The sequence below is a fragment of the Mytilus californianus genome, unplaced genomic scaffold (assembly GCF_021869535.1).
Source record: "Mytilus californianus isolate M0D057914Y unplaced genomic scaffold, xbMytCali1.0.p SCAF_6, whole genome shotgun sequence".
In the NCBI taxonomy this organism is placed as follows: domain Eukaryota; kingdom Metazoa; phylum Mollusca; class Bivalvia; order Mytilida; family Mytilidae; genus Mytilus; species Mytilus californianus.
Window position 1 is genome coordinate 64,010,300 of NW_026262712.1, and position 144,179 is coordinate 64,154,478.

At 32.4% G+C, this 144,179-nt stretch overlaps 3 protein-coding genes and 3 long non-coding RNA genes across 10 annotated transcripts; 3 read left to right on the top strand and 3 right to left on the bottom strand.

Moving 5' to 3' along the window:
- Nucleotides 1-1,326: 1,326 nt before the first annotated feature.
- Nucleotides 1,327-60,499, bottom strand: LOC127704720 (N-acetylglucosamine-6-sulfatase-like). Its single transcript, XM_052208919.1, has 12 exons — nt 60,346-60,499; nt 57,862-57,921; nt 56,926-57,129; nt 56,009-56,074; nt 54,099-54,197; nt 31,748-31,918; nt 30,598-30,680; nt 30,350-30,468; nt 28,861-28,964; nt 16,970-17,173; nt 15,448-15,567; nt 1,327-2,678 (listed from the first exon to the last, which is right to left on the bottom strand). The coding sequence occupies exons 1-12, from the start codon at nt 60,460-60,462 to the stop codon at nt 2,478-2,480; spliced, it is 1,548 nt and encodes a 515-aa protein (XP_052064879.1). The 5' UTR covers nt 60,463-60,499; the 3' UTR covers nt 1,327-2,477.
- Nucleotides 19,801-26,564, bottom strand: LOC127704746 (uncharacterized). 3 transcript variants are annotated; one of them, XR_007983475.1, is made up of 4 exons: nt 24,959-26,564; nt 21,761-21,895; nt 20,701-20,964; nt 19,801-20,302 (listed from the first exon to the last, which is right to left on the bottom strand). It is a non-coding gene; the product is annotated as an uncharacterized LOC127704746 (long non-coding RNA). The 3 variants fall into 3 exon arrangements; XR_007983474.1 differs by lacking the exon at nt 20,701-20,964 and having other exon boundaries at nt 19,801-20,565; XR_007983476.1 differs by lacking the exon at nt 19,801-20,302 and having other exon boundaries at nt 20,576-20,964.
- Nucleotides 33,673-37,673, top strand: LOC127704725 (transcription intermediary factor 1-beta-like). Its single transcript, XM_052208926.1, has one exon. The coding sequence runs from the start codon at nt 33,760-33,762 to the stop codon at nt 34,903-34,905; it is 1,146 nt and encodes a 381-aa protein (XP_052064886.1). The 5' UTR covers nt 33,673-33,759; the 3' UTR covers nt 34,906-37,673.
- A 41-nt stretch (nt 60,500-60,540) lies between the features above and the next one.
- LOC127704710 (BLOC-2 complex member HPS5-like) lies at nt 60,541-107,855 on the top strand. 3 transcript variants are annotated; one of them, XM_052208848.1, is made up of 27 exons: nt 60,541-60,630; nt 65,239-65,554; nt 67,476-67,540; nt 68,195-68,384; nt 70,070-70,200; nt 72,509-72,541; nt 73,011-73,101; nt 78,788-78,870; nt 79,393-79,470; nt 80,773-80,864; nt 82,131-83,183; nt 83,809-83,955; nt 84,827-84,874; nt 86,065-86,254; nt 86,504-86,612; nt 87,117-88,590; nt 89,726-89,840; nt 90,310-90,465; nt 91,181-91,285; nt 92,857-92,967; nt 93,602-93,714; nt 94,579-94,894; nt 96,584-96,659; nt 96,924-96,995; nt 99,431-99,519; nt 100,599-100,675; nt 102,848-107,855. In XM_052208848.1, exons 2-27 carry the CDS (start codon nt 65,336-65,338, stop codon nt 102,910-102,912), a joined length of 5,298 nt encoding a protein of 1,765 aa, XP_052064808.1. In that variant the 5' UTR covers nt 60,541-60,630; nt 65,239-65,335; the 3' UTR covers nt 102,913-107,855. The 3 variants fall into 3 exon arrangements, with proteins under 3 accessions (XP_052064808.1, XP_052064809.1, XP_052064810.1); XM_052208849.1 differs by having other exon boundaries at nt 60,541-60,616; XM_052208850.1 differs by lacking the exon at nt 84,827-84,874.
- Nucleotides 107,856-122,524: 14,669 nt separating this feature from the next.
- LOC127704750 (uncharacterized) lies at nt 122,525-125,520 on the bottom strand. Its single transcript, XR_007983480.1, has 2 exons — nt 124,300-125,520; nt 122,525-123,268 (listed from the first exon to the last, which is right to left on the bottom strand). It is a non-coding gene; the product is annotated as an uncharacterized LOC127704750 (long non-coding RNA).
- A 7,048-nt stretch (nt 125,521-132,568) lies between these two features.
- Nucleotides 132,569-140,128, top strand: LOC127705111 (uncharacterized). Its single transcript, XR_007983672.1, has 4 exons — nt 132,569-132,665; nt 136,555-136,664; nt 138,762-139,033; nt 139,391-140,128. It is a non-coding gene; the product is annotated as an uncharacterized LOC127705111 (long non-coding RNA).
- The last annotated feature ends 4,051 nt before the right edge of the window (nt 140,129-144,179 follow it).

The window sequence follows — 144,179 nt, forward strand, 5'->3', positions numbered from 1 at the left end:
AATATAGTAGACCTATGGCATACAGTATAAGAAAAACAGACTAAAACACAAAAACTTAACTATAACCACTGAACCATGAAAATGAGGTCAAGGTCAGATGACACCTGCCAGTTTGACATGTACACCTTACAGTCCTTCCATACACCGAATATACTAGACCTATTGCTTATAGTATCTGAGATATGACCTTGACCACCAAAATTTAACCGTGTTCACTGATCCATGAAATGAGGTCGAGGTCAAGTGAAAACTGTCTGACGGGCATGAGAACCTTGCAAGGTACGCACATACCAAATACAGTTATCCTATTACTTATAATAAGAGAGAATCTAACATTACAAAAAATCTTAACTTTTTTTTCAAGTAGTCACTGAACCATGAAAATGAGGTCAAGGACATTGGACATGTGACTGACGGAAACTTCGTAACATGAGGCATCCATATACAAAGTATGAAGCATCTCTAGAATGGTAAAAGTGACACCACCAAAATTCAAACTTGATCTGTGTTTTGTGTTAATAAGCATTGTGTATAAGGTTCATAACAATTGGTTGAGGCAAACTAAAGTAAGGGAATGGAAACGAAAAATTCAGCAATTTTTCCATTTGTAAAGGGGCATAACTCTAAAACGGTAAAAGTGACGCCACCAAAATTCAAACTTGATCTGTGTTTTGTGGTAACAAGCATTGCTTATAAGTTTCATAACATTTGGTTGAGGCAAACTAAAGTTAGAGAACGGAAACAAAAAATTCAGCAATTTGTCCGTTTATAAAGGGGCATAACTCTAAAATGGTAAAAGTGATGCCACCAAAATTCAAACTTGATCTGTGTTTTGTGGTAATAAGCATTGTGTATAAGTTTCATAAAATTTGGTTGAGCCAAACTAAAGTTAGAGAACGGAAACCAATTTGGGACGTACATACGGACAAGGGTTAAACTTAATGCCCCCTCCGCTACCGCGGGGGCATAAAAAAAACAAATACACAAATTTCTAATTCTTGTAGTTTATTTACAAAATTCCTAATACATAAAATATAAAGTTTGTTATTCTATCAACTATAAAGTATAAAAAGAACAGGATCCATATGAAAGAATACATAAAATATAAAGTTTGTCATCTTATCAAAAATAAAGTATGAAAATAAAACAAGATCCATATGATAAAATGTAGAAGATAATGATGTAAATACAACATTTGTATTCATGCAACATCTGAAGCAGTAAGGTCTCCCAGCTCTGTATTCTAAATAATCAGTCATCTTGTCATACTAGATCGAAAACAATCACAACAAAAAATCATCTTTTTTGATCAAATATAAAAAAATTACTTTGAAATTCATTATGCAAACTAACCCAACTAAATAGGGTTGGCCATGCACACTTGGCTGAGGTTCATTTTACTTTCACTAATACTTCAGTATGAACTAACTAATCTCTCTTAGCCAAGCATGCATGGCTAACCCTCCTTAATTAGGTTAGTTTTCATCAAGCATTTCTTATATATTTTCTAGAATTCAAAATTATTCCAGTTTCAAATAATTCCTTGTTATTAAATATGATGTGTAATTATTTTTGATTCTCTTAGATTTTTATCATTATAAAAGCAGACATCAATATCTGGTAAAACATGTCGATATGATGTATTTTTTCCGAAAACTTTATTTGGACTCAAAATGGTGTTTGAGGACGAATTTACTGGCCTAACAAAAACCCTGATGACAAAATAAACACAGAGAAAATTATTTTTGTTAGTGTGAATGAAATGACAAATCACTATAAACTTTGATATAAAAATAAGTAGATGTGGTATGATTGCCGATGAGAGAACTCCATCAGAGACCAACAATGAGCAAAACCCATACCATATAGTAAGCTACAATGACATGACAAAATGTAGAACAATTCAAACAAGAAAACCTATGGCCTGTATAAAACAATAAACAACAAGTGAAACTGCGGGCTACTGCTCACTGATGATTCCCCCGCCCAAATATTTCGGTAAACAGGAAGTCGTTGAGTAATGAATCTGAAAACGCATCACACGGTATAGCTAACTTATATAAACCCTGAAACCAATTTTCAGAAATCCTTATGATGTAGTTCCTGAGAAAGCTGCGACGAAAAATATTCATGGGACGGATGGACGGACAGAGGGATGGATGGACGGACGGATGGATGGACGGACAGACAGAGGTAAAACAGTATACCCCCACTTTTTTAAAGCAGGGGTATAAAAACAAGTATGATAAACGGCTACCAATGACAACCACTGAAATACAGGCTACTTCCTGACTTTAGACAGGCACAAACAAAATGTGGTGGGTTTAAACATGTCAGATTTTTTTTAAATTTGTCACTTGTAGACTGTATATTCATTAACAGAATTAAAATAGAAGAAAACAATCTCCATAGTTAAACTTCTTAAGAATTTCAAATTACAGTAATTGCAATTTTGTCCCATACAGTGTTCTCTATAGTCAGTGAAGTAGGTTGATAATCTTCTCACAGTTATGTCCCCTGCAGTCTTCCATAAATTCAAGAAAATGCTGACATTTTTTACAATTCTTCATATCTTTTATCATATCCCTATTTTTTTCAAAGCCTGGTTTGTCAATATAATCTATGATATTGTTTAGTTCATTTTCATCCTTTACCAAATCATACAATTCCATAAAAGTCTGAAAAAAAATTAAATAAAATAAAGTATGCATGACAAATTAACTTATACGCATATATAAAAGTAATATAATTCAATTTCTAATATTTTATAAGCCTTATCAATCTGATTGAAATACAGATTGTGTGTCCACACTTCGCTCACAAGGATCTGACAACACTCAGTTTTACTTTCTGATCTAGTAATTATTACAACCAATGAAATTTCTGCCTTCAAATTTTTGAAGTGTATATCATGAGGACAAAACCTGAGGATCCCAAGAGCAGAACAGAATGCTATCATGCAGATCGTTGTTATCAAAGTGTTGACACAGGATCTGTATATATATAAGATTGTAAGTCTTTACTATACATATTTTAAAAAGATCAGAAGATCTTGGATAAACATCAATGACAAAACTTCAAAAGCTACCAAAGAGTTCAAGTTAATCAAGTAGATATCTTTTAAAATGTAACTCTACTGTCTTCAACAATTAACAATAACTTATGCAATATGTGCAGTTTTAACAAAATTGTTAGATCTTATTTGTTTAATTACTTAATACATCTGCCCTCAATATTTTTCCAATCGAAATAATTTTAAAAATTCATATTTTATCCTTAACCTGCATGACAATCAATTTTTGTTTTGTGCTGGTTGGTACAAATATACTTAAGTCTCATTTTGCCAAACATTTTAAATATTAAGATTTTTATTGCAACTGAAATTGATTGATAAATGACTTTCAACCTGTCATCTGCTTTCATTGACAAATTACGTAAATAAACTATCAGGAACCAAATCTGTTGATCAACGTAAGTTAATTCTACCATATTTTTCTCAACTACAAACACATATTCAACTTTATAAAAAATATGTATAAAATTACTTGATGAGAAGGCTATGCCAAACTTTTTTACCAGAAAAATTAAATTGCTTTGTAATTCTAAGGAAAAATGTGCCCCATGACCTCTTGAAAGGTGTTTTTTATGAAAAATAACTAAGATTTAGTACAAACAACAAACTATACTATTATACTTTGAATATTTGTCAAGTCACGAATTACCATCCACTTTGAAGGTACAAAACTTTTTGCCAAAGTGTAATGATTTAAAAAACAAAATCAGTTTTGAACATGTATTTTGTTGGTCTGTGGAAACAATATACATCCTCAGTGAAGTGTAACTGTGCACGATTACAAGCCTCACTTTCAATTTTGCTACAGGAGAGGACACATCGCCTACCTCCAAGGTTAATATAATTTTATTTCTTTTGATCGGAACATGATGTGTTCCCCTTATTTAGGACTTGATTTAAGTCCTCGTTTATGATGTGATTTTTCTTAAGGCTTTGATGAAGTCTTGGTTATATTTAGCCTGATTGGCACTTGAGATTGGCATTTCTTTGTTTGGCTGTCACTTGAGGTCATTTTTATTTAAAATGTTGGCTTTTATTTTTGAATACTGTTATATTCTTTACTAGTTACTATATTATCTCTATAATATAGTTGGGATTAATATGTTCCTTAGAGGACACTTTTTTAATTTTCTTGTGACTATATTGCTATCCCTTTTGTTTCAGATGCCACCTGCCACGGTCCTAAAAAGGAGGCATGATTTGAAGTCGGTTAATAATATGGGTCTGAAGCTCCTTAAGAAGTTTAAGGATATTAGAATTCCCCCCAGGACAGAGCTAGGGAGAGTAAAGTCTAGTTGGTACAGGGGACTTATCAGACGATGAATGCAAACATCATTTCACGAGTATTACTGGGGAGGATGCAGCGCAGATACTAGAGCTTGCGGCTGCACCTGTTAACGGGATAACTTGAAGAAACTCCTACATGTAACGGTCATCCTAGCTAATGAGATAGGGCAACCGGTGGTGGAGGACCTGCGTCATGTAGAAAACGAGGTAAATATATATATTTTATCTAGAGTTTAGTAGAAACCTTCTTCGATAGTACGACCTTGTAGAGCGTCTCCGGTTAGTGACCTCCTTTATCAGCTAAAAATTTGCTTACACGTGAAGCCGCCCCCCCCCCCCCCCCCCCGCGCCCCCCCCCCCCCCCCTTTAGATTTATCTGTTGTTTTCGTTCTACAGTTATGTACGTGTGCATAAAATAAAACAGATGTAATTTCGATGTTTTTTCAAGGTTACATTCCCGGTTTTGTTTTTCATGTTATAACATTTATGACTTTTCCCCCTAAGGTTTATTATGATTAAGCACGCTTAATATATTTTTTAAATGAAAATGATAGTAATTAATGTTTTAATGGGACATTAAATACAGATTATAATTGATTGTAGGATTCGGGAGATGGAGACCTTCCTCCTAAATAGAAAAAGAAGAATCATGATCTTCTGCAAAGAGTAGCAGATCTAGAAAAGTCAAAAGAAGATAACGTTAAAGAGTTGAAAGATAAGGTGAGGAGTTTAGCTTTACAGGCAAACCCCAGCGAGCCTCTAATTCTCCTTAGTCTTGATAAATTGGCAAAAAAGGCCAGAAGGCAAAACGATGATGATGCAGAAACATTCGATGAATTAGCGCGACAAGCGCAGAGACATCAGGGGTCGATAAATGTTGCCACTCTAATGTTGAATGTTCTAGGGGGGAAAGCTTCTGATTTAGTGGGAAAAGCAATGGCAAAATGTCTCAAGGAGAAGGAAGAGGAACAAAAGATCACAGGGAATGGAAAATTTTACTACAATGAAAACCACTTCTCCGTTGGCTAATGCTTACCCCCTTGCTACCTGTATGCCCAACTATTTCATACCTCATATGCCCACTGGATGGCAGCAGGGAATGTTTCCCTTTAGTACTAGTATGTACCAAGGCCCTAGAAGATTTAGCCCAAGAAATGGCCAGTGGAGGCCAAGAGGAAATTGTTTCTTCTGCAATTTGAATGATCACGTTGTGAAGGATTGTGAGAAGATGAAAAACGCTAAGGGAAAATAATTGTATCGAGTTTTGTATCTAGTTTGTAACATTTTTAGCTCACCTGGACCAAAGGGCCAAGTGAGCTTTTCTCATCACTTGGCGTCCGTCGTCGTTAACTTTTACAAAAATCTTCTCCTCTTAAACTACTTGGCCAAATTTAACCAAACTTGGCCACAATCATCATTGGGGTATCTAGTTTAAAAAATGTGTCTGGTGACCCGGCCAACCAACCAGGATGGCCGCCATAGCTAAAAATAGATCATAGGGGTAAAATGTAGATTTTGGCTTATATCTCTGAAACCAAAGCATTTAGAGCAAATCTGACATGATGTAAAATTGTTTATCAGGTCAAGATCTATCTGCCTAGAAATTTTCAGATGAATCTGACAACCCGTTGTTGGGTTGCTGCCCCTGAGTTGGTAATTTTAAGGAATTTTTTTGCCATTTTTGGTTATTATCTTGAATATTATTATAGATAGAGATAAACTGTAAACAGCAATAATGTTCGGCAAAGTAAGATCTACAAATAAGTCAACTTGACCAAAATGGTCAGTTGACCTCTTAAGGAGTTATTGCCCTTTATAGTCAATTTTTAACCATTTTTCGTAAATTTTTGTAATCTTTTACAAAAATCTTCTCCTCTGAAACTACTAAGACAAATTTAACCAAACTTGTCCACAATCATCATAAGAATATCTAGTTTAAAAAATGTGTCTGATGACCCTGAACATTCTTGCTGCTTACAATTATCTCTATCTATAATGAACTTGGCCCAGTAGTTACAGTGGAAAATATTTTGTAAAAATTTACAAAAATTTACAAAATTTATGAAAATTGTAAAAAATTGACTATAAAGGGAAATAACTCCTTAAGGGGTCAATTGACAATTTTGGTCTCGTTTGACTTATTTGTAGATCTTACGTTGCTGTACATTATTGCTGTTTACTGTTTATCTCTATCTATAATAATATTCAAGATAATAACCAAAAGCTGCAAAATTTTCTTAAATTTAACAATTCAGGGGCAGCAACCCAACAACTTGTTGCCTGATTGGTCTGAAAATTTCAGGGCAGATACATCTTGACAAAATGAACAATTTTATCCTGTCAGATTTGCTCTAAATGCTTTGGTTTCAGAGATATGAGCCAAAAACTGCATTTTACCCTATGTACTATTTTTTTAACCATGTTGGCCATCTTTGTTCGCGGACGGGGTCATCGGACACATTTTTTAAACTATATACCCTAATGATGATTGTGAACAAGTTTGGTTAAATTTGTCTTAGTAGTTTCAGAGGAGAAGATTTTTGTAAAAGATTACAAAAATTTACGAAAAATGGTTAAAAATTGACTATAAAGGGCAATAGCTCCTTAAGGGGTCAACTGACCATTTTGGTCAAGTTGACTTATTTGTAGATCTTACTTTGCTGAACATTATTGCTGGTTACAGTTTATCTCTATCTATTATCATATTCAAGATAATAACCAAAAACAGCAAAATTTCCTTAAAATTACCAATTCTGGGACAGCAACCCAACAACGGGTTGTCCGATTCATCTGAAAATTTCAGGGCAGATAGATCTTGACCTGATAAACAATTTTACCCCTGTCAGATTTGCTCTAAATGCTTTGGTTTCAGAGATATAAGCCAAAATCTACATTTTTACCCCTATGTTCTATTTTTAGCCATGGCAGCCATCTTGGTTGGTTGGCCGGGTCACCAGACACATTTTTTAAACTAGATACCCCAATGATGATTGTGGCCAAGTTTGGTTTAATTTGACCAAGTAGTTTAAGAGGAGAAGATTTTTGTAAAAGTTAACGACAACGGACGACGACGACAACAACGACGGACGACGGACGCCAAGTGATGAGAAAAGCTCAATTGGCCCTTTGGGCCAGGTGAGCTAAAAATAGTACATGGGGTAAAATGCAGTTTTTGGCTCATATCTCTGAAACCAAAGCATTTAGAGCAAATCTGATGATGATAAAATTGTTCATTAGGTCAAGATCTATCTGCCCTGAAATTTTCAGACCAATCAGGCAACACGTTGTTGGGTTGCTGCCCCTGAATGGGTAATTGTAAGAAAATTTTGCAGCTTTTGGTTATTATCTTGAATATTATTATAGATAGAGATAAACTGTAAACAGCAATAATGTACAGCTAAGTAAGATCTACAAATAAGTCAACATGACCAAAATTGTCAATTGACCCCTTTAAGGAGTTATTGCCCTTTATAGTCAATTTTTTACACTTTTCATAAATTTGTAAATTTTTGTAAATTTTTACAACATATTTTCCACTGTAACTACTGGGCCAAGTTCATTATAGATAGAGATAATTGTAAGCAGCAAGAATGTTCAGTGAAGTAAGATCTACAAACACATCACCATCACCAAAACACAATTTTGTCATGAATCCATCTGTGTCCTTTGTTTAATATACACATAGACCAAGGTGAGCGACACATGCTCTTTAGAGCCTCTAGTTTATATCTAGTTTTCATTATTTAGTGCTTTAAATCATAATTTGTAGTTTTTTAAGATTAGTATATTTTTGCATAAATTTTGCCTATGCATTTTTTATAATTTTATTTTCAAGCCAGCAACTCTGTCTGGGGACACTGATTCCCTAGTGATCTTTAGACTACGTGGACTGCAGGTGCTAAGCTTGTCCCTTTTCTTTTTACCTAAGTTGGTTGCTTCCATTATATTTGTATACCTTGCATTTTGGTATAGAAATTTATTCTGTATTCCAGGATGTGAATACACAGAATTCTGGTTTTCCGCACCTTTCTACTCCGGAATGGGAGAAAAAGGTTCAGTTTGATCCTCGTAGTGCCTTGCAACATATAAGGAAGCACCCAACATGGGTAACGTTGGATGGGGACAAGCCAGCAAATGCAGTTCACCATATTACGTTTGATTTCATATATTGTTCACGATATAAAAAAAATTCCTATTCGAGATCCTGACAGTTTTGTATCAGGTGGAATTAATCAAAATAGCGATGAATGGTTGAAACATTTCGGTGACGATCTTCCGATACAAATAAAAGGTTGGGTAACCAATTGAGTAGACGTAAACGATTTCTTTAAACCTTTTAAAGGCAATTTTAAAGGAAAATCTTATGAAGGAAAGATACCACCAAAAGCTTATTTTCATAACTCTTCTTCATGCCGATTATTTATACCTTTTATTGAGAAAGAGATTACGGAAAGGTTAAAATCAGGTTCGATATGACTTTGGGGAAAGCTGGGAGAATGTGTGTTGCCTCGTATAATCATGCCTTTGACAATAGAGCCAAGTAAACCTCGACTCTGTCACGATGAACACTTTCTTAACCTATGGATCAAAGATAATCCGTTTCAATTAGAAAATCTAAAACATGTACCCTGAATGGTTTCGAAAAGAGTTGAGATGATAGCGTTGGAATGACAAATCAGGCTACGATCATGTAAAGATTACTAGGGAATCCGAAACTTTTGCGGTTTTCAGTTTGGTGGCTGGGTTTTTTCGTATACAGTACTCCCTTTCAGCTGGAAAGCTTCCGCTTTTATTTATCAATCAATTGGTATGCAAGTTACGTCATTCCTAAGGAAGCTTGATATCTTGACTTTACAATACATTGATGATCGGCTATTAATTGCATCTGATAAGCCTCACCTTCCCCATGGAAATATAAACACAATCAGTTATGCTTTAGTGGAATTACTTACTAGACTAGGTTACACACTATCCATTAAAAAAAGTAGATTTAACCCTTCCCAGACTATAAAATTTTTAGGTTTCTTTATTGACTCAGAACATAAATGTTTTCATTTGCCGTCAGATAAGACACTATCGTTTATTGCATTGAGAGAGCTTATCTTGAAATCTGAGAAGGTCAGCGTGACGACTTTGCAACGGTTTGCAGGTAAATGTGTGTCAATGAACTTAGCTATACCGGCAGCAAAATTATTTTGCAGAGAGGTCAACGCCGCTATTTCAAGCGGCATTAAAAATTCATGTGATGTAAACATTAGAGTTGACCTGAAAAGAGAGATCGAACACTGGAATTTTTAGATAATTGGAAGGGCGTTACGCCTTGGAGACTCGAATTACACAAGCAGCTGACTATTGCAACAGATGCTTCATTATACAAATATGGGGTTTCAGTTATTACGGGGAAAAAACAGGGTTTGCAGTTCCTATTCACCTGAAAGAGGCAGATGTCATTATCAAAGCAATTAAATCTTTAGGTTCCATCGTGTGCAATCATAGTTTAAATATCTTAATGGATAATAAATCAGTTATTGCCATATGGGAAAATCAGGGAGGTAGAGACAAATTATTTAATGACATCATGAAGGATTTATTTATGCTGGTGTGGGAAAATAATATCGATCTTCATTTACAGTACATTCCATCCTCTCTCAATGAGGCAGATGCCCCCTCTCGATCAGTCTCTTTAGTTGATTCGAAACTTAGCTTAGAAAGCTGGTCCATACTAGAAAGTACTTACGGACCACATACTGTTGATCTGATGTCACTTGATTCAAATGCTATGACGACGACGTCAGGTGAAAAACTCAAACATTTTACTCTAGCACCTTCTCTGTTGTCAGCAGGTGTAAATTTATTTGCACAAGATGTTTCATTAGAAACGAATCCTTACGTTTACCCGCCTATAAACATTATTTTCCAGGTTTTAGCCTTTTTGAAAGAACAGCATGTAAGACAGTGCACTTTTATTGCACCTTTGTGGGATCAAGCACCGATATGGTTACCTACTATAAAACACCATGTAATATCTTCTTTTGTTCTCGGATTTAAAGGTCAGAAGGGAATCATTGAAGTGCCCTCAAAAAAAGGTTACATCTTAGATAATAGAGGTTTGATGTGGACTTTAGTTGCGTATAGGTTATCATTTTCATAATGAAATATTTCAGGTTGTGGTTGTTGATCTGAAAAGAATTGATGACAGAATTATGCATCTCCATAACCAGTAAATAAATTCATCCCATCGTAGAAGAAAAGAATCTCTTCAAGAAAGTTTTTTAGATTTTTTAGATATATATATTAACTCATAAGCCATGTCTTGATACAGTTTCTCCTCACGATGTTAAGAGGTTTCTAGTTTGGAAAGATAGTAATGGTAAAACAAAAGTTCACGTTAAATCGTGCATCAATTTGGGTAAAAAGGGTGTTACAAGATGTCTTTGTCCTATTCGATTGGCTTCAGGAACTGTTGAGAACCTAATTTCATATCTTACTTACATATTCGAATCCGTCGGCAGAGGCAGAACTTGGAATGCAGCTTTAAATGTGGGCAACCCAGCTGCTTCGGAACCAGTAAAAGCATATTTAAAAGCAGTTCAGGAAGAACAAGCTAGAGCCCACATTGTACTAAAACAAGCAAAACCTATATTTATAAACAAAGTCCGTTCCATAGCCGTCTATATTGGTAGGGAATTAAATAGATCTGACCTTACTTTGCGGGAAAAATGTTTTGCAAAGAGATCAAGCTCTTTTGAAATTACAGTTTTTTGCAGGTGATAGAGCGAGTGATGTAGCTATTGTCTTATCACAAGAATTTAAGAAATTGGATGATGATAGTGGTTTTGTTTTTAATCACACATTTGGGAAAGCATTGCGTGGCGGATCAAATATATGTAACACATTTGTTCTGAAAAGATGTGACAATAAAATTGTGTGTCCTGTTTCTGGGCTTGAATCTTATTATACGTTCATGAAAAATCACAGAATTTCCCTGAAAACTGGCTATTTATTTAGAATAATTACAGAATCGGGTAGAGTGCTCGAAAATCAGGTGTCGTATTCTTCTATCTGATGACAATGCTAATTCACAGGGTGTAATGAACCATGTAGGCTGGAAATCTGAAAGAATGGCTCATTATTATACTAGGGCGAGCACTGTAAAAGATGCAAGTCATTTTGCATGTAATTTAGCAAAGTCCATAAACTATCAGAATAATAATGCTACTCAGTTATTTTTTGAATCCCATTCTCAATATGACGATTTGAGTCCCGCGTTTAATTAATTGCATGGTCTATCTCATTGTGACATAAGGGAGTTAATCGCCTATTATTGAAAAATTTTGTTTGTTTATGATATACATATATTTTTATAGTTTACATGTGTATGATTTTAGTTTCATTTACTTCACAGATATAGAATTTTGTAATAAAGATGTATTATTTTCTAGTGATAAGTTTTATCTCTATAATTATGAATAATGGATAACTCTTTGACGTAACACACCTTGTACCGTACTAATTTTATTCTTATTTTTTAGCTAGTAAGTTTTGGGAATACTTTATTCAGTATAAGGCCACTAATGTTCATTTAAGTTCCTTTAATTGTTTTATTGAATAGCACTTGTTATCCATTTATGCTTATTTCATCCCAATACTTGATCAGGATTGTTGAGTGCATTTCATTACCTTCACTTGGGGTATGTTGACATCCTCAGTGAAGTGTAACTGTGCACGATTACAAGCCTCACTTTCAATTTTGCTACAGGATATAGACCATTGGACCTTATCTAAGGAAGTTATTTGGATATTAGTGTAGCCTAGTACCTTTATATCTAAGACATTTTTCCCGCCCCACCCACCCGAAGTTCTCTTTTAGAGTAATGGAATGCTCTTTACAATCCATTTATGCTTATTTCATCCCAATACTTGATCAGGATTGTTGAGTGCATTTCATTACCTTCACTTGGGGTATGTTGACATCAAGACAAATTTATATGAGGTCAGTACTCAAGTGCAAGTTGTTTCAAAACATTGAAGATCTCTTAGAAAAAGTGAATTCCCTTCTGTGAACACAGTATTTTCATGCACAAAAATCCTATTAGATTTCAATGATAAACACTGCAAGGTATACTCCAAAATTATTTCGAATTTTACATTTACATCATCATGTGAAAGCCACACGAAACATTTTGAATGAATTATTTCCTCCTTTATACATTCATGACAATCCATTCTTGAAAAAAATAAGTCACATTTAAGAAGCAAAACTAAATGGCATCTAAGAAATGAATTCAAATGAAGTAAATCCCATTTTGTATGCACATTGATTCCATTAGATTTCAAACACTGAATAATACTCAAAAATGAAAAATTTGAAGGGATATATGAAGAAATGCATAACATATCCATCTGAATTATATCAAAGATAAACTTAAACTGAAAACACCTGTAGTGAATAGCTATTTCTTGTTTCATTGACAACTGGACGATACTATATACATTGTGTATAAGGGTTAAATATTTAAAGATTCATTTTTTATGTAAAAACAGTTTTAATTTCCATACATGTTAACATGTAGTAAGAAAATATTTTTGACATTTTTACCTATTGTGTCTGTTTGTTTTGTTCACGCATCGTTGTCAATGTAATGGAATTTGATGCGACTGTCATACAAGTGAGAGGTTTAGCTAGCTATAAAACCAGGTTCAATCCACCATTTTCTACATAAGAAAATGCCTGTACCAAGTCAGGAATATGACAGTTGTTATCCATTCGTTTGATGTAAAATTGAGAATGGAAATGGGGAATGTGTCAAAGAGACAACAACCCGACCATAGAACAGACAACAGCAGAAGGTCACCAACAGGTCTTCAATGCAGCGAGAAATTCCCGCACCCAGAGGCGTCCTTCAGCTGGCCCCTAAACAAATATATATACTAGTTCAGTGATAATGAACGCCATACTAAACTCCAAATTGTACACAAGAAACTAAAATTAAAAATAATACAAGACTGACAAAGGCTAGAGGCTCCTGACTTGGGACAGGCGCAAAAATGCAGCGGGGTTAAACATGTTTATGAGATCTCAACCCTCCCCCTATACCTCTAGCCAATGTAGAAAAGTAAATGCATAACAATACGCACATTAAAATTCAGTTCAAGAGAAGTCCGAGTCTGATGTCAGAAGATGTATCCAAAGAAAATAAACAAAATGACAATAATACATAAATAACAACAGACTACTAGCAGTTAACTGACATGCCAGCTCCAGACTTCAATTAAACTGATTGAAAGATTATGTCTTCATCATATGAATATCAGGCACAATCCTTCCCGTTAGGGGTTTAGTATCATACCATCATAACATATATGAGAAGAACATAACCCGTATCATGCCAACAACTGGTTTTTAAATAAATGTGTTTAGTGCCGATGCAAAGACCCAAAAAGTGAATCAATATTAACGCCAAAATATGCAATCTTTAATGACCTGACAACAGTATCGTAACTATATCCCTTCTTAATAAGTCTATTTAAAGGTTTTGTTAGCTTCAGAGGTGAATACTGACATTTTTGTGCTTTATAAAGAATATTTCCATAAAAAATTGGATGTGAAATACCTGAACGTATAAGAAGTCTGCATGTTGAGCTATATTTACGAATGATGTCCTTATACCGATGATAAAATTTAGTAAATGTTTTGACTAGTTTGTGATATCGAAAACCCTGGTGTAATAATTTTTCAGTAATACATAAATTTCTCTCGTTAAAATCTAAAACATTGTTACATACACGAGCGAATCGTACAAGTTGAGATATATAAACACCGTAAGATGGTGACAAGGGAACGTCACCATCTAAAAATGGATAATTAACGATAGGAAATGAAAAATCATCTCTTTTATCATATATTTTAGTATTAAGCTTTCCGTTAATGATATAGATATCAAGATCGAGGAAAGGGCAGTGGTCATTGTTAGTATTAGCTTTATTTAAAGTAAGTTCAACAGGATAAATTTCTTTAGTATACATACTGAAGTCGTCATTATTGAGAGCCAAAATATCATCCAAATATCTAAAAGTATTATTAAATTTGTGTATCAGATGTTGTTTCGATGGGTCTTTGCTGATTTTTGTCATAAATTGTAACTCATAGCAATACAAAAAAAGGTCCGCAATAAGTGGTGCACAGTTAGTCCCCATTGGAATTCCGATAACCTGATGATATACGGAATCTCCAAAGCGAACAAAAATGTTATCTAGTAAAAATTCAAGGGCATATATAGTATCAAAGCATGTCCAATTGACATAGTTTTTTTGTTTATTGCTACTAAAAAATGACCTAAAAGAGTTTGAACATATATATTCACATTCTGACTTTTTAAATGCCCATTTAATTAGGTGTGTGAATTTTTTCTTAATGAGAATGTGAGGCAATGTGGTATATAGGGTAGAAAAATCAAAATTTTGAACAGATTCAAAATGTGTTTGTTTTTTTTTTTATTTTGCCATTTGATTGGGGACTTTTCTTTTTGAATTTTCCTCGGAGTTCAGTATTTTTGTGATTTTACTTTTCACTGATTTAGATTTTGGGGTCAAAATGAGATGAATCATCTATATTGGGGATTTAATACAATGAAAACCAACAACATTTTCTTCCCTATCAATTATATAATAGAATAACCCTAAGATGAAGAAAAACTTCAGGAAAAAAGCATGCTATAAGGCTGGGTTAGGTGAATAAAAAACAGTACAGGTATCATCAAGGTAGACTCAAACTCTAACAATACCAACTGGTCAATTTGAATGTCCCAACTGTATTGTCAATTTTACAATCTGGTTGAACAATAGGTAAAGGTAAACAGCAACACCTATCACCAAGTCACAGTAATGAGAAATTGGTTCTTATTTTTCTGGAATCAGAAAGATTTTTTTTCAACAACAGGTACTTATTGACATACTTTAATATGCCACCCTATTGCATTTAATCATGACCCTTGCAGCAATGTGATAAAAAATAATATCAAATCAATTAGCATTTATCAGTTCCATCGATCACTTTTCAAATATGTAAAAATTGTAATCTAACTTACTGAATTATCCTCCTTCACATAACATAATTTTTGTCTATCCATATTTGGTTCACCCCATGTCACAAAGCATCTAAATGTGTTGTTATGGCTATCTTCACACACACAATGGTTGTCACAGTTCTGGAAAAAAAATATCCACTAGTAAATTAAATTAAAATAAAACAAGATTGTGTCCATAGGACACAACATAGGAAACAGATGCACCCGGTAGTAAATATACAGCAAATTCAGCAATTTTTCCATTTATAAAGGGACATAACTCAAGAACACTAAAAGTGACGCCGCCCAAATTCAAACTTGGTCTGAGTATGTGTATGTTTCATAACATTTGATTAAGGCAAATTAAAATTAGATTGCAGAAATGGCAAATTTTTTTCCAATTGTAATGGACATAACTCAGGAACGGTCATAGTGACGCCACCCAAAATCGAACTGGATCTATGTTTTGTGGAAACAAGCAATGTGTTTAAATTTCATAACATTTGGTTGAGACAAAGTAAAGTAGAGTGCAGAAAAAGCAAATTCAGTGAAAGTAATGCCACCCAAATTCAAACTTGGTTCGTGTTTTGTGGTAATACGCATTGTGTATAAGTTTCATAACATTTGGTTGAGGCAAAGTAAAGTTAGAGTTTGAAAATGGCAAATTCAACAATTTTTCCAGTTATAATGGACATATCTAAGGAACAGTGACGTGACGCCACCAAAATTCAAACTTGATCTATGTTTTGTGGAAACAAGCAATGTGTTTAAATTTCATAACATTTGGTTGAGACAAAGTAAAGTAGAGTGCAGAAATAGCAAATTCAGCAAATTTTCCATGTTTCGTGTCTAATGCCGCTTTAAGCACTATTGGCAATGGCTATAGCATGATGGCCAGTTTTTATTGGTGGAGGAAACTTGAGTGCCCTGAGGGAACCACAACATTCAACAGGAAAACTGACAGTCCTAGTCATAAAAGAGTGGAGTCTAGCCCACCTGCCACCTGTTCACAGGCTAGTGATACAGAAAATGAACTACTTAGACCACTCAGCCACCAAGAACCCTCAATAAATGCTGGAATTCATTTCTTACACTCCCTGTTAAACAGACAGCAAATGGTTTAAACTCCTCTAAAATTTATGAATAGACAAATAAATTAGTTTGAAAAATTCAGTCCTTTACACAGATAGTAATAGGTACAAATAGGTACAACAAGATTTACAAATTCTTTAGATTCTTACCTGAATGATAAGGCATTAATGATGGACATAGTATACAGGGATCTAGCTTGACAAACTAACATCATTAAGGAGAGATTTAAAAAAGTATCAATCAACTTTTCTGGTGAAGGACACAACATAAATGATACATATTTTAAAAATATTTTTTTCAAACAAAAAATAAATTAATCTCATCATTACATTTTACATACATGTACAATTAAATTCTTTTAGTACTCATTACTGGATCTCAAAATACAACAATCTGAAAGGAAAGTATAAGATCTTTTTAAACAAAAATTTACAATATTCCACCAACTTACTGCCATGCCTTGATTTTTATACTGAGGACAACCTTGAATTTCATCTTGATGTTCTCCATAATGTTCTAATAAAATTGGTGATGATCTGTTGTAGTTTTGTGTCGTCAATATCTTTAGCAATGATTCTCCCTGCATTGTTATAGGTATAGGTGATTCTGCTATCTCTAGAAATGTTGGAGCCAAGTCAATAGCTGATACTGGAGACTGAATAAATGAGTTAATGTATTACAAACATGTCTATCCACAGTATCAAGTTGTTCATATTTTTTCTAATTCTATTAGAATTGAGAATGTAAAAGGGGAATGTGTCAAAGAGACAACAACCCGACCAAAGAGCAGAAAACAGCCCAAGGCCATCAATGGGTCTTCAATGCAGCGAGAAAATCCTGCACCTAGAGGCTGGCTTCAGCTGCCCCTCTAAACAATAATTTATATATAAGTTCAGTCTATTGATACTTTCCTGAACAATTGATTTAAATTTTGTAATCAACTTGTGGTTCGCTTGATCTCAATTATTCATGGTCAAAATATTAATTATAACTTAAAATTTCTCCAATTCCTATCATTTGGCTATTACTAAAATCACATAGAAAGAACAAGATCTTTTTACAGAGCTGGAAGGATCAAATTGCCTACACAATTTTAATAAAATGCTCTGCTGTGCGCAGCTTGATACGACCGCAGAGGTCGAACCCTGAACAGTTGGGGCAAGTATGGACACAACATTCAAGTTTGATACAGCTCTGAATTTGGATTATGATTAAATATTTGACACAGCATAGGTTTCTGACACAGAATGAATGTGGTCTAAGAACTCAAAATTTTTTAATTTACCTATTATGGTCCAATATCCAAAATCTAAATACATGGTTAGATTCAGCATATCAAAGAATCCAAAGAGTTCAATTTTTGATGAAATCAAACAAAGATTAATTTTGGACCCTTTTGACCTCAATGTGGACCAATTTGATAACGGGGCCCAAAAATCAAAATACATGGTTAGATTCAGCATATCAAAGAACCCCATATATTCAATTTTTGTTGAAATCAAACAAAGTTTAATTTTGGACCCCAACTTGGACCAACTTGAAAACTGGGCATATAATAAAAAAATCTAAACACATGTTTAGATTCAGCATATCAAAGAACCCCAAGAATTTAATTTTTGTTAAAATCAAACTAAGTTTAATTTTGGACCCTTTGGACCTTAATGTAGACCAATTTAAAAAACGGGACCCAAAATTAAAAATCTAAATACACAGTTAGATTTGGCATATCAAAGAACCCCAATAATTCAATTTTTGATGAAATAAAACAAAGTTTAATTTTGGACCCTTTTGACCTCAATATGAACCAATTTGATAGCGGGGCCCACAAATAAAAAATCTAAATACATGGTTAGATTCAGCATATCAAAGAACCCCATATATTCAATTTTTGTTGAAATCAAACAAAGTTTAATTTTGGACCCCAATTTGGATCAACTTGAAAACTGGGCCCAAAATCAAAAATCTAAATACATGTTTAGATTCAGCATATCAAAGAACCCCATATATTCAATTTGTTGAAATCAAACTAAGTTTAATTTTGGACCCTTTGGACCTTAATGTAGACCAATTTGAAAACTGGACCCAAAATTAAAAATCTAAATACACGGTTAGATTTGGCATATCAAAAAACCCCAATAATTCAATTTTTGATTAAATAAAACAAAGTTTAATTTTGGACACTTTTGACCTCAATAAGAACCAATTTGATAGCGGGGCCCACAAATAAAAAATCTAAATACATGGTTAGATTCAGCATATCAAAGAACCCCATATATTCAATTTTTGTTGAAATCAAACAAAAAGTTTAATTTTGGACCCCAACTTGGACCAACTTGAAAACTGGGCCCATAAACAAAAATCTAAACACATGTTTAGATTCAGCATATCAAAGAACCCCCAGAATTCAATTTTTGTTAAAATCAAACTAAGTTTAATTTTGGACCCTTTGGACCTTAATGTAGACCAATTTAAAGAAATGGGACCCAAAATTAAAAATCTAAATACACAGTTAGATTTGGCATATCAAAGAACCCCAATAATTCAATTTTTGATGAAATAAAACAAAGTTTAATTTTGGACCCTTTTGACCTCAATATGAACCAATTTGATAGCGGGGCCCACAAATAAAAAATCTAAATACATGGTTAGATTCAGCATATCAAAGAACCCCATATATTCAATTTTTGATGAAATCAAACAAAGTTTAATTTTGGACCCCAATTTGGACCAACTTGAAAACTGGGCCCAAAATCAAAAATCTAAATACATGTTAAGATTCAGCATATCAAAGAACCCCCAGAATTCAATTTTTGTTAAAATCAAACTAAGTTTAATTTTGGACCCTTTGGACCTTAATGTAGACTCATTTGAAAACTGGACCCAAAATTAAAAATCTAAATACACGGTTAGATTTGGCATATAAAAGAACCCCAATAATCCAATTTTTGATGAAATAAAACAAAGTTTAATTTTGGACCCTTTTGACCTCAATATGAACCAATTTGATAGCGGGGCCCACAAATAAAAAATCTAAATACATGGTTAGATTCAGCATATCAAAGAACCCCATATATTAAAATTTTTGTTAAAAATCAAACAAAGTTTAATTTTGGACCCCAACTTGGACCAACTTGAAAACTGGGCCGATAATCAAAAATCTAAACACATGTTTAGATTCAGCATATCAAAGAACCCCATGAATTCAATTTTTGTTAAAATCAAACTAAGTTTAATTTTGGACCCTTTGGACCTTAATGTAGACCAATTTAAAGAAATGGGACCCAAAATTAAAAATCTAAATACACAGTTAGATTTGGCATATCAAAGAACCCCAATAATTCAATTTTTGATGAAATAAAACAAAGTTTAATTTTGGACCCTTTTGACCTCAATATGAACCAATTTGATAGCGGGGCCCACAAATAAAAAATCTAAATACATGGTTAGATTCAGCATATCAAAGAACCCCATATATTCAATTTTTGATGAAATCAAACAAAGTTTAATTTTGGACCCCAATTTGGACCAACTTGAAAACTGGGCCCAAAATCAAAAATCTAAATACATGTGAAGATTCAGCATATCAAAGAACCCCCAGAATTCAATTTTTGTTAAAATCAAACTAAGTTTAATTTTGGACCCTTTGGACCTTAATGTAGACTCATTTGAAAACTGGACCCAAAATTAAAAATCTAAATACACGGTTAGATTTGGCATATAAAAGAACCCCAATAATTCAATTTTTGATGAAATAAAACAAAGTTTAATTTTGGACCCTTTTGACCTCAATATGAACCAATTTGATAGTGGGGCCCACAAATAAAAAATCTAAATACATGGTTAGATTCAGCATATCAAAGAACCCCATATATTCAATTTTTGTTAAAAATCAAACAAAGTTTAATTTTGGACCCCAACTTGGACCAACTTGAAAACTGGGCCGATAATCAAAAATCTAAACACATGTTTAGATTCAGCATATCAAAGAACCCCAAGAATTCAATTTTTGTTAAAATCAAACTAAGTTTAATTTTGGACCCTTTGGACCTTAATGTAGACTCATTTGAAAACTGGACCCAAAATTAAAAATCTAAATACACGGTTAGATTTGGCATAACAAAGAACCCCAATAATTCAATTTTTGATGAAATAAAACAAAGTTTAATTTTGGACCCTTTTAACCTCAATATGAACCAATTTGATAGCGGGGCCCACAAATAAAAAATCTAAATACATGGTTAGATTCAGCATATCAAAGAACCCCATATATTCAATTTTTGTTGAAATCAAACAAAAAGTTTAATTTTGGACCCCAACTTGGACCAACTTGAAAACTGGGCCCATAAACAAAAATCTAAACACATGTTTAGATTCAGCATATCAAAGAACCCCAAGAATTCAATTTTTGTTAAAATCAAACTAAGTTTAATTTTGGACCCTTTGGACCTTAATGTAGACCAATTTAAAGAAATGGGACCCAAAATTAAAAATCTAAATACACAGTTAGATTTGGCATATCAAAGAACCCCAATAATTCAATTTTTGATGAAATAAAACAAAGTTTAATTTTGGACCCTTTTGACCTCAATATGAACCAATTGATAGCGGGGCCCACAAATAAAAAATCTAAATACATGGTTAGATTCAGCATATCAAAGAACCCCATATATTCAATTTTTGATGAAATCAAACAAAGTTTAATTTTGGACCCCAATTTGGACCAACTTGAAAACTGGGCCCAAAATCAAAAATCTAAATACATGTTAAGATTCAGCATATCAAAGAACCCCCAGAATTCAATTTTTGTTAAAATCAAACTAAGTTTAATTTTGGACCCTTTGGACCTTAATGTAGACTCATTTGAAAACTGGACCCAAAATTAAAAATCTAAATACACGGTTAGATTTGGCATATAAAAGAACCCCAATAATTCAATTTTTGATGAAATAAAACAAAGTTTAATTTTGGACCCTTTTGACCTCAATATGAACCAATTTGATAGCGGGGCCCACAAATAAAAAATCTAAATACATGGTTAGATTCAGCATATCAAAGAACCCCATATATTCAATTTTTGTTAAAAATCAAACAAAGTTTAATTTTGGACCCCAACTTGGACCAACTTGAAAACTGGGCCGATAATCAAAAATCTAAACACATGTTTAGATTCAGCATATCAAAGAACCCCAATAATTCAATTTTTGTTAAAATCAAACTAAGTTTAATCTTGGACCCTTTGGACCTTAATGTAGACCAATTTGAAAACTGGACCCAAAATTAAAAATCTAAATACACGGTTAGATTTGGCATATCAAATAACCCCAATAATTCAATTTTTGATTAAATAAAACAAAGTTTAATTTTGGACACTTTTGACCTCAATAAGAACCAATTTGATAGCGAGGCCCACAAATAAAAAATCTAAATACATGGTTAGATTCAGCATATCAAAGAACCCCATATATTCAATTTTTGTTGAAATCAAACAAAAAGTTTAATTTTGGACCCCAACTTGGACCAACTTGAAAACTGGGCCCATAAACAAAAATCTAAACACATGTTTAGATTCAGCATATCAAAGAACCCCAAGAATTCAATTTTTGTTAAAATCAAACTAAGTTTAATTTTGGACCCTTTGGACCTTAATGTAGACCAATTTAAAGAAATGGGACCCAAAATTAAAAATCTAAATACACAGTTAGATTTGGCATATCAAAGAACCCCAATAATTCAATTTTTGATGAAATAAAACAAAGTTTAATTTTGGACCCTTTTGACCTCAATATGAACCAATTTGATAGCGGGGCCCACAAATAAAAAATCTAAATACATGGTTAGATTCAGCATATCAAAGAACCCCATATATTCAATTTTTGATGAAATCAAACAAAGTTTAATTTTGGACCCCAATTTGGACCAACTTGAAAACTGGGCCCAAAATCAAAAATCTAAATACATGTTAAGATTCAGCATATCAAAGAACCCCCAGAATTCAATTTTTGTTAAAATCAAACTAAGTTTAATTTTGGACCCTTTGGACCTTAATGTAGACTCATTTGAAAACTGGACCCAAAATTAAAAATCTAAATACACGGTTAGATTTGGCATATCAAAGAACCCCAATAATTCAATTTTTGATGAAATAAAACAAAGTTTAATTTTGGACCCTTTTGACCTCAATATGAACCAATTTGATAGCGGGGCCCACAAATAAAAAATCTAAATACATGGTTAGATTCAGCATATCAAAGAACCCCATATATTCAATTTTTGTTAAAAATCAAACAAAGTTTAATTTTGGACCCCAACTTGGACCAACTTGAAAACTGGGCCGATAATCAAAAATCTAAACACATGTTTAGATTCAGCATATCAAAGAACCCCAAGAATTCAATTTTTGTTAAAATCAAACTAAGTTTAATTTTGGACCCTTTGGACCTAAATGTAGACCAATTTAAAGAAATGGGACCCAAAATTAAAAATCTAAATACACAGTTAGATTTGGCATATCAAAGAACCCCAATAATTCAATTTTTGATGAAATAAAACAAAGTTTAATTTTGGACCCTTTTGACCTCAATATGAACCAATTTGATAGCGGGGCCCACAAATAAAAAATCTAAATACATGGTTAGATTCAGCATATCAAAGAACCCCATATATTCAATTTTTGATGAAATCAAACAAAGTTTAATTTTGGACCCCAATTTGGACCAACTTGAAAACTGGGCCCAAAATCAAAAATCTAAATACATGTGAAGATTCAGCATATCAAAGAACCCCAAGAATTCAATTTTTGTTAAAATCAAACTAAGTTTAATTTTGGACCCTTTGGACCTTAATGTAGACTCATTTGAAAACTGGACCCAAAATTAAAAATCTAAATACACGGTTAGATTTGGCATATAAAAGAACCCCAATAATTCAATTTTTGATGAAATAAAACAAAGTTTAATTTTGGACCCTTTTGACCTCAATATGAACCAATTTGATAGCGGGGCCCACAAATAAAAAATCTAAATACATGGTTAGATTCAGCATATCAAAGAACCCCATATATTCAATTTTTGTTAAAAATCAAACAAAGTTTAATTTTGGACCCTTTGGACCTTAATGTAGACTCATTTGAAAACTGGACCCAAAATTAAAAATATAAATACACGGTTAGATTTGGCATATCAAAGAACCCCAATAATTCAATTTTTGATGAAATAAAACAAAGTTTAATTTTGGACCCTTTTGACCTCAATATGAACCAATTTGATAGCGGGGCCCACAAATAAAAAATCTAAATACATGGTTAGATTCAGCATATCAAAGAACCACATATATTTAATTTTTGTTGAAATCAAACAAAGTTTAATTTTGGACCCCAACTTGGACCAACTTGAAAACTGGGCCCATAATCAAAAATCTAAACACATGTTTAGATTCAGCATATCAAAGAACCCCAAGAATTCAATTTTTGTTAAAATCAAACTAAGTTTAATTTTGGACCCTTTGGACCTTAATGTAGACCAATTTGAAAACTGGACCCAAAATTAAAAATCTAAATACACGGTTAGATTTGGCATATAAAAGAACCCCAATAATTCAATTTTTGATGAAATAAAACAAAGTTTAATTTTGGACCCTTTTGACCTCAATATGAACCAATTTGATAGCGGGGCCCACAAATAAAAAATCTAAATACATGGTTAGATTCAGCATATCAAAGAACCCCATATATTCAATTTTTGTTAAAAATCAAACAAAGTTTAATTTTGGACCCCAACTTGGACCAACTTGAAAACTGGGCCCATAATCAAAAATCTAAACACATGTTTAGATTCAGCATATCAAAGAACCCCAAGAATTCAATTTTTGTTAAAATCAAACTAAGTTTAATTTTGGACCCTTTGGACCTTAATGTAGACTCATTTGAAAACTGGACCCAAAATTAAAAATCTAAATACACGGTTAGATTTGGCATAACAAAGAACCCCAATAATTCAATTTTTGATGAAATAAAACAAAGTTTAATTTTGGACCCTTTTGACCTCAATATGAACCAATTTGATAGCGGGGCCCACAAATAAAAAATCTAAATACATGGTTAGATTCAGCATATCAAAGAACCCCATATATTCAATTTTTGTTGAAATCAAACAAAAAGTTTAATTTTGGACCCCAACTTGGACCAACTTGAAAACTGGGCCCATAAACAAAAATCTAAACACATGTTTAGATTCAGCATATCAAAGAACCCCAAGAATTCAATTTTTGTTAAAATCAAACTAAGTTTAATTTTGGACCCTTTGGACCTTAATGTAGACCAATTTAAAGAAATGGGACCCAAAATTAAAAATCTAAATACACAGTTAGATTTGGCATATCAAAGAACCCCAATAATTCAATTTTTGATGAAATAAAACAAAGTTTAATTTTGGACCCTTTTGACCTCAATATGAACCAATTTGATAGCGGGGCCCACACATAAAAAATCTAAATACATGGTTAGATTCAGCATATCAAAGAACCCCAAATATTCAATTGTTGATGAAATCAAACAAAGTTTAATTTTGGACCCCTATTTGGACCAACTTGAAAACTGGGCCCAAAATCAAAAATCTAAATACATGTTAAGATTCAGCATATCAAAGAACCCCCAGAATTCAATTTTTGTTAAAATCAAACTAAGTTTAATTTTGGACCCTTTGGACCTTAATGTAGACTCATTTGAAAACTGGACCCAAAATTAAAAATCTAAATACACGGTTAGATTTGGCATATAAAAGAACCCCAATAATTCAATTTTTGATGAAATAAAACAAAGTTTAATTTTGGACCCTTTTGACCTCAATATGAACCAATTTGATAGCGGGGCCCACAAATAAAAAATCTAAATACATGGTTAGATTCAGCATATCAAAGAACCCCATATATTCAATTTTTGTTAAAAATCAAACAAAGTTTAATTTTGGACCCCAACTTGGACCAACTTGAAAACTGGGCCGATAATCAAAAATCTAAACAAATGTTTAGATTCAGCATATCAAAGAACCCCAATAATTCAATTTTTGTTAAAATCAAACTAAGTTTAATTTTGGACCCTTTGGACCTTAATGTAGACTCATTTGAAAACTGGACCCAAAATTAAAAATATAAATACACGGTTAGATTTGGCATATCAAAGAACCCCAATAATTCAATTTTTGATGAAATAAAACAAAGTTTAATTTTGGACCCTTTTGACCTCAATATGAACCAATTTGATAGCGGGGCCCACAAATAAAAAATCTAAATACATGGTTAGATTCAGCATATCAAAGAACCACATATATTTAATTTTTGTTGAAATCAAACAAAGTTTAATTTTGGATCCCAACTTGGACCAACTTGAAAACTGGGCCCATAATCAAAAATCTAAACACATGTTTAGATTCAGCATATCAAAGAACCCCAAGAATTCAATTTTTGTTAAAATCAAACTAAGTTTAATTTTGGACCCTTTGGACCTTAATGTAGACCAATTTGAAAACTGGACCCAAAATTAAAAATCTAAATACACGGTTAGATTTGGCATATAAAAGAACCCCAATAATTCAATTTTTGATGAAATAAAACAAAGTTTAATTTTGGACCCTTTTGACCTCAATATGAACCAATTTGATAGCGGGGCCCACAAATAAAAAATCTAAATACATGGTTAGATTCAGCATATCAAAGAACCCCATATATTCAATTTTTGTTAAAAATCAAACAAAGTTTAATTTTGGACCCCAACTTGGACCAACTTGAAAACTGGGCCCATAATCAAAAATCTAAACACATGTTTAGATTCAGCATATCAAAGAACCCCAAGAATTCAATTTTTGTTAAAATCAAACTAAGTTTAATTTTGGACCCTTTGGACCTTAATGTAGACCAATTTAAAAAACAGGACCCAAAAATTAAAAATCTAAATACACGGTTAGATTTGGCATATCAAAGAACCCCAATAATTCAATTTTTGATGAAATAAAACAAAGTTTAATTTTGGACCCTTTTGACCTCAATATGAACCAATTTTACAAATCTAATGCGCCATACTGTGCAATTAAAGATTACTTCTTGAAATTTTTCAATATTTGAAATTTGAAAAAAAAAAAATATTTGAAGAATAATTCTTTTTAATTTCTGAAATCTGAAATGAGAAAAAAATGACCCCCCACAATTTCTTCCCCCAAAAAATTCTTTCCCTGAAGATATGGTCATAATCTCAATTCAAATTTCCAATGGAATTTGCAACCATAATTACCCATTTAAATTTACCATATTGCTAACTTAATCTATTTTATAATAGAATTTAAAATATGGTGTCAAATCTTTGATATGGATTTTTTTGTAAAAAAAAAAGATGCAACATTTGCAGATATTTTTACTGGTCTTCCTTTATAAATATGCATTTCTTTAAACATAATTTAAAAGCAGTGTAAGGGAAGTAATCAAAATGTTGTATGCGGATTACCTCCCTTACACTGTTTTAAATTGTCTTAATTGTTCATTAACCATTACTTTATACATAATTTAAAAGCAGTGTAAGGGAGATAATTCAAATGATGTATTTGATTTATCTCCCTTACACTGCTTTAAATTATGTTTTGTACTAAAGTATTTGTCCATTTAAAAATGCTTGTATTTTGCCCCTTTTTTGCCCTAATTCCTAAAATTTTGAGGCAATTACCCCCAAAATCAATCCCAGCATTCCCTGTGTGATATGGAACCTTGTGGTACAATGTCAGAGAGATCCATACACTAACACACAAGTTATGTCTGGAAGTTACAAAAATGCTTATTTTTGGCCCCTTTTTGGCCCCTAATTCCATAACTGTTGGTACCATAACCCCCAAAATCAATCCCAACCTTCCTTTTGTAGTATTGAACCTTATGGTAAAATTTCATAGAGATCCATTCACTTAAACTAAAGTTAGAGTGCAAAAACCAATGTGTCTTCGGACGACGACGACGACGACGACAACGACGATGCCAACGTCATACCAATATACGATCGCAAAATTTTTTTGCAGTCGTATAAAAATTACTAGAGATGAAGATTCCATCAAAGCAGCATTGATTGTGATATTATATTTCTTCTCTGAGACAGTTTTAAATACCGTATATCAGGTTTTTTTTGCGTCAGCTTTTATTCGCAATTTGATGAAAAAATGGGCAGGTTAAATTTTCACTGTGTATAATTTTCACTGAATGGGAAAATACACGCAAAACAAATGTTTGTGTAAATGTGATTTATTTTGATTTGAATTTTTAAATCAGATGCAAAATGTTCGTGTTATGACACCAATCAATAAATCGCCGGCAATTAACATCTTTTAACCTGTCACTGATTGCTATGTTGTCAAAAGGTGTGCCATTTATGATTAGTAATTTTAATTATTATATAAACTGAGATCTTAATTAAGTATAAACTTTCTTGTGATCTACTGAACAATACAGAAGACTTGACAATCAACAGAATACGTTTATAATGTATGAAACTTTTAAACAATGATAAATCTGGGAATACGCAGTGAAATTTATGCGGGGTCAAATTTTCGCGTTTCTTTAGCTGCCGCAAACAAAGCGAAAATTAGACACATGCCAAAAATACCCGATATACGGTACTCAAATTTAAAATGTGTGGCATTCAGTGGTTGTTGCTGTCTGTTAATTTATCTGAAACTATATATTCATTATAAAAGAGAGGCAAAAGATACTAAAGGGATATTCAAACTCATAAGTCGAAAATAAACTGACAATGCCATGGGTAAAAAAAAAAGACCAACAGAGAAACAAAAGTACACAAAACACAACATAGAAAACTTAAGACTGAGCAACACGAACCCCACCAAAACTGGGGGTGATCTCATTTGCTCCGGAAGGGTAAGCAGATCCTGCTCCACATGTGGCACCCGTCGTGTTGCTCATGTTAGTACAAACCCAGTAATAAGTCTAATTTGGTAGGTCACATTTGGAGAAAAGGGGACAGGATTGTAGTGATGATATTTGGAACGTATCTGCTATCATCTGTGAAACGTATATTCCATAACGGTCAACCAACTCGTAATGGTGTCCGTAAAATTTACGAAGGAATGATTTCAACTTCACCACTTGGAACTCTTGGTTTAATAGCTTCCTTGTGAGCATCAACCCTCTATCAAGGAAATCATGATAGGAAACACAAGCCCTGGAATATTGTATCAACTGGGAGATATATACGCCATATGCAGGAGCTGCTTGAATGTTGCTACATAGAAATGGAAAGTTCACAATTGGGAAGCTGAAATCATCTCTTTTGTCGTAAAGTTTTGTTATAATACTTACATTATAAGTAGAACCAGGTTTTATACCAGGTCCTCGAACCATAAATGGAACTCTGTTATCAAATTCATACAACTGTCGTTTATCATTAGGCAATGAAAACTGACCTACAATAGTTAAAATTGTTATACCTTAGTATTTCAGTTACACTAAGATTTTTTCTACAACAATATTGTACCATAATATTGTTGTATGAATTTTCTTTATCTTTGTTAGATTTGGACATGTCAATAGTTTCATAGCTACCTGGGCTTGTTTATAACTAACCACTGCTGAGGTTTTGACAGGATACATCATAAAGTTTTACAGAATTTAATGCCACACCTGGTTTTGATAATTCTATCATGTTTACATTGTCAAAACAAAAAACACTCAGATTTTATCAATGCTTTTTATAAACTTCAAATTCAGAATTATTTTTATTTTACTGATAATAGTAAACAAATTGAGCAAAACAAAAGATCAAGACTAGCTGCGCCATGGGTGCATGATACGCTTGTTGCTTTTTTAAAGAATAAAGTTCAATAACATCTCAATGTCATTTCAGAAATTTATGTAAAACTAAAGGGAGGTTATCTTAATAGATATAAACCAGTCACCAAAGTTTCATGAAAACTGCTCAAAGCACTTTAAAGATATTGTCTGAAAACTGGAAAATCACCCCCTTTTTATGAATAAAATCTCATAACTCCGAAACGTAAAATCTAAAATTTATAAAAATAGAAAGGGAGCTTATGTCAATAGATATAAACAATTCACCAAACTTTCATGAAAACTGCTGAAAGCATTTTTGAGTTATTGTCTGAAAACTGAAAAATCCCCTTTTTTTAATGAATAAAACCCCATAACTCCGAAACGTAAAATCTAAAATTTATAAAATTCGAAAGGGAGCTCATGTCAATAGATATAAACACTTCATCAAAGTTTCTTGCAAATTGGTGAAAGTATTTTTGAGTTATTGTCCGAAAACTGGAAAATCCCCCTTTTTTAATGAATAAAACCCCATAACTCGGAAACTTAAATTCTAAAATTTATAAAAAACGAAAAGGGAGCTCACATCAATAAATATAAACAATTCACCAAAGTTTCATGCAGATTGGTTAAAGCATTTTTGAGTTATTGTCCGACATGTTGACGACGGACAGACAGACAGATGGATAACGGTATACCATAATACGTCCCGTAAACGGACATATAAAAACTGAGATCTTCCCTTATAAAAATACATCAAGAAAGATACAAAATACCATAAAAATATAAACAGCTGCAAATCTGCTAAATGCAAAATAAAGTATCCCTGAAAATAAGTTGGATTACAATATAAGCAATAGAACAGATCTCCATGTAGCTGTCTCTACATACTACTTTTCATTAAATTTGTGTTGAAGTGTTGTTGTCTACCTAATGTTGATACCAGTTTTATAAATAGTGTAACAAAGGAACTAAATCCTATAAACAACTATAAAACAGTATGTTTTAGTTTAAATATTACCTAAATGATATCCATTATCAGATGTAAAGAATATAAATGTGTTGTTGATCATATCTTTCTCTGTCAGAATGTTGACTACATTTTCTACCATATCATCTACAGACAATAATGTTCTCCATCTGAAACAAAAATGAAAAATTTACCATCTGAAAATATTAGTCTTCATATTTTATAAATAGAAAAGAAGATTACTAATGCATTACAATACCAGCATAAAAAAGAAAACACCTCAACGTGCATATATTTACCTGCTTCTGAAAATGTCATCAATAGTTGTTACTGTATCATTGGGCATAGGGTTAAGTGCTTGTTCAATTAACCAGTGTTTGTCCTGAAATACAGATTTTAGTGAAAATAAAATCATCATTTAAGGGCAATAACTCCAGTCAGGAGTCACCTCACAATTTCAGCAATATTGACTTATTGGTAGAAATTCTCTTGCTGATAATTTGTTTTTTTAAAGTTGTTATCTATCTTCTTTAGTTTTCAACATTATATGCAAAAATGAAAAAAAAATGGTAATAACTGTCATTAAAGGGCAATAACTCCAATAAGGCGACGACTGAAGTTTTCGACCTTGTTGACTTGCTGATCATTTTTGCTTATAAATATCAATTACAGTTTGCAAGACAAATATAGACAAAAAGCAAAAAAATTGTAATTTGTCATTTAAGGGCAATAAATCCTTTATGAAGTTGTGTAACAGTTTTGAATTAAAAAGAAATTAGAATTAGAAATTAGGTAGATCTTATCATGCTGAAAATTTCTGCCCTTAGTGATTTTTTCTATCTGCAGCAATTTTCATGAAAACAGACAAAACTTGGTTGGAAAAGTGGGCGGGGGGGGGTCATCTGACACACTTTTAAAACTAGATAAACAAGATGATGATTATGGCCATGTTTTGTTAAATTTGGCTCAGTGGTTTCAGAGGCGACAGATGCCAAGTGGTGGAAAAAGCTCACACTGGCCCTTTGGGCCCAGGAAGCTAATAAAAGGTTATGTCGATATCCATAAATGAGACAGCAACCCAGTTACCAATATAAAAAAAACTTCTAGAGATCACATTTAATTGATGGTTTTGGTTTCCTTCAGGTTCTTTTGGTCATATAGCTTTTAAAATATTTAAACATCCTTGAATATCGAATTTTTGGTTTTTGAGGATTTCAAATGAAAGTAAAGTGAAGATGTAACCATTAAGAATTTAACAGGAGAGAAGTAATAAAATTATTTGCCCTGTAGCTCATCTGTATTTTATTTGAACTTTTTTTTTAATTATTGTCAATGGAAAAAACATGGAACTACTACATGTACTATAAAGATCAATATCGAAGTGAAACACAGCTGCTGTTTCTCCCCAACAGTCATTTGGTTTCTGGTTGTCTAGAAACAATAATTAACCTTTCCATGAATATTGTAACTAGGAGTTCTTGGAGCTTGTTTGTCAGCAAAATTATCTTTATACTTTGGTGCTGGTGTAAAGGGTGCATGTGATGCAGGTGTAGATAACATCATAAAAAATGGTCCAGATTCTGTTGATTGCTGCTCCAAAAATTCTGTAGCTCTTCTGTTCTGAAAAAAAGAGTTTTATTCAATTAAACAATATGAATATTTACCTTTTCCCGTTGATTGCTGGTTAAAAATGCTGTAGATCTTCTGTTCTGAGAACATTTATGTTTTTGTCAAAAGAAAATCATCCCCTCCCTTAGTGACAGTAAGTTACAACAGAGCAGTATTTCATCTAAATCCCAAATATTCCCAATTATGTATACTTTGCCTACCTGTTTCAAATTACGAAAAAACTAAGAAATGATTTGAAAATTCTTTTGTTATTTAGGCTCTTTAGTTCTAAACATACAGAAAATTAACATTTTCCCTACCAAATCCATCTTATATTATCATCTAAGTATCATAACAGATGAAAAAAATTCCTATTATTTAACACTTTAATTTCTAACAGTTGTTAGAGAGGTCAAACTTTTTGTGTGTGCATATTTATAATAACTTGAAGACAAGAGGCTAGCTGTCAGATTGACAGCAAACTGGATTTTCCTGCACGAAAATGATATTTACAATCTGGACCCCCAAACAGGATCAAGTAAAAAAAATAAATGAATCTTTGAAGGGTTCAGAAATGGAAAAGCCAAAATCAATCTAAGTATCACTTTTCGCTACTTAAAGGTCTATAACTCAACAAAGATAAAAGCTAAAATCGTGAAAAACAACTTGACCATTATTTAGTCATAGGAAATAATATATCTAAATTTGAAAAGATTTTGTCAAAACATTTTCAAGTTATTGCGTGAACAATGTTGTAAGTATCACTTTTCACTACTTAAATGTCTACAACTCAACACTGATAAAAGCTAAAATCGTGAAAATTAAACCTGACCTTCATTTAGTCACAGGAAACAACATACCGGGTATCTAAATTTAAAAAGATTTCACCAATGCATTTTTCAAGTTATTACACGGATAACACTATAAGTATCACTTCTAGCTAATTAAAGGTCTACAACTCAACAACGAAATACGCTAAAATTGTGAAAATCGAACTTGACCTTCACAGTCACAGGAAACATCATATATAAATTTAAAGTTTTCAAGTTATTGCCCTGACACTGTTTGGCAGCCGCCCACCCGCTGTACATCACCACATTAATAACCAATATTTTCATTTGAAAATCCATTTAAAAATCTTAATATATCAGATGCATCTGATAAGATTCAAAATTCATTTATAAAAACATGTATCTTTTGCAGATTTCCGGATATAGGGACATTATTTTGCAGGGAATGCATTGAATTTTTGCCAATATTAAACAGTAATATTACACACAATTTCAATTTGTTAAATATCTTGTAAAGTTAAGAAGATAAATATGAATTGTTTGCTGTCATATTAGTCAATCACACTATATAGTACATGCATTGTAATAGATAATGGTTTGAATTTTTATATTTATCAATATATACATGATATACATTATATCATGTTAAATCATGGCAGATTTTCCAAAGTAATTTAAAAGTGTATTTGTATTGGCTATTGCGCACGAAGATTGTATAACCAAGTGTACTGTACAAATATTGCAACAACAATAAATTAAATTTTATTTTGATAAAGTATACTTTAAAAGTCTTTAAATAGTCCATTGTATTACATACTAAGGTTTTTCTTAAGAATTCCCATATGTAATTGATACATTCATCCTTGATAACTTAAAATTATGTTTTTTTAAATAAAATTTCCTTGTATTCACATCTATTTTTTCTAAACAGACTCAGATTGCATATTTTGTATGCAACATAGTGTTCAAGTTGAATAATTTCATTATATATGTCAACTATCATAAAACTGTATTGAAGGGATAATGTGGAAAATCATATAGTAGTTTTGTTTTTCATTTAAAATGGCTGCCTCAAATTCAGTAAGACGTTCCCAGAGTATAAAACAATGTGAAGTGTGTGAATCAAATTCAAAAATAAAAGTGAAATGTATTGATTGTGACAGATTAATGTGTGAAACATGTAAAAGGAATCATTCAAAATATAAAGATGCAGAAATTCATAAGCTTGTAGATATAAAAGATATCAATGCAGATGATGAAGACAAAAATGAGCGAGGCAAATTCAAGGCAGTCAGATGTAGCAACCACATAGACCAAATATGTTGTATGTACTGCAGCTCATGTAATAAACTCGTGTGTCCAACATGCATTGAGGATAATCACCAGAATCACGATTTAAAAACCATAGATAGTGGCTGCAAGGACCGGTTGAATAAAATATTGAAAGTTCACGATGAAGTTTCTACTGAAACCATTTTATATCTTCAGAAACTTGACATACTGGAAAAAGTTGACCATTTCCAGTATGAGGAGATACTACGTCAAATTGAACTGGATAAAAAAGAAGCAATGGAAAAAGTTGAACAAAAATACAATGATGAAAAAAAAAAGTTGGGGGGACAGAGGAATTTAATTTCTAGTCTTCTTACATCTAGGAAAGACAAAATTTACAAGCTGCAAGGAAAAATTGACCAAGAAAAGAAGCATCTTAACAATATTGCTGTAAGTAAGGACACAACAAAGTTTGTTGAAAAAGCAGAAGAATTTGAAAATAAACATTTGAAAGAGGTAACAGATACCATTCATTCAAATCGCTATAATTTAAAAACACTGCGGTATACACCAGGAATAGTGTTTGGAATGGAACCAAATACAACTACAAATGAAATTGATGTTACATTTCAACAAGCATTTAAGACAGATTTTAGCATAAAGGACTTGAAGATTGACAAAAGTAAGACAATATGGACATCAAGCATTGATAGTATCAACCAAGTTGAAGCTAAAAAGGGTGTTGAAAATTTAAACATCACTAAAAGAACACCAATTTTGGCAGACAAAGGAGAAATAAGGCAAATTGAAGTAATGGACATAGATGATCTAGTGTTCATAACTTCCACAGGTATTTACAGGTGCAATAAAAGAGATGAAACAATCAAGAAAATAGTTGGTTTAACTGAAAATAAGCCAAGGTCAATACACATTTAAAAAAATCTATTATTTATTGGAATGAGCTTCGATGATGTTAAAAACAGCACTGACAAAGCAATCATAGAAGTCTTCACCTTGGAAGGGAAGAAGTTACCAGCAAAAAACATTTTCAATACAGGAAATCAATTTCTAATCAACGGCTCTGTTACTGGTTGTGCCACCTTCAACAATGAAAGTGAAACCTTTACAGGGAAAGAAAACTCAAACAAAGGAACAATATGTTACATTGATTACAACTGTAAAGATGATTCTCACTGCGGAAGACTTATTAAACTTAACTTGAATCGTGACATTCAATGGGATTACAGAGGAAACGGAATTATGAATCATGAAAAGAATTCATTTAATCCCTGTTCAATAGTGGTAACAGAGCAAGACAACATTGTTGTTGCAGACTTCAATCAAAGTTCCCTACACATTATTCAGCCAAATGGACTTTTACTGACCATAGTGGATTTGACCTTGGTAGGATTACAAGGACCAGAGCTGCTAACCCTAGATGATGATGGACAACTGTGGATTAAAACTCTTACAGACACAAAGAACGGAAAATTATCTGAACTGACATTTTCTGGTTTTTGATTTTTACTGATTAGATATTGGACCTTAAAATAAGCAAATGAAACTTCATGGTATGTTAAAGTAAATTTAGACCTTTTCAAAAGAACAACATGTATGCTTTATCTGACAAATAAAAATTTGGAATTAACAAAAAACATAACATGTGTACTCATAAATATTTTTCTGCATTATCAGCAATATGTTCCTTAAAGTGATACTATACACTGTTCTTACTTCATTATAAATTAAGTTTTCATGATTAACCACAAGCCCTACGTCCATGGCCTGTAAATTTTCCTGAAAAGAGGCCTCACAAGCCAATATGAATTTAAAGAAATTTTTATGCAGACTGATTTTCGACCCTCAAATTGTGAATGACTTTGTTTTCATGACTAGTCAAACTGTTTTAACGGTTTTAACCATGTCTTTCACTATGTTCAGAAACATTCTGATGTACATGATCATTACAAAGGTTCCACATATAAATATTAACCTTTCATGCATAGTTACTGAGAAACAGACTTCATCTTGAAAAATAACATAATATGGAGCATAAATGTCAGGTCAACACTCTCATTAACTACTGTGTCCTAAAAAGAATTGCGAAGTATTTGAAAAATATAGACTATTTTACCAATTACAGTTCAACATAACTGAACTAATGCAATGACTGAACATATCTAAATACCTGACTGATTTATTTTGATCAGAGTTGTATATTGATTATTTTTCTAAAATAAAACTCAAATCAGTCTGAAATAACAAAGGCGAAAAGTATCAAACAATAAGAAGACCTCATATATCGCCTTTCTTATATTGGGTTAAGTTTGAGAAAATAATCTCATGGACATACTTGATTTCTTGTGTCACACATGAAAAATTGATTAAGTGTTTTAAATATTAAAATGTACAAAACTTTTGAATAACAAAAGTGACAAGTATACAGTGCCTCAGACCATTTCAGACCATTCTTAATAATTTGGTAAAAGAGAGGCGAAAGATACCAAAGGGACATTCAAACTCATAAGTCAAAAATAAACTGACAACACCATGGCTATAAAAAAGAAAAAGACCAACATCAGTACACAAAACATACATAGAAAACTAAAGACTGAGCAACACAAACCCCATCAAAAACTGGGGGTGACTCAGGTGCTCTGGAAGGGTAAGCATCCTGCTCCACATGTGGCACCCGTCGTGTTGCAAAAGTTTGAGGTAAATCACTCAAGGCATACTTAGTACCAAAAAAGGAAGAAGATACCAAAATAAAATATCATAAGTACAATAAAAAAGGTCAACAGTTCCTTTATCCCCATCAGCCACCCTTTTTACTCAACTTAGGTGAATGACGGTTGAAAATAAAATTAAATACCACAATTATTTACTTCTATTCAAATAGGTGCAGATAATTTACAGTAGGTGCTTAATCCATACAAAATATGATCTTTTATTAGCTGAAAGATGAATCAATCATTCAATTTTTTCATATAAATGAAAGCAACTGAACCCAAGAATCTCAAATCATTAGCTCTACCTACTTCATCAATCAACACTTTTTTTTGCAGTGCATGTGTACTTTGTGCAAACTATTATGTTTTTAAAAATAACAAATTTTATCCATTTGAAAAAATGAGTTGACAATATATCTTGAAATATGGATAATTGATATATACAATCTATTAACTTTGAAATCGTCATCTTCATAAGCTAATTTCAGCTATATGATGTATTATATTTGATTTCATGTGGAATGATACTGCTTTCATTTCACTTGACAATTTCTGTCCAAGTTTTGTGTTTAAAGTTTTACTTTCTGATTCAAAATGTGAATGACATATATTTTTTTATTTTTAAAATTGTTTTCATTAGAATCAAAATCTGTGTTTTTTAATTTGACACCAAACAATGCTTCATGCAATGTGTTGGTCAGTTGCTTTCATTTCTTATATATATATAAAAAAACAGCACTCAATTCTATAATGAAGCACCACACTACCTAGATCAAAAGTTTAAACAAATATCAGATAATGATCCCTATTCTTTGAGAGGTGTTACTTAACGTAGTTTGATATGAAAATTCCTAAGTAAAAAAAACAGTGCTGTTGAAAAAGTTTTTTGTTTATTCAGGATCAGTTTTATGGAATGGAACACCATACAAAATGTGTAAAGTGCAAAAGACTTTTACTTTTGAACAAAGTCTTTTTCAGAATGTATTATTTTGATATTTATATAATATATTTTATAACATATGTTACTAGTGTTATTAGTTTAAAGATTTTTTTCTATTGAATTGTTTTTCATTTTGTTATCCCAGAGCCTTTTATAGCTTACTATACTGTATGGATTTTGCTCATTGTTGAAGGCTTTACAGTGACCTATAGTTGTTTACATCCGTTGTTTTTTAGTGAATATTTCCTTATTGACAATCACACCATATCTTATATTATATCTACATATGCTTTAACCAGTTTTCTTGCATGTCATAAATTTTATAAAATTTTTATCATGGGGTATAATATCAGGAGTGCTCAGGTGAAATTTAGTTAGATTTATGATTAAGTCACCTGAATCAAGCTCAGATCAATTCTATTTTAAGGGCATACATACAATACAGTTACAGGGGAGAAAATAAAGTTGCTTATGTAAAAATGTCATTTTTCATGAATGTGTTAGATATCTGGAAAGATTTTTTTCCATTGATCATTGGCTTGAAAACTAGTACATGGACCCCCTTTTTTTTTAAATAGCATTAGGTTTAATTATGTAGGAAGATAATTTGAACCATTTTTTATGAAAACATCACTGATGAATGTTTTTCTATAAAACAAATTTAGATCACAAGATATTTCAAAAGTTTTGAGAAAAAAATGCTTGTGTTTAACTTTTGAAACAAAAAAGTTAGACATTTCTGCCAAACGGATAGAAATGTAAAAAAAAACCACGGTATTTTGAGTAAATATCTGAAATTGCTACCCCATTTTATCTCTAAATGTATAACATGAAGGTATACTTTTGATTACATATTTAAGTTGATCAGTGAGGCCTCAATGGCCGAGAGGTATAAGTAGTCAAACTACTGTATCACTAGCCTTTCGACAACGAGGTTGTGAGTTTCAATCCTTCACCCAGCAGGTAAGCTCGACTCCAATCTCGATTGACTAGGATTGTTAGTTGTTCTATTGAAGGTCGTGGTTCTCTCTGAGGCATTCCAGTTTCCTCCAATAAAATCTGATCGCCACAAAATAGCACAATATAGCTGAAAGTGGCAAAAGCCACCAATCAATCAATCAATTAAATTGATCAGGGACATTTAAGGAAAAAAGCCGCATACACATAGTTTTAATAACTTAAAATGTTAGTTTCTATTTTTGCAAAACTATCACTATCAATATTTTGCATTTTTTTATTTCAGAATGCCATATTTACACAATTTTGAATAAATTTGTATGCCTTTACAAATATTATATAACCTATCTGCCTATATATTACATGTTTATCTCTATATATATGTCTGTCATATCTGTTTTTCATAAATTGGATTGTTATAAATTAGACTGTTAGTTTTCTTATTTGCATTGTTTCACATTTTATCATGTCAGGCCTATTATAGCTGACTATATGGTATGCCTTTTTCTCATTGTTGAAGACTGTATGGTGACCTTTAATTGCTTAAATCAATGTCATTTGAACAATGGTGGATAGTTGTCTCATTCGCAATCATACCACATTTCCTTATCTTTATATTACAAGGAACTATTATGCAGATTTAAAAATAAACTGAAATAAATATGGATATGTTTTTGACTTTTAATTATTATGAACTTTGGTATTATGAATGGCACAAAATGACAACTTTTTTTCTAATTTTGTATCATTGATGCTCAAAAACTGTCACACCAAAAAGTCTCAACTGTTCAAACGCAAAAACTGAGGTCCATTCACTGATCAAGTAAAATCTGTCTGGTGCACAGTTCATTTATATGTAATGAATTCAGTTTAAGTCCGATTAACCTTGATTAATGATGTCTTATGGACGGATATATCTTTTCTCACACACAATCTACACACCAAATATTGTTGATCTATCATATAAAGGTACTCAACAAACTTCACCAAGAAAACTTCTTTTGACCACCAGAGCTTGACATTTTGGACAATATGAATAGGATGTGGGGTTTTATCAAAGTGACATCATTTAACTACACAAAAAAAAGTTATAACAAAAATATCCAAGGATTAATAAACAGTCTTCAACAATAGACAAGTGTCTATACAAAACATCAAATTCTAAACTGCCCTAGAAAAGAAGTGAATAAATAAAACGGAGACATTCATATCAAATTTCCTAAAGGAAAAAAAAAATATTTGGTTAAAGAGAACCAGTGACATGGTTCATGACATGGACTGGGCACATAAACATGAATGATATATACCAAATTTTGTCAACCTATCATACAATGTTTGTAAGGAACAGCCTTTATCCTGAAAATAAACCTGACCACTGGATGGAAAATAAGGTTGTGACCATATGACATGTCCGACAGACATTTACTCCCACAACCAATCCCAATACCAAATATTGTTGACCCAACATGCATAGTCACTGAGGTAAAATTAGGGCTTGCTGTCATAAAAATCATCGTATTCAGCCTCAGAATTAAACCAATCAAAATGCTGATTCTGATGTTTCGAGCACAAATTTTGTACTGTGAGTACTGAGTAAAGTTTTATGAATGCACGCTCTAATCTGAAAAGTTGACTTGAACAGACTGTAGCATAAAATTGAGATAAAGAACAGTTTTTAAAGACCAAATTTGATGACCTATTACTTATAGTTGCTAAGGAACAGACCACATTCTGAAAATTTATAAATTGCTTCGCCGAGTGCAGCTGGATATGACCGCAGAGGTCCAACCCTGAACAGTTGGGGCAAAAATGGACACAATATTCGCGCTTGATACAGGTCTGAATTTGGATTGTATTAAATATTTGACACATAATAGGTTTATGACACAGATTAACTGTAGTCAAAGAACTTAGATTTGATAATATGATTTGAATTTATATTCATATTTTTGCTTTTGTGCAATACACTATGCTGTTGTGAATTGACCCCCCCCACCTAAAAAAAAAAAAAAAAATTGTCCCCCCTTTTTTTTTGCTTTTGTACAATACACTATGCTGTTGCGAATTGACCCCCCCCCCAAAAAAAAAAAAAAAAAAAAAAATTAAAAAAAATTTTACCCCCCCCCTTTTTTGCAAAAAAAAAAAGATTCCCCCCTCACAATTTCTTTGTTACGCCCCCTTTTTCCAAAAAAAAATTCTTTCCCTCAAGATATGGTCATAATCTCAATCAATTTCCAATGGAGTTTGCAACCATAATTACCTATTTAAATACATCATAAAAGTCTTTAAATAGAAAATGACATACATAATCATGGCTAAAATTAATATTCCTTAATCAGCATTTATAAATAGTAACTTCTAAAAATAAATTGACAGCTAATCACCTCAAGACAATACAACATTTCTTTATACATAATTTAAAAGCAGTGTAAGGGAGGTAATCCAAACATAACATTGTACTTTTTTAATTGTCCATTAACCAGGACACCCTTGTTTTTTCTCACTTTTTTGCCCCTAATTCCAAATGGTTTGAGCCATAACCCCCCAAAGCAAATCCTAACCATCCCTTTGTGGTATGGAAACTTGTGGTATAATTTCAGAGAGATCCATACACCATTCCAAAAGTTATTGTCTGGAAACTAGAAAAATGCTTATTTGGGCCCCTTTTTGGCCCCTTATTCCTAAACTGTTAGGACTATAACCCCCAAATTTCAATCCCAACCTTCCTTTTGTGGTTATAAACCTTGTGTTTAAATTTCATAGATTTCTATTTACATTTCCTAAAGTTATTGTCTTGAAACCAATTGTCTTCGGACAACGCTGACGACGACGACGACGTGATACCAATATACGACAGCAAAATTTTTTGCGGTGGTATAAAAATGACAATATAATCATAAAAAAGGGTCACGGTTAAGTGACAATGACTCATCATGATCAACATCCATACAAATTTCAGTCAATGAAAATGGGAACAAGATATTGGGGTCATTTTCCAAATTGTTGATATCGCAATAAACAAAAGCCCTAAAATTAATGCATAAGTCTCTCCTACAAAAAATTTCACTGTCATGACTGTAAAATTTTATAACAAAAACAACTACAGCCTCCAGGGATAATCATTTACCTCAGGCAGACTTATCATCATCTGGTGCAATTCTATCATAAAGGATCTAGGGATTGCAAAGATTAAAGTTACAGGATTTCAATGGAAAAAATTCTTGTAGTAATTTTTTATATGGATCATTTTATTCATTCAATTATACAGCAAAGAAACAGTAGTTCATTTGCTATCCTAATTGAAGTACAATTGTAAACACGTCGAGATGTCTTGCCTTCTTTACTGATGATGATTCAATTGTATGTTAAAAGTCTTTGAATTCAAGGTTTTACTACAGATATCACGTAAATTTATCATTATCAATGAAAATGTGGCCAATTTTCAGATGAACTCTGCCAGATGGATATATGTGCCAGGGGCGTAGCTAGGTATCCAATGAACTGTAGGCACAAATTCCAGCAGGTCCAGGGCAGAATATGCATTGCCCAGCGTGTGGATCAGCATAGCCCTTTATTAAGCATCACAACCTGTTCAGTATTTTCATATCTATTCCTTTCTGATTGAGGATAATTGATATATACATCAATTGATAGTATATATTGACAATCCTACATTTAAAAGAAACCTTAACTGTTAGAGCTAGTTGAATAATTGATTGCTTGCTAAACGTCCAGTGGCAAATAGTTCATGCATGTTCAGGACAAAACCAAATTTACAATAAATACAACAGGTAGCTAGATCCTGTAATAGGGGTCGTCCAGGACAAAGGTCTGGAAATTTGTAATTGCCATGCATTCGAAAATTAGGGTTTATTGGGTAGGAACAGAAATTTTGCCTTTCAGTAGACCACCTACAAACCCCTCAAAGAGTTGTTGCAAGTTTCTTAATGTGTAGAGAGCGTGGCATTCTCTCAACACTAGGCATAGGATTTAACGTCCCCATTCTGACCAGACATGACTGCGTATTTATACATCCTGCACAGCCAAATGGACGCCCAACTTTGGCAAGGGTTTTATTGTAGGTCGGATGAAGACCAAGTGGAAAGTAGTTGAAAGCCAACCATAACTAATTAAAAAAAATCATGTGTCTAAGTTGAGATTCATTCAAGTATTTGTTGATAGAAGTGAAATGATCTGAACCACATTTCTATTTTATAGTTTCTATATAAGGGGGAATATAATGACATACAATTATATGCAATACTCCATTCACTAAGGATGATGGACTAGTGTACACATGACATTCGATAATTAAAGAGTTTTGACGACTTCACTGGCGTGCATCTACAGATAACGTTGTTTATAATTTTTTTAATAAAAAAAAAATATTTATGAAAAAATTATGTGTAGGCACGTGCCTAAAGTGCTTAACGGCAGCTACGCCCCTGTGTGCACCTTTCTATAATTCCATACACAAAATATAATTGACCTATTACTTAAAGTATCTGAGAAACAAGAGTCACCACAAAACCTTATATTAATCAATGAACCATGAAATTCACCCAAGGACAAATGAACCCTGTCAGATGGACATGTTAATCTTACAATCATTAAATACATCAAATATAGATGACCTACTGCTTATAGCATATGACAAATGAACCTTATCTGGAAAACTTAACATTAACTAATGAACCTTGAAAATGAGGGCAAGTTCAGATGAATCCTACATCTTACAAAGATTTCATACACCAAACATTTATCGAAATGATCAAAGAAAGTTATATCAATAATGAGTAGAACATTTACTACAAGAATCACAGAACCTTAACATTATCATTGATCCATGTAAATGAGGTCAAATTCCAATTGCATAATGTATCTGATAAATGGAAATTACGATATAAAACTTATCAATGGCCAATGAACCAAGAAAATGAGGTTAAAGGCAAATGAACCATATCAAATATTTTGGTTTATTTGGCACCTAAGAAGGAAGCGCTAAAGTTAATTACATCATTATAAAACATTTGTCAAAATGATCAAAGAAAGTTATGTTAATAATGAGTAGACAGAAAACCTTAACAATAACATTGATCCATGAAAATGAGGTAAAAGTCAGATGAACCCTGCAAGACAGTCATGTCCATCTTACAATCATACCATACACCAAATATGGTTAGCCTATTGCTTATAGTATCTGAGAACAGACCTACGGGTAATTACGAAAATTTAACAATTTTGACCAATAAACCATAAAAATGAGGACAAGGTCAGATGAACCCTGCAACACAGCATGTACACCATGCAATCATTTAATACACCAAATATAGTTGACCTATTGCTATATAGTATCTGAGAAACAGACATAACCATGAAAACTTAACCTTGATCACTGATCTATGAAATGAGGTCAGGTCAGGTGAACCCTGTCTGACAGGCTAGTAGACCTTACAAGGAACCCATATACCAAATATAGTTATCCTATTACTCATAATAAGTAAGTATTTCACATTTTTTTCAAGCAGTCGCTGATCCATGAAAATTAATGAAATCAAGGACATTGGACATATGACAGACGGAAACAAAGCAACAAAAGGCATCTGCATACAAGGTATGAAGCATCAGGTCTTCTACCTCCTGAAATATGAACTTTATACAAATAGTTTACGCTGCCACTGCCGGATGGTAATATCTATGTCTCGCATAACGTAACTTTCTTCGCAGGCCACAATACACAACAATATTTGGTGTTTGGAATGATTGTAAGCTGTATATGTCTTTTGGCTAATGCTTTAAACAATACAGAATCAGAGAAATGGACATGACGAAAAAACTTAACATTGACCAATACCCAAACCATATAAATGAGTTCAAGGTCATGTGAACCCTGCTGGATAGACATAACACCTTGAAATCATTCTACACACCAAATATAGTCAATCTATTGCTTATAGTATCTTAGAAATGAACCTAACCATTAAAAATTAAATTGTTCATGCAGCTTTAAGTTATTCAAATTTTATAAAATTCCAAAAACAAAGTTTGGATTTTATCAATAAGGCACGCTATACATTTGGAAAATTTACATTTTACCATGAAATTTATCTTATTTTTTAACAGTTACACTGTGATTATATACCTTTTCTGCTATATATCATAACCTCATACTTTGGGCAGATTTTCCATAGTTACTTAATATCTATTTCTATTGACAACATCATCAGTAATTGCGTAAATATTAAACTGAAATAATATTTTGATTGTTTAAACATCAATAACCTTTAAATATTACATTGCATTCCATACAAATGGTTGTTTTCCTTAATTGGTTTATTCTGGTAGAATACAATGTACAACCTAAAAATTCAGTGACAGATTGAAAGATTTTGTCATGTGACATCTGTTGGTCCAAACAGCCTCATATTTTACTTATTAATTTCAACATGCTGCAGTTTTAGTTGAATAATATAACAGGAGCTATTTCTCAAATATCTTAATGTTTTAGAAGACGAATGAGAACTATGTGAAATATATTTTTCATTTAAAATGGCTACCCCAAGTTCAGTAAGACGTTCCCAGAGTATAAAACAATGTGAAGTGTGCGAAACAAATGCAAAAATTACAGTGAAATGCATTGATTGTGACCTATTTATGTGTGAATCATGTAAAAGGAATCATTCAAAATATAAAGATGCAGAAATTCATAATCTTGTAAATACAAAGGATATTACTCTAGATGAAGAAAACAAAAATGAGCAAGGCAAATTCAATGCAGTCAGATGTACCAGCCACACAGATCAAATATGTTTTATGTACTGCAGCACATGTAATAAACTGGTCTGTCCAATATGCATTCAATCCAATCACCAGAAACATGAGTTAAAAACCATAGAATGTGGCTGCACTGACCGGTTGAATGAAATATTTAAATTTCATGAAGAAGTTTCTACTGAAACCATTTTATATCTTCGGAAACTTGACAAACTGGAAAAAGTCGATAATCTACAATATAAAGAGATACTACATCGAATTGAAATGGATAAAAAAGTAGCAGTGGAAAAAGTAGAACAAACATATAACGATGAAAAAAACAAGTTGAAAAGACAAAGGAAATTAGTTTCAAGTCTTTTTACCTCTAGGAAAGACAAAATTGACAAGCAGCAAGCAAATATTGACCAGGTAAAGAAGCAACTTAACAGTACTGCTCAAAGTAAGGACACCACAAAAATTGTTGAAAAAACAGAAGAATTTGAAAGACAACTTAAAGAGGTAAGGGATTCCTTTCATTCAAATCGCTACAATTCAAAAACACTGCGGTATACACCAGGAATAGTGTTTGGAATGGAACCAAATACAACTACCAATGAAATTGACATTACAATTCAACAAGCATTTAATGCAGATTTTGGCATAAAGGACTTTAAAATTGACAAAAGCAAAACAATATGGACATCAAACATTGATAGTATCAACCAAGTTGAGGCTAAACATGGTGTTGAAAAGTTAAACATCACTAAAAGATCCTCAAGTTCAGCAGACATAGGAGAAATTGGGCCAATTGAAGTAACTAACACAAATGATCTGGTGTTTATAACTTCTACAGGTATCTACAGTTTGAATAAAAAAGATGAAAAAATTACGAAAATAGTTGATTCAACCAAATATAAGCAGAATTCACTGCATATTTCCAAGGAAAATCAATTATTTATTGGAATGAGCTTTGATGATGTTGAAAACACTACTGACAAAGCAATCATAGAAGTCTGCACCTTGGAAGGGAAAAGATTACCAGCAAAAACCATTTTCAATACAGGAAATAAATTTCTAACCAATGGCTCTGTTACTGGTTGCGCTACCTTCAACAATGAAAATAAAACTTTTACAGGGAAAGAAAACTCAAATGAAGGAACAATATGTTACATTGATTACAACTGTAAAGATGATTCTAACTGCGGAAGACTTATTAAACTTACCGTAATTTGAATCGTGAAATTCAATGGGAATACAGAGGAAATACAATTATAAATAGTGAAAAGAATCCATTTAATCCCTGTTCAATGGTGGTAACAGAGCAAGACAATATTGTTGTTGCAGACTTTAAAGGCAGTTCCCTACACATTATTCAGCCTAATGGACTTTTACTGGCCATAGTGGATTTGACCTTTGTAGACCTAGGGTTACAAGGACAAGACCTGATGACATTGGATGGAGATGGGCACCTGTGGATAACGACTTGTACAGACACAAAGAAAGGAAAATTATATGAACTGAAATTTTCAGGTTTTTGAATTTTACTGATTAGGTTTGGAAGGTTAAAAATAAGCATTTGAAATTTCATGGTATGTATAAATGACTTTTGAACTTTTCAAAAGAATAAGAATAAATTAACAAATTAAATTTGAATTAACAAATTACAACAAATATATGTGCACTGGTAAATATATTTCTGCATTATCAGCAAACCATTTCCTTAAATTTGCTGTTTTAAATCCTAATATATTAGCTGTCTTCATGATTAACTACAAGCCCTATGTCCCTGGACAGTAACCATTTACTGAAAAGAGGAAACGCAAGTCATATGAATTTAACGAAATTTTTATGCAAGACTTATTTTCAACCTTCTAAGTGAAAAAGTTTTTCACAAAGACTGAATACATGCAGACATGAGGATTCCTATATACCCCCAGCTCAACAAGGTCAAATCATTCATGCAAGACACAATTTTTCTGAACATGAGTCATCTATAAAACAAAATGTAAATTATCTATCCATCCTCCATTTTCAAATATGCATCTATATATAAATAGTTAATGATACATTTGTATAGCCAACTTTGGATTACAACAAAGAAAAAATATTTGGAGTTATGTCTTAACTTCTCAACTACAGACTTGTTTATATGTGGTCAATCATGTTAACTATACCTTATGCTAAAAAACATGAATTTAAAACTCTTCTTCAATAGTTGTCTGTCATACATGGTTTTCCAATGAAAAATATAAAAAAATATATAATTAAGCAGATCAGTATTACGAAAGGCTCTGGTTTAAAAACTGAATTGTCCATTTTTTTCTTTTGATTTTCAGTTTCACATAGTATTTCTATACTAAAATTTAAAGAAGATTTTATGTTCCCGTTTGTTAATTTTCTGCATTCCAACTCATTGCCTGTGCCAGTGTCAGTAGTGATGTTTTAGATTTCAATAAATGTGGCTGAAGTCCTTTTGCGCCAAATGTTATTTTGAGATATTTTTCAAAGGTATGAATTGCGTCTATATACAGAATTCATTTGAGCCTATTTACCTGTAAACATATTTATTGTACATAATCCTTAATAAATTTAGGTACTTTAAAAAGAATAATTTATGGAATATTAATGTGACTATTGTTGTATAAAAAAATTAAATGAAATGTGAGTATTAAATCGCATAAAACATGAATAAATAGTTTATTGAATTGCTCTTATTGATTTGCACTAACTAAAATGTATTCATTGCAGCCATCCATGTTTGTATTTTTGGACAACATTGTGAAATTTCAAGCCACAAGCTACAAAAAAGGAAACCATCATTGAAAAGAATCAGAATTATAAGAGAGGAGAACTCAGTAGTAGAGATTATGTTTTGTGTCATTCATTCCAAATTCCAGTATTTAATATAATTACGTTGTCTGACGGTTTAAAGTTTTACGTTTTAAAATATGTGCTATATAACATGACTTAAATGTCTTTAACTCAGCCATTGTAAAAATCCCAAGCCAAGATAAAGAAGACGGTAAGTTTTTTTTAGCAATTGTATACTTTATTTTTTGCCCAAGTGATACTAAATATTTTGAAAACTAGTGGCATAAACTTAACATTGGCACAAATGAGTTGTGGAGCAAATTTTTCTCACATGTAACCTAGTATAATTGGTAGATTATTAAGTCATGGATTTTGTTACCAGAAATTTCTTAAAACCTTTACTAAATTCTTTCATACATACAAATTTTTGGTTTGGAATTTTGGCTGAACATGTAGTAGAAATCTTATTACCAGCAGGATACCAAACCTTTATTTTTCACTGTGATGTAGTTTACAGAGCTGGTAATTTAAGAAACAATCTATATTAACTTGTTGGTCCTGTGAGTAAACTTAGTCTTAAAAATTATCAATCTAACATTGTAGTAAGACCTTTGAATATTGTTGTTAAAAGTATTAACATTTATTTCATATATAAATTTTTGAAAAATACTTATTACATGTATAACTAAACCTTGGACTAATACATGAATTATAATGTCCCAGCCTAAACATGTATTTCTATCCAGCTATTAATCTTTAGGGTACTACATCCTGTTGATGCTGACTTTGTGTTATTTAACAAGTCATAATTTTTTAGACTTCTTATGACATCTTTTCATTTTAAAATATCTAGAAGTGAATTAATTGACACTTTAGTCTGGGATATGGTATAATTTGTTACTTATAATTGGGCTTTGAATCAGCAATCAGTCATTGTTAGTATTCTTAATCTTAGATCCTTACTAAGTCATTTGTGTGCATGTTTGATTTTTGTGCTAAGTACCAGTGTGATTAGTCAAGCCTTTTCAAATTGATTTTTACAGTTTCTTTTGTTGTGCTTTAAACTACTGTCCCAGGTTAGGGGAGGGTTAAGCACTCATACTATTTTTAACCATGCCTTATTCTTTAATTGTATTTCCCAAGCCTGGAGCCTGCAATCTAGTAAATATCATTGGTTGTTGTCTACCATAATGATTTTCTTTAAGTTTGTTGTTTTTAATAGTATAAATCAGACTTTTCATACCACATCTCTTTATCTTTATAATGTTTAAACCTGTTACATCTTTTTAAGCCTCAAGTCTAGTGGTTGTCAGTGGTTGCTGTCTAAAACAATTGTTTATTATTAGCTTAAATAAGGCTGTTGGTTTTTTCTATTGAATTGTTTCCATTTTGGTATCCCAAGGCTTTTTATATAGCTTACTATATGGAATGGGTTTTGCACATCTTTGAAAGCTGTATTTACATCTTTGTCCTTTGGTCTTTAGTGGATAACTGTCTTATTTAAGAAATAATTCATGGGGGCTTGAATTTGTACTGATTTTACCACAGGTTGGCCATTTATGCTTAATATTTTACCACGAGCAATAACGAGGTGTAAAATATCGGCATAAAGGGCAAACCCATGGTAAAATCAGTATGAATTCAAGCCTTCATGACTTTCTATTCTAATAGGACAAATACGACAATTCTTTTGAATCAAAGTGCTCTAGGTGAAGGCAAATATTTGCTGTTCCCGTTATTACAGACAATTAATATTGACATAAAAGACAAAGAATATTGAATAAGTAACATGCTGAAATGATTTACAATAACATACTTAGACAGGTTCTGAGGACGTTAAATGATTATCTTACTTTTATTGAAGAAAATTGGCTTTCAACAAATTTTTATCATGGTTTGCTTATGTTTCCGTGTTTTGATGACTTTCAGTTTCACATCCGTGCATTTTCCTGTAGATTGTTTATATTCTTACATCATCGTACAATGATGTCATTTACACCGACTGACCTCGGGTAATTCATTCATAAAAAGCATACAATGTGGGAGTATGATGAGAACAGCCCCAACAAATCATGACGTTGCCGATAAGCTGACATACAATTTATTCATATTTTCCCACTGGTGTGCACTTGAATTGTTGAGGAAAGTCAGGTTAACATTACCCATTTGTTTCTGATGCATCTTCTAGTAACATTATATATACTGTTTCAATATAATTTTTGTTTTTTAAAGAAAAATATAAAAAAAAACACCTTAGTTACATTGATTTAAATAAACTAGAATTTTTTTAAATACAGCAAATTCAGAAATTGTCTATTATTGCAATTGTTTAACACTGTACAAATATGTGAGATTATTTTTTTACAATTTCAGAAATTGCTGCTTTCAAGCGAAGTTATGCTACATTAACTTTAAATATGAGTTTCTAGTTTTTGCAAAGCATCCCCTATCACAATTTTTGCAACAACAAAATAATTTCTGAATTTGAAATAGTATAACATTTTTCATATTTCAGAATGCCACATTTACCCAATTTTAAATTAAGTTTTTAAATCATTACAAATATCTTATAACCTATATGTTTTATTTGTACATGTTTAAACTGATTTATCATGTGGATTTAAAAATTAAACTGAAAAATGTATGTTTTTGACTTTTAGTTATTATGAACTTTGGTATCATGAATGACGCAAAAGCTGACACAAAAAATGTGTCTGCTACTTCAATTTATTTTAATATTTTTCACTGGCAAAACAACTCTTAAACTTAAGTCAACTCATTGATCAAGTTAAAATCTGTCTAGTGCACAGTTCATCTATATTTAATGAATTCAGATAAAACATGATTAATCTATCATATTAAAATCAGAAGATGTGGTATGATTGCCAATGACACAACTCTCCACCAGAGAACAAATGACACAGAAGTTAACAACTATAGGTCACCGTATGGCCTTCAACAATAAGCAAAACCCATACCGCATAGTGTCAGCTATAAAAGGCCCCAAAGTCTTATGGATATATCTTCTTCAAGCTACTTAACAGATTTAAAAATTCACCTGACAACCAGAGCTTTACTTTGACCAATAAACCATAAACATGGAATTAAGGTCAGAAGAACCCTGCCAAACAGACATGTACACCTTACAATCATTTCATACACTATATATGGTTTACCTTCTGCTTAAAGCATCCGAGCAAAGGACATAATCTTGAACTTAGTATTGACCAATGAAATATGAAAATGAGGTCAAGGTCAGATGAACGCTACCAGATGAACATATATACACCTTCCAATCATTCCATACACCAAATATAGTTTGCCTTCTAATAGTATCTGGGAAATCGACCTAATCAGGAAAACTTACCCTTAACCAATAAACCATTAAAATAAGGTCAAGGTCAAATGAACCATGCCAGACAGACATGTACACCTTACAATTATTCCAAATATCAAATACCGTTAATTGGGATATGAAAGTGACAAAATTAAATACACCAAAATAAAACATTTTGGAAAACTTGATATTTTCCAACAAACCATAAAATCAGGTGAAGGTCACATAGACCCTGACAGACAGACATATTCATCTTACAATCAGTAAATACAACAAATATAAGTCAACTCTATTTGGTGTATGGAATGATTGTGAGATGTACATGTCTTTCGGCTATTACTATAAATATAAATACTGAATAAGAGAAATGAACATAACTACAAAAAAAATAAATTTACCAATACATGAACCATGTAAATGAGTTCAAGGTTATGTGAATCCTGCTGGACAGACATAACACCTTACAATCATTCTTTACACCAAATATAGTTTATTTATTGCTTATAGCATCTGAGAAATGGATCTAACCATTGAAGACTTTACATTCACCAATGAACCATGAAAATAAGGTCAAGGACAAAATTAACCATATCAGACAGACGTGAACACCTATCAATCATTCCATACACTACCTATATAGTTGTAGTACTATTCATTGTTTCTGACAAATGAACCTGACTAACAAAATTTAACAATGACCAATAACCCATGAGATTGAAGTCAAAGTAAAACGAACCATGCCACATGGTCATGCCCACTTAACATTCTTTCCACAGACAAAATATAGTTGACTATTGAGACCTTGCAACATAGGAAAATCATATGTAGTCTCTTAATCATGAAAATGATGTCAAGGACTACAGACATATATGTCTTATGCTTTTTGTGATTTTTTTTTTATCTTTATTGGTTTTTTTAATAGAAGAGGATTTAAAAAACATTTTTAAGACAGAGAACAGATTTCAAATGATAAGTGATAAAAAAGCACAATTGGTTTGTATCTGGCAAGCAGAAAAAAATACTATGTATTGGTGTACATCCTTATCTCTTGGTCTGTTTTCTTGAGTGGTTATTTGCCTAATTGGCAATATCATGCATCTCTTATTTTTATACTGCTTGTTACATATGCCTAGCAAACTGAAAGTCTTTTTTTAGAATGCAGAAATAAATACATCTTACAAAATGAACCCTTAATAGAATACATGTATCATTAAACATCCTTGTATTACCTACAATTTAGACAAAAAGTTAGAATATGATTTTTGTTTGTTTTAAACATATAGAAAAACAGAATTTTGATAAAATATTTCCCTATCAGCAGTCAGTTTCATTTAATTTTGTCAAAATGAACACAAAAACATTGCTGATGTATAATTGGCTGACGTTAAATCTCATTTGAATCCGTATTCATGAAACCTTCAATTTGACCCTTAGCTGGAGAAGCATGTTAAAGGGGCATTAGCTACAAGATATAAAACAAAATAAAATATGATTTTTTTTGTTCAATCTTTAATGAAAGTAAAATAGTGAAATTATAATTCCCTTTTACTGGCCAGTTTGGTTCAATTTTGTCAAAATAAAGGAAGAAACATCGTTGATAAATTATTCACTTGCAAGTGAATAATTCGAACTCATTGAATCCATATTCATGCGACCTTCAATTTAATCCCTAAGCTAGTTGGGTTACACATGAATTAGACGTGCCCAGTTATTAAAAGGAGAAGAACGTCAACATTGAAAATGAAACAAGGGTAAACCATTTGATTGACTGATTCGATCCACAAAAACTCATTCTTATATAGGTAAAAATGCTTATTAACATATATTTGTAACCTATAATATTAAATCAAACAGACCTAGAAAAATCCAATTGCACGTGTTTGCTATCTATTTATATCTATATTTATGTTTACATGAGCATCAGCAGTCTTTGGAGGTCACCTCGATGGTTAATTAGATGGCGTCTAGACTAGAATATACAGGAAATGCTGATACATATTATCGAGCCAATGCATTGTAAATTGTTTATTTTAGACTTTTTATAACTTGGATGTATGTTTTAGTACCGGTATGTTATAAATCAAATATGAGAATTTGAGTCAAATCAGTGAACATGAATTTGACAGCTAATGCCCCTTTAAGTTTTTAAAAAGAAAAGAATGTCAAAATTGAAAAGTGAAACAAGGTAGCCACCACAAAGAACCCATTCACTGACTGAATCAACCCTTCTTGTACAGGTAAAAATGATGATTTACCTATTTTCAAATCTATGACATGAAGTCAGACAGACCTAGAAACATGGTAATTAAACAATTGAACATTCTTGTCTTTGAATTAAATTTAAATCTATATTGAGTCAAAGGTCAAGAGCATTCTTCGGAGGTCATCTCAATGGTTAAATAGATGGAGTCTAGTCTAAAATACACACAAAATGTGAAAATTTGATTCAAATCAGGGAACATGAATAATCTTGGCAGCCCTTTACATCTAAAATTGTGCATAGTTTACCTTAAAAATCCTGATTTTATTGATTGCCAAAAGTTTCTTTAAATCTTTTAAAATCTATAAAATATATAGATCTGTGTTTAATTGAATATCTTACTATCAAGTCTGTGAGATAGTCTTTATCTGGGTCACTTCCATGAGCTTCCTTTGTACCGTTTACTGATAAATGGTAATTATAATATCTGGAATTTCCAACCTGAAAAAAGATATGTCTATTTTCACAGTATGAATATAAATAGCAGATCAAGTACCTACTCCTGTAAGATATTTTAAGCAGATGGGTCATATGCCTATCGAGCCTCAATGTGAGGAACACAAATATGATTGTAAACAATTAATCTTTCTGTTGTGATATTAGACATGTTGCTATTTCATGAATTGACTGAACTATTTGCTCTGTTTTCAAGTGCAAAGGACCATAGAACAAAGATGCTAAAACTATAGGTGTTAAATGTCTGCAAAGAATTGAATTTTCAGAGATAAGCCCATTTAATGAAAGCTCTACAGGCTTCTTAAATTTTGTAAAATATACTTGATATAGTACCCCGCAAATTGAATCACATTATATATAAGGAAATGTCTCAACTTCAAGATTACTGTGTACCAGGAATAAATTGGACAAATTGACATACATTTATGTATAAGGTAACATAATTGCTATGCCATAGTGAAATACCTCCCCCCATTTTATACTGTGGATTACAGTCACAAGATGTGAGTATGCTGCAACAGGCAAAGATAGTCAAAGTCCCATAATTCCAGCAGAAAATGTAAAATCAAATCAAAATGACAGTAAAGTATGGTCAACTACACATGAAGACAAACAAGTCTACCACATTAATTTTGAAAGATTTCTTTCTTAAAAATGGTCTCAGAGGAGTCAGTTTGCTACAAAGGTTAAAAAAAGTGGTCAAAGTTACGTTACTCCCACAAAAAAATCAAATCAAAATGCCGGTATAATAGTGTCAGCTAAACATGATGGAAAACAATTCTACCAAGTCTGAAAGCTTTCTGTCAAATGGTCAAAGAAGAGTTGTGTTCACAAGGTGTTTTTGCATTCTTATTGTAAATATAAAGAGTTAAAGTACCATAACTCATTGTAAATATAAAGAGTTAAAGTACCATAACTCAAAGTAAAAAAAAATAGTAAATCATGACACACAATATTGTCAAATATGAAAGTTTTTGAACAAAACATTTTCTGATTATCAATTGGATGGAATTAAGACTACTATTATTAGGTCACAAAAGGCTTCTAATAATAGTAGTCTTAATTCCATCCAATTGATAATCAGTGACCAATAAGCAGGGTGGAATTAACACTTCTGAGGAAATGGAAGTATGCCAAAGATCCAGTTATGATCAGTTATAATCCCCTTAGGGAAATAAATCAAAACAAAATATAAGTTAAGACAATTCAGCATTGCAGAAATGAATTATTAAGACAATGCACCTGCTTCATGTATGCATATAGTTCACCAACCATTACATTTACCTTTAAGTACAACTTGAAATGGTTGCATCTGAAAGACACATGCTCCCCAATGATTATGATCATTGTCTACTAATAGAGACCCTAGTGTGGATTTTTTTAAAGTATTTATTGCACTACACGCAATATGTGTTAGCGACCATATGCACACCTTTAGTATATAAACAATCATCCTGCATAATAAAAAATTTCTAGGTTGAAAACTATAGGACTTAATTGGAATAAAACTTGTATCCTATATTGGACAGATGGATGGACTGACAGACAAAAGAAAAACAGTATGCCCCTAACATTTTGTCACAGGGGCATAAAAAGGCTATTGGTTCTATTGTAGAGATCCTTTTTTAATTTTTTTTCAATAAATGAAATCCTCAATAATAAATAAAATGATAAATTACAACATACCAAAATAATATATCAATATATAGTCAATATAGTATTAAATTGTTTTGTTAGAAAGGAAATTATGACTATCTGCAACGTTATACAAGCACATGTTTGTCTCAGTTACTTACAAGTCCATTCCACCAGTCCCATCCAGGGGGTATATGTTGAACTCCACCAGTTGCTGGAAAACCATACTGTGTAAATAAAAACAAATTTAAACAGTATCTGCAGTCCATAAAAACTGGCATAAATGAAATTTAGCACAAATTTGACAAATATAAAAGGCATGTGATGTGAAGAAATAAACGACAGTCATTCATAGATATCAATCATTTGTATCTATTTCATTTCTAAAACATTGCCTTTTCTTTATTGGTCCCTTTCAGGTTTGTTGTTACCAATTGCTTTGCATCTGCATTATATGTTAAAAATACTTGTGCTTGTGTATAAAGTCACTGTTTCTTTAGACACAGACACATAAAATTGAAAATGAAACTCTCCAAAATAAAACCATAATGTAACAAACAGTAAATCAAGCATTACAAGTAGGTCATACAGACCCAAATAATGCTGAACAGCAAGACTGTGAGTTGACATTTAAATGTCTATTCTGGTTTTTGTTCTGTTGTGCTACTGCTTCATTGAAATACACATCATCTTTTTTTTATTGATACAAAATATACAAGAAATTGCTTTGTAATTTGTAATAGTTGTATTTTGCCCCTTTATAACCATGGCTAGGGCTTATACTGTGTATTAAAAATTTTGGAAACTTGTATTTCATTGTTTTAAAAACTTTTATTTCTATTGGGCATTAAGAACTAATTTTCTATTGTTTAAACTCATGATATGATAATAATAACATTTATTGCTAACAATCTTATTTTGAACTTCATTTGAAATTTCAATTAAATAGGATAGCACAGGAGTATGAATTTAGCAATTTAAGAAAGCTTTAACATTTTGACCTGTTGATCATAAAAATTCTAACACTTGGTCATACATGTCATATGCATAGCTAACTTATGCATTTATGAAGAAATACCTGGTTTAAATATTTTCCAGCAAAGAACGTGGTGTAGGACTGTTTTTTCATGTACACTGGAAAGGCATCAACTTCCTGTGTTTTCTGCCATTCTGCACTACTACATCCTCCAACTATTGAGTTGTTGTAAGCCATGTGACTACTAACATACTTTCCTGTCAGAATACTCGATCTGCTTGGGCAACATAGTGGTGAGGCTACATACTTAAGTATAAATAAACTAAGTATAAATATCAGACCAATGAATGTTAACGCTCAAACTCCTTTTTGCTCTCCAAAATTGCTTAATCTCACCCACAATGCAATACAAGTTGCAATTTGAGAAATCCCTGAAATCACACAAATTATGCAAGACAAAGAGTTGCATGAATCTGTTTTGTAAAAAAGATCCAAATAAATTAATGAAGAACTCTTGCACAATTTTTTTTAATCAGAGTTATCTCCCATAAAATTTTAACAACATTTTTTTGTAAAGAGCTTCCAAATAATTATGAATAAAAGAAGATTTTCACATACATTATTTAGATATCAATCAAATGACACAATAAAACCTAAACATATCTACTGATCTAGAAGTCAACATAAAGTCCTCAGCAATAGACAGATTTCAAGCTCTAAATCGTTGGGCGTATATAAAAAACCCAACTTTACCACCTGGTACATCAGAGCTCATCATTTTCAACTTCTGGAAAATAATCAGAATGTTTCTTTAACTCTTTTCCGGTAAAATTTTAGTTTCTGTAAAATATTACAGATTTTTAAACCGAGTAAATTCTATATGTTGTTCAAAATGTTGCTTGATGTTTACCTTAAAAATGGAATAACTTATTTGTTAAAAAAAAAAGACTTACCTACATATGTATTACAAAAAAAGATGTCTATCTGATTTTATTGTTGTTAAATTGTTTTCTCTGAGTCTCTTCTTTAAGGACTTACCATGGAATTAAATAGCATCCCCTTGTCTCCAATTAACTTGTTTGTCTTCACGATTGGAATCTACAAAAAAAGCTATTTTCAACAATTTAAAATTAAGAGAAACCAAAGACTAAAGGACAATACTTTTAATGTACAATGTGACCGCAAAAATACTTTGATCATGAGCATATTTGGTTATTCCAAAAGCATGTGTCATTGGCAGTAAAATCAGTATCACGTTTTCTTTGCCATTTAGGTTTTGCATAAAATTTTAATTGCATGTATTTTTTCAAACAATAGTTTTAGTTTCATAACGAATCTTTTGTCTGTTTGATTTTACTATTTTTTTTCCGACTGAAATAATAAATAGGCTATCAACCAGATCTATAGACACTTTGCCTGCTTGCTCTGACATCAATCAATATTAAACTAAACAGAATCATATAATTGAAGATTAAGGAATAAAGTTGCCATCAGGACTTTGATGAGGTACCTTTTCACTATTCAAGGAATAGAACAATTGGACCAACTCACTGACGGTTCAAAATATTATTTTACAGTAGAGTCTGAGTCTATAATTAGAATTTGGCAGAATATATTGGTGCGTCAGTGTAATTGAAAACCATATGGAATTCCATATCAAGTATGTATTTAAAAGTTTTTTATTCCCTATTTAGCTACAAATTTAATACATTGTGTATCCTTTTCTTACTTTGCAATAATATAAAAGAAAGATACATGAACTGATACAATGCATTCATGAGAGAGGACAAAAATCAATATACTAGTGAAATCAAAATCTTTCAATTTAAGTTTTCTGTCTTTCACACATGTGTTCCTGTTATTGCATTTTTCAGGATTTTGTGTAAAACATCATTGATTTTTACAGCTTGTTCTTGTTATATTGTTCTGTTACACCACTGTCCAAGGTTCTGGGAGGGTTGAGTGCTCACAAACACGTTTAACCCAGCCACATTCTGAATGTGCCTGTCTCCAAGTCAGGAGCCTGTAATTCAGTGGTTTTGCCTGGTTGCTGTCTGGCATATTTGTTTTTCAATAATTGTTTTGTTGTAAATCATAACAGTGGTTTTCTCTGCCAAGTTGTTTCATATTTTCTCATATCTTTTATAGCCAACCATATGGTGTTAGTTTTGCTCATTGTTGAAGACTGTAATGTGACACATAGTTTCTTACACCCACATCATTTGGACTCCAGTGGATCGTTGTCTCATTAGTCATGTTAGCAATCATATCACATCTCCTTATTAATTTTGTATGTATTTTTCAGGTCTTAATCATGAAAATGATGTACCATGTATACGATTGATTAATTTGAAAGGATAATTATTCTTTTTAATGTAATTGGAAAATGTAAAAATGTTCTGAATGTGTTTGTTCCACTTCAAAGTTTTGATGATTTCATTATTTTGAACAGATTAAATAATGTGACCACACATGCATCATACAACCGACATAAATAGCTAGGTATTTTATTTGTGGTCTCTCTGTGTATGTATACTATTTGACGGGATGGAACTGCTTTAACTGGTCTTGTTCCCATTTGATGGCCCATTCTGGTCAGCAAAGAGTATGATTTGACGGTAATGAATATAATGTGTGGGTACCCAAATTGCACCTATTTTGACCTTTTTCACCTACGTTTATTTAAGAAACAGACAAAAGTTTCCATTCTGTGTTTATTTTGAAGAAGTATCCTTATTTATTATATATATAGCTCCACAATTTTCATTTTGAATCCATACTGAGTCATAGAAAAATGGGTTTGAATTGACCCCCAAACATTCCAGGATTCTGTAATGAGGGGTACCTATATTGCACCCTTGCTTAATAACACATTTGTAAAAATTGAATAACTGATGTTTTGTTTTATTTCTACACATTTTTTTAACAATTTGATGAAAGTCCATGCTTATTTTGCATTTTGTAATTGAAATGCATGTCTGTGACAATTTATTTTAATTTCTCATTTTTAAAAGTAGACCAATTATAGACCTCCCCTACAAAGTTTCTGTAAATTTTACTTTTTTCACAGGAGACTTTATCTGTTGATATACAATGTGACCGTTTCGTGTATAGTGTTGAAAGATGTGCCTAATGGCAAATTATTGTTTAGCCTCTTAGTCTTAGAAAACCTAAAACATTTCCTCTGCATTTTGCGTAATGGATATAATGTGGGTACTACATTGAAGGTGCAGTTTGGGAACTGTAACGCTACTGTGGTAAATTGTTTTATATAATACTAGGAATTTTAATATATGTACTGATGTAGTAGCCTGTAGGGGATGTAATACAATGCACTGCTGAACAAGTGATGTTACTGGCATTTTGTAAGAGGAATAACTTTCTATTATAACTGTTTGTGTTTGGTTAAATAGAAAAGATTCCATCAAATTTGTAGCTTGTTCTGATATACATTGTACCATACAATCATTCCTAATTAATATGATCTACTATTATTCTTTGAACATCCTGTTAAAATAGTACCTGTCCTCCAAGCATTAAATCTTGATCATCTGTTAGAACAAATACAATGTTTGGTTTCACTGACACTGTTTCTCTTATTGAAAAACATGTCAATAACGCAAATGTAAGTACAAGCATCCTACCCGCCTCACAACTTCTGCAATCTGAAAATATGTCACATGACAGTCACGTGAATGAAAGGAGTTGTTCCCCCTTCAATGGAAAAACTGAATCATGTGACTGCAATGTTCGTTTAATTTCCTGTAAAAAGGCTATTGAAACAACAAAACGTGTGCGTAATATTTAGTAAGTTAAACAAGGAAACGATACAACACATGATTGAATTTCATATTCATGTTCAAATTACCAAACAAATATATGCCAAGATATCTGTCTTGCTGTAAGAGACAAACTGAAAGTAAAAAATAAAAAATTAGAAATTAAAGTGAACATGAAAACACACACACAGATAGACAAACCTCCAATTAGGATGTCTTTTGAAATTATTTTGACGTTTGTTTTGAATATTTACCCATTGGAAATTCCTTTCTAGATAGGGAATTCGTGTTGCTAGCTGTTGACAGATAAAGATTCATCATAACTGACCAAAATCATTTCAAAATGATTCTGTTTTCAACATCTAATTTACTCAGTGTACAGACAATCAATGATAGACAAACTTGTGCAACTTGGAAACACAGGGACTCGGTTAGCAGATTAAAATTTTGTTTATCAATGTTTTTCAAATCTTTTTTCGTATTTCCTGTCTATTTGTATTACATAATTAACATTTTTAACGTTGGCATCAATATTTCTTTGTTTTCTAGCAATGTGCAGTTTACTATCCATATCCGTATACTGAAAAGTCCTAAAGGGATCTAAGTCACCATTTTTAATAGCCTACCCTTCTTGAGATAAAAAATAATTGAAAATATTTCTATGTGACTATATACCTTACAAAGGCACTCATGTCCTTCCTAAATGATTCTTCACAAGCATGTATTGATTTTCCGATCAACGACACCCTTACTCAGCTATCGTTTCTTTTAGGTTAAAAAATTCAAATTTCCCGGCTAAAGCAACGTAAATGGCAAACGTGTCGTTTTTAAACAAGATAGGAGAAATGGGAGATAACTCTGTCATTCTGAAACTTTCCGGATGTTACGTTTATTACAAAGATAATCCCTCATATATATCTAATGCAAATTTCTTCTATTACTATTAGCCGCGGAATAAAAATCCATCAAAAAATATTAAGAGCAAATGAAAAAAACCTTCTGCAAACGCAGGAACATAACTCACTGGTTTCTTGCAAGATACATCACTAAAATCGAGTAGTTACTGAAAAAAATTGACGTGGTCAACGATTTATCAGGTTCAGATCCAGGATTTTGAAAAGGGGGGCTGGCCAGCCAACGTTTGGAGTGATCCTTGTAAAAAGTCTATGCATTTATCATATATGAAGCTCCATAAGGAGAGCAACCCCCTGTCTTTTAAATCCGCCTCTGTTTATATACTATATAAAATGTGGAAATATCTGGACGATGTCTGACCAGAAAGTCACATTCCTGTATGAAAAAAGCATGAAAGTTTGGGGACAATCATTTGATATTTTCAGTGGGGAGGTGTAGGAGGAAAATCTGACATTGCAACTACACAATGATTGTTTGAAGAAATTTTGCATTCGATAATTATGAAGGATTCTAGGCTTGAAAATCAGTGTGTCAAATCTGTTTGATTGAGCGTAGGTATCAAGTCAGGGGACAGCACAAATCAGGTCCCCTATGCGAGATTATCGTTATAATAAAAGTAACAATCAGAAAGTTTCTGAATGACAGAATTATCTCCCATTTCGTCGTTCTTGTTTTAAAACGACACGTTTGCAAATTACGTTGCTTTCACCGGGGAAATTTGAATTTTTAGACCTAAATAAAACGATAGCTGAGTAAGGGTGTCGTTGATCGGAAAATCAATACATGCTTGTGATAGAAGAATCATTTAGGAAGGATATGAGTGCCTTTGTAAGGTATATAGTCACATGGAAATATTTTAAAGAAGGGTAGGCTATTCAAAATGGCGACTTAGATCCCTTTAGGACTTTTCAGTATACGGATATGGATAGTAAACTGCACATTGCTAGAAAACAAAGAAATATTGATGCCAGCGTTAAAAACTTTAATATTGTTATACAAATAGACAGGAAATATGAAAAAAGATTTGAAAAACATTGATAAACAAAATTTTAATCTGCTAACCGAGTCCCTGAGCTTGGAAAGGTTTAAGGAGTAGCACCACATAGGTATATAAAAGTTATATGCATTTTGTTTTTCAGAAAAACTGAATCTTGTTATAAAGTTTTTTGGATTTAATTTGAACTGGGACATAATATATTAGTATAATAGTCCCAGATTTGAAATTAGGTTTTTTCAACATTGCGAAAGATGGTAAAATGAACATCTGAATTTTATTCATACTGTCTACTCGGTTTAATACACAGATTTTCCCTTTATTTACCATATCAATTAATGCAGTATAATATGGTATAATGCAATTGTTACCTGTTAGACAGGGACATTAAAAAAAAATTACCCTTCCTTAATTAGTTTATTTAAACGCCTGTAGCAACATAAAAAAAAAAAAAAATAACCATCAAAATCCAGGAAAGAGTTTAACTTATTGAAACATGAAATGCATTAAACTTTTACATGTGATATTTAAGTTTGCAAGGGTATACAACTTTTCCAGTTTTTTAACACACGTTTGCCTGTACTGAAGTTTAAATTTTGTGAGCTGAACGCAGCCATTTTATTGTCAAATAGTTATGGTGAACCTTAAATCAGAAAATGATCACTGAAGATCTTAATCCTACTGGGATTCAAAGATCATGATTTTAGCATGTTTGAAACATCAGGATGTGATACTTTTCTGCTGCTCATAATATGTTTGTTGGTAACTGGGCTCAATATTTTGCTTTATCTGTGACTTGGACATGTTGGATGAACAAAATAACATCCTTTCTGAAAGCAGTTTGAAAATTGTGAAATGGATTTGAACATGGTAATGCAAAGCTCTATTTTGATAGTAAGAACTGCATATAATTATTTTAAATTCTAAAATTACAATGCAGTGTTCCCCCCTGCCCTAAATAGAAGGGCGGCCCGCCCTTGGTGCCCCTTACCCCCGCCCTTCTGCCCTCCAAAGTAAAAGAATGCCCCCCTCTGCCTTTTCAAAAAAAATAAAATTTCCAAATTTCATGCCTACCGGCGTTTCCGGTAAAATTGTTACCTGATTGTGTTAAATACCTAATGCTTTGGCAGTTTTATCACCTTTGTTAATTTGTTTACTGCTAATTAGTGGATTTAAGATAATTGAAAAATACTAGATATTTAATACAGAATGAAATGTCCACATGTTATCCTTTTTTAATGTTTGTGTACAGCATGTACATCATAAAAAAATTATTTCAGTAGGCATAACATAATAATTTAATTTTGGATGTAACACGTCTTCCGATTGGCTGATGTTGTTTTGTTATCAGCTCATAGACATAATTTTGTCATGTGACCTTGACGTCATCAACGTTTTTTCATGATTTACTCCGGTTTAAAATGGAATTAAGAATTAAATTATAAGAAATGACTGTTATATTTTTTCTGTCTATTCGAAATAACATAAAAAATGTGGTGCACACTTTAAAATAACCCGCTACACGAGTTATTCAGTGTGCACCACATTTTTTATGTTATTTCTTCATAGACAGAAAAAATATTACAGTCATTCCTTAAAGAAAATAAAATCTTAAACAATTTTAAAGGCATACATAGTTTTGACTTAATTGTTAAAAAATGTTTTGTTTCATAACCATGAGTATGAAATTTAAAGAAAAATCAAAGAAATTTGTGAATGTTCTGGAAAGTAGGTTTAATCTTTCAATCAGTTTAATTGAGGTCTGGAGCTGGCATGTCAGTAACTGCTAGTAGTCTGTTGTTATTTATGTATTATTGTCATTTTGTTTATTTTCTTTTGTTTCCTTTTCTGACATCGGACTCGGACTTCTCTTATACTGAGTTTTACTGTGCGTACTGTTGTGCGTTTGTTTTTTCTACATTGGCTAGAGGTATAGGGGGAGGGTTGAGATCTCAAAAAACATGTTTAACCCCGACGCATTTTTGCGCCTGTCCCAAGTCAGGAGCCTCTGGCCTTTGTTAGTCTTGTATCATTTTAAATTTTAGTTTCCTGTTTATAATTTAGAGTTTAGTATGACGTCCATTATCACTGAACTAGTATACCTTTTTTGTTTAGGGGCCAGCTGAAGGACGCCTCCGGGTGCGGGAGTTTCTCGCTGCATTGAAGACCTATTGGTGGCCTTCAGCTGTTGTCTGCTCTATGGTCGGGTTGTTGTCTCTTTGACACATTCCCCATTTCCATTCTCAATTTTATTTCTGGGAAGAAGGGCTGGCAATTTGCCTTATTACTGGAATATAGAGATTATGTTGGATATGGGCTGATATTTTGTCTTTCAACAGGCTACATACAAACCCCTCAACAAGTAGTTGAAAGGGTTCTCTAGTATACAGAGATATGTCTTAAGATGGCATTGATTTGATATACTTATTGCTGCCTATCACAGGAAAAAAAAGACTTCCTTGGCATGGGTTTTACTGCCAGATGGGAAACCTTTAGGATCTTATTGGATTACATTCTCATATCATGCATATGGTTTGTAGAAGTGCTATGTCAAATTCAAATTTTCTAGACAAAAAAAAAATACAGTTGTAGCCTTTCTGAATGTGAACATTTTAATGTTTTTTATAAAACTTAACAAGCACTTGTAATAGGTGTTTTGGTAAAATTAGATGACTGTGTTGCAAATTTGTCAGCTTTTATTGACCTTGTATGTAATCTTTTTTCCAGATGAACCTACCAAACAATCTAGAATGAAATGGTAGCGTTGAAATCAGCATCACTATGAGACATATACATGATATAAAGATATAAAAATTAGAATTCCATGGCTGAGTCCACATTGTCAGAACCAGACTGGACTCACATCTTGGTAGAAACATCTAGTCTGGATGATGTAAAGGGTGCACTTAGAGGTTCATCAAGACTAAAATTTACATGCATTGATGTGTCATCTAAATTTCTGGCCTTTGGTAGCAATACAGGCAGTGTGTATGTGTTTGGAAGATCTAATCACAAACATCCACAGATTATTTTTCCTGAGATTGTAAGTTTTTTTCTACATAACATTTACCCAGTGGGTTGCTTTTCTAAATTTAATGAGACTTTGCGTTCCTGAAGAAATATTGGCTAATTTTAGAAAAAATATAAAATGACCTGTAAGGTGAAAAAAAATAAAAATGGACTCAACAATTTAATAGATTATTTTCAAATTAGGTAACTAGAAACATGGTACAAGTAAAATTAACATGATTATGAACAAAGTAGTTTTAATTTACAATAATTTCATTAATGCATATGATTTTAAATGTTCATTTATTCATTGCTATTTGTTTGATCAAATTAAAACATACATACTATACTGCATTATATAAGGTTTTGGGGGATTAACTTTCAAAAGAACAAGCATAATATAAGCCTGCTTCAGCAGGGGGATTACAGAATTTTTGAGAAAAAAAAATTATTCTCTTCTTTTACATTGTTTTATACTAAAATTGATTATAACATTTTCAGACTATGCAATTTTAAAGTATTGTCACTAATAGCGCTGTAAGTTTTAAACTTTTTGTTGGCATTAATAAAAGACCTTGTTTACCTTTATTCATTCTAATTCCATTCTCTGGAACTATGCTTTATAATGATTTCAAATTTGGTATTTATTCTGAAATTGGTGACTTGCAAGGTATACTGCATTTTTTGTGTCTTTCAGTTCCTAGTTTCCTTACAATATCTGCTGTTTATATTTCAACTGATAGTATGTCATATTGGACTTTTCATGACAGATTTCTAATCAACTATGATTGGTCCAATAATAGTTCTCTTACATTATTTTGAATGTGAATAAAAGGAGATGTGGGGTACACATCAATGAGACAGCAGTCCAATGACATATATAACCAAAAGACATGTTCGGTACACATCAATGAGACAGCAGTCCAATGACATAAATAACCAAAAGACATGTGGGGTACACATCAATGAGACAGCAGTCCAATGACATAAATAACCAAAAGACATGTTCGGTACACATCAATGAGACAGCAGTCCAATGACATAAATAACCAAAAGACATGTTCGGTACACATCAATGAGACAGCAGTCCAATGACATAAATAACCAAAAGACATGTGGGGTACACATCAATGAGACAGCAGTCCAATGACATAAATAACCAAAAGACATGTGGGGTACACATCAACGAGACAGCAGTCCAATGACATAAATAACCAAAAGACATGTGGGGTACACATCAATGAGACAGCAGTCCAATGACATAAATAACCAAAAGACATGTTCGGTACACATCAATGAGACAGCAGTCCAATGACATAAATAACCAAAAGACATGTGGGGTACACATCAACGAGACAGCAGTCCAATGATATAAAAACCAAAAGATGTGGGGTACACATCAATGAGACAGCCATCCAATGATATAAATAACCAAAAGACATCTAGTGATCAACATACAATCTTCCACTATAGACAATTGTCTATACAAAATGTCGAGCTCTAAATTGCCATGAGTGTAAAAAGTTTTAATGAAATAGATAGTAGGCTCGTAGCCAAGAATTTTCAAGGGAGAGTTAGATAGACTCGTGACAAACAAAATCTAAACTTAATAGTCACAGTTTAAACAGAACATCGGCTTTAATAGTACTTATTTGTTTTCAAAGGGGGGTTCGTACCAACCCCTCGAAGCCCCTGGCTACAGGCCTGAATAGAGACTATCAAAGATATGCCAATAACATCAAATTCTCAAATAAAGAATAAAATTAAATAGGATAAAAAAAAATAAAAACCACTGAGTGCCAATTGAGAATTGGAAGGTGCCATGCATATTTGTCCTTTGACTTCAGCCTCACCTGCTTCCTGTAAAACAATATCTGCCTTCATATTTCATGTATAATGCCATAATCTCAATACTTAAATTAGAAATTATGTTCTTTTTCATTTCTGCTTGATAGGAACCAGCACAAGTGAACTGTGTATCAATCAGTCCTATAGATAAATCTGTTGCCTTTTCAACAGTGTAAGTAACTTGACACTTAACTATAACATATATATATATGACAGACTTAAAATATATGATAAAAAAAGACAGGGCACATGTTGTTCATTAAGTTGAAATTGCAACTACATGTATTACAATTGTATAGCTTTTGAAACCAGACCTCATTTTTTCCCCACATTAATTAAAAGTGACAAAAAAAGACATGAGGGTAAATTTCCTGGTATTTTGTCAGGATAAATTGAACTTCTTTTGTTCAATATTTTTAAAGTACTATATATTTATTAACAATCATAATTGAGAATTGAATTTACCATTGATTATCTAGTTGAGATTTGAGATGTCTTTAATATCCAATTTTATTGTATGACTGCAAAAATTGTGTCCATATTATAGAAAGAGTGTTTTGTTGTTGTTTATTTACAAACTTTTAACAGTTTCAAATTTATGAGGCTAAAGGACTGAAAATTCCAATTTTACATACAGACATTTTTACTTTTCATCCAATGAGCACTCCTTTCGATTATTTATCTTTATAAGGCTCCCTTAGATAAGAGCTTCCCATATTAATTTCAACATTTCCATAATACATGTACTTTTAAAATTACATACAGACAAGACATATCTCCCTTGTCATCAGTTTATTTATAAACTTAAAATATTTTCTATAAACAGGAAAGGCCATGTTGTAGTTGTGGAACTGAGCACAGAAAAAGGTTCAAGACAAAAACCTGAGAGGTTGCGATTGATTACTGACCATGTTCAGTCAACTGTGACCAGTATTACTTGGGATACCACAGGAAGTAAACTTTATACTGGAGACAATCTAGGGAGAATTTATGCAACATCAATTCCTAGTACAAAAGTAATATATTGACAATAACATATGATTTCCGAGCAGTAGATTTGGACTGGGGGCATAAAGGGTGTAATTGTTTCATTTTTATAATTTTTGGGCATATAATCACTAAAGGAACTTTGCCATGCTACTCTTTTTGGTTGCTATTTTTACCATAACAGGTAATTTTAACATCCCTATCTTCCAGCCCTTAAGCAACCCCTATTAACTTCAATGATCAGGGTCAACGGTTTATAATACTCCAACTGCCTGTATAGGGTTTTGTCTTGCTTTGACAAAGTAAAAAAAAGCAAGACTTCGGTGTACTGTTTCTGGTGGCGGCGTCAACAATTTAATAGTTTGCAATTAGGTCAGTTTATTGGGGAACAACTAGTGTTAATTCCATATTTGGTATGCAGCTGCATTAGCATTGGCACATCTCATTTCCATGGAGATTATTTGGCCCCGCCCCCCTCAGTCATGGTCTATTGACTTCGAAACTTTTGCTTAGTTAACATGTATTAGTTTGTGATTAGATCAGTATAAGACAAACCCCTAATATTAAATCAATGATAGTTGGTATTTCATGGAAATTATATGGCCCCGCCCTATCATCATAGTTCATTGACTTTAAAACTTTTGCATATTTTACAAGTTTAAGTTTGTGTTTAGGTTAGTTTAAAGGGAACCACTTATGATAAGTCAATACACTTTATCGCTATTTGTCCGCCATTACTGGACATCACAAAGGTTCCCATAAAATGTTGATGTCACAATAGAAAATGTCTGATGCCACAAAGGAAAAGTGATTATTATATGACATCAATAGTTCAAGTGTTGCAAATTCGGAGGTCAAGTGTCGCAGAATCCCAAATAGCGATAAGGTCTATGGAATTTGATATGCAGTTTAATATGCATTGGCATTTCTCATTTCAAAGAAGGTAATTTGGCTCTGCACTAGCAGTCATAGTCCCAGTCATTTACTGGGAATGTTTTATATACTTTACATGTTTAGATATTGTCATTTTCATTTAACATTTGCATTTTACTATCAAAATTACAAAAAGTGAGACATAACTCTGTATCAACAATTTGATTTTTATTAAAATTATTTTTGAAGGTTTTTGAAGTTTAGTAATTTCCTTTGTTTGAAGTTGTTTATCTCTTACTAGTCAACAAAATAATATTTTGTTTAAATGAAATTACAATGGAAAAATCTGCTCATAATGCTGTGTAATCATTGAGTTACTAATATATATCCTTTCTATTCATATCACTGATCAGAACACTATTAGCTAAAACACTGATTGAAAACAGAAGTATTCAAATAGTACAAGAAATAACTAGTAAATGTACATGTGTCAGGAATTTCAGATTTAAAAAAGTAGAAATTAAACTTTTTTTAGAATATTCTGTTTGAAATAAAAGAAAAAACACAAGATTTTAGAGAATCCAATCCTGAAGTGTAAAAGAAATAAAAAGTGTTCAAATCACTCAGTTATTAACAAAGGCTCTTAAGGCATTCTTATTGAAATACAGAATAAAATAATCAAGGCCTAAACTGATGAAGGTAAAACATACACATTAACCCCTTTTAAGTAAATGCAATTTTGTTCACTCAGTATAATTCATGTTTTTTTTATGAATTCATGAATCATAAATTTTCTTTTAGGATTTGTCAATGAAAATAATTCTATTTGTATATGTTCCAGGTACAGAATTTGGTATCACTACCACCTGAGATCATTCTTAGATTAGATTCTCCTATCTGTCAAGTGGATTTCTCAGAAGATAAACTACTGGTGTCTACATTACACAAGTGTTACCTGTGTTATACATCTAGGTATGTCTACGTTACACAAGTGTTACCTGTGTTATACATCTAGGTATGTCTACGTTACACACGTTTTACCTGTGTTATACATCTAGGTATGTCTACGTTACACACGTTTTACCTGTGTTATACATCTAGGTATGTCTACATTACACAAGTGTTACCTATTGTATACATCTAGGTATGTCTACATTACACAAGTGCTACCTGTGTTATACATCTAGGTATGCATCTAGGTATGTCTACATTAAACAAGTGTTGCCTGTGTTATACATCTATGTATGTCTACATTACACAAGTGCTGCCTGTGTTATACATCTAGGTATTTCTACATTACACAAGTGTTACCTGTGTTATACATCTAAGTATGCACATAGGTATGTCTACATTACTCAAGTGCTACCTGTGTTATACATATAGGTATGTCTACATTACACAAGTGTTACCTGTGTTATACATCTAGGTATGTCTATGTTACACAAGTGTTACCTATGTTATGCATCTAGGTTTGTCTACATTACACAAGTGCTACCTGTGTTATACATCTAGGTATGTCTACGTTACACAAGTGTTACCTGTGTTATGCATCTAGGTATGTCTACATTACACAAGTGCTACCTGTGTTATACATCTAGGTATGTCTACATTAAACAAGTGTTGCCTGTGTTATACATCTATGTATGTCTACATTACACAAGTGCTGCCTGTGTTATACATCTAGGTATTTCTACATTACACAAGTGTTACCTGTGTTATACATCTAAGTATGCACATAGGTATGTCTACATTACTCAAGTGCTACCTGTGTTATACATATAGGTATGTCTACATTACACAAGTGTTACCTGTGTTATACATCTAGGTATGTCTATGTTACACAAGTGTTACCTATGTTATGCATCTAGGTTTGTCTACATTACACAAGTGCTACCTGTGTTATACATCTAGGTATGTCTACGTTACACAAGTGTTACCTGTGTTATGCATCTAGGTATGTCTACATTACACAAGTGCTACCTGTGTTATACATCTAGGTATGTCTACATTACACAAGTGTTACCTGTGTTATACATCTAGGTATGCATCTAGGTATGTCTACATTACACAAGTGTTACCTGTGTTATACATCTAGGTATGTCTACATTACACAAGTGCTACCTGTGTTATACATCTAGGTATGCATCTAGGTATGTCTACATTACACATGTGTTACCTGTGTTATGCATCTAGGTATGTCTACATTACACAAGTGTTACCTGTGTTATGCATCTAGGTATGTCTACATTACACAAGTGTTACCTGTGTTATGCATCTAGGTATGTCTACATTACACAAGTGTTACCTGTGTTATGCATCTAGGTATGTCTACATTACACAAGTGCTACCTGTGTTATACATCTAGGTATGTCTACATTACACAAGTGCTACCTGTGTTATACATCTAGGTATGCATCTAGGTATGTCTACATTACACAAGTGTTACCTGTGTTATACATCTAGGTATGTCTACATTACACAAGTGTTACCTGTGTTATACATCTAGGTATGTCTACATTACACAAGTGCTACCTGTGTTATACATCTAGGTATGCATCTAGGTATGTCTACATTACACAAGTGCTACCTGTGTTATACATCTAGGTATGTCTACATTACACAAGTGCTACCTGTGTTATACATCTAGGTATAAAATTGAGAATGGAAATGGGGAATGTGTCAAAGAGACAACAACCCGACCATAGAGCAGACAACAGCCGAAGGCCACCAATGGGTTTTCAATGCAGCGAGAAACTCAGCTGAAGTATGCTACATTACACAAGTGTTACCTATGAAAAAAACATTTATTTATGAGAACATTGATCCAAAATTTTATTCTTCAAATTGTGGAAACTTTAATTTGATTTTTGGGCCAATTTGCCCCTGAATTGGACCTGCTTCTTTGTTCTCCTTCCACAATTAATTTATACATCTGCTATTATGAATCAATGATACATTGATTAATAATTCCTGCTATAGTGACTCTTCCTTGGATAATTTTTCAGTAGGAGTCGGTATAGAATGGGAATCTCTTTATAGCAGTATATTGTAAAGGGTTGAACAAGGGGGAAGTTAGGAATGGACATATGGCAATTCAAATTTACATAAGAAAAGATAGTAATTGGATTGTCTGTTATGTTTAATGAACAAACAAATGAAAATTTACAAGTTCAGAACCTATTAAATGCCATTACCAGTGACCTTTACTGCGGCAAGTCAAAATAGAAATTGTCATATAAGCTTTTAGAGCATATTAAGATATTTGTTTTCTTTTTTTCAGGCAAAAATTTACTCACATCGGAACTAAATCAAGGTAATATATGTACCAAGGTGTTTTTCCCTGTCATATTGTGGATTTATTTATTTTCATTGATACTAATTTTCCTGGATTAAGAAAAAATTTGTACTTCGTCGAACATTGAAATTTGTGGTTCACATATACAAACGAAATCCATGAAAATTGGTATCCCATGAATAATAATGAATCCACAGTATTGCATATGCTATGGTAATTCCTTTGTAATAAATAGTACTAAATAATTCCATGAAAACAAATTTATTAACCAACCTTTATAGAAAAATGAAAGGTTACAAATGTAGTTATAAAGATACATTAAGTTGAATTTAATTGTAATAGATAACTTGCATGAACAAATAACTGAGAATATCTTTTAAACAAATTTAAGACAAAAAGTTGTAATACCTTCTCATTTTCTGCAAAGTTAATTTTGCATTTGCTCAAAGGTGTGATGTAAAATTATATGTAGCATTAATGTTTTCAGAGAAGGGGAGTATGGAGCTTGTTTTTACAGACAGCCTAGTACAGGGTTATACAGAATATATTGTGCGAGACCTGGATCTAGAATATGGGAGGTAAGTTTCTATGGAGCTTGTTTTTACAGACAGCCTTGTACAGAATATATTGTGTGAGACCTGAATCTAGAATATGGACGGTAAGTTACTTTTGAGCTTGTTTTTACAGACAGTCTAGAACAGGGTATATTGTGCGAGACCTGGATCTAGAATCTGGGAGGTAAATTACTATTGAGCTTGTTTTTACAGACAGTCTATCTAGAACAGGGTATATTGTGCCAGACCTGGATCTAGAATATGGGAGGTAATTTACTATTGAGCTTGTTTTTACAGACAGTCTAGAACAGGGTATATTGTGCAAGACCTGGATCTAGAATATGGGAGGTAACTTCCTATGCAGCATGTTTTTTTCAAACAACCTAGTACAGGGTTATACAGAATATAGTGTGCCAGACCTGGATCTAGAATCTGGGATGTAAGTTACTATTGAGCTTGTTCTTATATTGTGCCAGACCTGGATCTAGAATCTGGGAGGTAAGTTCCTATGGAGCATGTTTTTACAGACAACCTAGTACAGGGGAATACAGAATATATTGTGCCAGACGTGGATCTAGAATCTGAGAGGTAAGTTCCTATGGAGCATGTTTTTACAGACAACCTAGCACAGGGTTATACAGAATATATTGTGCCAGTCCTGGATCGAGAATCTGGGAGGTAAGTTACTCATCATACAACAGACTAACACAGGGTTATACAAAATATACTGTGCCAGACCAGGATCAAGAATCTGGGAGGTAAGTTACTCATCATGCAACAGACTAACACAGGGTTATACAGAATATGTTGTGCCAGACCTGGATCGAGAATCTGGGAGGGAATTATATATAAGTTACTCATCATACAACAGACTAACACAGGGTTATACAGAATATACTGTGCCAGACCTGGATCGAGAATCTGGGAGGTAAGTTACTCATCACACAACAGACTAACACAGGGTTATACAGAATATACTGTGCCAGACCTGGATCAAGAATCTGGGAGGTAAGTTACTTATCATGCAACAGCCTAACACAGGGTTATACAGAATATAGTGTGCCAGACTTGGATCTAGAATCTGGGAGGTAAGTTCCTATGGAGCATGTTTTTACAAACAGCCTAGTACAGGGTTATACAAAATATACTGTACCAGACCTGGATCTAGGATGTGGGAGGTAAGTTACTTGTCCTACAACAGACAATCGTTATTAGCTATTCCATAGGACCAGTTTGTTTTAGCTTAGTAAAAAATTCTTACTTTTGAGAAAATGTAATACATATATGTTTGTCTTGCTGTGGATATCTAAAGTAAAGTAAACAATTGTTTTTCCATAATTCACACTGTCTGATGTTCACTGGGTTATCTCCTTTTAAAGATTTTTTTAGTCTTTTTAAAATAACTGTAATTGCCATAATCAGTATGAATGATTCTGGCTCATAATTATACCCCCTGCTTTAAAAAAGTGGGGGTTTATACCCCCGTTAAAAAAAAGTGGGGGTAAACTGTTTTACCTCTGTCCGTCCGTCCATCCGTCCATCTGTCAGTCTGTTTATCCATCCCATGAATATTTTTCGTCGCATCTTTCTCAGGAAGTACATCATAAGGATTTCTGAAATTTGGTTTCAGGGTTTATATTAGTCAGATATACTGTGTGATGCGTTTTCAGATTCATCACTCAACAACTTCCTGTTTACCGAAATATTTGGGCTGGGTATCATCAGTGAGCAGTAACCTGCAGTTTTACTTGTTTAAAATTATGTACATGTATTTTGAAAAATAGACTAGGAATATAAAAATAAAACTTTTACTTATTTTCCATACATGTAGAGAATGTGATATGTATTTTGGACAATTTTTAAAATTATTTAAATAATTATTTAAATGATGATGTTGATACTTTCACAGTGGACAATTTTTTGTTGATAAAACTGAAAAAATGAATGAAAACTATAAGAATAATAACAAATAATGGCTTAAACTTTACCTCAATATCCTTGGAAAGAGTTGTTATTTTATTGATTTTTGTCGAGCTGCGACTTTTGTCGCAGAAAGCTCGACATAGGGATAGTGATCCGGCAGCGGCGGCGTTAACTAACTTCTTAAAAAAGCTTAATATTTCAGAAGGTAGAAGACCTGGATGCTTCATACTTTGTATATAGATGCCTTATGATATGAAGTTTCTGTCTGTCATGTGTCCATTGTCCTTGACCTCATTTTCATGGTTCAGTGACTACTTGAAAAAAAAGTTAAGATTTTTTGTAATGTTAATTTCTCTCTTATTATGAGTAATAAGATAAATATATTTGGTATGTGCGTACCTTGCAAGGTCCTCATGCCTGTCAGACAGTTTTAACTTGACCTCGACCTCATTTCATGGATCAGTTAACAAGGTCAAGTTTTCGTGGTCAAGTCCATATCTCAGATACTATTAGCAATAGGTCTACTATATTTGGTGTATGTAATGATTGTAAGGTGTACATGTCCAACTGGCAGGTGTCATCTGACCTTGACCTCATTTTCATGGTTCAGTGGTAATAGTTTAGTTTTTATACGACCGCAAAAAAATTTTTGTGGTCGTATATTGGTATGACGTTGGCGTCGTCGTCGTCGTCCGGCGTCGTCCGAAGACACATTGGTTTTCGCACTCTAACTTTAGTTTAAGTGAATGGATCTCTATGAAATTTTACCACAAGGTTCAATACCACAAAAGGAAGGTTGGGATTGATTTTGGGGGTTATGGTACCAACAGTAAAGGAATAAGGGGCCAAAAAGGGGCCAAAAATAAGCATTTTTGTAACTTCCAGACATAACTTGTGTGTTAGTGTATGGATCCCTCTGACATTGTACCACAAGGTTCCATATCACAAAAGGAATGCTGGGATTGATTGTGGGGGTAATTGCCACAAAATTTTAGGAATTAGGGGCCAAAAAAGGGGCAAAAAAACAAGCATTTTTCTAGTTTCATGACAATAACTTGTGTGTAAGTGTATGGATCTTTCTGAAATTGTACTACAAGGTTCCATATCATGAAGGGAAAGCTGGAATTGAGTTTGGGGGTAATTGCCGAAACATTTAGGAATTGGGGGCCAAAAAGGGGCCAAAAATAAGCATTTTTCTAGTTTCCAGACAATAACTTGTGTTCAAGTGTATGGATCTCTCTGAAATTGTACTGCAAGGTACCATACCACAAAGGGAAGGCTGGGATTGATGATGGGGGTAATTGCCTCAATATTTTAGGAATAAGGGGCCAAAAAGGGGCAAAAAAACAAGCATTTTTCTAGTTTCAGGACAATAACTTGTGTGTAAGTGTATGGATCTCTCTGAAATTGTACTGCAAGGTACCATACCACAAAGGGAAGGCTGGGATTGAGTTTGGGGGTGATGAATCATAAGGGGGTTCAAAAAATTTGGGTTTTTTTTTTTTTTTTTTTTTCATTTTTTTTTTCTTTTAAAATTTTCCATTTTAAGTTGGTTATTTCTGATTTATATTTAAAAGCAAATAATAATGATATGGTAGGAGATACACACCAAACAGTAAGTGTAAATTATTATATAATAAGTATTGTGCAATAGCAAGAAATTTTCAATTGCACAGTATTGCACAATAGCAAGAAATCTTCAATTGCACAGTATTGCGCAATAGCAAGAAATCTTCAATTGCACAGTATTGCGCAAAAGCAAGAAATATCCAATAGCACAATATTGCGCAATAGCAAGAAATTGTCAATTGTACAGTATTGCACAATAGCAAGAAATATTTAATTGCACAGTATTGTGCAAAAGAAGATACTTTGTATAAATTGCTTATTTCTTGACCAATTTCAATGGGGTTTTATTCTTGAATTCTTGGGGTTCTTTAATATGCTGAATCTAACCATGTATTTAGTTTTTGGATTTTGGGCCCTGTTTTTAAATTGGTCCACATTGAGGTCCAAAGGGTCCAAAATTAAACTTTGTTTGATTTCATCAAAAATTGAATTATTGGGGTTCTTTGATATGCCGAATCTAACCGTGTATTTAGATTCTTAATTTTTGGTTGGGTTTTCAAATTGGTCTACATTAAGGCCCAAAGGGTCCAAAATTAAACTTAGTTTGATTTTAACAAAAATTGAATTCTTAGGGTTCTTTGATATGCTGAATCTAAACATGTATTTAGATTTTTGATTATGGGCCCAGTTTTCAAGTTGGTCCAAATCGGGGTCCAAAATTAAACTTTGTTTGATTTCAACAAAAATTGAATATATGGGGTTCTTTGATATGCTGAATCTAACCATGTATTTAGATTTTTGATTTTTGGGCCCCGTTATCAACTTTGTCCACATTGAGGTCAAAAGGGTCCAAAATTAAACTTTGTTTGATTTCATCAAAAATTGAATTCTTGGGGTTCTTTGATATGCTGAATCTAACCATGTATTTAGATTTTGGATATTGGACCATAATAGGTGAATGTCCAATTTAAAATTTTTAAGTTCTTAGACCACATTCATTCTTTGTCAGAAACCTATGCTGTGTCAAATATTTAATCACAATCCAAATGCAAAGCTGTATCAAGCTTGAATGTTGTGTCCATACTTGCCCCAACTGTTCAGGGTTCGACCTCTGCGGTCGTATCAAGCTGCGCCCTGCGGAGCATTTTATTGTGTTTTGGTCTGTTTTTCTAATACTGTATGCAGTAGGTCAACTATATTTAGTGTATGGAAATATTTTACAATGTACATGTCAGTCTGGCAGGTTTTATTTGACCTTGACCTCATTTTCAAGGTTCATTGCTCAATGTTAAGTTTTTGTGTTTTGGTCTGTTTTTATACGCCGGTTTTCTAATACTGTATGCAAAAGGTCAACTATATTTGGTGTATGAAAATATTTTAAAATGTACAAGTCAGTCTGGCAGGTTTTATTTGGCTTTGACCTCATTTTCAATGTTCATTGCTTATGTAAAGTTTTTGTGTTTTGGTCTGTTTTTCTTAAACTTTAAGCAATAGGTCAACTATATTTGGTGTATGCCATGGAATGATTGTAAGGTGTATATGTCTGTCTGGTAGGTATCATCTGACCTTCACCTCATTTTCATGGTTCATTGGTCAATGTTCAGTTTTCCTGGTTAACTTTGTTTCTTAGATACTATAAGCGATAGGTCAACTATATTTGATGCATGGAATGATTTTAAGGTGTACATGTCTGTCTGGCAGGGTTCATCTGACCTTGACTTCATTTTCATGGATCATTGGTCAATGTAGAATTTCCATGGTTTGGTCTGTTTCTTTTATACTATAATCAATAGGTCATCTATATTCTGTGTATGGAATGATTGTATTAAAGGTGTACATATATTTCTAGCTTGGTTTATCTGACCATGACCTCATTTTCTTGGATCATAAATGTTAATGCGATACTTGTAGTAAAACTTTATATGTAGGACTATCAACATAAAATCAATGGTCAGTATAGAAGGCGAGATATTTCAGCGTGTGCACTCTTGTGTTTATATCATACATAAAATGCATGTCTATAAAGTGCATGTCTATTTCATTTATCGTGATAAGAGATGCCCTTTATCCTGTTGTCATGATAGTAGATGCCCTTTATTCTGAAGTTCATGATAAAAGCATTATTTTGTTAAAAGTATTTTTTTAAAGTGAAGATTTTTTTAAGTTTGACTACGAAATTTTAAACATTCATGTAAAACATTATTTATTATATTTCTAGGTTGACATAGAATGTAATGTGTTATGTACACACATGTTTAAACATCTGTTAGCAATACCAGCGCTACCTATGGTCAGTAGTGTGTAAGTATTGATGTGATTTTTAAATGTGCTTTGTACCCACATTATAAACACATGGTTATGATACTAGTTGCTCATATGGTTAGTTAGTAGTGTGTTAATGTTCTAGGTTTGTTGTATTTAGCAGTACAAGCTTTTCAAATGATCAATTGTGTGTAAGGTGTATTTTAGGTGTGTTGAGTATTCTCCTTGAGGTAGTTAGTGATGAGCAGGTACTGGTACTCTCATTTTATAGTGTCATCTGCATCACATCAGCTATGAGACATTTCTGAAATATATAAGATTAGAATTAAAGATAACACAATGTGTCTGATCATTTCTAGATTTAGATCCTCAATTCAGGTGTTTCCAGTCTTATTTGATCACAGACAATTAAATCAAGGTAAATATTTGTAGTAAATATGCTATGCCTTTAAAGAAAACCAGCATTTACTATACTTGGTCTTAAAAATGGAGTACAAAAATGGATGTAAGTGAATCCATTCTTTGATAGCATTGTGATTTTCTGTTTTGATATCATTTTAGGGACTACTACTGGAAGGCACCATTGAAAGAAAACAACGAACCTAAAAGTGTGGCCTTTCCGAAACTGAAGACAACAAGGTAAATTTATTATCTGTTTTTTTTTTCAGTTTGTACAATCATTAGAATGAAAAGAAATATAAACCAATGTTGATAAGATAGCAGTCGAACTTCACCTCTCAATATTTTTTTTCATTGTTGGTTTACTGTTTCATTGATGTACACCTCCTTTGATGAATTTCAATAAATGGCAATCAGTAAAATAGACAGATAGACATTATTTGACCTTCATTGTTTGTATCTAGTTTACAGTTTTGTCTATATCTTTGCCATCTTTTAAACTTATTCATATCTGACTCATATACTTTTTGTATTCTATATTTAAAAAAAAAAAACACCCAATGCAAAAAATATTATTATTGATCCCATCTAAAAGGGGAAAAGGTTTTATTATAAAAAGTTAGTGTACTCTGATGCTATGAATCTCTGAAAATAAGATGCTAAATAACATTGCTTTTTAAAAATTTCTTCTCTGCCAGAAAGTTTTTTTAAATTTCTAGGACAAACATAGATTTAACGAAAAATAGTATCATGATAAGAGATTGTTTGATTGTATTGAACAGTTATTATACTCCCACTCTAAAAAGTGCTATATTGCAATTTCCATGTCTGTTCGGCCATTCGTCTGTCTGTCCCTTCTTCCAATAAATATTTTGGTCACACTCTTCTCAGAAACTGTTAAACAGAATGGCTTCATTATTGATCAGCAACTCAACCGTGATGAGTTGTAAAGATTTTTGATGTCAGATATCTACTTCCAGTTTGCTGATACTTTAAATTTTTCAATATGTTGAATCAAGTTGAAATTTTAGGCACACTTTTCTCAGAAACCACTGAACAGAATGACTTCATATTTGGTCGGCAGCTAGCTCATCAGTGAGAGTTCTAGATCATGGCCCCTTTTCAGATCTGTCAGATACCAACTACCTGTTAGCTGATACTTAGATACTTTCAATTTAAACTTTTGTGTCGCATTTTTCTCAGAAATCACTGCTCAGAATGACTTCATATTTGTTCAGCTGCTGAATGGTGATGAGTTGTAATGTTTGTGCACTTTTCATGTTTGTCAGACATCTACTTCCTGTTTTGGGATACTTCGAATTATGAGTGGAGGTATACTTAGAACTACAATGCGTGCATTCTTGTTATTACTTGAAGTTTGCTCAACAATCTGTTGAAATTATTAAATGCTTATTTTGCATCAATGCTTATCAGCAAAATTTTATTCACAAACTATGATCATATTAGACATTTAATTTTCAGGAATGATATGAAAAATAGACCTCTCAAGCTTTTAAACTTTCGTCTTGTTTTTTCTTTCAGAGAAAACTTTCTGTTTACTTGGTGTAAGACTAATATATATGTCCTTGACCCTGTCAACATCAAGGTTATATTCTGGACAGACATGGGAGCAGGTAAATATATGTTTTCTACTCTTGAATGTAAAAAATCTGTCAGTTGCTAAAGTATGATAGATGCATTCTTACATTGATTGATTAAAGTTTAACGCCACTTTCAGCACTCATGGCTATATTGTTGCAGCCAGTTTTTTTTGGTGGAGGAAGCTAGTGTGACGGGTGAGAACCACCAACCTCATTGATTATGATTTAGCATTTAAAAAGAAGACACTAGCAAAAATTTGTTTAGCTCAACACTCAACACGGACAAATTTCTAATGAGGCTTCCTTAATGTATCAACACCATATTCAGGACTAAACTGAATGCAAGTAGTAACAGCATATGATATGAAATTAGTGAAAAGAACATTAAACAACAGTTATAAAAATATGATGATTTACATGTTAACTTTGAACATGCAAAAAAAGATACAATTTTCACCATACAACTGTACAGTTTCAAAAATATTTTAAGCATACTACTGCATGAACACTAGCTTTAAAGTCATTTAGTGTTGCATTGCGAGTGTTGGTAGCAAAAGAAGATTCAACACTTCCCTGTACACTAGCAAAGAAATTATTTACCTTTCATTCAACTTAAGCATTAAAATAGCTCAGCACTTTACTTTATTACAGCCGATTGCATTGAGTGTGTAGGCAAAGGTAATATCTTTGGTTAGCTTGCTTGCTAGCTGAACCTTGAAGTCATTATTAGGTTAGGTAAACTACCCTCCTTTAAGAGTAGACTAGTCCGACAGATAACCAATCTATCTGTCTGTTGGACTAGGCTACTTCGAAAGGAGGGTAGTATACCTTACCTAATAATGACTTCAAGGTTCAGCTAGCAAGCAAGCTAACCAAAGATATTACCTTTGCCTACACACTCACTGCAATCGGCTGTAACTCTTTTAGGAGGCATAGTCTCAAAAGATCCTTATCAATAAGTCATAACTTTTATTCTATATCTCAGGTAACAGTAAGAAAATAAATGAGAAAAAAAAAAACAATATAAAAATCAATATACATGTACCAGTGAATCCTGAATTGTTTACTTTTTTTTTTTACAACATTTGCAGTTGCCTCTATATACCCTGTTGACAAGGGTACGATGTAAAAAATACCGTTCCCACAAATTAGAATATTTTATTACCAATAAGTATCATGAAATATAAGGACTTTATCCTCTTTCACAGGTAACACCTACCTCATATAACACCTACCTCATATTAATTCTGCCTTTCATTGGGCCTTAACTTTTAAAATGATTCCTTTTTTGTTTTTCAGATATTCAAAATATAGTAAGCAGTGACAGTTACCTCTTTATATTTTACTGCAACGGAAACATTCAAAAGACCAAGATCTTTCCTATTCCTCAATGTGTTTCAATTCTTATTTCTAAAAAATCTTGGATTCTAGCCGAAGAAATTTATAGTTATTTTTACACATGGATTGCAAAAATGAGATGGAAAAAGTATGTCTCTGTCGAAGACTTAGAAAAATTAAAAGAACATTGTAAAAATTCAAGTAATGAAACAATAGGAAGTGTAATAGACAACATGGTGTCCTCATATCCAGTCCAGCATGATAGTGAATCATCGGGACTAGAAGATTCCTTTTCAGATAGAAGTCGATCAAGTAGTAATGCTTCTATACAAAAACTAGAAACTGGGATATATAGGATAAATAGTCAGCCCTCATTATTATCTCCTGAGATTAGGAGTATTCCTGAAGATTTTCAGTCTAGTTTTACAGGCGGTAAAAATCCAGTCTTAACAAACTTAAAATCAGAAATTATTGGATTGATTGATAGCACTACTAAAGAAGTTAAAATTGAAAAAGAAAATTTGAGTTTCAAAAGTGAAGATTTGTCTTTTGGAAAAGAAACAATGGATTCAACAAGTAATAATTTGTCAGAAATTTCATGTAATGTCACTCAGCTTCCAGATTTGACTGTGAATGGTGCTTATAATCAACAAAGAGAATTTGATATTTTATATACACGTGAGGATGAGCTTGATAGTAAAAAAAGTATTATAATTTCTGGTGAAATAGGAATTGATGAATTGGAAAATGAAACAGTATTAAATACTGCACTTAATGGTCAGACCACAGTTATAGAGGAAAACACTAAACCAATGATCAATGGAACTGAAGGTGCCTCTGGCATTGATAATAGTATTGTTGTTGGTTTACAAAGAACAAATAAAACATACATGAATGAGGAAAAGGAAACTGAAAGAAAATCTTTTGTAAATGACCACACAAAGCAGCAAAGTGAAAGTAGAATAACTGAAAATTGCATCCAAGAAACTGTAGAAGACATATTTGCAGGAGAAGGTAAATATTATACCTGGTAAAATGGAATTTACTAAAAAATGAATTATAGAAAAAGAGAAGGAAATTGAAAGAAAAAGTATTGTGTCAAAAAAGTTGCAGAATGACAAGTTCAAAGTTCGGTCTTTAACAGTAAGACAATGTAGTTAAACAAGTTTATACAAAAGGTACAATAACATTTGGCACTATATAAAAACGGAGCAATCTCTCCTGAAACAGAAGAAACATTCAAAATCTCTCATTTCACCTCAAGTCAGTAAATACCCGTATACCCAATATATTTTGGTATACTAATAATTATGTCAATATTTCAGTTTTTTTATTATTACCAATCCATAATCCTACATAAGTTGAAAATATAAACCTTTGACAAACGTACAGGCCAGTGCAAAAGCATTTGACAAATTAAAAAATCCCTTTAGGTAATCTATTTAAGAATTCAAGGTACCGGTATTTCAATAATTGTTTTCCATTTAGCATTTTTGTTTTCAAGTACTTGGACAAAGAAATTCATGACAAATACTTTTTTTTACATATGAATTTTGAAGCAATACTCATTAATGAAGCTACAAATAAATAGGTGGTCACATGGCATCATGCATAATTTAATCAATATCTATTTCTTCAGATTCAAAACCAGTCCTAGCCATAGATGTGAATGACGTGACTCCACTTGTAGTATCTAGACAAACTTCTAAACAGAGGAAGAAAAAACCCAGAAAAGGATCTGTCAATACACTAGAAGATGAGGGAAAGACTATCCCACAGAAAGGAAGTAAGATCAAAATTTATTTCAAATTATTTTTCCAAGCATGTATGTACATGATCTATATATGGTTAGCATGAATAATATTGCATGCTCTCTTCAGTGACACATTGCCCTTTTCAGAATCACCCTGTTTCTTTTCAATAGTGTTATGCTTCAATTCTACTTAAATCAATATTCATTAACATTTTTGGACTCGATTCCCATGAACATCAGTATTTTTTATACTGGAAGTTAGTTGCTTGATATCTTTTTATGATACAGGTATTATCAGTGTATAATTGCATTGAAATGCCCATGCCATAGAATTAACACATGTTATAAGTGCACACTTTCTTAGTTGTGTAATGGTAGCATGCTTGCCTTGAGTGCTTGAGGTTGTTGGTTCCATAATCAGCTGGGTCAAACTTTATATGCATTATACTAAGGGCTATTCCATTAAAATGTATGTGGGAGGGTAGGAAGGGACTTTCAAAATATCCCTACAACCAAGAACCATTTTTTAGATGATTTTGCATAATGGTAATAGACGCACACTGCAAAAAGACCCATGACCCACATTCAATAATTAAACTTCCCTTCCTACCCTCCCACATACATTTTAATGGAATAGCCCTAATTTAACTTTCATTCAAAATTCTATCATGAACGGAAAAAGTTACCTTTACATACATTGACATATCTTTATGATATGTTTTTAGACATCATATGATTACTAATTTTAGAAATGTTCAATTTATGTATGTTTTGTATATCAGCTTCAACGCTTGTTAATATACTATTTATTATATCTAGACTTTTAGTTCTTAAACCTGAGGAGCAATATGTATATAACCTGCTTTCCTTTTTTTAGCTGTGCAAACTTTTCATTTTATTCCAGTGAGAAGAAGTAAAAGTATGGGATCAATATCAAGGAGTGTAGAAAAAAGTAAGATCATTTACATTAACATGATAAAGATAGAAAGAGATTAATTGATCATAATGGTATTTAATAGTTAATGAATTTGTCCCCAACAAGCATTTATTTAGAATATGACATGATTTTTATGACCTTTTCAGATGACTTAATGTTTTAAGATAACAGCAGATTATGATTCATAAGACAGATGACTTCAGAAAGGTATCATCATTCAAGATATTGGTGCGAGCTTCCCAATAATTGTCAAATATTTTGATAGTCATATTTTTCAGGTTTTGCCTCTACCTTTGAGAGCACAAGCAACATAGTGCAGTGAGCTGAACATTCTTCGGATCCTATTCATGTCCCTTTCAAGCAATTTATTAATGATATATAACTCAGATTTTCAAGTTACAAAATGATGTGTATGTGTATAACCATACTAGTCAAGGAAACTATTTCATTGAAAATTACATTAGTTGTGCATGGTGTATGAATCTATCTGTTCCAAACAAAAAGGTCCAACTTCAAAGAGGGTGGTAAAGGGTTATTTTCGTGCAACGTGATCACCGTTTTTTATTTCACGTTCAACGTGTTTTTACTTTTTTATTTGACGTTCTTCGTGCAAGACACGTGTTCTGCTTATTTAATTTTACGTGCATCGTGATTTTCAAATGCTAAACACTTGGCAGGGATCTTCAAGAAATACTTTTTTAAAAGCCGTAAACCATTTATATCATAAATGTGTATACTAAATCGGGAATAACAAGTAAAACAGAGAGTTTATATATACAAGAAGACAGTGACTCAGTCACAAAAGGTTCACATCAAAGTCTTTATTTTCGTGCAACATTCATGACAGAAATTATTTCACGTTCAACGTGAAATTATGTCTTATTTCACATGTTTTCCGTGCAAGCACCCCCCTTTACCACCCTCTTCAAATTGAAGATATGAACAAAAGAAAATAACTCTAATTCAAACTAAACTATTGCTTAAATGTGTTCCATTGCTCAATACTCTGCAATGTTTAATTTTAAGTACACATTGCAAAATGAAATAATGTTTTCCCTTAATGTTCAAAAGCTCATTATTATATCTACTTCTGTAGACCAGTCTCTTGGGGGGTTGATGGGTAAAATTTCCTCTTTTGAGGAGAAGTCTCCCAAAATTTCTATCTTTCTATAATTAAATATTCATTACATTGACTATTTTTCTAGAACTACAGCACAGACAGTCCATAGAAGAACCACTTACTGAAGAATGTTTATCGCAGCCTGTGGAGGTCAGTCATGTTGACACTGATAATAAAAGCCTAGGAGAAGGAAGTAATAACTCTTCTCCATCAAGTTCTCTGGCTCAATCTTGGGAGAGCTCTAACAGTGAAATGTTTGGTGGACTCAGAAAAAAGTAATTAACTAACAAACTAGACAGGTAAAGTAAACATTGCTTGAAAAAAAATATTATGAAGTTGTAAAAAGGGATAAACCACATCTCCTTATTTTTATATATGTAAAGATGAATAAAATTAGTTGTGGTGTATATGTAACAATGAGACATCAACCAATCAACACAAACAGCTTAAAGACATTTAGATGTCAACATTACCAATTTATCAATAGAATAGAATTTAACTTTATGTATGTTTATTTTCAATAGTGTTCAATCAATGCTAACTACAAAAAAGAACAAGATTCTGCAGGCAATCAAATCAAAAAAGCTTCCAAGGTCACCAGGTCGAGAAGGGAGGAGTACACCAGATACTTTGGTAAATATTCTTATGTTTGAGATATCTTCGGTGTGAAAGTATAAAAATTTTCAGACAAATTGATTTATTATGTTTTTCATTCTTATGGCATATTTGTTGCTTTTATTATCATACCATAAAAAAGTTGAAATAATGCTGTTAAAGAGAGGAAAAAGATACCAAAGGGACATTCAAACTAAAAAAAATGAGAATGCCATGGCAAAAATAAAAAAACTATCAAAAGATGACAAACAACAGTTTACAAAACCCGACAAAGAAAACCAAAGACTGAACAACATGAACCCAACCAAAAACCAGGTGTGATCTCAGGTGTACTGGATTACTTTTGAATAAAATATATGTTGTGATCAAGAAAACTAAACACTACATGTATTAACCTCTAGATTTGTTCAGGGGTTTCTGTTTAAGTTATTAACCTTAAGTGCATATTTTAAAAGTGTAGAGTTGAATTAGTGAAAGAAAACATTTTTAACATATAAACAAATCTTTTACTGTTTCTTATAGTCTTTGGATAGTATGGATGGAATCATAATCTCAGCTGACAAAGTACAGAAGGATTTGGTGGAGTTAGCCCCAGTTGTCAAAGGTCCGATTGATCTCTCTAATTTACAGAAAAGTACTGAGGAAACTAGAAAACTGTTGCAAGATGTCAATGTTCTACTTAATCCTATAGAGTTACAAAAGACTCTGTCCGATTGGATAAAACACCTCAACCAATCACTTTATCAGTTACATACATTCCTTTATGCTGAAAGAATAAGAAAATATCACACATGTAGCAAAGAAAAAAATGAAAATAGTCAAATATTTGACCAACCAAATATTTTAGAGCAAAGCGGAGAAGAAAATATCAATAATTCTGGAATTGGTAATTCTAAACTGAATGAAGGTCATTTCAAGGTTAAAAGTGCTGTAGCAATTTCTACAGGATCAAGCCATTCAATCAAAAGTAAAACCTTCCACCATTTAGACTATTTGATTGAGGAAGACAATTTAAACTTTGGTCAAATCTGTTATGTCAATGACCCATTTTTAATGGAAAGAGATTTTCAACAGAATGTGGCAGAGTTAACAGAAATGTGTTTTGGTTGTGGTTGCCATGGTGATGTTTCAAATTTTACCTTCCCTAGTTTGAAAGATTTGAATGATATTGAAATCTGTGATAAGTGCAATGAAGTGCTCAATGTAGAAAAATTTAGCATTTATATTCTCCACCAGAGAGATTCTGGGTTTAGTGACAGTGGTGAAATGAAGCAAGATTCCAAAAACTCTAAGACTGAAACGGCAGCAGGTTTTGGTTATCTTGAAAAGGAAGAAAGTGGTCATATAAAATGTATCAGTAATGAACCACTAAGAGATATTGTTGAGACGGAGGGCTCCAAAAATTTAGATGACTCTTCTTCAGTACAAACATGTCCTAAATGGACTAATGAAAAAAATACCACTGACTTGAATGATCAAAGTAAATTAGAATGTAGTAGTTTGACAGATAAGGATACTATCAATACTCAGGAAAAGTTAGAAGCAGTATTAAAAGAAGAAGATTCCTTTGATGACTTAGACAGTCTCTCTGGTCCAGTATCAAACAGCTCTGATAAAAGTATCTTAAGCCTTTCTGACAGTATTCCAGATTCTCATTCTTTGGAATCTGATAAAAGCATTGAATCATCTTTCGTCAATGAAAAGGGAACAGAAAAATGTGTTCAGGGTAAGACTATGGCAGTAAATGAAGCTGTAGTCAATGACAACAGTAGCAGTAGACCATTCAAAGACACAAAACATCATCCATGTTATCATTGTCATCAGTGTCATACAATTTGTTTCCATGGTAAACATTTAAAGAAAGAATGTTTAGATTTCCAGACATTTGTTCAAAGTTACTTCTTCTTACTGGATATTGATAATATAAAGAACAAAGCTCATTGCTTTGATGAACAGTCATACCAAATTTGGTGTGGACTAGTCAATGCTTTAAGAGGTAAGTAAATATCACAAATATCTTAATGAGTTGTCTTAAATTATGTGTACTGCTGAATTAAAACTTGGAAAAAGAAGTGAATTCTTTGTGCTTGACTCTCTTGGTGAGAAAATCTTTTATGCAGAAGTGTGGAAAAGCCTACAGAGAATGAAATGAATTTCAAGCTTACTATGTATGTAATACACTTTTGTTAAATTATGTGAAGAAAAATTTGGGTTGCAGGACAACAGTGTAATGCATTGATTTGGAAATTAAAAATATACCTGCTAGGTTACACAGTATTATTGAAAGTTTCATAATGGGATAAAAAAAAACATACATTGTAATTATATTTATTATGCATTAGATGACCAACATGATATATACATAACTATGTTGTAAGAAACTAAGTGATAAAATAAAAAATAACAAGTTTGCATTGGATGTTTTACTTCATCTGTATAATGCAAAAAAAAGCATAAATCTGTTGGATATAGAAAAATTGAATCTGTTGTAATATAAGATCACTATTTAATCTGATACTTTTATTAATGAACTATGAGTGACCTTTTAGAAGAATTGAATAATTTGATGAATCAAAAAATTATTTATGCCAACAGTAAGCAGGTGGCAACTAGACAAGTTAAAAACAATATTCCAAGGAAAAACAACAAGAACTAATAGGAATATATGTGTAGCTTTACTCAAACAGACATTAATCATGATGTTGAGGTTATATATTGTTATGAATGTTCTATTGGTAAAATGTTTAATATATGGCTTTTTCAATATCACACCCAAATCAACCCAAGACACTAATATAATCCCAAGAGCTCTGCTCAGGGGATTATATTGGTTGAGGTTTGATACGGTGTGTGACATTGAAAAAGCCATATTATATACCTTAAGTAGATGTGTTTCGTGTAACATAACGTAATACAGATAAGGGGTTTGATAAAGCCTTTGCAACCGTTACTGATATCGATGACGTGACGTCATACAGGTTAGGGGTTTGATAAAGCTTTGCAACTGTGACCGATATCGATATCATCACAGGTGACTGATACAGCATGATTGCCATTGATTGTATCACACATACAGCTTACTTGTATTTACTACTAAGTATATAATAAATACATTTATGTCTGTTTAATAGAATGTTGCAAAGAAGATGTACCATATAATAGAATGGAACAAGAACTATCAACAATGACTGATTTACTGAGGTTGGGAGAATTTCAACAAAGCAAAACATTAGGATACATCTCTAGGTAGGAACAATTTTAAATTAAGTGAATGTACAAATTCAATTATGAAGAGGTAGATAATGGACATGATGTGAGACTTGAAAATATTAGGCAATGACGTCAGGTAACACTGCTGTAATGTCACGCCTTCATGTCCATCCACATCAATAATCAATGAAATGCATGTGACTTCATTCATACAACCGAACAACCATTGCAACGTGTTATCTTTGTAAAAACAGTTTTACTTTATATTTCATGATAGTTCATATTCTAAACCAAAAAAAATTATATTGTTAAGACAAATCACTATTAAAAAGAATAATGGCAATTTGTTTTTTGGTACTGACTTAATCAGCTCTAATATCAGCTTGACATATATAATATCTGGCTTGCTTGATATTCTTCCTGATAAAGTCAGTATCCAAACCAAAATTCCATTATTCTAAATATTTTCATTTAAAAAACAAGCCATTGATGTTGTTTCTTTCAGGTTATTTGAGCTTAATCCAACAAAAGCTATAGACCTGTGTGTAGATGTTGCTACAATTTGTCCTCAGGACATTATTTTCTTCTGTAACCTTTATTTGCTGCCAGTGGAAACCTATTTCTATAAATTTATGAAAGCAAGGGTCACAGACAGTTCTGAGTAAGTTGTTTTATTTTTATCTGGAAAGATTTTCCCAAGTACTGCATTTTCCAAAGCAGTTATTTATACTGCAAGATTTATTTTCTCTTATACTTTTAAAGCAAATTATATCTTTTAATGACATTTAGAACACAAGTATCAGCAGCCAAGACATTGATGTTGCATTTTCTACATAGCAAAATATTGCAATACTGGTAGTTGTCTAATATATTTGGTATGCACTTGCATTACAATCTTTTTATCTGATCTCCATAGAGAATGTTGTGCCTTATGTCTGTTACCCCTTCGGAGAACATGAGATCACCCCTTTTTTTGGTGGGGTTTGTGTTGCTTAGTCTTAGTTTTCTATGGTGTTTTGTAGACTATTGTATGTCTGTCTGTTTTTCATGTTTTGCCATGGCATTGTCAGTTCTTTTTTGACTTTTTGAGTTTGAATGTCCCTTTGGTATCTTTTGCCTCTCTTTTACGGTGAACCTTACTTCGAATCAAATACTTAACAAGTTGTATAACATGTGTTATACAATCAATCAGATTAGTTGGTTAACAGATGAGATATGTTTATGTTATAATATTTTATTGTCCCCTGCCCAACACGATCTGGGGGACATGGAAATACTGAGGGTTTGTTAGTTTGAGTCGTTTTTTTTTAAGATACAAAATGAAAGTTATGTAAATGTACAGAATATAAATGTTTTTCGTTTTATTGCTTGAACAGGCACAGTTTCTATGACAATGAAATGGTTGTTAAGAAATGGCTAGAAATATTACTCCAGACTGCAAACCATAAAGAGAAAGTTATGGATGAGAACTGTAATCCAAGGTAATTATCCATATAATTGTAATCCAAGGTAATTATCCATATAATTGTAATCCAATGTCATTTATGCAAAAAATTGGTAATCCAAGGTCATTTATGCAAATAATTGTAATCCTAGGTCATTTATGCATATGATTGTAATCCAAGGTCATTTATGCAAATAATTGTAATCCTAGGTCATTTATGCATATGATTGTAATCCAAGGTCATTTATGCATATAATTGTAATCCAAGGTAATTTATGCATATAATTGTAATCCAAGTTAATTTATGCATATGATTGTAATCAAAGGTATTTTATGCATAATATTGTAATCAAAGGTATTTTAACAATAATAATTGTAATCATATGTCATTTTTGTCTCACCTGTGACGAAAGTCGCGGAAAGTGAGACATAGGGATTGCTTTTCCTGTGACGGCTGTGGCGATGACGGTGTCAACAATTGTTAAGTTTTCTGCTTAAGTTAGTTTGATAGGATCTACTTGTGATAGATCATTGATATTTTATATGAAGTTGCATTACTATCAGTACATATCAGTTTGACAACTATTTTGAGGCCTTGCCCCATGGGATATGGTCCAGTGACTTTGAATTAATTAACAATTTTCAATGTTAGGTTTTCTGCTTAAGTAAGTTTGATAGGAACTACTTGTGATAGATCAATGATATTTTGTATGAAGTTGCATTACTATCAGTACATATCAGTTTGACGACTATTTGAGGCTATGTCCCCTAAGACATGGTTCAGTGACTTTGAATTAATTAGCAACTTTCAATGTTAAGTTTTCTGTTTAAGTCAGTTTGATAAGAACTACATATGATAGATCAATGATATTTTGTATAAAGTTGCATGACTATCAGTACATATTAGTTTGATGTCTGTTTTTAGGCCCTGCACCCTAAGACATGGTTCAGTGACTTTGAATTAATAAGCAATGTTGCTGTTCATCAGATTGTCTTTTTCTGAATTTTATGCCGACAGGCAAGACATATTTCTGTGTCAACAGTTTATTATAATCTTAGATATTTTATACATAAATCTAGATGACTTACTGATAGATGTTATTGTAATCCAATTCCTTTTACTCATAAACATAAAATAACTGAGTAGGAATTGCTTATATAATAATTTTCACCATTTATTCACAAAAAAAAAAAGTGGAGTTAAAAAGTGTTAGGAGTCCAGACTCATTTCCATGGAGACAACAATAAGTGTTATTTTTTTTATATGATTGATTTTATGTTAATTGCTGAAGTCTAGGGTCATATATTTAAAGGATTACAGGACCAGAACAAATTAAACAATTTATCAATTAGGAAGTATTTGAAAAGTGGATCTACTTTGATGAAACCAAAGGCATGGATAATTTGGACTTCTCTAGAGAAAGAATATATAAATTTATGAGGTCTGAATTTTGACTCACAGCTTGTCTCTTTTTAAACCTGGAGGTTGTTTGAATGGTTCCTTGAAATAAAAATGTCATTTGTTTTAGAAACTACAGTAAAAGATTCATTTGAAGACAAATATTAATTTTATCATTAATTTAAATATTTTCCTCTTCATTTCGACAGATCGATGAGCCACTGTTTGAAATGGAATGACCAAGACATAATTGATCATGTGATTTCAGTAACCAATGAAAATTTGATACAGCATCATTTGAACTTATGCAGTCAAGAGGGGTAAGAGAGCAGTTGTTGAAAAAGGTCATTTGTTTCTAAAAGCCTATTTTTATAAAACAGAACAGGAATTCTATTAAGGTGGAATATACAATTTTTAGTTGTAATTTATCATCCAAGTTTTACCATATGACAATTCTTAAGATTATATTTTTTTTCATGTAGGAAAATTCTTATTTTGAATTTAAGTCAGGATTGTCCGTTATGGCTTTAGCGTCCATTTTGCTATTCTCCAGGTTTGGAAATGTTTTTAATACTGTAAATTCAGAAATTCTTGCCAGGTTTTTATTAATGCGAATAATGCAACTAATTAAGTATCGCAATAATATGAACTCCCATTCTGATATCAAAGACATATATCTGTATGTAGCTTTTCCTAAAATCGCAATAACTAAACTGTCATTTTTGTTAATTCTTCAAAAATCGCTATAATTAAACTGGCACTTTTGTTGATTCCTAAAAATGGATTCTTATAAAGATCAATCTGCAAAATTAATTTTTTTAGCAGTTTTATCTTTTTACCACTTTCATTTCAAAGCTTAAATTGATCGTCACTCTTTTTGGGTAAAACCTTCATGAAATTACATTTGCATTACACATTTTGTTAGAATCTGTCAGTTTATATTTTCACTTTTAGATATTGGAATGGCCTGCTGGTTTTGTTGAAACATAAGGAAAGATTGGAGGAGATGCTCATGCTTATACTGTATCTAAATGATGTCAAACTCCTGGATAATAATCAACCTAATGGTTTGAAAAATTTCATAAATATTTATCTTTGTAAAAGATGTCCAAATTTATTTTCATTGGGACTGAAGATTTACCATTTTTAAGAATTGTTTCTTGGATTTTATTAACCAGTTAATTTCTGCTAGGGTGATAAAAACACTGGTGCAATCAATTCTATAGTATTATCTTCATAGGGTACTTGTTATATAAAAGGTATGATAACTATTTAGAAAGAATATTTGTGGTTTTGAAATCATGCTAATAATATTTTGGATTAGTCCCATCTCATAACTGTGAAGTGGAACACTGGAAGAGCTTAAGACACACCATTAGAGAATAGACCTTAGCGCTTATTCGGAATCTGTGACACCTGAGATTTATCAACACTTGAACTATTGATGTCTTACAAAATCACTTTTGCATTGTTGTGTAAGACATTTTCTTCAATGACATCAAAATTTTATGGGAGCATCTGTGATGGCCAGTAATGGCTGACAAATAGTCATAAGGTGCATTTGACTTTTTGGTATTAGTAAGAGAGTGGAAGGACCTTTTTCCAGGACGTCCGGATTAGGCCTTAATTTTTTCAGGAAATTGGGATTGGACATTTAGCTTTGTGGGAATTCAGGATTTACCCTAATTGGGACTCTGGAATTAATGATTAATTTTTCTGTATCCAGGAAAGAATGCTTTATTTTTTCATGAATTCTGGATGACACCCCCTCCTACCGCCACTCTACGGCACTAGTAAGACTTTGTTAAATTCAACTCCTGAAAATATTTCACACCCCCTCCTACCGCCCCACTACGGCACTAGTAAGACTTTGATAAATTCAACTCCTGAAAATATTTCAAACATGCTATTATGTCATATCTTATTTGCAGGAATACTTCCAAGTTCAGTGGAAGATTGGAAATGGTTTCTGAGTCAGTATTCCTCATTAAATCACCAAAATACTGCAGCAACTGACACTGATCAATCAAATGACCAGCTAGTGTCATGGTCAGAAGGAGGAGATGACCATTGCATTCCTCAGTGCCCCCCAATTACATGGAATGCTATAGGACAGTTGATGTTACAGAACTTAGGACCAGTAACTACAGTCCATGTTATAAAAGACTGTAACATGACAGATCAGATGTTTTCACTCCCTTTCTTCCAATCATGTGTTCTTAGTTCATTCATCCATAGACAACAAAGGTATGCTTATTATAAAAAGGAAAAAAAAGAAATGTGAAGGAATCAGTACGGTTTAAACCATGTGATTGCTTAAAAGGCCAGGATGTTCATACAAAATCTATATTAAGAATTCGGTAAACTTCTGAATTTTTCAGAAAGCTTTAAAAATAGCATTTGCTTAGTATGTGGGTATACTCTATGTAATCATGTTACATTTAGTAATATTTTACATTCTGAATATTCTGTTCTGTTACCATTGTTTTCAATGTGGTACAGATACATTAAAAGCAATGTTATTATCAAATTCCTGAAAAATTATGAATTTAACTGTGGCAAAATTGTAAGACATAGACATCTCAAACACCTGAGAGTGATATTCAAGTCTCTTACAAGACTTGTCAAAGAATTGTTGCAAAGGGTTCTTTATTGTGCAAGAGAGCTTGGCACTTGGAGCAAAAGGTATGCAATTAAATGTCTTTAAAAACATCCTGCAGTTGTCTTTTTTTTTACCTTTTTTTTGGGGGGGGGGAGGGGGAGAGGGGGTCATTCCCATCAATTGGACAAACTTCTGTGTAAAGTTTTAGGGTTTTAATCTTCAGGAGTACAGTAATAATATTGGAAGGAAAAGAATGCTCAGCTGTTACATTTGGCACCAAAGTAAAAAAATATCCATATTTGTAATAGATGATTTGATTGTAGCAAGAATTTTATATTAAATATTGCTACATACTCTTAAAATGGGGAAGTGTTTCATTCCTTATTTGATTGTTGAAGAGTTACAAACACCTTTGACTAGCCTTGCTAGTAGATTACAGCTGACTGAGCTGGATGTCATGGGCTGATCTCCAGTTGTACACTCATATTTATTAAAGCAAACAATGCTTAACCTTTGCATTGTAAGATCATTGAAATGCTTTCTTATTTAAATAACATTTCGAAGCTTTGCATTTCTGACATACAACAAACAGATTTTTTTCTAAGAATATTCATTTTTGCATGATTATAAAACTGTATGCAGGAAGCATTGAACAAATTCAATCGAAATCGAAATTCTGAAAATTGTGCATTTTCTCAAAAATTTCTTTTAAAAATATGCAAATTAAATGAAATTTGTTGACTCTTGATAATGTAACTGATGCTGATCGATAAAACTATGTAATGTGATTTTGGGTTGAATGCATGGAAGGGAGATGGGATGGGAGACAGTGGATGTTCCAAATGGTATGAACCCACACCTATTTTTTTTAATTTTAATTTGACTCAATAGTTACAGCAACCCATCCATGGTTACTGGAAGTAAAAGTAAATGTGACTTTTTTGTCTTGCTTGGGAAACATTAATGGCAACCCAATGTGCCACAATTTCTGTTTTTACAGATTATTGACCTAATTTTTACAGACTAGAATGTTTCTGACCATATAATACCTCCTTGTGTTTTTGAATTTTAATAACAATAACTATGGAGAGAATTTATGGACCTTGAATTGCAAGTTAAACTCCCTGCTATCCACACAGTTCAGCTTGAGCAGTTTCAAAAATTAAGAGGGCTATACGAGCGACAAAGGAATGGCTGTTTCAATCACAAGTACAGATTGGATTGGGGCCATTTGGGGGCGAATGTGTTGATAGATAGTGTAAATGCACAAACATGCATCATATAAATGGATTTGTATTGTATTGTCTGCTCTAAAAAATAATATGTATTTACAGAAATGTTACACACAGTTTACTAGAGAAGTTAGATTCTTACCTATGGACAAAGAAACCAAATACACTTATGCCAGAGGTAATATATTAGTTCTTGCTTAAATTTAGTGACTTCTTAGTTTGAAATTTAAAACACACATAGTTGATATATTACTAAAGTAGCATAGGAGTATAAAACGAGTAACGGTCTTGATTCTTAGCTATATTTTTGGTAAAATACAACTCAAAATGTGCTTTTTCACCAGGCATGTCTTGGGGATGATTAATATTATATTTCAGTAAGTTGTAAGATTTAATATGTCTAAATTGAAAAAATTCTTTCATTTTATTCTTTATTTGATAGTTACAGTTCTTAGTGAACAGTCAGAAAGAAGGGATTGCAGAAGATGTAAAGGTTGAAGAGCAGGACAGCATGGTAATATATATTTTAATTTTTTACAAGTGGATTTTTTTTTAAATTCAACTATAGAAGATTATCTTATTGAAGGGAAAATCCTAAAATGGAATGTGGCTTTTTTTAAAAGTGCACCTCTTATTTTATTTTTAGCTCACCTGGCCCAAAGGGCCAAGTGAGCTTTTCTCATCACTTGGCGTCCGTCGTCGTTAACTTTTACAAAAATCTTCTCCTCTGAAACTACTTGGCCACAATCATCATTGGGGTATCTTGTTTAAAAAATGTGTCCGGTGACCCGGCCAACCAACCAAGATGGCCACCATGGCTAAGAATAGAACATAGGGGTAAAATGTAGATTTTGGCTTATATCTCTGAAACCAAAGCATTAAGAGCAATTCTGACATGGGGTAAAATTGTTTATCAGGTCAAGATCTATCTGCCCTGAAATTTTCAGATGAATCGGACAACCCGTTGTTGGGTTGCTGCCCCTGAATTGGTAATTTTAAGGAAATTTTTCCGTTTTTGGTTATTATCTTGAATATTATTATAGATAGAGATAAACTGTAAACAGCAATAATGTTCAGCAAAGTAAGATCTACAAATACGTCAACTTGACCAAAATGGTCAGTTGACCCCTTAAGGAGTTATTGCCCTTTATAGTAAATTTTTAACCATTTTTCATAAATTTTTGTAATCTTTTACAAAAATCTTCTTCTCTGAAACTGCTAAGACAAATTTAACCAAACTTGTCCACAATCATCATTAGGGTATTTAGTTTAAAAAATGTGTCTGATGACCCCGCCCGCGAACCAAGATGGCCGACATGGCTAAAAAATAGTACATAGGGTAAAATGCAGTTTTTGGCTCATATCTCTGAAACCAAAGCATTTAGAGCAAATCTGATGAGGATAAAATTGTTCATTAGGTCAAGATCTATCTGCCCTGAAATTTTCAGACCAATCAGGCAACACGTTGTTGGGTTGCTGCCCCTGAATTGGTAATTTTAAGAAAATTTTGCAGCTTTTGGTTATTATCCTGAATATTATTATAGATAAAGATAAACTGTAAACAGCAATAATGTACAGCAAAGTTAGACCTACAAATAAGTCAACATGACCAAAATTGTCAATTGACCCCTTAAGGAGTTATTGCCCTTTATAGTCAATTTTTTACAATTTTCATAAATTTTGTAAATTTTTGTAAATTTTTACAAAATATTTTCCACTGTAACTACCGGGCCAAGTTCATTATAGATAGAGATAATAGTAAGGAGCAAGAATGTTCAGTAAAGTAAGATCTACAAACACACATCACCATCACCAAAACACAATTTTGTCATGAATCCATCTGTGTCCTTTGTTTAATATGCACATAGACCAAGGTGAGCGACACAGGCTCTTTAGAGCCTCTAGTTTTTTATCCAAATCATTTTTGGGGTTTCCTTACCAAAGCAATGACTTAGCCATTGCTTTAATTGGGGAAACCCATTTTATACCAGCTACAGCTTCTAAACCCCTTATTACAATTTTTGAAACTTTTTAACAATCTTAACCATATAATGCTATTATGCACCTCTTATTTTGTGTTTTTTATTAGAATAATTTTGGGGTTTCCCTTTTCAAATCATGGACTTTGCAAGGTGTGAGGGTATCATTTTGTGAGCTTTGCTCAAAGTACTTCTAGTTTAAGCTTGTGATATCATATATTTCTTATTGATTGAAAGAAGATCAAACTTTTATCCAATACTAATAGGGCTGCCATAAGTACATTGTCTAAAAACCAATTTTGAAAAGAGTTACTTCCCTTCAAAATTTGTACTGTATTGCTTCATACTGATTGATGATTGATTGTTAATGTTAAACGCCACTGCAGAACTATTTGGCACTATTGTGGTAGCCAGTTTTAATTACTGGAGGAAGCCAGAGTTCCATGATAACCACTGATCTTGGGCTTTAATACTGACAATTCCAGTCAAATAAGATTGGACTCAAATACACCTGTCACATGAGGGGTTAAAACTCACAACCTAAGTGTAGACAGGCTTCACTGTTGATCTATACTGAAAGTAAAAAAAGTTATTACTATTATCTTAGACACAAACATTTATAGTTTTATGTTCAAGTTTGCTAGAACTTAAAGGGACCTACATATAAAAAAAACAATTATGTGCAAACAAACTGGATAAAAAAGTTGATTATTACATACTGGTAAATTCAGTATGAGGTATCAATGATGTGGTATTAAAGGTCAATTGTAAGTTGAGTCGTTAAACGCCCCCTTGTAGTAGAGGATGAGATATAAAAAAAAAATGAAGTAATAACCACTTTTAAAGATATCAACTTATCACCATTTCAAACAGAATTCTAGTGCAAATAATATATATAGATATTATAAAATAAAAAGATATAATAATATATATAGATATAATGGTGCTAATATTTAATTCTACTCTACAGCTTTACATGACTTCAGATCACAGTTTGACCAGCAGACGTTACAGAGAGGATATGGAGAGTCATTGGGGAACCAGTACAAAAATCAACAGGTTTACCAATAGTTTTTTTGACAGTTTTATATATTCATATAATTATGGAGGGGGCATTAAGTGCTACCTACCCTTATCAGTCTGTACATACATATGTCCCAAAATTAGTTTCTATTCTCTAACTTCAGTTTGCCTCAACCAAATGTTATGAAACTTTACACAATGCTTATTACCACAAAACACAGATCAAGTTTGAATTTGGGTGGCATCACTTTCACCGTTCTAGAGTTATGTCCCTTTACAGAAGGAAAAGATTGCTGAAATTTTCGTTTCTATTCTCTTACTTAAGTTTGCCCCAACCAAATGTTATGAAACTTATACACAATGCTTATTACCACAAAACTCAGATCAAGTTTGAATTTGGGTGGCATCACTTTTACTGTTCTTGAGTTATGTTCCTTTATAACGTTATATGCAAGCAGGGGCATCATCTGTGTCCATGGCTGTGTCCCATGGAGACATTCTCCATTTATCTAAATCAATATTTGGTGGAAAAAAAACCCATTTTATTTCGGTATGCATAGAACTTGTATGAAATTACAATCTGATCAGCTGGATGTGGAAAGATAAGACTATTATCAAGAAATGCTTAATTGTGTAAACCTAAAGGCAATGTTTTGACCCTGCCATCCATTGCCAGAGTTCATATTTTCTTTTGGATGACTTCTTTTTTTCGAATTTGTGCTTCTGCATAAAATGCGAAAAATAAAAGTGATGATTTTGTGAAATTCAGTTAGTTCTATGTAAATTAATGAGCATTGAAATAATTTGATATAAAATGTTCATATAAATACACAATTTATCGAGTTATATTGATAATTTACTTTTAAACAGATTTGTTGAATAATAAACAGTGGCAATATGGTTCGATGAATTAAAATTTTGAGAATTTACTACAAAAATGCAGTTGTATTAATTAATTTTGATGTGCCATAATCACCATTACAAAAATGAAAAAAATGACTAAATTTAAAAAAATTATACAAATGCAAATAAATATTGTATTGGATATATGGCAATATAAAAATATTAATTTTGTCACATCTGAATATGAATATTAACTGGTTCTTTACTTACAGGAATTGCAGAAACTGTAACATTCAATTAACTGAGACAGTATCTCATGTGGAACCTGGAGTACTCATATTTCCTTGTGGTAAGTGGTCACTGTTGCCTACATTTAATGAATGTATTAAGTCATTGACTAATTGTATTCCATAATGGTATTTTCTAATGGTGATTCGGAGAGATAATATGGCTTGGATGTATGAAATAATCCAATTCATGAGAACAATTGAAATATAAATCTTTAAAATGTGATTTTCATTCAGTCAGTTACTGTTATGTCTTTAACATTTATCTGAAGAGAACACTTTTTTTAGCCTGGTCAACACTAAGCCTAAAATACAATGTGAGCTTTTGCCATGTGGCTGGGTTAAACATGTTTGTGAGCATTCAACACTCGGTGGGCCATTTACTATGTAAATAGTGGTAGGAATGAACCACTGGAATAGATCATTCTTTCAAGCTTCATAGTATATGATAAGGTTGAGGAGTTAAAATGAAATACATGAAAAAATTACTGCCTGAATCATTGAATCACAAGCATCTGACACTAATCAGATATTGATTTCTATTCACAGATGCTATTAAAACCCCAGTCGTAAATACATCAGATATTTGTCCAATCTAATTATATTTCCATGAAAAAGCTTAATCATGATAGTTATGGTATATTTTTGTCAACATAGTAAACAATTTAGTTTTTTTAAATATATGAAAAGGGTAGGGTATTGGATGTCTCAGAAACTCATCATTAACACTAAAGGATTGAAGTGGCCCCCAAAGGCTCAACTCTCTCCTTAATCTGGGACAGTGGAATAACAGCACAACATAAGAACAACCCAAAAATCAGTTGGAATTGTCTTGACTCATCAGATTGGAACCAAGCACAAAAAACTGACACAAAAACAAAGGACTGATCTAAGAGTACTCACAGTTACTGTAAATTCAGAAATTATTGCTTGCATTTATTATTGCGATTTTGTCATTCTAGTCTAAAATGTGATTCTAATTTTTGCGATATTGAGAAAAATCCTGTTTAAATCATATGAAATATTTCAAAATGCGAGTTTAGATTATTGCAATTATAACCCTGTCGCATTTTTCGCAATAATAAAAACATCACAATAATTTCTGAATTTACAGTACTGAAAGCTAGCTCAAAGCCAATAACAATAAACTGATAATGCAACTAATAAATAAATCATGCTCTCCCCATTTATCTATCATGCATTACACATATAAAACAAATTCTTGTATTTCACCTTTGACAACTGTTCCAAAAAATCCATACATTTCAAGTCCATGTAAGAAAATGGAATAACATGTGCACAAATCTCCAACCTGACTTGAACAGACACTTTGTATAGCATGTGTTGGGCTGAACTAGGTAAAACATAGATCGTCCTTAAATGTATTGAGTAACAGGATTAGGTTATTTAAAAGGTGCATAACAGCAGCATAACACATTAATCCTGAAAAACTGTTTATGTTGTTATTTAAACAAAGACTAAAAGATGTGAACTTACAAACTTGGTCAGATTATATTGGTAATTCTTCCAAATGTTCTTTTTATTCGAAAATTAAAGATGTTATTATTATTAATGAAAATATTCAAAAGCTGTCATTTAAGCTCAAACATGAAATTTTTTCCATTATATGTTCTAATCATAGCCTTGCTATAGAACAAGGTAGACATGAAAATCAACCTAGGGAAAATAGATTATGTAGAATTTGTAATACAAATGAAATTGAAGATGAATACCACTTTATACTTGTTTGTCCGATTTTGTGTGATATAAGGAGAAATTTTTTACCCATATGGTGTCATAATAATCCTAACAAAGAAAAACTGATTAATCTGTTTAAAACTGATGATTTTTGTATTTTAAAAAAATCTGGCAATATATATTATGAAAGCTAAAGTATTTCGAGATGAAGTTTTGACATTTTGAATGTATAGTAAAATATAAGTGGAAATGAACACTACTGATGACTGATTTATAAATATGATGATATGTGAATATGTAATGTGATTATTGTTTATTGTGTAATATGTAACTGTAGATGGCAAAATTATAAATTGTGTAATTTAATATTTGTACCGTGGGCTGGAGGCCTTTTTTGTACAATAAACTTGATTTGATTTGATTTTGATTTGAATCCTGAAATCATATTTCTCATTGAACTATTTAAGGAAAAATGTGCTGTAACCCTGATATTTTTTCATTCATTATTCTTAAAGTTTAATGTATTTTTTTTTCAGGACATGGATTTCACAAGTTTTGCTGTCCTCTTAGAGAGTGCATCATATGCTTGGAATTAGAATGAAAGAATAATATATTCCATAAATCAAAGTGCTTAAACAAGTTTCTGTACTCATATTAAAATGTAATACTCTTAATGATAATGAAATTAAGAACAGAAACCTGTCTGGGGTATAGACTTGGGTAATTGTAACCTGTACTATTTAAACACAACACTAGGAATGTTATTTATGTGTATTACTCGAGTTCATATACATAGATAATGTAATTTGAAACAAATTTTAAGGGTATTGATCATTCCAGCCATATATTTTTATCCAGAATGGGTTACATGGTATATTTTATTAATATATTTAGAAGAAAGAAAATAAAAAAGATAACACTTTGTAAACTTTATGCATCAGCAGTGCTTTGGGATTTTACCTCGACCCATCAGGATGCCAAGGATTTATAAGAACTGAAGCATATGGAGAGCAATCTGACCAAAAAACTATCTTAAATATTTAATGCAAGTAAAAGAAAAAAAAACTGAAAAATTATCACATCTTTATATCAGAAGTAATTTTGATTGTTAGACGGCATGTCTTTAAATACCTCATAACTTAATGTGTAAGCAAAGAATTTATATTTTTTTATTTTGTTAGTTTGTAACCAGCATATGGTTTAATGTTTGCTTTTATCATTAAAGTTGTATGATGTCTTATTTCTTTTATGATCAATTTATTTAAGTCTTTTAAGGATGTTTGCTCTTCTCGTTTTTGAATTTTTGCCAGATTTTCGGAATCCTCTGGTTTTTCCATGTAGTGCCATTAAAAATTTTTGCCCACTAACCCCTACTTTTCTTTCCATAATTTGATTACATATAGTTTAAAATGCCATCATTGAAAATCTTATAAAATCCTTGTTATTTTTTCATAGTTTTTGAAAGAAAAAAGGTGCCAATGAAAAATGTATGAAAAATCTAGAGAGAATCATTTCCAGCCATATTTTCAATGGCTTATATCTCAAAAACAAGCACCCAGACACTTCATTTTTTTCTGCTTTTTTAGTTTACATTATTTATATACTATCAATTTATAACAGTCTTTTAAAAGGCTTGTTATTTTAAAACAGAGTAGCGAACATCCTTAAACTATTATTGGTAAGAAACTTGGTCTGCATCATGGTTAGGATGTAGTTTTATCAGATTGTGCTAATCAATGTGGAATCCATTACAATAATAAAAGATGGAAGTAAAACACATATTTTATCATGGCCTTCTCAGTTATGTAGGCTATCAGGTTTAAAAGAGATTAAATTAAAAACTTTATAGATACCCATGCTGTCTGACCAATATGGGCATTGTCATAAAACAATGAACTTTAACAAAATTCTTTTAAAAATCATGACTGAATTATATAAATGGCAGTTTGAATTCATTTCGGCATTAATTTTGTTTACACTGTTGACTCCGAAAGGAACGGGGGCTTAACAACTAAATTTTGTGTATAAAAACATTTGAACATAGCTTTTATTGTTCTACCAGTAAAGTTCTCTCACTTTATTTTGCCTCAACCAAATGTTATGAAACTTATACACAATGCTTATTACCAAAAAACACAGGTCAAGTTTGAATTTTGGTGGCGTCAATTTTAACGTTCTAGAGTTATGCCCCTTTACAAATGGAAAAATAGCTGAATTTTTCGTTTCCATTCTCTTACTTTAGTTTGCCTCAACCAATTGTTATGAACCTTATACACAATGCTTATTAACACAAAACACAGATCAAGTTTGAAGTTTGGTGGTGTCACTTTTACCATTCTAGGGTTATGCCCCTTTACAAATGGAAAAATTCCTGAAATATTTGTTACTGTTCTCTTACTTTAGTTTGCCTCAACCAAATGTTATGAAACTTATGCACAATGCTTATTACCACAAAACTCAGATCAAGTACAAATTTGGGTAGCATCACTTTTACAGTTCTTGAGTTATGTCCCTTTATAATGTTATATGCAAGCGGGGGCATCATCTGTGTCCCATGGACACATTCCCCATTTATTTACTTTTAGTTTTTGTAAATACTTTGTCTGCATTTTGTTTTTATTATTTATAAAGATTTGTATATTTTATAACTGTATTAATGTATTGCTAAAAAATGAGCTGCATTGGATAGAAATCAACCTTATGCAAATGAATATCAATACATCTTTTAAGCTATTTCAGGTTGAAGAAATCTCTACGAAAAGTCTGTAACTGTTTGAAAATTTAGTTGTTATAAGAACCCTACAAAACAGACCAAAATTCATCTTTTATTTTATATTTGAATATTCCAACATCAATGAAAGTCTTACACATGTACATGTATACGTGCATTTGCATAAGGTCGATTTCTATCAGACGCAGCTCAAATGTTAGATATTATGATAATTGATTGACACAGATAAGGTGCTTAATTTATAATGGTGCTCAGGTTTTGTTTACTGTAATGATCATGTACAGGATTGGTTTTGCTCATTGTTGAAGGTCACACTGTGGCCTATGATTGTTCACATCTTCGACCTTTAGTCTTTATGGACAGTTGTCTCATTGTCAATAATACCACATCTCCATACTTTTATAGTGGTTGTCTTTTATTGCAGTATACAATTATAATTCATTTATAAATGTTTTATACATGGTATTTTTTGCTTATAATAATGATATCTTTTGAAAATAATAGAATTGACAAAAATTTAATGAAAAGATATTATTTTTGTCCCCCCCTCCCCCCCCCAAAAAAAAAAGAAAAGAAAAGAAGAAATTCATTAGTCAGTAAGGTATTTCTGGAAAGGTTGTGTTTTAATTTGTGCCATATTAATCTAGTTCCCTCAAAAGGAGATCATAATTTTTTCTAAGAATTGACATTTACCAATAAATGTTTTTTTTTTTTTATTAGTTATTGTCTGTTGAGATCAGACATTGATATGTTGAAGAGTGCAAGGGGCAAGGGAATTATCAATTATCACTAAGAAATGTTGTGTCTGATTGATAAGGAGTTATTTCATACAAAATAATGCAATACACTTTGTGGATTGTTTTTATTATTGGAGATATCATCCAAGTACATGTACCAACTTATGGATTAACACACAATATTATTTAGATGTGTAAATAGTTTTGGTTTATTCTCACTAATAACAAATTTTTTATGGCCCCCGCAACAAAGTATATATATAGTTTTACCCTTATCTTTCATTCCGTCATTCCGTCATTCAGCAACAACCAGTTATACAGACTTTTGTTCTAAACGCCTTCACATATTGAGCTGATTTTTAGTATGTGAGTTTACTATGATGAGTTACAGATTGAGTTTACATTTAGTCCCACTCCACTGAAATTACCGGCTTTTGACTTTGAAAATTTCATGAATATAGCAGTTATACAAACTTTTTGAGATGATATTTAGTATGTGAGTCCACTATAATGAGTTACAGATCAAGATTACGTTTGGTTCTGCTCTGCTGATATTTGCTGAAATTTTGGGCTTTGGACTTTGAATATTTTGTGAAAATAACAGTTAGACAGACGTTACCATATTGAGCTGATTTTAGTATGTTGAGTTACAGATCCAGTTTAGGTTTGGTTCCGCTCCATTGATTTTTGCTGAAATTAAAGGATTTGGACTTTGGAAACTTTGTGAAAATAACAGTTATGCGGACTTTCATTCTCAAATTTCCACTCCTAAAAATGGCTTCAAGCTGTTTTTTGCAAGCGGGGCCATTCGTGTCATTCCGACACATTTTATTTAAATGTAAATATTGTTGTTTATCACTAATAGCCGTTTCTATTAGTTTTAAGGATTCTATTATGTTTGTATTTCTTTGTACATTCCAGTAATACATTTCTTTATGTTCACAAAATAGCAGGGTGATATATTTTGTCCATGTATAGTATTTATGAGTATTTATGAGTTTTATAAAGTACATAGCAAGATATAGAACAATACCTCATATCCACCATTGAGATGCTGATAACAGCAATATTGTACTGCAGTCTTTCAGTAAGTTATATGCATCATTTCATATTGGTATGGTTCACATCCAAAGTTTGATTAACCAATTAAATTGTGAGAAAATGAAAAACCTTTTACTGCAGTATACTGCATGAAAATAATCATGTATGAAATAATCTGTTTACAGAATTAAACTCATCAAAGATACCAGGCTTAAACTTGTGTATGTCAGACATAGTTTGGTCTACAAAAGACTGATCAGTGACTATTGAATCAAAAATCTTAAAAGGCCACATAAAGTAAGAAGTTGAAGAGCATTTAGGATCAAAAATTCTGAAAGGGTTTGCCAATAATAGCCAAGGCAATTTATTCCTGGGATAATCAAAATGATTAATGCAGTTAAAACTGTCTTGAAATTTCTGAACCAATCTGTCAATATATAAGACACTGAAGCACAAAAAAAAACAATATTTTTTTTTTTATTATCATATCGATTTTAATTGGTTCTGTCTGATAAAGTATGCTGGTTTAGTACGAATACTGTCAACTTTATAGTTGATGGTTACTGTGACATTTTAAAAGACAATTATTTCAAGTCAGCCAATATACAATAGCTATAGCATTTAAAATAAATTATTATTCCATAAATTTTTTTTTATTTTTTTGTTTTTGAACTACTACTTGTGTTGAAATGCTTTATGATTTCTTTCCTGGTTGGTTTATAGCAGAGGTATTGAAAGTATTAAAAAGATACAATTTTCTAGTTTATATTTTGATAGAGTGTCTTAGGAATTTACTGAAAACAAATAAATGATATGTAATTGTTATACAACTATGGCCTTAAACAAACTCATTAGTAGTTTGTTATGTAAAGAGTATTGAGGGCTTTAAAAGTGCAATTTGTTAATGGTATCTACAATGATTGTTAATTTTACTTGTTAGTTATTGCAAGGTGAATTTATGAGTTAAACTTTATATGTAAAAAATGTTAATGATTTTATCATTTATAGGTTTTGAAATAAACTATTCAAGTTGAATATTGATTTGTACTTTGTGAAATGGCTTTAAAACTTATGTATTAAAAGGTGACAGTAGTTAACTATGGTTCAAAGATAGCAATTAAAAGCCACTGAAATATTCTCTGATTATGAAATTTGGGAACACCATGACACATGTTATTATTGGAGTCTTATAATTATGTAAGACATTCATTACTCCACATTTATTGTAACCCTAAGTGAAAATTACATGCATAGTTACCCTGTTCACTTTGGTGGGGAGGAGGAGGAAAAGGAAGGTTTTAAAACTAAACACTTGTTGTGATTCTAACAGTCATATTTAACACAATATCTATATGCCTAAAGGTATCCTCATGCAAGTTTTTCTACATAGCCATTTTATTTACTTCTGATTAAATGCCTCCTAAATGTCCTATTTTATTTTTGCACAAAATCAATATGCACAATAAGTGTGTATCATGTGCTCTTGGCACAGCTGTTTATTTTGTGCTGTTACACTGCTGGGGATGTTTTAGAACTCACAAACCTGGTTAACCCCATCATATTCTGTATGTGCCTGTAACAAGTCAGTAGCTTGTAAATGTATGGTGGCTATTGGTTGTTGTTTGTCATTTGTTTTTGTTTGTTTATTGTTTTGTCATGAATTAGACTGTTGGTTTTCTCGTTTTTAATTGTTTCACATTGTCATGTTGGGGTCTTTTATAGCTGAATATATAGGTATGGATTTAACTCATTGTTTTAGGCTTTTCAGCGCCCTACATAGTTGCTTACATACATGTCATTTAGACTCTGGTGGTCATCATACTACATTTCTTTTTATGCCCCCACCGTAGCGGAGGGGGCATTAAGTTTTACCCTTGTCTGTACGTCCGTCCATCCGTCCGTACGTCCCAAAATTGGTTTCTGTTCTCCAACTTGAGTTTGCCTCAACCAAATGTTATGAAACTTATACACAATGCTTATTACCACAAAAAACAGATCAAGTTTGAATTTTGGTGGCGTCACTTTTACCGTTCTAGAGTTATGCCCCTTTACAAATGGAAAAATTGCTGAAATATTCATTTCTGTTCTCTAACTTTAGTTTGCCTCAACCAAATGTTATGAAAATATGCACAATGCTAATTACCACAAAACACAGATCAAGTATGAATTTTGGTGGCGTCACTTTTACCGTTCTAGAGTTATGCCCCTTTACAAATGGAAAAATTGCTGAATTTTTCGTTTATGTTCTCATACTTAAGTTTGCCTCAACTAAATGTTATGAAACTTATACACAATGCTTATTACCACAAAACTCAGATCAAGTACAAATTTGGGTAGCGTCATTTTTACAGTTCTTGAGTTATGTCCTTTTATAACGTCATATGCAAGCCGGGGCATCATCTGTGTCCCATGGACACATTCTCCATTTATTTTGTATTAATAATTATATTTTTAAGATGTCAAATAAAAAAACAAAGCTAAAGCCATTAAAGAAAGACCAAGAAATTGCATTTTCAATTTTGCAAATTTCTTTTGTTTCCAATGTCCATCACCACAAGATGTTGGATAATATTCAGGCTGCAATCATCTTTTCATAAACTTTTTTATAATAATCTAGAAACTTATTTTAGCTGGTCGAATTTCTTAATTAATTCAAGAAAAATGCACTGAAAACAGTTTTTTTGTATGCTTTTGTATTTTGAGTTTACTTATAACAATTTAATATATATCTTGATATCATATGTAAGGAAAAGTTTAACATTGACTGTAACACCCTAGTGCTTTATAATAATAGTAATAAAAATAATAAAATGCTCTGCTGGGGCGCAGCTTGATACGACCGCAGAGGACGAACCCTGAACAGTTGAGGCAAGTATGGACACAACATTCAAGCTTGATACAGCACTGAATTTGGATTGTAATTAAATATTTGACACTGCATAGGTTTCTGTCACAGAATGAATGTGGTCTAAGAACTTAAAATTTTTTAATTGACCTATTCAAACCATATCATTATTATTTGCTTTTATATATAAATCAGAAATAACCAATTTAAAATGGAAAAGTTTTAAGAAAAAAAATGAAAAAAAAATCCCCCACCCCAAATCATTTGAACCCCCTTATGATTCATCACCCCCAAACTCAATCCCAGCCTTCCCTTTGTGGTATGGTACCTTGCAGTACAATTTCAGAGAGATCAATACACTTACACCCAAGTTATTGTCCTGAAACTAGAAAAATGCTTGTTTTTTTGCCCCTTTATGGCCCCTAATTCCTAAAATTTTGAGGCAATTACCCCCAAAATCAATTCCAGCCTTCCCTTTGTGGTCCGAGTACACAGTTATCGTCCTTTGATTTTCGTTGTCCACAAATATAGTCCCTAGTGTGGACAGTGTGTTACTTGCCATTTTTTTTATACCCTTTCCAAATTTATTTCTCCATGTTTTATGCCTCAAATAGCAAGTAGGGGGATGAAATTACACTGTAAAGAAAATTTGGGTCATGAATTTTAAAGTAAAGTAGTGATTTGGTCCAGCTGAAAAAGGTTAAAAATAAGCACTTCGGAAGCTGTCAAAAGATTTCAAGACCCCCTTAACATAAAATTGTCCATATTTTGAGTTAGAGCCGATGAAGTTTTCTATAATTTTGATATAATTTGTCCCAAAAGTAGTAAAACACACTGTAAAAATATTATTGAGAAAGCGCAGGTGGGATTTTTTTAATTTTCATTTATTGTCTAAAAGAAATGCACTACGAAATAACTGTGTACTCGGACCTAAGATTGTGGAATGGTACCTTGCAGTACAATTTCAGAGAGATCCATACACTTGAACACAAGTTTTTGTATGGAAACTAGAAAAATGCTTGTTTTTGGCCCCTTTTTGGCCCCAAATTCCTAAACGTTTAGGGCAATTACCCCCAAACTCAAACCCAGCTTTCCCTTTGTGATATGGAACCTTGTAGTACAATTTCAGAAAGATCAATACACTTACACACAAGTTATTGTCCTGAAACTAGAAAAATGCTTGTTTTTTTGCCCCTTTATGGCCCCTAATTCCTAAAATTTTTAGGCAATTACCCCAAAAATCAATCCCAGCCTTCCCTTTGTGGTATGGTACCTTGCAGTACAATTTCAGAGAAATCCATACACTTGAACACAAGTTGTTGTCTGGAAACTAGAAAAATGCTTATTTTTGGCCCCTTATTCCTAAACGTTTTGGGCAATTACCCCCAAACTCAATTCCAGCTTTCCCTTTGTGATATGAAACCTTGCAGTACAATTTCATAAAGATCCATACACTTACACACAAGTTATTGTCATAAAACTAGAAAAATGCTTGTTTTTTGCCCCTTTTTGGCCCCTAATTCCTAAAATTTGGAGGCAATTACCCCCAAAATCAATCTCAGCATTCCCTTTGTGATATGGAACCTTGTGGTACAATGTCAGAGAGATCCATACACCTACACACAAGTTATTGTCATGAAACTAGAAAAATGCATGTTTTTTGCCCCTTTTTGGCCCCTAATTCCTAAAATTTGGAGGCAATTACCCCCAAAATCAATCCCAGCATTCCCTTTGTGATATGGAACCTTGTGGTACAATGTCAGAGAGATCCATACACTAATACACAAGTTATGTCTGGAAGTTACAAAAATGCTTATTGTTGGCACCTTTTTGGCCCTTAATTCCTTAACTGTTGGTACCATAACCCCCAAAATCAATCCCCACCTTCCTTTTGTGGTATTGAACCTTGTAGTAAAATTTCATAGAGATCCATTCACTTAAACTAAAGTTAGAGTGCGAAAACTTATGTGTCTTCGGACGACGACGACGCCAACATCATACCAATATACGACCGCAAAATTTTTTTGCGGTCGTATAAAAACTAGAGGCTCTAAAGAGCCTGTGTTGCTCACCTAGGTCTATGGACTCTCTCTAACATTGTGGACTAGAATAGACTTCATGACAAAAACTTTGTTTTTTAGCTCACTGTTCCTTTGGAACGGTGAGCTTTTGCCATCACTTGGCGTCCGTTGTCGTCCAGCGTCGTCCGTCGTCGGCGTCCGTCTGGTGTAATCTATTTCAAACATCTTCTCCTCTGAAACTACTTAACCAATTCCAACCAAACTTAAGCTGAATGATCCTTAGGGTATCTAGAATAAAGTTTGTGTTTTTATTTTCTGTTTTGTCAAAAAACATGGCTGCCATGGCTAAAAATAGAACATAGGGGTAAAATGCAGTTTTTGGCTTATATCTCAAAAACCAAAGCAGTTAGAGCAAATCTGACATGGGATAAAAATGTTCATTAGGTTAGTTCTATCAGCCCTAAAATTTTCAGATGTCAGAGTCTAACAACCCATTATTGGGTGGCTGCCACTAAATTGGTAATTTTAAGGAAATTTTGCAGTTTTTATACGACCGCAAAAAAATTTTGAGGTCGTATATTGGTATGACGTTGGCGTCGTCGTCGTCGTCGTCGTCGTCCGGCGTCGTCGTCCGAATACACAATGGTTTTCGCACTCTAACTTTAGTTTAAGTGAATGGATCTCTATGAAATTTTACCATAAGGTTCAATACCACAATAGGAAGGTGGGGATTGATTTTGGGGGTTATGGTACCAACAGTTAAGGAATTAGGGGCCAAAAAGGGGCCGAAAATAAGCATTTTTGTAACTTTCAGACATAACTTGTGTGTTAGCATATGGATCTCTTTGACATTGTACCACAAGATTCCATATCACAAAGGGTCAATGCTGGGATTGATTTTGGGGTTAATTGCCTCAAAATTTTAGGAATAAGGGGCCAAAAGGGGGCAAAAAACAAGCATTTATCTAGTTTCATGACAATAACTTGTGTGTAAGTGTATGGATCTTTCTGAAATTTTACTACAAGGTTCCATTGTACAAAGGGAAAGCTGGAATTGAGTGTTGTGGTAATTGCCCAAAACGTTAAGTAATAAGGGGCCTAAAAAGGGGTTTAAAATAAGCATTTTTTAGTTTCTAGACAATAACTTGTGTTCAAGTGTATGGATCTCTCTAAAATTGTATTACAAGGTACCATACCACAAAGGCAAGGCTGTTATTGAGCTTGGTTTGGGGGGAAAGGGGGTGGGGGGGTGATGAATCATAAGGGGGGCGGGGGTCAAAAAAGGGGTAATTTTTTTTTTTCCTTTTTTTTTTGTTTAAAATTTACATTTTAAGTTAGTTATTTTTTATCACGAAGAGAAAGTAGGAATTGAGTTTTGGGGTTAATTGCTCAAAAATTTATGAATAAGGGTCCAAATATTAAGGAATAAGGGGAAAAAAGGTTAAAAAACAAGGGTTTCCATTTTAATAGACAAATAATTGAGTAAAGAACATTATTTAAAAGAAGTGTAAGGTTGGTAATTCAAACTCATTTAAATATCTCATCTACACTGCTTTTAAATTATGTAAATTGGAAATTTGCCAATAACTTTATTGTTAATAAATGCATTGGAAATTTGCCAACAATTTTAGTGTAATAAACTTCATTGGAAATTTGCCAATATAAAATTTTGCTGATGAAGGTTTTTTGTTTACCTTTAGCCTTGACTATGAAGTCATTTTCTATTTTTATAGCCTTATGATGTAGTTGAATTATTTAATACTTTTATGATGTGTTTAAATGGGGTTTTATCATGTTTATGGTTGCAAATTTATTGTTTTAGTATAATAAACTCCATTTACGATTTGCCAATAAAAAAAATTTTTGTTTATTTTTAGCTATGATTATGATGTCATTTTCTATTTTACTTTTATGGTTGCAAAGAAATTTTTATTTTTAGATATTACTGTTAAATGATGCTGATTAAGGTTTTTGCTATGTTTAGCCATGACTATGATGTCATTTTCTATTTTAATATCTGTTATGATGTATTTAAATGGGCTTTTATGGTTACAAAGGAATTTTATTTTTAGATATTACTATAAAATGTTGCTGATGCTGATTAAGGATTTTGTTTATTTTTAGCCATGACTATGATGTCATTTTCTATTTTAATACCTTTATGATGTAATTTCCATTTTTAGATATTACTGTTAAATGATGCTGATTAAGGGTTTTTTGCTATGTTTAGCCATGACTATGATGTCATTTTCTATTTTAATATCTTTATGATGTATTTAAATGGGCTTTTATGGTTACAAAGGAATTTTATTTTTAGATATTACTTTAAATGTTGCTGATTAAGGATTTTTGTTTATTTTTAGCCATGACTATGATGTCACTTTCTATTTTAATACCTTTATGATGTATTTAAATGGGCTCCCATGTATTTAGATTTTTGATTATTTATACATGTTACCAAATTGGTCCACATTGAACAAAAACGGTCCAAATTTCAACTTTATTACATTACATCAAACATTGAATTTTACATATTCTTTGATATATTGAAATTAACAAACAATTTAGTTTATGGATATTCCACCATAATAGGTAAATTAAATTTTTTCCAGTTCTTACACCACATTCATCCTGTGTCAGAAACCTATGCTGTGTCAAATATTTAATGACAATCCAAAGTCATAGCTGTATCAAGCTTGAATTTTGTGTCCATACTTGCCCCAACTGTTCAGGGTTCGACCTCTGCGGTCGTATCAAGCTGCACCCCAGCAAAGCATTTTATTGGTTACTATCTTGAATATTATTATAGATAAAGATAAACTGTAAACAGCAAAAATGTTAAGCAAAGTAAGATCTACAAGTAAGTTTTCTATGACCAAAATTGTCAAATGACCCCTTAAGGAGTTATTGCCCTTTAAGGACAATTTTACACAATTTGTTTATCATGTTTTCTAACTTTAAAAAATCTTCTCCTCTGAAACTACTGAACCAAATTAAACCAAACTTAAGCTGAATGATTCTTAGGTTATCTAGAATAAAGTTTGTGTTTTATTTACTGTTTCCTCAGAAAACATGGCCACCATGGCTAAAAATAGAACATAGGGTAAAATGCAGTTTTTGACTTATATCTCAAAAACTAAAGCATTTAGAGCAAATCAGACAAGAAGTTAAAGTATTCATTTGGTCAAGGTCTACCTGCACTGAAATTATCAGCCAAATCAGGTATCTGATTTTTAGGTTATTGCCCCTGAATTGATGATTTAAAGAAATTTTGCAGTTTTCGGTTATTATCTTGAATATTATTATAGATAAAGATAAACTGTAAACAGCAAAAATGTTCAAATAGTAAGGTCTACAAATAAGTTTATATGACCAAAATTGTCAATTGACCCTTAAGGAGTTATTGTCCTTTAAAGACAATTTTTCACAATTTGTTCATCTAATCTATAGTTTGCTTACTTTAAAAAATCTTCTCCTTTGAAACTGCTGAATCAATTTCAGCCAAACTTGGACTGAATGAGTTTCAGAGTATCTTGTATAAATTTTGTATTTTATTTCCTGGTACGTCAAGAAACATAGCCACTATGGCTAAAACGGAACATAGGGGTAAAATGCATTTTTTTGCTTTTGAAGAAAATATGACAGATACAAAGAACATTTAAATGGCATTTTTAAGCCACTCATTAATATATATTGAAAAGAAAAATAATCATTGATGAAAGATTTAAGCAAAAAATTACAGGTGAGCCGCGGCGATTCAGGCTCTTGAGAGCCTCTTGTTTATTGATCTTGTATTGCTGGTCATTTTATTGTTTACAGTTTCTCTCTATTTTCTTTAGTTTAAGCCCAAAACACAAAAAAAAAACGGTTATCATTTAAGGCAATCACTCCTATAAGGAGTAAACCAATGATTTCAGAAAAATTTGATTTATTTGTAGACCTTATCTTGCTAATCATTTTTGCTATTTATATTGCCTATCTTTCTTTTATAGTTCTCAAGATGGTAGGCAAAAACGTAAACTATTGGAAAAAATCGTCATTATAGAGCAAGAATCCTACAAGGAGTAGACTGATAATAATGCCTATTTGACTTATTTGTAGATCAAGTCTTGCTGATCATTTATAGTGACACTTATTGAAGTTTCAATCTATCTATCATAGTTTTTGGGAAGTTTGCTACAGCAATACTTTCGTAAGGCGTCGGCCTCAAACTTCAGGCCTATGTCGCACGTCAAGGCTGAGTAAAGGTAAATACCGGCTATGATAGAAAAGTGCATGTTTTAGTCAAAACATCGATCGGAAGGTTTTGATGCCAAAAACATTTGAAAACTTTTAAATTCCGCTATTTAAATACTAGCTATTTCATATTCCAATGTGGATTTAAGGACCTTCACTCGTCCAGCATGCCCAGTCACGTGGATCAAACTGACAGCTAAAAAAACATTGACTCGACGACAGTTCGTACATATCACAGCCTCCTCAGTGTTACGATTAATAATTACATTTGTACACAAATCGTTACGAGGATAAAGCAGACAAGTCAGCTTCTACTTAAAATAACTCAGCTAGTGTATCAAGACAAGTGCTGTAGCAATTATTTACATGATTAAATGATATGTCCATGTAATAGCAAATTAAGGACATAAGCAAAATCATAAGTGTCTCGTACGTCATCCTCGGTCAATTGTATCAATTTCATCGTCTTTTTGTAACATATGATGCACTCAATTTATTATCTAATCTTTTGGAAAGTTGTTCTCATCTCGCATTCAAGAAGGTGAATGTACTAGAATGGTGCAAATTGCTGCCATTTCGAGCTTTATATCAAAACATCCTGAGAATATTGTCCTAAGATTAAACTCTTGAACATACTAAAAAAAAATCGTATCCGATCTTGGTCTCCAATAAAATGTTTTGAGAGGTTTAGTTGTTAGAAAACCCCAAATCTGTTAGACATTCTAGTTTGTTCTAAAATTATAATCCTTCAGTGCAGCCGTCAACATTGTTTTAGGTACTTGAATATATAAGATATACTTATATGACGACAGTTGATTTGACATCTAAGACGTTCACTCACATACATTACATGTCGTACACCTCTTTTTCTACGTTTCGTATTCTTTCTCTTCTTTCTTTTCTTCGCCTATAACGTCGACACAGTACTACAGCTGTGGGAATAGCAAGAATAAGAAGTACACCACCGATTGCTCCAATATATGGAAGTGCTTCAAGGTTTGGCGCTACAAATATTTTAAAAGAACATAAAATCTATTATGTGTGTATAGTCACGATGAAACTTTATGAAAACAAAAACGTTTTATAAACGATTCTTACTGCCATTTTCTCCTTGTGAAACCCTGTATTCAGTTATGTATGAACAGAGAAAAGAAGTATTATGTTATATGTGAAAATATGTTGAGAATCCAAACAAGTAATAATGGTGAATATCAATCTTTTGAAACAAATTTCATCCCGTTTAAATAAAAAATATCTGTTGTATTGATAACATATATCTATTTCAAGAGCATATACAACGGAAACCACGATCCATTATTAACCTTTAGTATGAGCCTTGTTTAAACGCCGTGTTATTCTTATGGGTAATGATAACTTTACTGACTGTCCTATTTGTAGGTTCCTTACATAATTGAACCTCGGATTGAGGTCTATATTGATATTAACAGATTTGTAAACAAACGACATTTTCTAATATCTAATTATTAAACATCTACGTTTATTTTATCAGCTATTTAAAACGTTTTACTTACAATCATCATCTGACGAATCATGATTTTGGTTCTTATTTTCTCCCTGATCTTTGCAGCTTTCTGAAGAAAAAATGGTTTAACGCGATAAAAGTAAGCTTTAACACATATGATTGTAAAAACATTAAATGTTAATTGAAACAGGATAAAAGCATTTAAAGGCTTTTTTGTAATACAAACAAGGGAATCGTAGTCACTTATGTCTTGTTTATGATCATGAAAAATCTAACTTTATAAAGAACCTCACCGATTCTCATAACTTTGAGGGGGGGGGGGGGGGGGGGGGGGGGGGGGGTTAGGGGTGATATTTCAACAGAAAGTTTGCAATGAGTACTAATTGTGACCCCCTACTGACTGACTAGTTTGACTAGACTACAGTACTCATATGACTTTGGCAAAACCACGAAATTAAATATCGACGAAACTTTGTACACATGAATACAAATGAATCCACAGTTCATAATCTTAAAAGACCAATTACATCTTCGCATTATTATAGTACCTTTTCTTTTAATTTCCTACTCGTTGCAATATAGCTTTTTGCAATGATGCGGCGTAAAGCAATACATGAATGAATCAATCAATCAACCAGTCAAATTTTGTAATTAAGGTCATGAAACATTTTATTTTTTTAAGAACCCCACTAATTCCAATAACAAAAAATACACCGAAGACGATATGCACTTTTTATCGACAAGACATTTGTAGAGTTAGTTGGTTAACATTTCAACAATCAGTAAGCATCCCTAGAAGTTCTCACTGCGCATGGTCGACTTGTTTTTGTATTCAGATAAAGCAGAATTGACCAATACCTTTAATTTCACATACAAAATGAAACAAAATATTGCCAAGTTCTTTAATTTCACGTTCAGCGATCAATTTCACAAACAAGATGGAAAAATAGTCCATACTACAAGCATGACAAGGGCATATAAGAGGTGGTAGGGTAACTTCAATTATTGATATCAGGAAATGTATAAAAAGGTTCTAAACCACAAAAATATCTGTAAAAAGATTCATTCAGTTCAAACATACATTATTTTCTTTACTAATGTCTGATTTAACACAGTTGGTCCTATCAATAAACTCATCGTAGATACCAGGATTAAAATTTTGTACGCCAGACGAGCGTTTCGTCTATAAAAGACTCATCAGTGACGATCGAATTAAAAAAGTAAAAAGGCACAAAAATTTACGAAGTTGAAGGTAGGTAAAAAAAAATGAATGGTAGAGTCTTAAAATATGATAAAATCAATACTTCTGTTTAATATACATTATTATCAGATAAATATATTTATGATCTTCAAGATTATTAATACGCGGGAACAGCCTACGTCCACAAAAAACTGTAATTATACGCGTACATTCATAGAGTGGGCTGAAAATAAACCTAGATTGTGTCATTTTCATTGAACGATATCATTTATTTTCTAATTGGTATTTGACCAAGTTTACATACTAATTGATAACTACCATTATTTTTTGTTTTTAAATATAGATAGGAGCTCGTCACGTGTATAATATATACGATGTTGAATTCGTTGATTCCGACTGATGCGTTTTTTCATAATACCTATTAATACGTTCTCTTTTATCAAGAATATTCATGATATCAACAGAGTAATTTTGCATAAAGTTAAATCACAAAAATACTGAACTCCGAGGAAAATCCAAACCAGAAAGTCCCTAATCAAATGGCAAAATCAAAAGCACTACATGTAACACATCAAACGAATGGACAACAACTGTCATATTCCTGACTTGGTACAGGCATTTTCTTATGTAGAGAAATGGTGGATTGAACCTGGTTTTACAGCGCTAAACCTCTCATTTGTATGACAGTGGCATCAATTTCCATTATATTGCGTGAATAAAACAAACAGACATAATAGTTAATAAAATGCTCCGCATGGCGCAGCTTGATACGACCGCAGAGGTCGAACCCTGAACAGTTGGGGCAAGTATGGACACAACATGCAAGCTTGATACAGCTCTGAATTTGGATTGTGATTAAAAAATTTTGACACAGCATAGGTTTCTGACACAGAATGAATGTGGTCTAAGAACTTAAAAATTTTAAATTGGACATTCACCTATTATGGTCCAATATCCAAAATCTAAATACATGGTTTGATTCAGCATATAAAAAAAACCCAAGAATTCAATTTTTGATGAAATTAAACAAAGTTTAATTTTGGACCCTTTTGACCTCAATGTGGACAAAGTTGATAACGGGGCCAAAAATCAAAAATCTAAATACATGGTTAGATTCAGCATATCAAAGAACCCCATATATTCAATTTTTGTTGAAATCAAACAAAGTTTAATTTTGGACCCCGATTTGGACCAACTTGAAAACTGGGCCCATAATCAAAAATCTAAATACATGTTTAGATTCAGCATATCAAAGAACCCCAATAATTAAATTTTTGATAAAATCAAACAAAGTTTAATTTTGGACCCTTTGGACCTCAATATGGACCAATTTAAAAAAAGGGCCCAAAATCCAAAAACTTAAAACACGGTTAGATTCAGCATATTAAAGAACCCCAAGAATTCAAGAATAAAACCCCATTGAAATTGGTCAAGAAATAAGCAATTTATACGAAGTATCTTCTTTTGCACAAAACTGTGCAATTGAATATTTCTTGCTATTGCGCAATACTGTACAATTGACAATTTCTTGCTATTGCGCAATATTGTGCTATTGGATATTTCTTGCTATTGCGCAATACTGTGCAATTGAAGATTTCTTGCTATTGCGCAATACTGTACTGTGCAATTGAAGATTTCTTGCTATTTTGCAATACTGTGCAATTGAAAATTTCTTGCTATTGCACAAAACTTATTATATAATAATTTACACATCCTGTTTGGTGTGTATCTCCTACCATATCATTATTATTTGCTTTTAAATATAAATCAGAAATAACCAACTTAAAATGGAAAATATTAAAAGAAAAAAAAAAGGAAAAAAAGAAAAAAAAGGAAACCCCCCCCCCCCCCAAATTTTTTGAACCCCCTTATGATTCATCACCCCCAAACTAAATCCCAGCCTTCCCTTTGTGGTATGGTACCTTGCAGTACAATTTCAGAGAGATCCATACACTTGAACACAAGTTATTGTCTGGAAACTAGAAAAATGTGTTTTTTGGCCCCTTTTTGGCCCCATATTCCTAAACGTTTAGGGAAATTACCCCCAAACTCAAACCCAGCTTTCCCTTTGTGATATGGAACCTTGTAGTACAATTTCAGAAAGATCCATACACTTACAAGTTATTGCCCTGAAACTAGAAAAATGCTTGTTTTTTGCCTCTTTTTGGCCCCTAATTCCTAAAATATTGAGGCAATTACCCCAATCATCAATCCCAGCCTTCCCTTTGTGGTAAGGTACCTTGCAGTACAATTTCAGAGAGATCCATACAATTGAACACAATTTATTGTCTGGAAACTAGAAAAATGCTTATTTTTGGCCCCTTTTTGGCCCCCAATTCCTTAACGTTTCGGGCAATTTCCCCCAAACTCAATTCCAGCTTTCCCTTTGTGATAAGGAACCTTGTAGTACAATTTCAGAAATATCCAAACACTTACACACAAGTTATTGTCATGAAACTAGAAAAGTGCTTGTTTTTTGCCCCTTTTTTGGCCCCTAATTCCTTAAATTTTGAGGCAATTACCCCCAAAATCAATTCCAGCCTTCCCTTTGTGATATGGAACCTTGTGGTACAATTTCAGAGAGATCCATACACTTACACACAAGTTATTGTCTGGAAGTTACAATCAAAGCACTGTAAGCGCTAAAGGCAGTTAATCAAAAACATGATGAAAACTGTGGCAGTGTTGCTTAAATTGTTTATCACAGCTTGTTATATCTCATGTCTCAGATTTTTTTTTGTCATGTGCTGTACTGATTTCCACTATCCTACACACTTTTCTCTAACAATATACCATTTTTTTCAAACGTTTATTATTCATTTTTAAATTACTTTAAATATGTATCCTTTCGATGATAGATTGTATGAGAAGATGTATGTACACTGTCCCAGGTAAGGGGAAGGTCTGGCGCCAGTAAACATGTTTAACCCTGCCAGATTACGTGTGTGTCTGTCCAAAGTCATTCAGTGGTTGTCATTTGTTGCTGTATATCATATTTATTTTTCATTATTGATTTGTACATAAATCAGGACGCTGGTTTTCTTGTTGGAATTGTTTTACATTTGTCATTTCAAGGCCATTTACAGCTTTATACTATGCAGTATGGGTTTTGCACATTGTTACAGGCCGTATGTGACATACAGATGCTTATTTCTATCAACTTCTCAATACACTGATGAATGAATTTTTCTTATGCAGGAATAATATCATCAGAATTAAGATTTTCCACACAGGTGTATAGCTTAATTCCACTATGTTCTAAGTGGAATTAAGCTATACACCACTGTGGAAAATCTTAATTCTGATGATATTATTCCTGCATAAGAAAAATTCATATGCCACATTAGCATTTTTAGTTAGATCAGCAGGTGTCACTCCGTACAAAAACTGATTTAACTAGATATCATTGAGATGGGAGCCATCTCTGTGGGCCCCGCTGTGAATAATGTGTGGTAAAAAATTTGTATCTTTATCATTGGACATGGGGTTGTCAACTGAAACCAAAGTTTTTGACCTTGACCTTTGAACAAGGAAGTTGTACATAAATTATTACACACCCTCTGGTGTTGGTTTATATACATATCAAGTATAAACTTTGAAATCATAACGGTTCTCAAGATATAGAGCGGACACGATCTTTACCATAGGACATGGGGTTGTCAACTAAAACCAAAGTTTTTGACCTTGAACTTTGACCTAGGAAGTTGTACATACATTATGACACACCCTCTAATGTTGGTTAATATACATGCCAAGTATAAACTTTGAAATCATAACGGTTCTCTAGATATAGAGCGGACACAATTTGTTACGGACGGACGGACGGACGGACGGACAGACAGACAGACAGACGGATGGACAGACTGATCACTATAGGGCGTCCGCCATTCGGCGGGGCCTTAATAATACTGGGAACAATTTGAGGCGTGGTAATTTTATTGTTTATCATGCATGGATCATATTACACAAAAAGATTATGTTGTTAGGCTAGAAATGCGTTTAATTTTCTTTTACATTATTGTACTTCTAAGTGTCCAACCTATTACATTTACATCAAATTTCATACAAATATTTTTTCTGTCTTTTTTTAATATGTTTATATATTTCACTTCTTACATACTTTATAAAACATATTTCATGTATCTGCACATTGTATCATCGTTATGTATTCAAACTATCTTTATATAACTGATACCTGGGTTACTACTTGTATATATATTGATAGTGTGCAATGATACGATGTACATGTATCTCCTACATTTTATAGTAACAGTTGCACAGACATTTCATAGTTCTGATAGTATCATTAGACAGCCTTTAATAGCTGGACCGTTACAGTAAACTCCATGACAAATTATATTCATGTGTTGTAACCCGTGGCAATTTTGTAAAAATTCCTGTCAGAATTCTGAACCAAAATTTGTCTGACTAGTCGTCATATGATAAGACCTGGTAAAAATTTTCATATATACATGTACTTTGATCATATCTGTAGATCATGTACATGTTTAACTATATTCGAAACATCAAAAAGGTCTAATGTTTCATAGCGGTCATGGAATTATTATGATGACTAGTCAATGCAGCTACTAGATAGTCTCATATATTGTACATGTATGTCTTGTCACTTCTAAGATATTAAAGCCAAGAATTGGAATCTAGCTGAAATAAAAACAAATACAAAAATTTATATTGTTTATTTAGACATACAATCATGATAAAATATATTTACACAAGTTTTGTCCATGAAATTGAAAAGAAATCATTTTGGGATCATGGGATATTCTTTTTTTTGGGTTAGATCAAAGTTTGATTTTCGACAAATTAAAAAGATGAGCAGTTTGAGAGTCAGAGAGATAAAATTATGTTAAATTTTATTTCTTTCATTCAATTCTATACATACAATTTACATGTCATTTAATAGTATGCTCTAGTCTGCCTCTGTTGTAAGTTGACTCATGGTCTCTGATAGGTCTATCAGACAGAATTATATTGTAAATACCAAAATTTAGTAGTTAATGTTTATTTGAGTTGACTTTTAGTGGTATCAGTTGGTTGGCGTGGTACGACTTTGCAATAGTGCGAGTTGACTTGCTTCCCTGTGGAGAACACCGAGTTTGTTCAATTTAAGTTCTACGGTACAATGACACAAATCAGATAATGCCTTACTATTACAGCAATCAAAGGTGAGGCCGTCTGATTGACCTGCCTTTAGTAAATGTAAATGACCCGCCCCCTCCAAGTCCATGATGTTACTTGAGATCTATACCAAGATTGGAATAAATAAACGGTTGGTCGAACATTCTTGGACTTTACACTTATTGAAAGATATAGCTTCTTTAAAATTAGCCATAAATCAAGATTTTCTTTAGGCCCAAAAATAAAAAAAGTTCTGGTTTAGAAAAAATGTCATAAACATTGAAATGTCAAAGTCGGACGACAGGCACTTGTTTTTATGCATGGGAAGATCCACTATCAACGTATATTATGAGCTCCTAAATCTTCCCATGGATATAAACAAGTGCCTGAGAGTCGGTAACTGGCTTCATGTCATGATCAAGATAATTTAGATCGAATTTTTCTATCCGCATATATTTCCCAATTCACATTTGCTGATTTTATTCATTTTTCAGACATCCGTACCTGTATACAGTAATATATGAATGGGTTTTCTACATTTTCGTGTGACTTACTATGATCAAACGATCTTTCTAGGTCTATTATCCATATCACATTCTACTGTCATTCTCTGTAAAATTGACATATTTACAAGGTCACACTAATTAGAGACAAGAAGCGACAAGAAGCGTCATGAAGTACGTAGGGCTACTAAATGCAACAGAATTTAAAACTTTACAAAACAGAAAAATATCAACTGTAATTAATTGACTTTTCTTTAAATTTATTATTTTAATAGTATATAAACTTTCTTGTCTCTAAATTTATCCTCTTGTCGCAAATTCATTCTTCCTGTCGCTAACTTTTTTCTACTTGTCGCTTATTGTCTCTACAATCTTCTTTTCGCATATTAGTGAGACCTTCTTGATTTTCTTGATTTCCGGTTTAAATATTTCATTCATAAAAACAAGTGTAAACACCACCTGTTGGTGCATTAATACTTGACAAGGTCATTTATGTGAAAACGGAATAATATGAAAGGAAGAAATTCAAATGTGAATACACAATTTATTAACACTCATCTCAAACAAAAAGAATATCATGATTAACAATAATTACCCTTCTATCATCAGAATCCTCCAAATTTAAACGGTACGTAAATTTCGTCTTCTAAGTTAAAATTGCCGCCAACTTAGACTACTGTAATACGTAGTGCCGACAAACAATATTCCTACGACATTTGCCATTTGGGAAATGTAAACAACTTGTCTTTAGAGATTTTCGGCGATTAAATATTTCATACAATTGTTCTTTGACATCTTAGCCAAAAGTACAGGGAAAAATAAATTACATAAGGATTTCTATTGAGCACTACTTCCTATGTGCAACTTCGAAAGTTTTGGGTTGTTCGACGATCATTTAAGGTTTTTCTGGTCATATTTTTTGTATTCCAGAATTGATAGTACGAAAAAAGTGCCCAATTAGTTATTAATAACATATTAGCCAGCTAGATAATAACAACAACACTTTTTTCACCATTCAGTGGGAAGAACACAAATCTAGGGCGGTAGCATAAGGCAGCTTAACTGCCTAAAAATGCTTATTTTTGGCCCCTTTTTTGCCCCTTATTCCTTAACTGTTGGTACCATAACCCCCAAAATCAATCCCAACCTTCCTTTTGTGGTATTGAACCTTATGGTAAAATTTCATAGAGATCCATTCACTTAAACTAAAGTTAGAGTGCGAAAACCAATGTGTCTTCGGACGACGACGACGACGACGCCAACGTCATACCAATATTGATCGCAAAATTTTTGCGGTCGTATAAAAATGTAAAATAGGGGTACAGCAGCCAACACCGTGTCACAATCTTAATCACAAAAAAAACGAACAAATATTTAACAAAGAAGTACAAAAAAGCGTATATTACATTTTGCATATGTTCCCTTGTCCCATGGTATTATCATTTATACCAAGGGGGTATACTGTCTGCAGTCGTTTAACCAAAGACAGTTCGATAATTTTACGAGAATATTCAAATGTGTATGTATTGTCCTTGTTGTCTCTGGACCATTTCGAGTGGTTGGAAATTTATATATTGTGGTAGTGTTTACCTAAATGTTGATTCCATTTGCTTCAAGAAAATAAAAGTTAAAAATTAAAAGTCTCTGCTAAAACCTTCAGAATGACCAAAAAACTTGTGCACTAAATAAAAATGAACACATGTAGTGATGTGAGGTATATGTCAATAAGACAACACATCGCTATGGTAGTATAGACTACAAGTAGTTATTGTTTGTACTTACCAAAGATTGTATTGTTACAGTCTAATTGATATTTGTCTCCATTTCTGACTTTAAAAACGATTTTTGATGCAGTATTCTCGTTTGCAACCAAATTTATGTACAGATCTTCGTGATAGCTGGAATTAGTGGTACAAAATTCTGGTATGTTCGATGCTTGGTCATTGCATGAATATGTATGTTGTAGAACTGTATCCTGAAGATTAACAAACTGTGTTACAGTGAGAAAACTAAGAAAATAGACAGTCTGCTTAACCAAGCAAATAGTCAGTCTGCTAATGAACACCTTTATATTGACATAATAATTATTTTTCGTGTTGCTGATCATTTACATGTTTATTAACCCAGCTCCCACTTGGTTTAGATAATAAACAAAACAACACAAACAAATAGTTTAAAAAACTACGTTTCATGTTAAACAAGTCAAAATCAGGTTGCCAAATTGCTGAAATTTTCAGAATAAATAGACCTTGTCATGATGTTCATTTTTGTATTTTACATTTTATTGTCTTATCGTTTGTAGTCCAAATAATTATAAAATTGCCTTCCCATACCAAAATTGTCATGAAAATTGTTTGGACGAATATTGTTCAATAATTGTATAAAGTTCGAGAGTGCATGTTAGTTACGTAAGCGCGTCACTATTTTTGATATCCTGTGGTGTTTGTCGTTGATGGAATATGTTCGCTGTTGTTCTGTGGTTTGCATGTTATGTCTTCTATTATATTATTTGTTTGTGCGTTTCTCTGTTATGAATGTTCTTGTGTGTGTTTGTGCTGTATTTCAGTCACGTATTGTTTTAGCGATATTTTTTAACATTGTCATAAAGCGGGAGGTTTGGCATGCCATTAAACCAGGTTCAACCCATCATTTTTCTTAAAATGTCCTGTACCAAGTCAGGAATATGGCAGTTGTTGTCAAATAGTATGTGTCTACGCTTTTGTTGTTTTTGTTGCCCTTCGGTGTTCCTGTTGTTACTTTGTTTTCCTCTTATAGTTGACGTGTTTCCCTCGGTTTTGGTTTGTAACCCGGATTTGTTTTCTCTCAATGGATTCATTACTTTTGAACACTGGTATACTACTGTTGCCTTTATTTAACCTAGCTCATATAGTTTTCAAAACAGTTCAGAGAACATCTAAAATTGAAAAAATATAATTCTAGGGTTATAACTACAGAACAGGAAGGAAGAATATATCTTGTCGAGCTGATTATTTTTGCACTTACACTTTGAACTCAGTCAAAAATGTGAAAATTGGTAAACTGATCAATAACTACATTTAGGGTCTTATCTTAAGGTTTTTAAGAAAGTTTTGAAGTAGCTCTTAATTATGTTGCTGATTGGGTTTGCAAATAACGTTTATAACAAAAACGAAATCTCGACTATGGCATATTTGAATAAATTAGCTTTGATTTCTTGTAGTTTTGTACTAAAATAGTAATTTTGCGTATAATACTTGACGTCGTCCCTGTGCATCTATATAGACATAATTTATAATATAATATTCACGATATATCAATACTTATAAGACATCGAAACTTTGCGTGGGAACAGGATAAAATGCCTTTGATTTATTATTGGAAAAGGAAGTCTTCAAAATTTATCGAACCATATAAAAAAATCTTTAAGATATTAGTGTATATGTTAGAATGATATAAGATGATTTTTATGCGCTAAAAGTGTGTTTTAGAATGTTGACATATTATTAGGAAATCGATAATATACGCTAAATCCAGCAACTCTTGTTACACAATAGGGGAGAGAACAATATACAACAAGGTGTATTCCAATCTAACATTATTGATACAAGTACATGTACCTTGAAGTCATTTATCGAACATGTATTGTGCCGACGTTAATCTGCCCTACCTAGTATATGTATTATTAAATACCTTGACAACTCTATAAAATACCGAGTGTTATGGGCCATTGTTTAAAGATGATTGATGGCCCTCTGAACTATATAAGATACAGCTCTGGACTAGACCAGCAGATTCCGTCAGGGAGATTCCGCCAAGATCCCCCACCCTCCTCGTAAGTATGCTGGAATTATTTCACTTACCATCCGAAAATACTCAGACAGGACCGAACAATTATGCCACTACTCGATTAGGTGTCCGTGTTACGATTTATTGAACATTCGAACAATTCAACTTTAAAGATAGTTTGTGAACATTCGAACATTTGAACTTTAGAAATATTCTTGACTTTGTAATTACAAAATAAATTCATTTATCCATATAAAGACTTTGTTACACTTTAAGACATTTGCCGCGAATTAAATGTAAACGACCGCATAGTAATTTAGTACATACGTACCTTCAGGGACCTGAATGAGGATGTTCCAATAATTGTTCTGTATTCCAAGCTGACGTTAGTAGACCCACAGTCGATGTTAAATACTTCCATGCTGATACATTTTTGATAGGTATATTCATTGTAGTCTTTGTCATCAGAAAATCCGTAAAAGTTCAGTAAAGCACAGAACCTTTTAATTTTCCCGCCATTATAGACGACTCTATAACTATGTTGTGGATTAACTTTGAAATCTTCATCACCATAAGAGCATATGAGAGGTGGTAAGGATACTGCAATTATCAATATCAGTACATATACCAAAAGTTTCAAAAATGCAAAATATTGGTAATAAGGATTCATTTAGTTCAAAAATACGTTGTGTGTTTCGACAACTCATTATGAGTAGTACATGTCATAAACCATAATTCTCAACATATATGAAAACTCATCAAAGATATCAGGCTTATAATTTGGTATGCCAGACGCGCGATTCTTCTACATAAGACTCGTCATTGGCACTCGATTAAAAACAACTGGAAGGCCAAAGCAAATACGAAGTCGAAATATGAAGACTTAACTTCTATGTCATTTGTTCTCTGCTGGAGAGTTGTCTCAGTGGCAATAATTCCACATCTTGGTCTCTGGTAGAGAGTTATCACATAGGCAGTCATACCATAATTTGGTCTCTGGTGGAGAGTTGTCTTATTGGCAATTAATCCACGTCTTCAAGTTCTTTTTTTTTTTTTATATTAGATCAATTTTATTTATGATCTTTCTTCTTGATTCATGTTGATCATCCTCTCTTTGGTGAAAATGAACACGCCGCTATCTGTTCAAATATGCTTTATTACATTTACAATTGGTATATGGAAAAAAACTTTAGATTCTGCATGTACATGATTTATTATATATATGTTTGTATCAGCAAGCAGCATAGATTAGCATTTTTTAATGTCAGTTTAACAAGCTTTTAATTCAATTCGCTCGAAGAATAATGAAAGCAAGATTATAATAAGCATTTGCATGAATATTTCAAATATAAACATAGTTTAGCAGATTTTTATATGTATGATTATAATTAAAAATAACTTTTAACCAATATAGTTACTGTGGTAAACGAGCAATTGGTTTTGTTACCTTGATCATAATAGTGTAACTTTTATCATCTCTTTACCAGTTTACACACTGATATAATTATAACGCTAACGAGCTGTCGTAACTACGGGTTTGCCATCAGACATCAAGTACATTTAAAGAAAATCGTTTTATAATGAAAGATCATTATATACACACTTACTCGTTTTGATGACAGCATATGTGATATTGAAGTCCAGAAAATAAAACATAAACAAGAAGACACAAAAATGATTCATTTTAAAACCTTATAATGAGTCAAGGTAAAGTAAGTAAACTGTGACGATCAATGCAAATGATGTTATTTATAAACCACATAAACTAACTTATGGAACGCCGTTTCCCTCCTTTTATTGTAACGGAGAGTTTGCGAAATATAGATTACCGAGGACGAAATTTATATATACAATAAAAAAGATACGAAGGAATCAAGTGACCAATAAAATTTGGACTCATTCCTAGACTGAGTGAGAGAAAAACAAAACATACATATAAATATATATATATATATATTGATTTCACGGGATTACATGTTGTAGTATTTACATGATAGATGTTTTCTGGTGGTTTTTTTTCTCTCAAAATACAGCACTTATGTCACAGTAACATTGTGCCCATAAATTACAAATTACATCATTCTATTCATTTTGACAATAGAAGAGGGTCAGGATGGGGGACTGTCCATTTCTGTATTCTTAACTTTTTAAGTATTTTTTCTCTATTCTTTATTAATTTTGTCTCTTTTCTTTCATGATATTTTAGCACCCCAAAATCTCATTTCTTTTTTTTTGGCTTATTTTTCTCTACTCTATCTGGAATATTTTATATTTCGGAAACGATAAAAACAGGTACCTCACTAAAAAGGTCGGGCGGGACCTAGGATTACAACATGGATGTATCTTTTGGTTCTAGATGGGAATCACTTTCTCTTTTAATATAAATAAGAAGATGTGGTATGGATGCCAATGAGACAACCCTCCATCCAAATCACAATGTATAAAAAGTTACCAATTATAGGTCAAAGTACGGCCTGTCTTGGCTCACATTAAACAGTAAGCTATAAAGGGCCCCATAATAATAATGTAAAACAATTCAAACAGGAAAACTAACAGTCTATTCGATATAAAAACAATAAAGGGAAAAGACTTATAAAACACACCAACAAACGACAACCACTGAACAACAGGCTCCTGACTTAGGAGAGGTGCATAAAAATGCAGCTGGTTTAAATGTTTAAAATGACGCCAACCTTCACCATAACCTAAGACAGTAGTGTAACATTACAACATAAAAAGACACATTTTAGATACATTTCGCAGGGTGGTTAAGAAAGAGATAAAAAAATAAAGACAACGTGATCTCCCTGAAACAATATTTTAGATGTTTTCGACCTATTTATCTGTATCTAGATTTTGGTATTTCTAGAAATGAAAGTATTTGATAAAAAAATTTGAACACATTGCCTCTTCGTTCAATACCTTTTTGAACCCCCCCCCTTACCTTATTTATTTTATTGAACCTTTTGGTTTCGGCGCGGGTTTGATAATGGTTCAGTTTAAGCTTGACTTAGCTTATTCAGGGCTTGTATTAATTTAGGGGTAAGTAAAGGGTAAGAGTTAGATTTAGGATAAGGGTAAATTTAGTAGAGCCCCATATAGTTCAGATTCCCGTACGTTATTGAATCCCTCCCTCAGAATTAATGTTTTGTTAATTTATTCTATATGCATCTTATTATTCAAATCATAGGGAAATCCGTCACTGATACTACATGATGTTTTATCATTCCATCTTTAATAGGTCAATGAGGCGGGTCCAGATCGACATTGGTGTAAACACTTTTAAGATCGTATTTGATGCACTTGTCTGTTTATAATGCTCGTCCAATTCTTTGACTTTCATATGAAAAGCTGTTACCGGCGAGATGGGATAGTACAATAACTAAACAAACATCCTTTTAAGGCACTCCCTTATATACAATAGCAGTAACCCCACTCGAAGATCACAGGAACGATTACCATTTATCTTACAAACACAAGTTTTAAACTTGAATGAAACTGAAATATCACTCTAAAATCACATCAGTTATTTTCTTACACCATATTCTTTATAATAATTCACTAGCTACAGGATAACAACTCGAAATGCATTTTTACCAATAACTCTAGTCCCAGCACATATACATTGAAAATTCTAAACCTTCAGTACAGATATCTTTAATGCTCCTAATTTAAAAGTCAAAGATAATCAAGTTTTCATTTCTTTGATACCCGGAGGACCATGCTTCTAGTGAGTCCTTTGCAAATTCCTACAACTGTTTAAATTTCATTCATAATGCGACTGGTTTCTTTTCAATTTTATTTTATATCTCGTGCTTGTAGGTTCAAAATATATCACTGAGCTCTGATTAACCCGAATTTTGTTTTCGCCCATAACTCTAGCTTTACGGCGAATATTGAAATTTCGAAACTGACAGAAAAGACAACCTCCAGTAGTCTTGATTTTACATTGAATTTCATGCTCATATTTGAAATAGATTATCTGCATTTTTAGCTTCTGATGTTCACGCCCACAGGTGGTCGAATGAAAATACTGATACAATGAGTCAAGTCTGTAAATATAGTATGACTAGTGATCAATTATTAAATTCAAATAAATTCTTATTTTGCCTTAAACATTTCCATTTGACCTTAATACTCTACATGCTCTATACCTTTCAAAACTGAAATATGCAGTTAAGTCGAATTGGGATGTTTCCTTTTCTATCGACCAGACTTGATCATGTTGATGATTAACAGTCAGCAATCATGTGATAATTCACGAAAAGTAAACACACACCATGTGTATTTTTAAAAACATCGTTTTATCATATACTTGTGCATGTTGTGTTAACAGCTGTTGTTATATTTATAACAATTTTACAATTTTAGATAACCTTAATATTGAATTACGGAGCACAATCTTGGTCAATCTACTTCAAAAACAACAAAGATTTTTTTATATAACTAAAATTGAGAAATGGAAATGGGGAATGTGTCAAAGAGACAACAAAATCCACATACAAAGTTCAAATCTGTAAATATAAAAGATATCAGTAAAACCCACGTACTTTTTATGTACATTAACATTATCGATTAGAGTCACAGGCTACATGTATTACAGCTTTCGTTTTCGTGTAAACTCAAAATAGGGTGTAATCGTTTCAATAAAGGTAAGAAATTAATTTCACTATGAATGTTAAAAAAGTAGATATGTGATAATCATATGATATCAATTTCATGTTAACGTATTAAATTCTGATTCTCCATTTTTTTTATAGCGAGACGCTGAATTGTCTAAATTTGTCCATGTGCTATATATTTTATTTTCTATTTAAAGATGCACGAATTGCTTACATGTCTGCCACCTATAAGCATACCAAACTCTCTTTTTACATTTAAAAAATTTGTTTACTATACAGCTTCCTTAATAACTTCTTCTTTGCATACCAAGATCCTTTATCATTGTGAATTAAATATAAATAAAATTAGATCATTACGTGTTTAGTAAAACCTTGTATCATACATATTTACACACTTACTTCACACATATTTAGATGAATACATATAGCTACATTTCATGATATACGTTTCTATCATTACTTCCATCTACCGAATTCTTCACACAATTACCTGCTTTATATCCCACTCTTTATACTACCATATATATATTTGCCTTCCTACCTATATAGATATAAGAAGATGTGGTATGTGTGCCAATGAGACAACTCTCCATCCAAGTCGGGTACGTTTCCTTCGTGTCTGCTCGGTGGCGTGTCCCCATATGTTCATGTACCTACATGCATGCCCACTAGTGTATCTGTCTACCTATTTTCCTTTACTCCAAACTGCCAAGCTTCTTACTTTTCTCCACTCCTAAATGCGTATTTACCTGTCTTTATGCACACATACCTTCCTTATCAACTAATATGCTTCTTCATTCAGTCTTATCCAAATATATGCCTACCTACATTGGAACCTACTGGAAATTAAAAAATAAACATTTAAAGGGGCACTAGCCACGAGATATATAAAATTTTTTAAATATGATTTTTTTTCAATCATTCATGAAAATGAAATCAAATTAACTTTTAGCAGCCAGTATGTTTCAATTTTGTCAAAATAAGCTAAGATACTTCGATGATGTTCGTTGTGGGGTCTCTTCGAGGTCCACGTTTCAACTATGTCGATTTCTCAGAAAAATCAGAGGCAATGATTTGGATTTAAACAACTAATGCTGAAGTACCGGGTGAAAATTGCAGAATAAAAACAATATATGTTCTTCGTCGAAAATATAAAATGTATTTATACTCGCTACTTAACAGGAGAAATGCAGGGCGAGCCTCGCTTTTCGTCCAGTTTCTAAAGCTCGTACAAATAAATTAGGTATTTTCCGACAATGTACATATATTTTATATCTATATATTTATGTTTAGTTCGCTTATATAACCGTCGGCAGACTTCGGAGGTCAACTCGATAATTAATTAGTTGGCGTCTAGACTAAAATACACACACAACGATCATACATATGATCGAGCCCATGCCTTGTTAATTGTTTATTTTTGACGTTTTATAATTAGGATATACGTTTAGTATGTTATGAATAAAATATGAGAATTTGAGTCACATCAGTGAACATGAATTTGACAGCCAATGCCCCTTTAAGAAATATTCTTAGAATGTTTTCAATAATACACACATATATAGAGTAAATGATGTGTTGTGCACTATAGATATAACTAATGAAGGAATTTTTATTCACATTTCCAAATGTTGCAAGTTTTTATAAAAAATTTCAATGATTGTCATCATAAAAAAAATTGTACTGAACTGCATTCAAGCAACAATGCTATGATTTAGTTCTGAAGGCCAGCTTTTTTTAGCTCACCTGGCCCGAAGGGCCAAGTGAGCTTTTCTCATCACTTGGCGTCCGTCGTCGTCGTCGTTAACTTTTTTACATTTTGAACTTCTTCTAGAGAACCACTGAATGGAATGAAACCAAACATGGCATGAATGTTCCTTATGAGGTGCTGACCAAGTGTTGTTAATTTGATGCCGATTCATCATCCAAGATGGCCGCCAGCGGGGGACTTAGTTTAACATAGGACCCTATGGGAAATACATACAAATGTCTTCTTTTAGAGAACCACTGAATGGAATGAAACCAAACATGGCATGAATGTTCCTTATGAGGTGTTGACCAAGTGTTGTTACTGTGAAGCCGATCCATAACTCAGGCCGCCAGCGGGGGACAATGTTTAACAAAGGACCCTATGGACAATACATACAAATGTCTTCTTTTAGAGAACCACTGAATGGATTGAAACCAAACATGGCATGAATGTTCTTTATGAGGTGCTGACCAGGTGTTGTTACTTTGAAGCTGATCCTTCATCCACGATGGCCGCCAGATTTGGCCTCACTCATTATTAGGGTATCTGTTATGATTTTAATCTATTTTTACATGATTTCCTAAACCAAAGTAGAATCAGGTGAGCGACACAGGCTCTTGAGAGCCTCTGTTTTTTTCATTTTATCCAAATTGTATTTTTCAACCAACTTGCAGAAATTATAATCTTATCACATCACGAATTCTAATGATTAATACTTCAAAGTATAAAGATGTTAAAGTTCGGTTTTTAGTAAAGGAAGAAAGAGTCTTTGACACCAAAATTTATTAGGAATAGTTTCATTAGAAATTAGCTCTTACTCTTCACATGAACTAACGTCGCCAATGTTTCAAAGCACCTTTCTTTCTTTATTTGTTGTTACTACAAAAAATGATTGGAAACTTGAGGTGACCTGGTTACAAAACTTGCAAAAAGTGGTGAAAAGTAACTTTGTTTACCTCCAGTAATATTTTTTTTTTATAGACAATAGAATATTTAGTGAAAATTCCACTGTAGTACTTGACAAGATGAAACTATGCGTACTAAGTGTTTCTTTTTTTACTAAGGGTAAATTCTTCACATTTTTTTTTTGAAAAATGCCAATTTAACAAAGAATTATCAGTAAAAAATAAATGGGTGTTTTATCCCTATGAGAGTCGTCTTTGTTGAAGGTTTATGAGTTTACACATATACTGGAATCATACGCGAAAATGTATTTCGGGTTATCCAACATCTAGTGAAATATAAAGTATTTGACCTAAGAAGTTGAAATTTGATCATAATTATCTTGTATCATATAGGGGTTAAACAAAGTAACAGCAATTCGCCTCATAATAAATCTGTTCTCGACTCAGTAGTAATGCTCAACTTCCTTACCTAAAATATGCTGTAGAGGCGAATGGGACACCTTTTGTGATGTGGACAATGGACTTATATTTGGTAGTACAACATAAAACAAATGTGATATAAAATAAAGGGATATGGTTTGATGTCAATGAGATAACTATTCACCAAATGACAGAAGTGTTAGCAACTATTGGTCGCCGTAAGGCCTTCAACAATGAGGTAAACCCAATGCAAGCTACAAAAGGCTTCGACACATAAAATGATAAACAATTCAAATGAAAAAAAGAAACTGCCTTATTTCTGTACAAAACAACAAACGAAAAACAAACATACAGCAACAAACGACAACCCCTGAATTGCAGGTTCCTGACTTGGGACAGGCACATACAGAATGTGGAGAGTTAAAACATTTTCGGGGGCATCCACCTGTGCCCTAACATAGAACAGTGGTTCAAAACTATACAAGAACTAACTGTACCAAACAATAACAATAAAAAATCCAAATAATATAACTAATTTGGGACAGTTTTGTAATAGCACAACAGACGAACAAACTAAAACTATAAAAATCAGTTGAAATGGGATTGACTCATCAAATCAATACAAGGCAAAAATCCATTAGAAATTTTCCGAAAATCGTAATACAAACTACATGCATTTTATTATATAGATATGAATCAAAATATCCCTGCTTGTAGATTACGTCAGCTTTATCGATTTACGTAACACAAGTTTCTAGTTAAACACTAAGATTTTTAGCAAATCAACATAGGCACAAATTGACTCAGTTGAAGAACGTAGTGGTAACGTCTATTTATATTATAGGTTAAGATTACAGACGAATGCAGTGTTCGTACTCACAGTTGCTCCTAAACGGAAAGTAGAACAACAAGCTTTCTGCAAGGGAAGAAATTGAAAACACTACAACGTTTAAGGTAACCTACATTTGTTTATTATCTGTTTAATTTCATATGTATTTATCTAATATCTTTATGGCGAGATAACTCAGATATATTCCAAATTCATGCGCAATTTTTAATATGTCCTATGTAAGATTTGTTTTACAGTGATGATCTCCAACCCAACAAATTATTAGCAGTTGTCTTATATTTAATTTTTTAAATGACTGAAGATTTATATTCACTTGATTTTAATTGATACCACTAACGATATATGGTTTCATGTATTCTTTCAAACAATCACCAACCTCCGAATAGAACATATTTTTCATTATCAAATAAACCTCATCTCTGTAGACTTAGCACACTTATTAGGATTTGATATATTTTATCAACATTCTCTGTCACTGCTTTTGTAATTCATGCAACAATTAGCCCTACAGTATATAACCATTCACAAATGTTTCTGTTTAGGTATGTCCTACATCTCATGTTATCTACCAATAATTTTGTCATCTAATCTATCCATGTACTTGTCTATCTGATGAGCATGCACTGTCTATTAGGGAACGACCATTAAACTTCAAAAGGGGGGGGGTTATGGTTTTTTCCTAAAAAATATTCTGATCCCCAATTTGATGAAAACGATGAAAACAAATATTGTGGTCAAGCAGATGACAAAAAAAATATTCTGAATCCAGATTTTCCCCATACCTTATAGTGTTGAATTTAGAAAAAAAATAATTTGATTGATAGCGTCGAAAAACTAAAAAAAAATGTTCGCGCTTTGCGTGAAAAAAATGTTTCTGACTCATACAAAAAAAACATATCCCCCTAAAAGTTAAATGGTTGCTCCCTTACATCCATACCTATATACATACTTGTCTGCAGTGATCTTATAGCATACAAAAGTGTATTTTTATATTGTAATACGTCGTTTGCCCCACTCCTACCTAACTACCCCCTTGAAAACCTTCAATATCCATCTTCTTGTTATGTATGAATAAAAGAAATATTATAATATGTCTACCTTGTAGCCTAAATATAACATATATATAAAAATAAGGAGATGTGGAATGATTGCCAATGCGACAACTATCAACCAAAGTTCAAATGAAGTGGATGTGAGCAATTATAGGCAACCATCAGGCCTTCAACAATGATATAAACCCATACCGTAAGGTCGGCTATAAAAGGCCCCGACATGAAAATATGAAACAATACAATTGAGATAACTAACGGCATAATTCATACAAATTTGGTTTCGATCATATGATACGATTTTATATTATATATCAATTCGATGGTCTCTTCAGCTGCGCAGTTACTGGCACGTATAGCTAACCCTCTTTATCTAACATTTTTAGTAAGACAACAACCAACCAATGGAAACAGTTTGTAAAACATCTAGAAACAACAACAATAAACAGGCGTTTATGCAATACGTCTCGAGTCTATAAAAGGTGTGAATAAATTATTTTCCAACGGATAGAATAAATTGTCTCCGTATTAATCAATCAAATTCTGGCATTTTGACATGAAGTATAATAATCAAAGGTATACCATGAACACCCTCTATTCATATCATTTTCCATACATATCTGATTGTTCATGTCATTTACGCGTTTCCCCCTACATAGCAATTTTATTAGCTTGTTATGTCGTAGTACATTGAATGATGTATCCGTTATGCTTAACATTTGACAACAATACACATTTAGCATTAATTTATCCGTTATCAATTAATAAAAATTAAGTTTCTTGGGTCAATTTTCCAAGATGAATTTGCGCAAATTTATAAAGGAAGGTAAATTAGTAAAAGGTAAAGATAGTTCCTTTATCGGGTATCAAATCGGGTCTTCAATGCCCATACTGTAATGTTTTGCATTTATCTTCTCCTGTCCGGTACATGTTCCTAAATCTATATCTTATATTAGCCAAAAGAATCTGTTCCATATCATAAACCAACCAATATTGAGACCGATAGTGCTTACGTTTTACTTTCAAGATGGCTAGGGTATCGTATGAAACTAATAGCTCCTCATCGTGGTGCGAAGCAACCAGCCTTTCGTATCATTTGGGTCTGATTGATATATACATAACCCCATCATGAATTGCATCAATCATTTTCAGATTGGAAACATATTCAGCTTAAAACATGTCTGACAGTCTCTACAACAAAGCACACAAGCTTGAAAAAAACTTAAAGGAATGGATAAAATGTAAAGATGAAGCTGTGAAGGAATTAAAAGATCTGGCAGTAAATCTAGACGAGCATTTTCAAAAAATATGCAAAGCAAAAATTGCTGGATCAACTACTTCTATTGGTGGCGGAATATTGGCTGTGGTAGGATTCGGATTGTCATTTGTGACATTTGGGGCGTCATTAGGTCTTACTATAGCAGGTCAGTACTCAACAATAAAACCCAATATTTGTGCATAAACTGTTACATTTTAGTATCCAAACGAAATGATGATATTTCGTTGAGTTGATGATCTTTTTTATACTTAAGAAACATTTTGGAACATATGTAGCAGAACGTGTTTATTTTCTGAACATTTTACAAAATGCGACTGATTATCAAACTTATTGTAAAAAGGCAGTTGTTGAAAGGAAAATTATTTAAATGAAAATAAAACTATTTGGCTTGCATAATGTATGGTTCTTTGATAAATTGTTGTTTAAACCTTACAATTTAACACATAATATATAACTTGTAATACATAATAGATACGATATCGATTTCTTATCATAACCATAGGTAGTGTAATAGCAGGAGCAGGAGGAATCACAGTGGGAGGATCCATGATTACAGACGCCATGCTTTCAAAACAAAGAAGAGAGTCAGCACAAGCTATATTAGATAAGTACAACGAGCTTGTTGAAACTATAAAAGAAGAATGCATTGAGATAGGTGAAATGCTGAAACAAAAAGATGAGAAAATGGAACAGTTTCCACATTGGGTGGATTTTTGGAGCAAGCTTGCTTTTGGAGCAGGTACGACAACCAAGTGTATTACATGGGATATATTAGCAAGGACAATATTGGCTTCATTACGTATAACCGCGTCGTACGCCGATGATGCTTTAGCCGTTGGTGCAAGAGCAGGCGCTTCGGCTTTTCGAACAATTGGATCTACTGCTGGACAAGGTCTTCATATTGCTGGCGGTGTCGTAGGTATACTTGTAATGCCTCTAGACATTTACACTCTTGTGGATTCAGCTATTGATATACACAAGAACAATCCACATAAGGTGTCTAGTAAAATTAGAGAATGGGCTGACCATATCGACAAATCATGTCCAACTAAATGGGACATAGAAATTATGATGGACAAAACATTCGAGCAGCAGTTATGTTTTCAAATAATGTAAAACACAAGTAACAGATAGCTTTAAGGAATACCAGTATCTTGAATTTATGGATGAATGACCCAGTTATACACTAATATATTTTTGAATCGGTTAACATATATTGAAAATAAAAGTTCACACTTAATGCATTTTACAATTGACAACAGTCTGTTACAAAAACTATCTAGTCCACGTGCACTTCAGTTGGAAATGAAAATGAGATTTTCGTTATTTCTTTTCCCTTGTTATGAATACTATAACGCGCCCAACAAGTGAAGCAGGGCGTCTAGAGCACCAGTGAGTCTATTATTATACCACATTACCAGTGAGTCTATTATTAAACCAAAACATCATTAGTATTTATCTTTCCGCTGTCCTCATAATGTTTACTGATGTGTTCAACAGAAACTTTTGGACAAAAGCTTATCGAGTAAAGACTTTATCAAAACATAGCAAACTAAATAAGAATTGACAATAACAATTATTTACATTTTGGTTTAAATGATTTGATTTTATCGCTCATTTCTAAATTTTCTCTTTTTTGTTTTTTAAATCATTACATTTTCATTTTATAAAAGAAGAAAACATGGCATTTTGTGTATGTAAGAGAATGATAATCCTTTTCTTCATGATCAAGTACGAACGTTAGCTAATTAATGCCTTTTATATATTCAAAAATTAATTTAAACTCCAGCAGTTTACTTAATTTTATCGAAATATAATAAATTACTGCGAATCCAGTTTTGGTTAGCGTGTTAGCTAGAGATTTTGGTTGTATCTAAATATAAAACTATTTTTCTTTTTTCCATCGCTTTGATATTGTTTGATCTTTTAGTAAGTTTGAAGTTATTATTATTTTCATAATAAAATTAATACTACAATGTTTACTACACCAGTAAACTTCAAATTATTTTGATTTTGATGGTTGTTTTAAAATCAAACTTTAAGTCAGTTTCAATCACAAATTCTTTCAAGCTAATAAATGTGCTTCGGTGCATTTGCAACTCATTTATTGTAACTCTCCGTTTTGAATTGTACATAGACCTAAACAATAGGATAATTTCCTACTAAGAACATGATTTATTTCATCGGTCGAAAACATCTAAATTTGATTATTAACTATTACCAGGTAATTTTATCTAGAGGAAAGAATGGCATGTAAGCTAATGAATAGGGATTATTTACCATACGTGTTAATTAAGGTGTCTTTCTTAAGAAATTCCATATTGCTGTCACCGTGTCTATCCATTCCCCGAACACATATTTTCGCCACATCTTCTCAGGTACTACTAAACGTCTGAAGGAACATTAACGTAAAAAAGGTGTTTGGTTATTCTATTTCCAAAAGTGAAATTTTGATTAGGTTTGTAATTATGAAAAAATGATGTATAGAGTTTTCGCAAGGTTTTTATTAAGTGCAAAAAAGTACATCACAAATCATAAGTCGTTGGAAATCGCCAATACCATAAAAAAAACCGACCAAAAGGCAAATAACAGTTCAGAAAAGAAAACTAGACTAAGTAACACGAACAACTAAAAATATCCAGGGACGATATCAGATGCTCCGCAAAGGTAAGCAGGCGATGCTCCATACTTGACACTTCTTTATGATAATGTCAATAAACAGTAAAAGAATCTAGTTTACAATAATGATAGGATATTTAGGAATTTGATATATAATTTTGAATTATTAGAATGGTTAGTATCGTTAATCCGGAACATGTTGACTCTTTTTTGTAAGGAGGTATGTCACTTGCTAATAAAAACATTGGTTTTGCTTTTATATCTAAAGTTAAAGAACAGTGACATTGAATCGAACTCCCGCTATTATTCCATAAAGTTTTTGTCCTTTTTGGGCAAATTGCAAATTAAAAGTTATAACGAAGGTTTGAAAGCGACAATTGTTCGCATGATTTTAACTTATTAAGTGAAATATTTACATTGTTAATTAGCAATGGAGATAGTTTCTTTATTACATATGTTTCATTAACGTCAATACTGACTCAAGCGTTTTGTAATAATTATTTACATTGTTTTTTTTGGAAAATATATAAGCAATTGTTTTGCTTTTCGTGAATTATTAAAGATAAAAAATAATATGACTCTGACATGTTTGATTTAATGTTTTGATTTTTATTTCATTAACAACGATATGTTTAAATTTTGATTAGATATAATTCGGTTTATCTTTGATGTTGCTTTTCGTGATTAAGTTCTTCAGAAAATTATGTAAAGCTGTATCAATTGACAATTTAAATTTTTTGATATCTAAATGATTAAATTACACTCATGGAAATATGTGTCCCTTGATTTAGTTTTTTCCTTTAAATTTCAAAATTCCAATAAAGAGGGACTACTATCATATTGTGTAATAAAATGTTTAACACTTTTCATTGCTTATTTCTAGAATATACAGCTATGTTTACTTGAACCTTGTCTCTGTTTTACACCATCAGACATGGCAAAACGTTGGAAAGGTCATTTTGTGAATCTAATTTCAGAAGCTGATGAACGTTTGTATTATAATATATTTTTATAAACATTTGTGGCCTCGAGCGTCCCTCAGGAGACATTATATGTCGAAATGCACATCCGGTGCAGTCAAAATAGGTACCATTAATGTAATTAATCATACCTTATTTCCTGCTATATGGTTTTTATCATTTTTCCATATTTTAAATTTGCGATCTCTGTTCTAAAAGACGCTCAGAGACATCACACTAAAAACATCTTCAACCTCAAAAACTCCAAGTAATAAACAGAGCAGGAGACTGTTAATTTTCGGTTTGCTTGAGCATCATGCATGATATCTGGAAACAACCATCTATTTTATTGGTGGTATAGGAAAATTGATTCACATGATTAAGTGGCTGAGTTTTGTTACTTATCAACAAAATTTGTCTTAAAGGCCTAACGTATTCGAAATGCTAAAGTATAGATTACATTATTCACAAAGCTGACAATTATCAGAATAGTATAAATAAAGGCAACAGTAGTATATAAGATTGAGAATGGAAATGGGGAATATATCAAAGAGACAACAACCCGACCAAAGAGCAGACAACAGCCGAAGGCCACCAATGGGTCTTCAACGCAGCGAGAAAATCCCGCACCCGTAGGTGGTCCTCAAATGGCCCCTAAATAAAAATGTGTACTAGTTCAGTGAAAATGGACGTCACACAAAACTCCAAAACATATAAATGAACTTAAATTAAAAAACATACAAGGCTAACAAAGGCCAGAGGGTCCTGACTTGGGACAGGCGCAAAAATGCGGCGGGGTTAAACATGTTTTGTGAGATCTCAACCCTCCCCCTATACCTCTAGCCAATGTAGAATAAAGATACACATAGCAATACGCACAGTAAAACTCAGTTTAAAAGAAGTCCGAGTCCGATGTCAGAATAGGTAGTATACCGCTTTTCAAATGTCATAACATTAACTAATAAATACATTTTTTTTCAATTTCATCCTTTTTATCAATTAACTTCACGAACAAATTACTGACTGCTGTAGACATTAGGTATATGCTATCTGGCTTTTCCTTTTCTTTGATGTCAGACGATTATATTACTTCCAGGTAAAAAATACTCCGCAATTAAAATGACCTCCTAATTGCAATTATTATGATTTGAGCGCCTCTGATGAAAAGTATCTATACGAAACGTGTTCATGGCGAACTATATTATAAGCCTGGTATCTGTGCGGACAATGTCTACATTCTACTTGTATTGCAATTGAACGTCATTGAGAGTGCGACCTCTCCGGTTAACTCCGTTGGTGTAAACGGGAGGAATCCGACAAAACTTGACTTCTGGTTGAATAAATGTCTGAATATTGTGGATATTTGCTTATTGCATTTCAAAAATATTTTGAAAATTACTAAAAGAGTAATTAATACGCCCATTGAAATGTTTCGTATTCGTAAGGACCGTCAAAGCAGCCACTAATGTGGTAGTGGTATGACGTAAATACTTCACAGAAGTTCTTCTGATTGACATTATAAATTCATTTACATTATAGGTCGTACGCTCCACAGTAAGTCAACTAATTATGAATCATGACATATAAACATCTCAGGTTGAGTATCCTCTTAAAGTTTGAAGGTCCATACTATTTGGCTACCCAAATGTGCAAAACTGGACCAAATATTGTTTCATCTTGGCTTCTAGTAAGGATTAAATTACTCATATGTCT

Coding starts and splice junctions, on each gene's coding strand:
- LOC127704725 (XM_052208926.1), top strand. CDS start 33,760: ATGGCTGCCTCAAATTCAGTAAGACGTTCCCAGAGTATAAAACAATGT.
- LOC127704720 (XM_052208919.1), bottom strand. CDS start 60,462: ATGCTTGTACTTACATTTGCGTTATTGACATGTTTTTCAATAAGAGAA. Junction 57,922..60,345: donor ATTTAATGCTTGGAGGACAG/GTACTATTTTAA, acceptor CTTTTTTTGTAG/ATTCCAATCGTGAAGACAAA. Junction 28,965..30,349: donor TGATAATGGATATCATTTAG/GTAATATTTAAA, acceptor TAACTATTGTAG/GTCAGTTTTCATTGCCTAAT.
- LOC127704710 (XM_052208848.1), top strand. CDS start 65,336: ATGGCTGAGTCCACATTGTCAGAACCAGACTGGACTCACATCTTGGTA. Junction 94,895..96,583: donor TTCATCCATAGACAACAAAG/GTATGCTTATTA, acceptor ATGTATTTACAG/AAATGTTACACACAGTTTAC. Junction 99,520..100,598: donor ACCAGTACAAAAATCAACAG/GTTTACCAATAG, acceptor CTTTACTTACAG/GAATTGCAGAAACTGTAACA.